Source organism: Molossus molossus, unplaced genomic scaffold (assembly GCF_014108415.1).
Source record: "Molossus molossus isolate mMolMol1 unplaced genomic scaffold, mMolMol1.p scaffold_m16_p_20, whole genome shotgun sequence".
Classification (NCBI taxonomy): Eukaryota; Metazoa; Chordata; class Mammalia; order Chiroptera; family Molossidae; genus Molossus; species Molossus molossus.
Genome location: NW_023425356.1, coordinates 44,743,838 through 44,887,273, shown reverse-complemented (window position 1 = coordinate 44,887,273; position 143,436 = coordinate 44,743,838). Strand labels below are relative to the sequence as shown.

The following is a 143,436-nucleotide window of genomic DNA, read 5'->3' as shown; positions in this document are numbered from 1 at the left end:
GCCGCTGTCAAGCTCCATTAGGAGATTTGAGCATCAGCTCCTACCTTTGGGGCCTGGCCTCCTACCAGCCCCCGCAGAAATGAGGCCGGTGTTCGAGACTGGTAATCAAGAAGCGAGACAGGTTGGGTATTGCAAAGAGCCCTCACCCACCACCCTTACAGCCTGGCCGCCTTTCACATTGCGAGAGGGGATTCATCCCCCTACCTGCGAGCAGACTGCACTAGGGAAGCCGTCGGGGGCCCTGTGCTGGTGTCTGCAAAACGACCTTCACACAGTGGGGGAGCATCAGGGCCAAGCCTCCGTAACCCGTAACCCGTGTACCCCTTTGAAAAGGAGTGGACTTCCTCGCAGTGCTGGAGGGGAGCCCCACACTCCACCAAAGCCACCAAAGTAGGCAAAGTCATTCCGACAGTCACATCACATCCTTACAGCAGCCTTCACATCCAGCCTCCGATGGGGCTTCGGTGGGTCAGAGCAGCACCCGGACGCTTGGCTCAGAGGGTTGGCACTGAGTTTCCGGGAAGGAAGAGGACCCCTGGTGACGTCCCCTTTCTTGCTATTTGATATAAAGCAGAAAACAGTGTCATTGAAAGAAACTGATTTTTGGAGGATTTTTTCATTTCCTATTGTGGACAAGGGATTGTAGACCTGCATAAGAGAAAACCGCTGATCTAGGCTTCATAATCTGGTCCCTCTCTAGAGGGATCTGTGGTCTTAATCACCGCTTAAACAGTATGTGACATCTTTAAAAAGAAAAACTTAAATCCTAGCCCTGATTTAATACCTGGTGTGGATCTCAGCTGGTAGAGTTGACCGCGTGGAAGAAATTAAACTGACACTCCTTTTTGGGTATCTCGGGAGGCTTGCAACAGAAGAATCTGCTTTTACATAAAAAAATATTTTCTCCCAATTATACTGACAACACCAAAAGTGCTTTGGAGAATGAGGAACGGCCTCCCCAGACAAGGCAGGAGGGGTCCGCCGGCCAGGGAGGTTAGAGTGGGCCTGAGGTCATCTCACTCCTGTTCAGTGATGTGGCCCCTGTCTAAATGGTACTTTGATTTTTTTTTTTTTTAATCCTCACCAAGGACATTTTTCATTGATTTTTAGAGAGAAAGGAAGGGGGAGAAAGAGAGAGAGAAACTTTGATGTGAAAGAGATACATCGATCAGTTGCCTTCTGCATTCTCCCTGACCAGGGATTGAACCCAAGGTATAGGTATATACCATGTCTGGAAATCGAACCCACGACCTTTTGGTGTATGGGATGACACTCCTACCAACTGAGTCACACTGGCCAGAGCAATGGTCCTCTGATTTTATAATGAAAGTTGATACACAAATATTATTGACTTTACAAGTTACTTTGCTAGAATACACCTAAGGGAATAAGGGATGTGGGTAACTACTTTTTTTCCTTGGTAGAGTCCTATATATCTTTAGCAAAAAGGCCGTTTTCAGCCAGAACAAGTCCTCCCAGATTAAAACAGCAGGACAGGAACACGCACAACTGGAAACAGCTTCCGCTGTTGGCAGATTAAGTAAATCAGACCCATCCTCCTGAAGCAGAAGCTGAAGATAACTACAAGGTTGGTTAAAGGTTTATTTTTAAACTAAAATATGCTTAAAATCTTCTTAAAAACACCGAAGAGCTAAGTTAATGAAGAATTACTGGCTTTAGGCCCCAAGAGAAGATAGAAGTACGAAGAAATGAGCTTTACAATTGGGGCCACTGGGCGCGTTTGGTGATCCCGGTTAGAGCCCATGGTCCACTGGCAGTGTGGATGCTGCTGACCGACCCTGCTCGGGGTTGGGATCACACGCTCTAGAGTAAGGGGAATGGAAAGGGGGCAGCACTGGTGCTTGGGTGTGGGCTGGATTTAGTGATCACCCCTAACCAACAGTCCACAGCAAAGTGGTGGACGCTCTTTCTCTACGTGGTCTCTCATCCTGGGCGCTTTGCACCGTGGTGGGCTCGTGGCCCCTAGACGACAGGGGTGGATGTTGCAAGCCTGTTGAGGCTGAGCCTTTGGAACTCATACAATGTTACTTGCACCATATTCCACCATGTTCTGTTGGCAAGTTCCAAGGACAGCCAAAGTCAGGAGATCCCACCTCTTCATGGGAGAACAGGGTCATACTGCGAAATGTCATTACTACGGGAATGAGAGAAGTTCCCTCTGTGTAAAGAGCTTCTGCAAAGACCCGTGAATATTATACTTAATGGTGAGATTTTAAGTTGTGCTTGCATATTCATATCTGAAAAATGGCATTATAGCTCAAAAATAAATGAAAAAAAGAGTGATAGAATTGAAGGGAGAAATAGACAATTCAACAAAAAAAAGTTAGAGACTTCCAATATTCCACCTCCAGTGATGGCTAGAAAACCAGACAGAAGATCAATAAGGATACAGAAGACTTGAATAACACTATAAAACAGGTAGGTATACATCTACAGAACACTCCACCCAACAACAGCACATGAAATATTCTCTAGGACAGACCATATGTTAGGCCACAAAATAAGCCTCAATAAATTCTAAAGGTTTGACATCATAGAAAACATATTCTCTTACGAGAATGAAATAAAATTAGATAATAGTAATAAAAATAAATTTAAGAAATTTACAAATATGAATAAATTAAACAACACACTCCCAAATAACCAATGGGTCAAGGAAGAGATCACAGGGAAAATCAGAAAATTTGAGATGAATAAAAATAAAAACAACACACCAAAACGTATAAAATGCGTGAAAGCAGGGCTCACGGGAAATTTATATCTGTAAAAACATCAATATAAAAAACTCAGAAAGCCCTCAAATCAATTACCTAAACTTCCACCACAGACAACTAGAAAAAAAGAACAAACTAAACCCAAAGCAAGAAGGAAGGAAGGAAATAATTAAGATTACTGTAGAAATAAGAACAGTAGAAAACAGAAAACCAATGAAACCAAAAATACTTCTCGGAAAAGTTTAACAAAATTGACAAACCTTTAGCTGTGCTGATCATGAAAATGAGAGAAAACTCAAATTACTACACTTAAGAAGGAAAGAGAGATCATTCCCACCAACCATGCAGAGCTAAAACGGATGACAAAGGAATACTATAAACAATTGTACACCAATAAATTAGATAACCTAGATGATAAAATGGACAAATTCCTACAAAGATGCAAGCTACTGAAACTGACTCAAGAAGAAACAGAAAAATCTGAATCCACCTATAGCAAGAGGTTGAATTGGTCATTTAAAAACTGCCCAGAAAGAAAAACCCAGCCGCAGAGAGCTGATCAATTACACTGTTTCAAGATGAATTGACACCAATCCTGCACAAACTCTTCCATCAATAGAAGAGGAGGGAACACTTTCCAGTTCATTTTAGGATGCTAGTGTTACCCTGATCCCAAAACCACACAAAAACAGAACTACAGACCAATGTCTCTCATGAATATAGACGCAAAAATGCTTTAAAATATATTAGCTTTGGTTTATCATAAACCAAAGAACGTATATGCATATGTGCATAACCAATGAACATAGACAGCAATACTGTGAGGGGGAGCGGGATCCGGAGGAGGCTGTCAATGGGGGAAAAGAAGAAATATCTGTAACAAAAATAAATTAATTAATAAAATGATAAAGTCTATTAGCAAATATTGTTGCAAGCAATACATGCAAGTGATTAGATGCCATGGCCAAGTGGGCTTCACTCCAGGACTGCAGGCAAGGCTGGTTCGGTTTCAGTCCGTGGACTCTACCATATTAACAGGCTAGAAAAGGAAACAATTACATGATTCTGTAGCTCAGAATAAAAGCATTCAACAAAATTCAACACCCACATATAACAAAAACTTACACAAATATAGGAATAGAAGGAAAATGTATCAACTTGATACCTACAGCTAAATCTTTGGGATCTAGGGCTAGGCTTAGAGTTGCACCAACAGCATGACCCACTGTATGAAAAAGTGAAAATTTGACCTTATTAAAATTAACAACTTTCTCTGTAAAGTCCATCTAAAAGGGACAAAAAGACAAGCTACAGACTGGGAGAAAATAGTTTCAAACCACATATCTGCGAAAGGACTAGGATCTGGACTAAACTCTCAAAATTGAACAATGTTTCTGTAAAATATCCAATTACAAAATGGACGAAAGATATAAATGGATAGTTGACAAAAAAGAACATATAGATGGAAATATAGGTGCCAAATAAGTAAATGGAGAGATGTCCAACAACATCCATGGGGAAATGGACATTAAAACCACAGTGAGATATCACTACACACCTGTCAAAATGGCTAAAACTTAAAAAATAGTGGCAATACCAAATGCTGGCAAGGATGTGGAGAAACTGGGTCACTTACATTGTTAGTGAAGTGTGAAATGGTACAGCTACCTTGGAAAACAAGTTGACAGTCTCTTAAAAATCTAAGCATGCAACTAGCATATGATCCAGCAATTTTACTCCTGGGCACTTATCCCAGAGATATGAAACTCATGTTTGCACAAAAACCTATACATGAATGTTTCTAGCAGGTTTATTAGTAATAGCTCAAAACTGAGGAGAAAACAAGCAATAAACGTCTTCTAATGGGTGAGTGAATGGTTAAGCAAGCCATGGTACGTCCATACCGTCCAATAAATAAACCTGGATGAATCTCCAAAAAATTACACTGCATGGGAAAAAATAAAAAAGGTTACATACTATATGATTTCATTTATGTAACATTCTTAAAATTCCATAATTTTAGAAATGATGAACACATAAGTGGTTCCTAGGGGTTAGGGATGGGAGGGGTGTCAGAGAAGCAGATGTAAGGGATTCTTGTGGTGATAGAAATGCCCAATATCTTGAGTGTGTCAATATCCTTGTTGTGATATTGAACTAAAGTTTTGCAAGATGTTAACAACGTGGAAAACTGGGTAAAGGGTTCCTGGGATCTGTCTTATTATTATTATTTTTAATCCTTATCTGAGGACATTTTTGCATTTATCTTCAGATAGCGTGGGAGGGAGAAAGGGAGGAAGAGAGAGAGAAACATCGAGGTGAGAGAGACACATCGACTGGTTGCCACCCACACGACCCCAACCGGGGCCGGGGACTAACTGCAACCAAGGTATGTGCCCTTAGGGGGAACCGAACCCCAGACTCTCTGGTCCGTGGGTGATGCGCTAATCGCTGAGCCAAACTGGCCAGGGCTGTCTTATTTCTTTCAACCGTATGTTAATCTACAATTATCTCAAAATCAGCATTCTGATTTTTAAAATTATTCTTGATCAAATGATCAAGATGAATAAATAGGAGAAGATACTCACAGCCTATAACTGACAAAGGCATATAACCAGAATAAAGAGAGCTTTTATGAATCAAGAAAAGTCAGACAACTCAACGGAAAAATGGGTAAAGATTTGAACAGGCACCTCACCAAACAAAATTGAAAAAGGCTATAAACACATGCGAAAGTGCACAACCTGCCCTGGCCGGTTTGGCTCAGCGGTTAGAGCGTCCACCTGCAGTCCGGAGAGACCCGGGTTCGGTTCCCGCTAAGGGCACGTACCTCGGTTGCAGTTTGTCCCCGGCCCTGGTTGGTTGTGCGGGTGGCAGCCACTCGATGTGTCCCTTTCACATCGATGTTTCCCTCTCTCTCTCTTCCTCTCTCTCCCTCCCACTCTGTCTGTACAAAAAATGGAAAAAATGTCCTAGGATGAGGATTAAAAAAAAAAAAAAAAGAAAGAAAGTGCACAACCTTAGGAGAAATTAGGGATATGAAATGGGGTCACAATTTTGGTACCATTATACACCCACCAGACTGACAAAAATTAAGAAATCTAACATTATTTTGGCAAGGATGTGGAGTGACTGGAACTGCCACCCATCTTCGGTGGCAGTGTAAATTTTATGATCACCTTGGAAAACGACTTGGTATTCTCTAATAAAGTTATATAAGCATACCCCATCGCCTGGCAATTCTACTCCAAGGTATACACCCTAAAAAGTTTTCCCTCGCACACCGGGAGATATATTAAAGGACTTTATTAGCAGAGTTATTTGTGATGGCACCAACCACAACTGCATGCAGCAGGAATGGATGACCTCACAGACACAACCAAGTGACGGAGGCCAGAAACACACACGCAAACATTTGTGCTACACAGAAAGTAAAGCTACACTGTCGTGTTTGGGGATGCTTAACAATTTTATAAAGCTTTAAAGATGTAAAGGAGGTAATTACTATAAAGTAAGGGTAGCTGTTGCTTTAGGGGAGGGGAAGGGCTATGAAAGGAAATTGGGGGGCGGGGTGGTGGTGCTGGGTGATGGCGATGACCTGGGTGCTGATTGCATAGATTTGGTTGATGGTGATTCACGAGGCTGTACGTCTATCTTGTTTTCACTTTCTGTCTAATTGTATTTTCCAAGTAACACATCTCCTCACATTTCAGTTTTGCCTTTGAGGAGAAATGAGATGAATGTAGGTGTGAAGTTTGACTTGTGAGAAAAGGCAGCACGTGAAAATCCGAGGTCGAAATGAAAAACCTGTGATAGAGCGAAGTGTTGACGCCGCTGGTGAACCTGCCGGGAGGGTGAGATGCTAGCTCGCCTTCGGGGGTTGTTTGTTCAAGATGGTGCTTTGGGAATAGCACAGGCTGCTCCAAGTGCTAAATTTCTTACCTACTTTACAAGTTGGGCCTGGGCTGAGGGATGGAGCTTTTTATTATTTTATTTTTGATGCATTATTCACCATTGAATTGAATCCTCCAGACTACCCAGGACATGAGGAGGAAAACGTTGGGTGTGAAAATACCCCCTTTTGGAGCATCAACCTGGGTGACCCCATCCCTCCTTCCTCTTCCATCTTCAGTCCAACCAGGAGTCCGGAGAAAGGTGAACAGACCAGAGCAGGGAAAAGTTCCCTACTGAGATGCTTTGGAAGTGCTAAAGGTGACGGTTTCCTTCCATCTCATTCGGTCACATTCTCAGAGCAGACTGATGTCAGAAACGGTCGTTAGGTGTGAAGCACAGAAGCAACTGGCAGACTTTTAAACAATACAAAAGGCTGACTTTAAACAAGAAGCCTGGAGTGCCATTAACTGGAGGGGGTGGAGATAGCCTCCCCCTCCTTTCCAGCCGACCTCACCGTGCCAGCGGCAATTACACGCTCTGCCCGCAGGAGGACGGGGACCCGCGCGGGCAGGGACATCAGGTGTAGCTGGACTTCCAGGGAACCGCACAGGCCACCAGCAGGAAAACACGTGCGCCTTGCAGGGGGTCGCCAGGCAGAGCCCGGGGGCGGCTACCTCCGCTGGTCCCTAAGATTCGTTCTCAGGACTTTCCGTGCGGGTCGATCTACAGTGAGCCCAGCGCCCTGTCCGAGGGTCCCGGCGCCTGGCTCCCGAGTGTGCACTTCTCGGTGGAGCCAGAGGAAGGCTCCTGGGAAGGCGCCGCCCGCGCTGTTTACCCTCCCTGCCCCTCGAGCGAACGGGCTGTCTGGCGGGCAGTCTCCCAGGACCGGCCCGCGCCAATCAGCTCGCTCGGCACCTGCCCCCAGCCGGCCACCTGCAGGGCGGCGGGCTCGGCTCGTGCGGGGCCAGAACTCGCTCTCGCCGCGCCGCCCAGCCCCGGAGCAGACCCGGGAGTCGCCTCCGCCCGGAGCGGGCTCAGCCTCGGTGGTAACGGTAACTAACGGGTTGGGGCGCCCCCGGGCCCCGGGTTCCTCCCAGGAGAGAGGAGGGGGAGGGGCAGGGCCCGGCGGCGAGCAGGGCGCGGGTCCGGAGCGGCGGGGGCCCTCGGAAGTGCCCCTCCGCGCCCATCTCGAGCTTGACCTTGGCGCTGTCGGGCTGGGGCTGGGTCCCCGTCCTCTGTCCCTCTCTGTACCGCAAGCCGCTCACTCCGAGGGGCACGGCTGTGCTGGGGACGTGGGGGACCCCCCCTGGTGGCCGGCTGCCCGTTGCGACGTCCCCGCCTCCTGGCAGGACTCGCAGGGTCCCCGCCCCAAAGTGCAGCGCTGTGGCTCCCTCCGCCGCACCTCCCCGCTCCGCGCCGCCTTCCTCCGGCCGGACCCCCACACGCGCCTGCAGCTGCTCCGGGCCCACGACCACCCGGGACCATGCAGTGGCCGGAGCGCGACCACTGGGCACGCGTGAGTGAGAGGCGCGGGGACCCGGGTGGGGGGAGCAGCCCGGTCCGTCCGTGCGTCCAGGTTGGTCCGAGAACATGGGCACCTCTGGGCTCGGTTTGCTGGTGATTTTCGTGAAGTTGTGGGGAAAAGGAGGGAGGTGGTGCATTAGCGGAGCGGGGTCTACAGCTCTGCCGGCGCGCGTGGGTCCAGAACTGGGCTGGAGACACCGGACCCCCACCCAGGCCACCAGGCGCGTCCTCCTAAGGCCCCAGCACCGGTGGCCGCACCCCCCTGCCCTAGGACCCGTGTGGCCTGCTGGGCCCGCGGCTCCCACCACAGCGAAGCCCCGCTCAGTGGCCTTGGAGGAGGACTTGGCCCAAGTAGAGAGACGGGGGTTGAACAGGCCTCGGGACCAGAAAGCAAGCTAAGTTCAGCTGCTCCTGTCCCCTTCACCCCGAGTCTGTCCAAGGTGGGGCACGCTTGGGCATTCCTTTTTTCTGAGTGGGTTTGTGGGGACCTGGAGGTTTGCTCTTCTAGTAAGTTGGGGGGTGGGGCAGTTATGCAGCCCAGAGTCTGGGACTTCATTCAGCTGAGTGCTTCCTGCTGTCCCGGCCCACAGGTAGGGCCGGCTGCAGGATGGTTTGGGGGGAGGGAGCCTCATACGCAGGACCAGGGGCCTCCGAAGAGGCAGCAGAGCAACTGGCAGGGGTGCCTCTCTACAGGTGGACCTCTGTGCCCCACGTCCTCCAGTGTCTGAGCTGCACCCACGGTGTACATGTGTGAGACAATGATGGGGCACTTGAGACCGGCAGGTTTCTCTGCCTGAGAATGGGCGCTGGGGGTCTTCAGGGGAAGGCCGCCTCCTCTGTGTCCTGGAGAAGTCCTCCTGAGTGCCTCAGACCCTGCCCTCTCCTTCGGGGGAACTGTCTTCCCTGCAAACACTTATGACTTGTCGTGTCTCTCCGGAGGCTCCAGCTCTGTGCGGGAAGGACCTGAACCAGCGTATAGAGGGGAGTCATTGGCACCCAGGCAGGCACTACACTGTGCTCCCCAAGGTTCAGCCCTGACATTAGCCGAGTCAGCAGCAGCTTCCTCTCTCACCCAAGAGGCACGGCTGTCATTTCTACAACCGGGATGAAATGAGACAGGACCCTGTGTGAATGGGAAACGCCTCTGAAGTCCTTTAGGGCGGGGCCGGGGAGGTCACATGCATACATAGAAACCTTAGTTTGGGGCATCACTAGTATTCCTGCCAGAACCAGAAATCTACATTTGATGACCTCATCGAAAGTGTGCTGGGGAGAGGCTCTGGTGCTGATGAGGGCAAGTCCCCCATGCTTTGCCCAAGGATCTCTGTTTTGTCTCTGGCTTGCCCAGCCCTAATTGGAAATGAGCTCTGCTTAGCCCAGAGAGCGCCTCTGTCTGAACACAAACATCCTCTGGCAACAGGAGAGCCTGGCCCCCCAGGCACAGGGAGGGGTTTCAGTGATATTTCCTGCTAACTGTGGCAGGAGGCTGGGGTGGATCCGAGAAGGAGCTGGGAATCCTCTGGGTAGCTACACAAGAGTGATTTGTGTTTGCTGGGCGTTCCAGGTCTTGTCAGTTGTGAAAAGTGCCCTGAGATCCAGGATCTGGCCTGATGGTAATTGACACTAATGACAGTTGCTGCCATTCATTAAGGACCTTCTATGTACCAGACACAAGGCTTTGTGAAATCAGCCGTCTCATCCCCATATTTCATGTGAAGAGACTGAGTCTACAGTTAAATAACTTGCTAAAACCTTTAAGCTGGTTAGTGGCAGAGCTGTGATTGGAATGGAGGTCTCTCTCTGGTTCCAAAGTCTCACCCAAGAGGCATGGCTGTCCTTCCACAGGGCCACTTTCCTCCCGTGAAGAACAGACACACGTGTGGGAGCTGGAAACTCCAGAGCCCTTTGAATGACTGCTATTTGTAGGTGCAAGGGATGTTTGTGACCCCATTAGATGTCAGGGATAGTGCTGGCCTGGTAAATGCATGCTCTTCCTGCCCCGTGGGACTCGGGCTTTAATTCATACACAAAGCTCGATTCTTTGACATGTAAAGTGCAAAGTACGATGGCATACTTATTTGCCATTCAATTAGGAAACTTCAGAAAGATTGAGAAACTGCTGATGAGGTTCTGGGGAAACAGGCACTTGTATATATTGCTGGTGGGAGAATAAATTGGTACAACCTTTTTGGAGGGCATTTTAGAAACATCACTCAACATTTGAAGTGCCCATGCCATTGACACAGTGGTTCTGTTGGTAGGAGTTTAACTTGCTGTTACACTTGCCTGTGGGCACAAAGACATACGTACGTTACAGCATCGTGTGAGCTGTGAAAGAACAACCCACATGCTCATCACAGGGGCCTTGAGGTACTTCCAGATAGTCGAATACTGTCCTCTTCATCCGTAGAAAAGAGGTAGGAAATGCTTACTCTAACATCGATGTGGGACAGCTCGCAAGATACCTGGCTAAGTGGAAAACATGCACAGAGCATGTATAACGTGCTCGTGTTATAAAAGAGGAAGGAGAGTTCCGAGATCTTCGTTGTCAGTGCGTAACTGTGTACACAAACCCTCGTAATATCGGTGCCCCCAGGGAGAGTGGACCTGTAGACCCTTTGTATCTTTTCAATTTCGAACCTGTGATTGCATTAATTATTTTTTAAAATCCTCTGTTGCTCTGTGCCTGATGCTCTCTCCTGCTCTTTTCCAGCTGAATGGTGTCGGGCTACACTCCCCCCCCTCAGGTTGCTTGAGAGGTTCACTGAGATAAAAGCCGTCGGGCTGTAAGACCACACAGAGCCCATAGTATCTGGCCGTTCAGAATTCCTTCCACTGGAAGGTTGTGCTTGGAAAACTGGGCTAGGGGTGGGGGGAGGTGTTTGTAGACCTCTCTGAGCTGGGTAGGCAAGATCTGATTCTCCAACTTTGAAAGCAAAATGGAGAACTAGAAATGACCCCTCTTTTTATTGCCCTAATGCTCCTCAATACAGGATAAAGCATCAGCGATTAGATGGCATTAGTAGGGGTGAGGGAGGAACCCTGTAGTTGGGCATCTGAGGGGCAGAAGGCATGTCTGTTTATGTCTGGTGTTGCATTTGGAGAGGAAGAGAGATCCGCTTGAAAGAAAAGGGTTGGAAATTATTCTGGGGTCTAGGGCTCTGTTGCCCTAGAGGAGGAGGGAAGGTTATTTATGTGAGTTGTCATGCTATCAATCAGTGTGTCCCTGAATGCCCCTTTGGGTGCTTTTTATCAGCACATGCCCAGTGCAGTTGTCCTCCCCCCCCCCCCCCCCAAGAATTCCCTTCTGTTGATCACCCAGCCTGCAGGCCAGTGGATGCAGGAAGGGGATGGAGGCAGGGACCAGGCATTGCCTTCCCTCCTGCAGGCGGACAGGCTGTCGAAGGGCAGAAGCCCTGGAAGACTTGCTTCCAGCCACACGAAACAGGCTCTCCTGCCCGTTAGGTGGTCAGCCTTCACCGGGAACTTTCTATGGTCTGGTTACTCTGCTAAGCACTCTGCCTCCATGATGCCATTTAATCTCTTCATTGGGTATGTGTGAGAGCCCAGGCTCATTGCCATCCAGCAACACCACCTTCCTGCTCTCCCTTCCATGGCTTTTCTGTTCTCTGCGCAGCAACCTTCGACACAGGCCCAGTGTGGGTGATAACAGCGTGGGGCCGAGCATCTCCTGCTGTGATGATGGTCTGCAGTCTTTGCAGTCCGGACAAGTTTGTACAAGGCACGGTTCAGGCACAGAGCAGGCAGCGTTCTGAGTTTGGATTTCTGTCTGTCTTGTTTCTATAATGCTGGGCTGTGCGGGTGACATTCCCCAGGGACGGAGCCAGGAGAAGGAGCGAATGTCTCTGCTTTGGACCAGATGATAGTGGTGAGGATGTGGCCGTGAGGCCCTGTATCTGCACCCACGGAGCAGGGTGAACAGGGTGGCCCCTGAGCGCCAGGTCTGTGCGGGGAGTCTGTCTGCTGTTTGGAAGAAAGCAGCCAGAGAGCTGAGAGCCTGGCTCCTTGCAAACCTCTCTCCTCCCACGCAGCTCGCCGGCTGGGGCTCACCTCTGACCCCTGTTCCACTTCAGGAAAACACAGCTGGAGTTTTTCCCCAAATACATCTGGAGCGCACTGGGCAGCTGCGTCCGTGTGCTGCGCCCACAGTGGCGGGAGCGGACCGGGCTCTCGGCCGAGCAGTCAGAACCCAGCCAGGAGCGGGGAAGCCAGCTGCCCCGACTGTTTTTAAAAAGTCACCTCATGACACACACAAAATGTTGTTTAGCAAACTAGTAGTGGATGATCGATTAACCACTTTGACTTAGGAAACACCTGCTGTTCAAGGCCCTGGGAAGACAGGGCCTTGCATGTGCGTAGCATGTCCCGGGGCTCTAGCTGCCACCAGGCGGAGTGGGAGAGGGACGGTCACGTCAACAACAGGGCCGTGCAGCCCCAAGGACACGCTAGGCAGAGGCACCAGCACCGTGCTGTCCCATGCGGACGTGCTAACGTGAATCAAAGCCTGGCCCAAGTGACTCTGGGAGATTATTAAGGTCCTTTTGGAGGAGGTGAGGTTTTTAATTGGGCCTTGAAGGTTAAGTATGATTTTGATAGACAAGCTCAGTAGAAGTGGCTAAGAGAACGGCTTGGCCAACGGCACGGGGTTACCATAGAATACGGAGTGTTTAAAGGTAAATTAGGCCCTGGCTGGTTTGGCTCAGCGGTTAGAGCGTCGGCCTATGGACCAAAGAGTTGTGGGTTCGATTTCAGTCAAGGGCACATGCCTCAGTTTGGTCCCTGGCCCTGGTCGGGGTCGTGCAGGAGGCAACCACTCAATGTTTCTCTCTCTCTTCTTTCTTTCTCTCCCACGCTATCTGAAGACAATGGAAAAATATCCTCAAGTGAGGATGTTTTTAAAAAATCAGTAATGTCTGCCCTGGCTGGTTTGGCTCAGCGGTTAGAGCATCGGTCTGCGGTCCAGGGAGACCCGGGTTTGGTTCCCGCTAAGGGCACGTACCTCGGTTGCAGTTTGTCCCCAGCCCTGGTTGGGTCGTGTAGGCAGTCACTCGATGTGTCCCTTTCACATCGATGTTTCTTTCTCTCTATCTCTCCCTCCCCCTCTATCCAAAAAAATAGAAAAATGGCCTCAGGTAAGGATAAAAAAAAAAAATTGAAGCCCACAAGCACAAAGCCTATAAAGCTATAATACGTTTATATCAGATTCATTCTGCTTTTTAAAAAAGAGCAGATGGTATTTTATAGATGAAAAAAATCAGCATTTCTGTGCGCCAAACCCCTGTGTCGCCTGCATTGCTCAGGGGGGAGGCGGCAGAGCACAGGGGGAAGAGGGCTGGGGATGAGGTCCGCCTCCGCCTCACCATTTCCTTCCTGCTCACTCCCCATTCGGTCCTTCCCACGTTCAACAGGCATGATCCATGTGCCTGGGCCGAGTGCTCAGCCGACTGGGAAGACATAAGGGAAAAGCCACAGTCCCTGTACCCTCCAGGAACTCAGGCAGACTGAGGACATATGGCAGGCTTGGTTCGAGATCACTGCCATAGAGTGAATATTACAATAAAACAAGTCACACAACGCTTTTGATTTCCCGTGCATATAAAAGTTATGTTTACACTACACTGTAGTCTGTTAAATGTGCAATACCGTTATGTCTAAACATGTTACATACTTTAAGTAAAAAATAACTTTATTGCTAAAAGAAATGCTAACCATCATCTGAGCCTTCAGTGAGTTGCAATCATTTTGCTGGTGAAGGTGTCGCCCCCAGCAACATCAAATATCACTGACCGCAGAACACCATAACAAACATAATAATAGTGAAAAGTTGGAAATATTATGAGAATTACCAAAATGTGACCTAGAGACCCGGAGTGAGCAAGTACAGTAGGAAAATTGGTGCCAATAGACTCATTCAACAGAGAGTTGCCACAAATCTTCAGTTTGCAAAAAGCACAGATTCTTGCCCTGGCCGGGATAGCTCAGTGTTTGGAGCGTTGGCCTGCACACCAAAAGGTCAAGGGTTCAATTCCAGGTCAAGGGCACGTAGCTTGGTTTTGGTTTGATTCCCAGCCTGGGTCAGACTGTCAGGATGTAGGCAGGAGGCAGCTGATCGATGTTTCTCTCTCACATCGATGTTTTTGTCTCTCGAAAAAAAAAAAAATCAATAAAAACATATTTATTTATGTATTTATCTTAAATCTTTATTGTTGAATGTAGAATGTACTACAGATGTTCCTCATTTTTCCCCCATTGACCCCTCCTCCCCACTCCCGCCCCCCTCCCACCTTTTCCCACACTATTGTCTGTGTCCATTGGTTATGCATATAAGTTCTTTGGTTTATTTCTTCCCACCCCCCAACCCCTTTCCCTTTGAGGTTTGTCAGTCTAGCAATGAATTTGTACTTCTTAATCCCTTCACCTTTTTTACCCATTCCCCCAACTCCCCTACCATCTAGCAACCAACAAAATGTTCTCTGTATCTATGAGAATGTTTCTCTTCTGCCTGTTCATTTTGTTTGTAGATTCCATTGTTGATCGATATGCATTCATTGCCATTTTGTTTGTTCATATATTTTATCTTTTTCTTCAAAAAGACCCTTCATCATTTCATACAGTAATGGTTTGGTGGTGATGAACTCCTTTAACTTTTTCTTGCCTGGGAAACTCTTTATATGGCCATCGATTCTAAATGACAGCTTTGCAGGATAGAGTAATCTTGGTTGTAGGTTCTTGCTTTTCATCACTCTGAATATTTCTTGCCACTCCCTTCTGGCCTGCAAAGTTTCTTTTGAGAAATCAGCTGACAGCCTATGGGAACTCCCTTGTAGGTAACTAGCTGCCTTTCTCTTGCTACTTTTAAGATTCTCTCTTTGTCTTGAACCTTTTGCATTTTGATGATGATGTGTCTTGGTGTGGGCCTCTTGAGGTTCATCTTGTTTGGGACTCTCTCTGCTTCCTGGACTTGTATGTCTGTTTCCTTCACCAAGTTAGGGAAGTTTTCTGCCATTATTGTTTCAAACAGGTTTTCAATTTCTTGTTCTTGCTCTTCTCCTTCTGGCACCCCCAAGATGCAAATGTTGGCACGCTTGAAGTTGTCCCAGAGGCTCCTTACACTATCCTCATTTTTGGGGGGTTCTTTTTTCTTTTTGCTGTTCTGATTGGGCATTTTTTGCTTCCTTATATTCCAAATCGATAGTTTGCTTCTTGGATTTATGTACTCTACTATTGAATCTGTGTAAATTATTCTTTATTTCAGTTAATGCCTCCTTCATTTCTGACTGTGCATCCATTATTTCTGACTGGTCCTTTTTTATGCTCTTGAGGCCCTCACTAAGTTCACTGAGATTCTCACTAAGTTCATTGAGCATCCTTATAAACAGTATTTTGAACTCAGCATCTGTTAGGTTGCTCATCTCCATTTCGCTTAGTTCTTTTCTTGGTGTTTTGTTCTGTTCTTTCATTTGGGACCTGTTTCTTTGTCTCCTCATTTTGGCCACCTCCCTTGTTTGTTTCTGTTTATTACTTAACGAGAGGTATGGGGCTAGCTGAGACCAGATGCTCCTTGTTTGAAAGAATTTAGGAAACCTGAAGCAGGATTCAAGACAGGCCAATCCTATGCTTAAGCAAATGGCAACAGCTTGGGTGGGCCTGAGAGTTGGGTGGGGGGGGGCTCAGGGAGTCACCAGGGCGGGGCTACCAGTGTGAGCCAGGTTGCTGGAGTCCCAGATATGGTGACTGTCTGCTGCCCCAGGGAAGGGCTCACCAAAGGAACAAAGGCCTCTGACAGCACGTCTGTCCCGGAGAAAGCCCCCTCTCCAGCCCTCGCTCCAGTGCCAAGCAGCTCAGTTCTTCCCTGTGTGTCTCTGGTGCCCCTCGAGCTGCTTCCCCTCCAAGCTTAGAGGGAGAGAGTCCGATAAGTCCGTGCGCGGGCCCTTTAAGGAGCTGCCTGGGCCTCCCTGAGCCTCAGTTCCAGCTGGTTTTCCAGCCAGAAGTGATGGGGATTCTCTTCCTGGCACTGGGACCCTGAGCGGGGCACCTGGTGTGGGTCGGGGACCCCTCAGTCCTCAGGGAGGACCTTCCCAGCCGAGGTGTCCTCCTGATTTTTATCCGCCACATGTGGGTGTGGGACCAGCCCGTCCCCTCCGCCCTCCTACCAGTCTCCGTGTGGCTGCTGCTTTAATTCCGTAGTTGTAGGACTGCCATTCAGCTCGGTGTCAGGCGGTTCTGAATGATGGTTGTTCTGTAGTTTAGTTGTAACTTTGATGTGGTTGTGGGAGGACGGACACCGCGTTTACCTACCCGCCATCCTGACCGGAAGTCCCTCAATAAAAACGTATTTAAAATAAATAAATGCTGGTTGCTAAAATAAATAAACAACATGATAGACAGTACCAGATACGCCCAAGAGAACAAATCAGAGAACAAAAAAAAATAATAATTCTGGATTTGGCCAGCGAGCATCAAACAGTTGTTCATGTCCTTAAGTCCATGGACATTGTGCGCTCTCTGGAGAACACTATGGAATATTTACATATTAAAATTGTGACTCTATAATACCTTTGTAATCAGAGGGCATCTTATGCTAGATTCTACCACAGACATGGAATCGCAGGCACCGAGTTTGAAGAAGGAAAACTTTGTGGAACAAGGGCTTTCCGTGGAGGAGACTCTGTCAGTCATTTCTCTGTGAGCTGGGGAGACGGCCAAGGCTCTATTTTAGTGCAGGAAACCCTCAGTCCAGCTGGCGGGACCCCGGGGTTCCGCAGCAGCAGCCTTGGCAGTGTGGGGCCTGTTGACTTCAGCAAGGGCAACTTCAGAGGAGAGATGAGACCAGACCCTAGGTGGGGTTGGGTTGGAAAGTGAGCAAGATATCCACAAATAGTTCTTGAATGTCACGGGGGATACAATGTTGAGGAGGCAAAACCAAAACAGTCAAAGCCCCAGCCCTCCTGGGGCTTGAAGTCTTTCGGGGGCAATGGATTTGTCACAAAGTAAATGTAAAGGGACACTGTGATACAAACTATAATACGCAGCATTGTAAGAGAATGTACTCAGAGCTCTGGGGCCATTCAGAGAGGACCTGGGGACTCGTCTGGAGTAAGTGAGGACTGAGCAGAAATCTGAAGAATGAGCAGGAGGTGACGGGAGCTGGGGGAGGGGAGTGCAGGCAAGGCCATGGCTAGAGAGAACGTGGCATTTGGAGGTGCCAAAGGCCAGGGGACTGGGGTGCAGAGAGAAGGGGGAGAAATACGGGATGAGCAGGAAAGGTAGGAAGGAACTAGAACCTGCAGTCTTAGCAGGCACAGAAAGGATTTTGACGTTGATTCTAAAGCAGTGGGTGGTCACTGAAGTACTTAAGCAGGAGGGCGACAGTCCGACTTTTCCATTTCAGAAACATCACCCTGTCTGTATAGTGTGGACATTGTGTTTGAAGTGGTCAAGAGTGCATCCAGGGAGACCTATCAGGAGACTCTTAAAGTCGTCCAGGGGAAAGATGACAGTTGTTGAGACTGGGAGGTTTGCAGTGGGGATGAAAAGAAGATTAAAAATGTGCAGGGGGGCAACCTTTCTTCTGCCCAGGGCCACTGGATATTCATGACATCATTTGTGGGCTATACAGAAGTATCAACTTAGAAATTAGTCTGCTAGCCCTGCCGGTGTGGCTCAGTGGTTGAGTATCAACCCATGTACCAAGAGGTCACCAGTTTGATTCCCAGTCACGGCATGTGCCAGGGTATGAGCCAAATCCCCAGTGGGGGGCATGCAAGAAGCAGCCAATCGATGTTCTCTCTCATCAGTGTTTCTGTCTCTCTCTCCCTCTCCCTTCCTTTCTCTCTAGAAAGCAATAAAAAAAAAAAAAATTAGTCTGCTCTATTTGGTCAGGCTAATTTGATGAGGTGTGTGATGTTAGCTGGTACTGACTTTGCGGGCCTCACACGGCCCGCGGGCTGGCCGTTCCCCGCCCCTGGGAGTGTCACGTGGACAGGAAGTGATGTTGGGATGTGGAATTGAGCGGGGAGTTTTGAGGATGCGATCTGGGCTCCCATCTCTGTAGCAGTGGATGGTGGTATTGTTCCCCGAGGCAGGAAACAGTGAGACAGAACCGGGGTCTGGGTAAACATCACGAGTCCAACCTCAGCCGTGGTGTAGGTGAGGGGCCTTGGATCCACCTGAGCCGGGAGGTAGGCGGGCAGGTGGTATGTAAGCAGGAGTCTGGAGTAGAGGGCCGGCAGGAGCTATGCCTCCGGAAGCCATCACCATCGAGGGCATTCGGTTTGTTTTTTGTTTGTTTTTATCCTCACCCGAGGACATTTTTCCATTTTTTGCACAGAGTGGGAGGGAGAGAGAGGAAGAGAGAGAGAGAGAGAAACATCGACGTGAAAGAGGCACATCGAGTGGCCGCCACCCGCACAACCAACCAGGGCCGGGGACAAACTGCAATCGAGGTACGTGCCCTTAGCGGGAACCGAACCCGGGTCTCTCTGGACCGCAGGCCGACACTCTAACCGCTGAGCCAAACCGGCCAGGGCAAGTCGAGGGCATTCGGAACCACGGCACGGGTGACGCTGCCTAGGGAGAGGGGACCGGTCTAGAAGAGGAGGCCGGGATTGACCTCCAGCAGAGGAGGGTAAGCCTGAACAGTAAACAGAGAAGGATGATCCTGAGAAATAGAAAACAAAACAAAACCCCGGAGGTGGAAATATCATGAGAGCCAAGAGCAGAGTATTTCCTGAAGGGAAGAGGCAACATGGTGAGAAGCCAGTTCAGACGAGGTCCACTGGCTTCAGAAGGACACAGGCGACTTGGGCAAGAGCTCCGGGGACGCGATGGGCAGAGTCAGACTGCAGTGGGTGGGGAGGAAGTGCAAAGTGGGGACATGGAGCCGCGTGTGTCAATAAACCTTCCCAGAGGCTCGGTTGTAGAGCCCGGGTGGGTTCATTATGTTCCAGTGGGCGACCGTGAGCACATTTAATGCCAATGGAAAGGATCCAGTTGAATGGAAAAGTTATAGGTTAAAGGGAGGATAACTCATAATGTAAGATCCCTAAGGAGCTGGGTGCACAACTTCCCACGTGCAGGTGGAGAGACGGACTCCAAGAGGAGGGACCGCCCTTTGGGCCAGCTGGGGAGGGGGAGGAGCAGGAGGGCAGAGGTCAGTAGGTTTGCATAAGGCAGTGGGAAGGTGAGGGTGTAGCGGGGAGCCTGGATGGAGGAAGTTTATTTAATGGGGGTGATGAGGACAGTGAAGAGAAAGGGTAAAGAAACAAAGAAAGACAATAATATTGGAGCACATATTACCTGTGTGACACGGCCCGTTGTCTTACCTGTAACATGGGAAGAGTAACGATGTTGCCTACTCGAGCCGTGCCTGGCCCCTAGCAAGTGATTGGCCAACGCGGGCTGCTGCTGTAACTCGTCCTCACGGTCAGTGCAGAGCCGCACACACACCCGGTTTAGTAGGAAATAGTCATCAATACCCCTTGATTGTTAGTACCTGAGAAGTAGATGGACATCTCTCCATCCACACTTGTCTCACGTCCCATCGCTGAAGCACCAGTCTCTTCTCTGAGCACTTGGAAGCTTTTCCACTGGTTAATGCTGAGGGATTTGTATGCAGTGCTTAGCCGGGGCAGGTTCTAGGAGGGAATTTAATCATATGGGCAGGGCACTGGGCCAGGGTGAAGAGAGAAGAGGTTCAATTAATTCAAGAGCCCAATCTTCCCTGACCTCATTCATATAACAGAGGACGAGGCATCTATGGGATTTATTCCTTTATTTCTTTCATAACGTCTGTTGGAGCCGACTGTGAACCAGGCCTGCACCCAGGCTGAGATGTGGAGATGCATAGGAATGGTTCCTGCCCTCAGATATTAATCTGATCAGATAAATGGTGTAGTGACTGTATCACAAGCTGGGGAGCACAGGAGAAAGAGCCCCTAGATGTGCCCAGACTAGGCAAGGAAGGCTTCCAGAGAGGGTAATGCTTGAGCTGGGAAGTGAAGATGAACATCTTTGCAGACAAGAAGGGAAGCTTCTGGGCCCTCTGGGCAGAAGGAGGCCGGAAGTCTCAAAAGATGGCAGGGGACTGGAAACTGCATAGAATCCACTAATGTCAGAACAGGAAATGTCAGGTTATAAAGAAGAGGAAAGAGACTGGACCACAGAGGGGCTGGCCAAGAACTTTGACTTGTCCCTGGAGGAGATTGGGAGCCACTGTAGATTACTGAGCAGAGCAGAGTGATTGGTCAGGAGACAGTGGAGATAGTCCAGGAGAGGGTTGACCAGAGAGTAGTTCCGGCGACATGGGTCCAAGGTATGGCCATGGTAGTGGACGAGTGAACTAAAAGCCACTGGCATTGCGGAGGTCATGGGTATTGAAGGTCATGGGTGAGAGACGTCATCTTTGTGCACATTGAAACTTTCTAGGGTGGTGGCAGAACCTTAGATAAAGGAGAGGCGATTGCTACAGTCCTTAGTGAGGGAGGGAGAGTCCGCGATGAGGTGAAGGATAGAACGAAGAATAATCAAATAGCATGGACTTCAAAAAAACTAGGATTTTTGCAAGACAGTGGAAATACAACACTCCAACTCTAATTCTGGAAAGCAGAATAGACTCATGAAAGATTTGAACTGTTGCTGCTTATTTCCAAGGTGAGGCAGCCACCACAAAGCAGGAAGGACAGATTTCCAAGAGTCCAGACCACCCAGTGCTGCCCGAGGACACCGCTCAACAGGACAGCTGGCGCCTACAGATCCAAGAGCTCAGAGATCAGCTGAGTCCTCTTGGTGACTCCACAAGCCATGATGCTGTCCTCGGTGGAGTCCCTTCCCCGGGCCGCTCAGAGAACCACGTCAACGTCTTTGCTGAGCTCTTGCTGTTGCTCAGCCTGTCCTCTCAAGGTGACAAAGGAGTCGGGTAAACGGCACTTTTGTCTGAGTCCTGCTAGTTCAACACCACTCCCCCTCGCTTAGCACGTGGGTTTCATTGCCAACTCACTTCTCTGTTGGGCATCTACTCTCTACCTAGTGCTGTGCTGGGCACACTGGAGGATTCAGAAAAATACTAGACATGCCCGTGCCCTCAACGATCTCATGGTCCAGTTAGGAAAGCCAGAGTAGGATATGGGGAATAATAGGAGGCAATAAATACCTTCTGTAGTTTAAGGGGTAGGTGGCTGAGTACAGACTGTCAGGAAAGGAAGTAAGTGTATTGCAATAGCTAGACAAGAGTAAAGGAGGGTGGAAAAGAGAATAAAGAATCTAAAGTGACCTTCAGCTTTTTGGATGTGGGGAGGAGGTCTGAGAAGGGTGGTGCCGTTCAGAGAGACAGGGAGCACACAGGAGAGAGTTGGAGGGAGGCAGAGAGCTCAGATTTGGAAATGGAGAGTCTGCGGGCTTATTTAGGTAAAGCTGAAGGGGGAGGCATTTGCTACGTGGATGTAATGGGACGTGCTGGGAGTATGTTAATAACAAATGTCTTAACAAAGGGAAAACAAGAGTTGAGTAAATGAAGACAGTGGTAAGACAAGGATGGTGAGGGACATGCTCTAGAACATTTAAGAATGGCCCTGGCCGGTTTGGCTCAGCAGTTAGAGCGTCGGCCTGCGGTCCAGAGAGACCCGGGTTCGGTTCCTGCTAAGGGCACGTACCTCGGTTGCAATTTGTCCCCGGCCCTGGTTGGTCATGCGGGTGGCAGCCACTCAATGTGTCCCTTTCACGTCGATGCTTCTCTCTCTCTCTCTTCCTCTCTCTCCCTCCCACTCTACCTGAACAAAAAAAATGGAAAAATATCCTCGGGTGAGGATTAAAAAAAAAGAATGGATGAGATTGGTGATTGATTGGATGTGAGGAGAGACATGGGCTTGGGGACTGGGTGGACGGTGGTGCCATCGATGAGGAGGAGGAATACAGGGGGGAAAGCACTTCGTGGGGAAGAGCAGGTAAAATGATGACGTCTGTTTGGGACCATTTGCATTGTAGATTCCTGTGGGACAGCTAAGTATCCTGTGCCTGGGGCCACTTGGCAGTACAGGAGAGTTCAGCCCAGATATACAGGTTTGGGATCATCCGTAAACGGAACGCCTAAGGCAGGCATGCTGGCACAAGGAGGGACTCTCGGAAAAGACTGTTTGTGAGGGGAGTGGGCTAGAAGACACCATGGAGAGGAAAGAGTCCGGATGGCGTGAGTCGAACCAGGCGAGGTAGTGTCATGAGTGGTTGAAGAGGAGAAAAACTAAGGCTAGAGTTTTCAAGTAGGAGTGAATAGTAAACAGTAGATTGTTTCAGGACAATGGAGGGGTCAGTGGCGACCTCTGTCAGAAGCAGTTACCGAGTAGCGGGTGGGCGTTGGAAGCCAGGTTTCAGTGAGTTCAGAATGAAAAAGTTGTGGAAAACAGAGAAGCAAGTACACAAGCATTTGAGAAGCTTTGCTGCGAAGGGGCAAAGAAATGGTGCGGTCGCTGGATGACCGTTGAGGGGATGTGGGGACAGCAAGTGAGACTCTTATTCCCAGTGGCTTTGCTGGGAAAGAGCAGAGAGGTGTCAGGAGAGTGGCTTCAGGGGGCTGTCAGGAGACGCAACGGGTGGTTTTTAGTTGTGGAAGAAACGGAATCGTGTCCATGGGCTCAGGGGATAGAGCCTGGACTGGAAGGAGAGGGGACAGATGGGGTCTAGACCACAGGTAGGAGGCTGGGCTGACCAGGAGGAGGAATCTCTTTAGCCTGTAGGCTGGGAGGGAAGAGGGTGAAGTGTGGGGTCATCCTAGGTAAGATTTCGGGTTAGGCTAGAGATGGGGGCAGGAAGGTCAAGTCATTCATCCTGGATGACATCAATACCCTCCATGATGTAGGCAAGGTTGTGTGCTGAGAACGGAGACGATGGGGTTCCAGTGGGGGCATGAGGAGAAGGGTGCAGCTTGGGACAGCCCCTAAGGGGAAGAGAAGTACTGTCACTAAAGGCTTCAAGTCTTTAAGCCCATACAGCTGAACAGTGATGACTGTATTGATAGAAATGGGAGTCATTTGGGGGAAAACTTGGGGAGAATGGTAAGGACATTTCTGAGCATGTTAAATTCAGGACAGTGGCAGGGAACCAATAAGAACAAGTCCTGCCCTGGCCAGTTTGGCTCAGCGGTTAGAGCGTCGGCCTGCGGTCCGGAGAGACCCGGGTTCGGTTCCCGCTAAGGGCACGCACTTCGGTTGCAGTTTGTCCCCAGCCCTGGTTGGTCGTGCGGGTGGCAGCCACTCGATGTGTCCCTTCACGTCGATGTTTCTCTCTCTCTCTCTCTCTCTCTCTCTCCCTTCCTCTCTTTCCCTCCCACTCTATCTGTACAAAAAATGGAAAAATATCCTCGGGTGAGGATAAAAAAAAAACAAGTCCTACAGGTGATGAGACTGTCTCGGGGGCCCGCGGCTGTTAAAAGCCAGCATCCTCTCCAGCCTCCGGACTCCTCTCCTGGGGGGAGGAGGGGAACCGGTGAGAGGTTCAGTAGCACGTGGGAGAGTCAGTGAGTGCCCAGTGACATGGCCTCACGGGTGTTACCGGATTCCTCATGCCTCGTTAATTGGAAGGTCAAATGGGGGACGGGAGGCTGGGCGAGAACATGCCGACCCGACCTGGGTGAGAATGCTCGTTTGGATTCCAGAGCTTTCCTCAATCCAGGTCATCTTCCCCAGTGTTTACCCAGGGCAGACGCATAACACCTGGCGCAGGGACAGGTGAGAGGAGGCTGGAGGGGTTGGCAAAGGCCAGGTCGTGACAGCAGATGCAACCTCTGGGTCTCAAGGGACAAGTGACAGCATGGTGGAAACAGGAGCAGGTGACAGGCATGGGGTCTCCAAGCTCCTCGTCTCGCCTCCTCGAGTGCACCCCTCCTCTCGCCCCCCCCCCCCCCGGGCTCCTTTCTGAAGTCTGGAAGGGCTGGAGACCCCTCAGTGTTCCTCTGTGTACCACCCGGCTCCCCACCACGGCTCCTGCGTGTCCTCATCCCCCCACTCCTGGCGCACCAAGCAACATTCACCTTTACAGACCCAGCCCTGTCTTCATGCCTTGTGCCCTCGCTCCTGCTGCTCCCTCCATGCTAAGAGGGGATCCCGAAAGAGAGATCACAAGATTGTTCTCACCGTCAACATAGCTGCTCTCCCCTGAAATGTCTTTTCTCTAGTAAACCGGCAGCTACTTAAAATAATGGAGAAACATATTTTACATAAAACGTATCCGTGATCTGTTGCTGAATTGTAAAGCAGCATGTACCCAGCATAATCCCTGTAAGTGTGTGTGTGAGACCAGATGTTAACAGTGCTTATCAGCAAGCGCAGAGTTACAGGGGATTTTTTTTTTTTTATCCTCACCCGAGGACATTTTTTTTTCCATTTTTTGTTCAGATAGAGTGGGAGGGAGAGACAGAAACATCGACGTGAAAGGGACACATCGAGTGGCTGCCACCCGCACGACCCAACCAGGGCCGGGGACAAACTGCAACCGAGGTACGTGCCCTTAGCGGGAACCGAACCCAGGTCTCTCTGGACCACAGGCTGACGCTCTAACCTCTGAGCCAAACCGGCCAGGGTGGGGATTTTAATTTTTATCTCTCTAACTACTGTACTTATAAAATCTTCTGATACACCATTGTCACTTTTATGGCAAGAGGCAGGCAGCGAACAAAGCTGCTCGGGGGGTCTGTCTGGTTGGCCACGCTCCCAAGAGGGACTGGCCTCTGGCCGGCCACCCGACTGCTCCTGGCATCACAGCGGTGTTCTTGTCCAGGGCTGCAAGCGAGACTAATTCATTAAGAGCTTTCAGTCCCGAGGATGACAGGAGCCAGGAAAGCATCAAGGCTCGTTACTCCGACCGCCGGTAGCCTTGATGTCTGCGTGTTTATTTGTTAGCAGGGCCGTGCGTCCGCCCTCCCACACGCGCAGGGCCCTCCCAGCTGACTGGGTGCAGGTCGCATTCTGGAACTGGTACTGTCAGGCCAGCTGGCCAGAGGATCCAAACGAGGGCACCGACCCAGGGGGCGAAGTGCGCTTGAAAGGGTACTGACTGGGGGTGCTGAGGTGGGAGATGATTGAGGGAGGAGGAGCAAACCGGATTCTGGGGTCACTTCCTTGAAGGTAACAGTTATTGAATGCCTTTTCTGTGCCAGGTTTTCAGTATCGTTCTTTGCATACGTTTCCCCGTTTAAACTTCACAGTGGTTCTGAGAGGACTTGTTCCCATTTTAGAGTTGTTGAAACTGAGGCTCAGAGAGAATGAATAACTCGTTAGTAACAGGGCTTAGGTTTCAACTTAGTTGTTTCTTCACTGACACTCCACCCACCCACCCACACACACGCACACGCACACGCACACGCACACGCACATACACACACTTCCCTGCTTAAAGGCAAGGAATTTTAAAGCTTGGAAAATGTCTTCCTGATTTTGGCTTAGAAGTTACACAGCGGGGAGAAGATGCCACATGTTATTGTTAAGCAGAGGAATGGATAGTGAGTGAATGAATGAATGAATGAATGAATGAACAAAAGTAAGAAAAATTTTTAAAAGGTCATATAATCATATAAAGACAGAGAGATAATCACATTTGTAACTTATCTCATAGATCATGCTACAAATGGATGTGACCAGGATTTAATACTTCCTTCTGTTCCCTGCCCAAGATTTACAATATATGCCTGTAATGGGAGTAAACATCAGGAGAGCCATCTCTCACGCGCTGGAGAGAACAGGATCATGCTGCCTTTGTGGGTCGGTCAGTCCTCACCGCTGGGGGAGGAGGTGAAGGCTGGTTCCCTGCTTCACTGGCAGATTGGCTACCGGGCACCCTAGCACTCCGCCTGCAGGACTCCACTCTGTCCTCATGGCCTAGGGACACAGGGCGGCAAGGAAGCTCAAACCACCTGCTTCCTGGGTCACTTGGGAGAGAAATGCCTTATTATTTATTTTATTTTTTGCAAGGTTGTGTCAGACTGACAGCCTTTTCTTGGCTCCAATGAAGAGCTGGCTTTCCTCCCCGTGAGTGCTGGCAGCTCAGGGGTGCTGGAGGTTGGCCAGCGGGCAGACAGGGAGGATGCTGTGGTCTCCTGGGTGCTTATTCACCTCCCTTGCTGTGCTTAGGAAGAGCTCACCTCCCTGCTCCCAGCATCAGTCGGCCAGCGGCGGGAATGTGGGCCACTGTGTCCAGACCACTGCGAGCCTAGAAGAGAAATATTTGGGGCAGCGCGATGGTCCTTGTCTTCCAGGAGTTCACAGTTGCCTTGGAGAGAGAGAGGCCACTAGCTTTGGATGACAGCGTGAGGCCATGGAAGTAATTATGAAACACCCACGAGCAAAGGGGCAGCAGGACACTGGACTGGCTACTTTCTTCTTCTGAAAAATAAAGGCAGTCGGGCTCTCTACTTCCTCCTCTTCTTCTCCTCTGAGAATGTGTCATTCTTTCATCACAAATCTGATGGTTAATCAGGGAAGACCTGAAGGAGCTGACCTCTGGGAAAAGGCCTGGGCACTTGGAAGAACTGCATCTCAGCCTGAGAGCCGACTCGTGGTCCCCGGTGTTAGGTTGTAGCAAGTCCCATTTTACAGATGTGGAAACTGAGGGCCAGACCTCTTCTTTCCCAAATGGCAGGGAAATCCTAATGCTTGCAATCCAGTGGCTACAAGACAGCCATCTTCGCTGCTGGAGAAAGGTACTTTCCCAGAGGCCTCAGCCAGGAGTGTGAAGGAACCTGGCTCCCTCTCCTTGACCTTCCCTCTGGCTTTGCCCTTGGTGCTTCCAATTTGGACTCGGGGGACTTCTTTTAAAAATTATTTCTAAAAGATCACCCACACACACTGAGTGAGCTCTTTGTGTTTTATCTGGGAAATCATAAATGGCTCTCAGGCTAAATGAAACCTGAACCAATCAAATACCTTTCCCAGGGGATCAAAAGAAATGGTTCGCAGAACTGGCCGGCAGTCCTGCTGGAGACACCAGTGTGGGTGCAGGTGACCTTGACAAGGGACACACCAGCCAGGATTTTTTTGTTGTTGTTGTTGTTTAATCCTCACCTGAGGACATTTTTCCATTTTTTGTTCAGATAGAGCGGGAGATAGGGAGAGGAAGAGAAAGAGAGAGAGACACATCGACGTGAAAGGGACATATCGAGTGGCTGCCACCCGCACGACCCAACCAGGGCCGGGGACAAACTGCAACCGAGGTACATGCCCTTCGCGGGAACCGAACCTGGGTCTCTCCGAACTGCGGGCCGACGCTGTAACCACTGAGCAAAACTGGCCAGCGCACCAGCCAGGACTTTTATCTGCCTCTGTGTTAGGACATCGATAAACACCAGCAACAGGCTCCTGTTTATTCTCATAACGTCGGGAGAAGGGGGAGCAGAGGTCAGGGCAGATCAAATTCTCTCCGAGTGGGGGACCTGAGCCCCAGATGGAGAGCGAGCATCAGCTCATGTCCCGCAGACAGGCTTTGGTCCCTCGAACAGAAGCAGGTTGCCCAGACTCGGAGTTGGTGCTCCAACAGCTCAAATTCTGCAATCCCAAGGATTTCCGCGCACATTTCACTTCCTTCCCTTCTTCTTCCCCTGGTAGTCTTCCGTGGGAGGCAGTGTCAGGTGTCGTTCGGGCAACAAACTTGCACGAGATTCTCCCAGAGTTGGCACCGGAAGTCTCACAACCAGGGAACCTCTGGGTTCCGGGTGATCCGAGATGGCTGGCCACGCTGAAGGTATGTCACAGCTTCGAAGGAAACTCCGGTGACAGGGAGAGTGTGTCCCTGCTGGAGGTGGTCTCGCATGGTGGTTAAGAGCGTGGGCGCTGGGCACCTGGCCAGGGTGCAGATCCTGGCTCTGGCACACACCCATGCCAGACCCCAGGACGATTCACTGGACCTCTGTGCCTCAGTGCCTCATTTGTAAAACGGGAATAATAACAGTCTCTACCTCAAGAGGTTTCTATGTGGAATCATATGAGTCAACACATGTAAAGCACTTCCACGTAAAACAGTGCCTGTCTCACCGTAAGAGCTCAGTGAATGTTAGTACCACTGTTATTTTGTCACATATGCCTGTTAATGAACTGCAAAGATCTCAGGATCTCAGAGTTGATGGGATGACTGCATAGACTTGATCTCAGTGCCCAGATTTAAATGCACTTTGCACAGTATGGTGACTCCCCCTTCCGTGTCCACCTCCTGCCCCCTTTTGCTTCCTCCCCTGGTGGTAACAGCTGCAGCTGGTGGAGGTTTGTTTTGGTGGCCTCAGAGGATGCCACATGCCCTGGTGGCAGCACAGGTCGGGCGGGATGTCTAAGCACCGCTCAGACTTGAATGTGCACACAGTCACCTGGGGGTCGTGGTACACGTGGGTTCTGATTCAGCAGCTCTGGGTGGGGCCAAAATTCTGCATTTCTAACAAGCTCTCGGTGATGTCCTGCTGCTGGGCCAGGGACTACCCTCGGAGAGCAAGGCCACGCCGGGCATCAGCCTGTGTGAGTCTGAGCAGAAGCTGTGAAGTTCATGTCCAACTGCAGTTCCTCGGATTCGAGCGTCAGTGCTGGGGCAGGGGTTGGAGTTGCGCTGGGGCAGGGGCGGGAGCTGCTTAGAGCCTCAGAGGAGAGCAGCTCGGGGCTGGGAGAAGCCAGCAGGGCACTGAGACTCCAGGCGGGCGTCGCGATGTGTGGGGAGGAGTGTTCCAGCCCATTTTCAGTCTTGTAGCTGGTTCAGGACCGTGGCTTCGGACATACCCTTCTCGCTCACTTTGCCCGTGGATCTGCTCTCCTGAGCGGTAGACAGGAGGGCAGTGCCCACCAGTGCCCAGGACGCACCCACAGTGCCTGTGACGAACCCAGGTGACTGCAGAAAGGTTCGGAACCGCCGGCCTGAAGGGACAGAAGCCCGAGCTGGGCTCCAGCCTGCCCGCCCCATCGTCCCCACAGTGACCGGCCTAGGCGAGATCTAGTGATACTTCCTCTGCGACTCCACAACCTGGGTCTGGAGCTCAGGCCTCCACTTTGGGTGGACGGATCTCACTCTCTGCACCAACAATCTGATCACCGAAATAAGCACAAGCAGCGTAGCCCTCGCATTTGAGGCGCCTGGACTCTTAAGAGGCCTTGAGCTGTGGGGTCCTCTTGCCATCCCTGTCCCAGGCACCAGAGCACACTGCTGCCCAGCGCAGGGAACGTGCCACCACTCTCCGGCCCGGACGGGTCCCAGAGGCCTTCCCAGGAGAGCTCAGGCAGGTGCAGCGGGACGACCCTCTGCCCGCTGCTGCCCGGATTCCCTGCGGCCAGGCTGGTGCTAGCCGGAAAGGGGGCCTCAGGCTGATGCAGGCTAAGAGCACTGCACAGGCCCGGTGCAGCCCCGGGAAGAGACTCGGGGTGCAGCCCTCCAGTGGACGCCCCTCCACACCCGCCGCCAGCGGCCGCACCCTTAGTCTCCCGTGCCTGCCCAGTGCACACACACTTGTCCCTGTCACCTCAGACCCCCGCATGGCTGCTTCCGGCCAACTGGGCCTTCTCCTTTCTTCCCAGAATGTTCCCCAAGGACAGCGCGGCCATGCTGTGGTCGGGCGGGATGTCTAAGCTAAAGGCTTCCACTTGCTTTTGTTCCTCTTGGTGGACCCCAGCCCTGGCCCCCAACTCCTACCTTACAGAGCCTGCCCAGCCCCTGGCTACACTCGTGCTTGGACATTCATCTCTGATAGAACTCCCCCCTCCCACCACGCACAACCCCCCGAAGTACGGGTCCTGTCTGTTCCCTTTCCACCTTCGTGTCATTCACTCCCCACCCCTGGAGTCCCAGGTCATTGCCAAAACGACCCATGCCCACCCAGTCACAAATCCCACGTAGCCTCCTTGACCTCTCTGCTGCCTTGGGCCCCGATGACCATCCTCTTCCCTTGGACACTCTCAGGCTCCCTGGCACCGACCAAGACAGCCTGCCTTGGCTTTGGTCCTTGGTCCCTCTTTCTAACTTGTCTGCTGTCATGACCCATCTTCCTGACCTCGGATTGTAAGCGTTTCTGAGACTCTGTCCTCTGCCCACACCGTCTACCCAGCTGCCCCAGAACACCCCCTGCGTGGACAGCTCCTGGGTCATGGACCAGGCAGACCTCTCTCCTGCACCTGTTCCCAGTGTTGCTGAGTAAGACTGACCTCAAACTGCTCCCCTCTGAATGGCAGCCCCTCCAGACTTCCTCTCTGTTAGTGGTCCTGGCATTCTCTGGTGCCCCAGGCTCCAAAACCCACAGCCGCCTTCACCACCTTCCTCTGCCCGCGTCTGGTCAGCCGTGGGTCTGCTCGCTCCTGCTGTCCCGAGGTTCTGAGTCCCCCTCCCGTACTCTTAGTTTAGGCCTCCATTACCCCCCCCCCCCCCCGCCAGATGCTTCTTCCAGTCTGTATGCCTCTAGTCCATGGTTCCTTCTGCTGCCGAGTCTATCCACCTACTGAAGTGGCTGTCCGGGTGCAGTCCCTGGACCACCCGCTTCAGCGCCCGCTGGGGGTGCTTACTCCCCACTCCACACCCGCTGTCCAGAACTCTGAGTGGGCCCAGCAGTCTGTGTTGGGTGATTCTGATGAATACTAAACTTGGAGAATCACTGCCCTAAAACAGCATTAAGCAAGTTTCTCCTCTGCTTAAAAACTTAAAGTACTTTGTTTAGTTAGGATTAGGTTCAGTTGGATATAACAACTAAAACAAGTCGCCTAAACAAGACAGAACTCTATTTCTCTCTCACTTGAAAGAAGTCTGGCCATGGACACTGCAGGGCGGCGTAGCAGCTCCATGGTGTCAAGGTCCCAGCATTCTAGGTCTGTTTCAACTCCTAGAACATGGCTCTCTCTGTCACCAAGGTCACCTCGTGGCTCAGGGTGGCTGCCAGAGCTCTAGCCATCACATCCTAATAGCCCAGGAAGAAAAGTAGAAGAGACCAAAGGAGGACGCTTCCATCTGAGTCAGCTCACTAGACGCAGCTGAGAGACCAAGTGGCACTTCCCCTCAAATGCAGTTGGTCAGAATTTGGCCCCTCACCGCACTAGATCAAAGGGCATCTGGGAAATACAGTTTCCGTTTGGGATGGCAAAATGCCCAGCTGAAAATTGAGGTTCTCGCAGAACATTACATCCTATACGATTCGGTTTATATAACATTCTCGAGTTGGCAGAATGAGAGGAACAATTAACAGATGACTGGCCGCCAGGGTACTAGGAGTGGGGAGGGCTGGAGAGGGGGGACGAGACTGTGGCTCTCAGAGGGTGGCCCAGGAATCCCCGTGATGAAACTGTCCCGCATCCTGATGGTGGTGGCGCTCGTGCGAACCTACACGTGTGATTAAATTGCATAGAACTAAATACACATACACAAACATGCATGTGTCCCTGGAGACTGGCGTGATACTGCCCTATCGTTCCGCAAGATGTTACCATTGGAGGAAACGGGCTGGAGGGTATATGGGAATCTCTGTTATTTCTTACAAGGTACATGTTAATCTACAATTTTCTCAAAAAATTGAAGAAAGAAAAATAAAGCGTCCTGTTCCTAATGAGGAAGGAGAGAGGTTATAAGCAACGAGTGGGCTGTGCCGTGGAGGGTGCGGGCCTCTGCGGGGTCAAGACGCCAGTGCAGCAGGAGGCTCCTCCGGGCGGGCGGCCCGCACCTGGCCCGCATGGGGAGGGGGCGCCGTCCGAACTCCCAGGCTCAGTAGCTGGTTCTATGAAACAAACTAACAACAGGCAGATTAACTAGGATAAAAGGTACATAAACTTATTAATTTTAAATATGGGCACGGGGACATCAGAGGGGGGAAGCGAACACCCAAACAGACAGTGAGATTTAAGAGTTTATATAACATCTTAGTAAGGGAGGGGCAGGAGGGATGTAGGAACTTAGGGTAAAGTAAGTGATTTTTAGAAGGATGAAGGGCCCTTAGAGGAGTAGATAGGAGCTATGATGGTTTGTGACAACGTTTGTCTGTGCGTGATGTCGACTTCTAGTCTCTCCTGTGACAAGACTCCATCTTCCCTGTTGATGACACTCTCCGGAGGGGGCTACGGCCATGGAGTCCCCTTGGATCTGTCTTTAGGCCCATAAGGCGAGTGCAGAGAAAGCCCCTCCCCGCACTTGCTGCTTTTCAAGTGCCTTCAGCTCAAAATAATAAATATACCAAACGACATATTTGGGGTGGCGCGTCCTGAACTCCTCACCAGGTTAATGTTTCCTTTAGAGCATAGAGCTCTGGAGGGCAGGGCCCACCGGTGTGTCCGGAGTTTGTGCAGCACTTACTTCTTCACCCGTATGGTCCGAATAGAGCCAACAGACAATGTTCTCCCCCCAGAAGCCTCGGCTCTGGGCAGCACCAGCATCTCAGGAGTGTCGCCAAGCTCACAGGGAAGTGGCTTTGTCTCATCGGAGGGGCAGTGAGCGAGGGAGCCTTTGGATCCCCACGTAGCTGCAGGGCCCGTGAGAGCGGGGTCCTGAGGCTGTTTTAAGATGACTTTTAAGAAATCCGCCCTGTCATCTCCGTGTGCGGGAGCTCTTCCCCCAGGCGTCACCCTGCACCAGCTGCTGTCTCTGCCCTGGGCGGCTTTGCTGAACCTGACTGCGCCCCCTCGGGAAGGAAGCAAACTTGTCGGAGCTTCTGGCGGGGCCCCCAGAGGCTTCTCCCAGCAGCCGCCTTCTGAGCTCAGGGCTGGTGAGGGGGGTACCCACCGGAGTGGAGCCTCAGCCCTGGGGAGGGGGTGCCTCAGTGGCAGAAAGATTCTGAAGAGGGGGAGGGACAGGCATCTGGAGGAAGCAAAAGGGGTCTGGGCACAGTGGGAAGTGAGGGGGAGGCAGAGGCAGCATGAAGGGTCTGGCGGAGAACATGGAAGCCCCCTGGCCCCCTGGAGGAGCTCCCTGGAGGAGCAACCTGGGCCCTGCGGACAAGCTCACTCACCGCTTTGTGCGACCCCACCCCGTCTAGTTCCACGTTCCCTCCACCCCAGAATGAACCCCACCCCATTGCTTGGTTGCTCCCCAGTGTTCTGTCCCTATGAATTTGCCTCGTCTGGAAATGTCATGTCAATAGGATCATGCAATATGTGAACTTCTATGTCTGGCTCCTTTCACGTAACAATGTTCTGGGGGCTCGTCCATGTTGTGGCATGTGTCAGAAAGCCATTCGTTTCTATGGTTGAATAATGTTCCACTGTATGTATATACCACAGTTTGTTTCCGTTCATCCACTGGTAGATGAGTGGGCTGTCCCCACCTTTGGCTGTCGTGAATAGTATTTTCACGAACATGTGTGCACGTGTATCGGTTTGAGTACGGGTTTTCAGTTTTTCTGGGTATACACCCGGTAATGGAAACCTCCTACGTTTTTGCCCAAAAATTTGAACATGAGTTTAAATTCTGCTGTCAAATGCTTGTCAAAAGGTCAGTGAAGAGAAATATTACTCATGACAGGTTTTTAAGCTTCAGTTTTTGATGCAAAACCCTTTTGTCAAACAGCTGACCCCAAACTCTATTATGTAAAAGAGAAAAGCAGAGGTGGATGAGGAGGCTAGACACTCTGTGAAATCAGCCTCCCTACTCCACCACCCCGCTCTCCCACTCTCCCACCCCCGAAGACTCGAGGGGGCTCCGGGCAGCAGCCATCAGCACGGCTCTGGGTACCCTGAGCTCCGGATCCAGCTCCCTCTGAGAGCTGTGGGTGTGAACACCGCGGCCTCTGGCACACTCCTTCCAGAGACCTGGGCTCGGTTGTTAGTCCTCAGGCTGCCCTGGGAGGTACAGGAAGAAGCTGCTTTACTTGGTGGTCATGTAGCCAGCACCCTTCCTCTATAGATCCCAGCCTTCCCTGCGAGAGCATCCTCGGGAGAGGTTCCTCTCGAGGCTTAGTGCAAAGCGAAACTGAGCTCCTCCTGAACTGCCATGTGTTCGAACTGACGACATTTCCCTTTTTGCTTTGGTCACTAGGAAGCTCAGAGTTAGAGTTGCCGCCCACGTCCATCCATTCTGTATACCAGCTTTATGGCTGGCCACACACTGCCATGCTCCCCTCCACGCTGTCTTCACCTGTTTAATGTCTGCTGAATGTTTTGTATTGCTGAAGCACCCAAAATCCTTTGGGGGCTGCGGTAAGATATAAAGAAACATTTTCTCATCTTGGCAGCCGTGACTGTACTTATCTTCCCACCATGAACTCTGCGCACAGAGTTCCCGTGGGCCCAGGAAAGATCACGGGGGGCCAGAGCAGCCTCCCCTACCCCACTGGCCTTGGCTTCCAGAAGGAGAGGCCACCCAGGACAGACCCGGTGAAGGTGGCTGGGCCCAAGGCCTTATCCATCCATTGTCAGTTTCAGTTTAACGACCCTGAGCACCTACTTGTGAACAGCACTTCATAAAAAATAAAAGGCAGCGTACAGGTGATGTCAGCCCAGTAGGAATTCGGGGGGCCAGACAGCATGTACATCAGGGGTTGCGGCTGGCCCCTAGGAGTGGGCTGTGATGCGCCCCAGGAGCAAGAGAGAGCGAGACATTTTTCATTCCGTGGGTCTAAAAAACAATGAGGTTTTCTATCCAGCAAAGGCTCATACGCAGCTCCACACACAGGCCAAGGGGTTGTACGGTTAACATACATCTACGAGGCCGTGTGTGTAAGGTAGTAGGTACCAAGGGGCTTGTAATGGGGTCTGTACCACCCAGCCCGCCTAGTAACACTGTGCTCTCAGACCCCGCGGGGCCTAACAGACCAGCCAGCCAGACACACAGACGTGCACTTGATGGCTGTGTGTCTCAGGCTCCAAGCTTGAAGTACAGGGCTCGGGAGAGAGGTTCACAGCCAGGGAGACTAGGAATGTGTCGGTCTTATCTTTATCTCTGAGATCAAACCTAAATATTTCCATATACACTCATGTACTGAAAAATTATAAAAAATATTAACCGTGATTATCCTGGGTTAGGAATCTGGGTGGTTTTTATTTTCCTTCGACTTTTAAAAAATCTTTACTAATGTTTATATTATTAGAAAAGGAGCCAATAGAAGTTATATCAGAATAAGCATTTAAAATATTTTAGATTGTTGCCCTGGCCAGTTTGGCGCAGTGGTTAGAGTGTCGGCCCACGGACCAGAGAGACCCGGGTTCGGTTCCTGCTAAGGGCACGTACCTTGGTTGCAGTTTGTCCCCGGCCCCTGGTTGGGGTTGTGTGGGTGGCGACCAGTCGAAGTGTCTCTCTCACATTGATGTTTCTCTGTCTCTCTTCCTCTCTCTGTCCCTCCTGCTCTATCTGAAATGCAAGAATGTCCCTGGGTGAGGATAAGAAAAAGATAAAATATTTTAGATTGTTGATAGTCTGGGAGGGGCACAGGCTCTGAACCAGGATGCTGTGGCCAAAGTCGAGGAAGGGTTGATCTGAGCCTTTCTGAAGAGGGAGTTAGCCTAGGCTGGGGCGGGGGTGGGGGGCAGTGGTCTGGATCGGTCGGGATCAGGCCTTTACTTCGGGATAGAGCAGCCCCAGGAGAGCCCAGGTGCCCCCGGCCCATCAGGCTCCTGGTCTCCGTGCCAGGACTGCAGGGAGGTCCTGCGAGGCTGCCTGCCTGTGGGTGGCTCTTAGCTGGCACAGAGCTGCTTCCTCCCCAGGCCTTAAAAGCCCCAGTGGGCCCTGGTCCGTGGGTCGCAGAGAAGGAGCCCGGGCAGTGACAAGATGAGGTTTCAGCTAAATGAATGGACTGAAATGTTCCAGGGAACGTGGGTTTGCACTTCAGCATCTGAGGCTAAAAACTGAATACTAATATGCATTCACATGTCCTGCTCTCTGCTCCCACTGGCTTTTGCTATCCCGCTTAGATAAGCTGATAGATGTATGTTGTTTTCAAGCAGAGGTCCCAAGGCCCCCATAACAACAGGTGGGGCTTTAACTCTGGGGGTGCATGATAAAGCGGTGACATGAGGCGATGGCCTTGGTTAGAGGCCTAGCTTCCACTGGCTGGGGGATCTTGCAGAAGTCACCTCAATAAACTGAGCCCCAGCTGATGTGTTAAATAGAATAATAATTCCGCCCCACCTTGTGCCACAGGGTTGCTTAGAAGTTTATATTAGATGATGTGAAAATACTATGTGTGAGCATGTGAAGTTACTGTTGTGAATATTATCGTTTCTTTTCTGAAGAGATATGGTTGTTTTTGCCAAAGTATCCATGCCCTGAAGGATGCCTGGCCGGAAGTCTGATATTGACTCCATCCCTGGAGCAAAGCCCTGGGGGCCTGGGGTCAAATAGGTTCATGTGGATGTCATGTGGATATCATGAGACAAGGCAGGGCACACTCGTTCAAAGAAGAGCCCTAAAGATGATGGGCCCAAAGGGCCCTGGTCTATGCAAGTGTACTTTTGTGCTAAGAATAAAGATCTCAAAGGGGACCATAACCAGTAGGAGAATGTAATCTGTAAATGTACAGCCACGGTTCTATTCAGAAAGAGAATTATTTACTATTTGATTATGCCCTTTTCAAACACATTAAGGAGTTGCTGAGCTTGGCTCCCTAGAGCGAAATGGAAAATTCTGAGTGTGAAACATACTTATGACAATACAGGCAATGTTATTTACCAGCGATTATAATCAATGAGCTTGAAGAAGTGACGTGTAAACAAAGGCGAATGCATGAGATAGTGACTGTTCTCTGGGCTGTGGCCATCAGTCCACACGGGTGGGAACCATGATGCACGGCGCAAGGGCTTCTTCACGTGTGGTGCCGGCCCAGGAGCAGGCGCATCCCCCGGGAGCATGTTAGACATGCACATTCTGCAGCCGCTCCGGACCTGCGGAATTGCAAAGTCTGGGGCGGGGGCCAGCAATGCAATGTAACAAGCCCTCCAAGAGATTCTGATGCTTGCTAAAGATTTTGCAATTCCTCTTCCAGTACCTGCCCCAAAACAGTTTGCATTAACTATCTTTGTGGTTTCTCGTGTTTGCTTAAAATGCCTTAGTCTTCATGCCAGCATAACTAAAGTTCTCGGCACCGGTGAGCAGTCTGACACTGTCTAGTTATATCAGTTAGACTAGAGCTCTGTTCCCAGACTTAAACCAAAGGACCAGGAGTGTGCTTCTCAGCATCTTGGTGACACAGGGCCAGAGGGCACCTGTCAATCACAGTGTGTGGCAAGAACCGAGGAACCTACAGTTTTACTTTGAGATCTCAGAAGTAAGAGCATCTCATGGGCTTCCTGCAAAGGTCTCTTGGTGCCCAGTCATGAAAAAAAGGTGGAGATGGGAAGCAGGAAGCAGGTATGCAGGTGACTCTGAAACCCTGTGATTTAATGACAGAAAGGAGAGCAGTCGCTTTGCAGGGCCTGGGGAAAGGGGAGAGTGAGGAGTGACTGTGTAGTGGACCAGGGTTTCTTTTGGGGTGATGAAAATATTTTGGAATTGGGTAGTGATGGTTGCACAACATCGTGAGTATACTAAAACACCACTGAAATGGTTAAAACTTGAATTGCATGCCATGTGAATCTCATCTCAAGAAGTTTTTCTAATGGTAGAGTAAGGAGGAGGCGGGACTGTGCTCTGTGTCCCCCTCCCACGCCCAGCCGCGGTCCGGCGGGGGCACGCCCCAGATGCTCAGAGAACTCTGTTGCCTGGGCGACTGCTCTGAGCCCTGAGAAAGGGACCACGTGGGCAGGCACCTGGAAATCGGGACATGATGGCTCCCTGAGACAAGGGTACCTTCGTGGGAGCAAATCCTCCCTCCGGTTGGAGTCTGCCTCGGGACGGTGGAGGGGCCGAACGAAGGCGAGGGAACAAGGACATCTTGCCTTGGAGAGCCCGCTGTTTCTGCTTCCGTGATGAGCACACACTGGTTTATGCTGGAGGCAGAGCCCCAGAGGCCAGATGCCGCCCGTGGTGTGGGAACGCGCGTCCCCGGGCTGACGCCTGCCCACCCAGACACCCAGGAACAGGGCCGGATGATCTCACGGGCCTGGGTGGGGCTGCAGCCTGGACAAGGACCAGACCCCTCTGCCCGCAGATATAATCAGCTGTGATGGGCAGAGGTTGAGGCTGTTTTTCCAATTAGGGCTGTTAGAGGATCCTGGCAGGGCAGGATCCCAGGCTTAATTTAACAGACCTGGGACTCACTGAATTAGCAAATGTTGAGGGGATGAGAAGGGCACTAATGTGAGGGGTGCTGGGCAGAGATGGGCAGGTGCGAAGGGGGCCCAGTAGGCATCTGTCAGCAGGGACACAGTGAAGCCAGGTGACGTGGTCGGGGGCTGCCTCTGAATGTCTTCTATTTGTCAAAGGAGCTGAGCAAGTAGGAGGTAACCTTGCCTCCTGCCGTTCTGGTAAGGTTACCTGGTGGGCTTTGCGTGTGGAGTTGTGGATTCTTAAGGGCCCTTGCCAGGATTCTGGACAGTTTCTTGTGTCCATCTGCCTTCCCAGGGACCCTGCAGCTACTGCCGCCTCCTCCCCTTTCTAGAACCCACAGTCCTAGGCCCCCTCTACCAGGCAGCCCTCCTGGTTTGAGAGCAAAGAACATTAGGGCCAGATTGAGCCTGAAAGTTCCTGAGTCCACACCTTCCTTTTGCAAACAAGTTTAGGAACCTGTCTGACACCACCCAGCTCATCAGAGGCCGTGTCAGGGCTGCAGTCCAGGCGTCCCCATGTCTGTGTTCTCTACACCCCAACATTTCATTGAAATAACAGAAAAAATAGGAAAAGAGAATTTTATGTGTGAGAAAAGGAAGACACAGAGAGGTTTAAAAGTGTGCCCAAGGTCCCAGAGTCACTGATCCCAACTCGATGTGAACCCTTGGTCGCTCTGTGGGATGACCACTTCGCTTTCTGTCCAGCACATAAAAAACCCAACTCTGCTTCCTGACGGCCAGGCTAGGAGGCTGTAAGGAACATTGCCCCGGCTCCAGAGTTTGCTCAGACCCTGGCCGTCTTCACCCTCGGGGACACATTCGGAATAGAAGTCCCTAAGGAGCTTCCTGCCCCTCCGGGCCCACCAAGAGGAGGAGCGGAGGTTGGCTCTGGTCTGCAGTGACCGGCCCGAGGGTTCTGGAAGGCCGGGCAGTCCGGTGTTACAGGGTTGGTTCTATCTGAAGACGAGCCCGCCCTGCACCCCCAGAACCGCTAGCCTTCCAGAGCCTCCTGTCCTCTCTAAGAACGGCCTGGCCACAGCTGCACCTGCCCCTGCGCCCCCTTGGGCCTGTGCCTCCTCTCTGAGAGCAGTGGTGGAGGGAGGGGTCCGTGTGGGGGACCTGGAGCCATGCTGCTCAAGTCCACTCCCAGCTGTGTCACTTCCTAGTGACCTGGACAAGTTCCTTTAATGGCTCTGAAACGCTTGTTCGGTCTGAAAAGAAAGACAATTCTGGGCTGTTGACTTTGCTGTGAGGATGAACTGAATCTGCAGGTAACACCGTGCCCGGCACAGGGAAGGTATTCCTCGCTGTGACCTCTGCACGTCCCCCCCGCTCTGCGTCCAGGGTCGTCCTCAGGACAGCGGACGCTTGAACAACACGGGGGTGAGAGGCTCCATGCCACCCCCACACAGTCAAAACCCACGTAAAGATTTTGACTCCCCCAAAAGCTTAACTTCTAATAATTGACTGTTGACCAGAAGCCTTATCAATAACAAAACAGTCGATCTACACGTTTTGTATGTTATATGTGTTATATGCTGTATGTTATATGTGTTATATCTTAGAATAAAGGAAGCTGGAGAAAAGAAAATGATAGTAAGAAAATCATAAGAAAGCCCGACCAGTGTGGCTCAGTGGATTGAGCGTCGTCCATGGACTGAGAGGTCCCAGTTGATTCCCAGGGTTGAGGGCTCGATCCCCAGTAGGGGGCGTGTAGGAGGCAGCTGGTGGAGGTATCTCTCTCACACTGATGTTTCTATCTTTCTCTTCCTTCTTCTCTCTAAAAAAAATCAATAAAAACATATTTTTTTAAAAAGAAAATCATAAGGAAGAGAAAATACATTTACAGTACTGTACCTATCTATTGAAAACAATCTGGCGCTGGCTGGTTTGGCCCAGCGGTTAGAGCGTCGTCCTGTGGACCAGAAAGACCTGGGTTTGGTTCCCGCTAGGGGCACGTACCTCAGTTGCAGTTTGTCCCCGGCCCTGGTTGGAGTCATGTGGGGGGCAGCCACTCGTGTCTCTCATGTCGATGTTTCTCTCTCTCTCTTCCTCCCTCTCTCCCTCTTTTGCTCTATCTAAAGATAAATGAAAAAAAAAAAAAGAAAAAAGAAAACAATCTGTGTATACGTGGGCCTATGTATACGTGGGTCAACTGTACCTACATACCCAAGTCCAGAGAAAATATGATGTGGCATCGTCCCTAGAGGGCTTTATCTTGTGAAGGCAAAAACAAACAAACAAACAAACAAACAAAAAACCTCTGCACATATGAAACACAAAATTGGAAAGAAAAATAGACTAACGTTTGCTACGTTCCCGTTAGATGCCAGAGAAAGAACACGAGATGCGGCGTCCCGTTCTGTCGTGGGGAAGTTGGCCAGCGCTGAGCGCAGAGTGCCACAGCTAGATGCGGGGCTCGGCATTCCTTCCTGCCCCTTCCCGGAATTGTTTTCACCGACCTAGCAAGTGATTTGAATCTTCCCCATCCCTGTCCCTTCAACGCTGCCAGGCAAGCTGGACTCTTCTGTTGCCTGGCTACCAGGCAGGTGGTCCCATATGAGGGGGAAGAAAGCTGCCTAACCTTAGAAATTGGCCACGGATGTCACTGCAGGAGGACAAATAAATATAGAACATCAAGAGATTATTCGTTTAGAGCCCAGCCTCACCAGCATCTCCTTGCTGTGATTCACCAGATCAGCTCGAGGCACTGTAATTCAGTATGTCAGCGAGGCTGTAAGGAGAGCGGGTCCAGCCTCTGCTGCCAGCCTCCTACCCCGGCCCTCCCCCCACCCTGTCCACCCCCAACCTTCACCAGGCTTCTGATGGGATTTGTTCCTCCCTCACTGGGGAGGTAAGTTACCACCGCCTGTTTCAAGAAAACCAATGAAGAAACCATAAATTGCTGTCGACTAGAAAGGTCACTGCACAGGCTATAAATACAGGCGTTTCTAAACCAGAGTGGAGGCGCATTCCCTCCTCCACACCCACGCCTGAGGTTTTCCTTTGCACCACGGAGGACATCCAGCTGGGGATCAGACCGGCTCGCCTGCCACTGGGGTGCACCTGGGAATGGCAGCCTCTGGCGGGACCCAACTCCAGGTTTGGGTTGGTTTTTCTTCGTAGCAATTATTTCTTCACAATGTGTACAAGCTATACAAGCCCGACCGGTATGGCTCAGTGGTTGAGCATCGGACCCATACACCAAGAGGTCGCCAGTTCGATTCCCAGTCAGGGTACATGCCCAGGTTGTGGGCCCGCTCCCCAGTGGGGGGCACGCAGGAGGCTGCCAATCAGCGGCTAATGTTCTCTCTCATCGATGTTTCTTTTTTTTTTAATTTTTTTTTTTATCCTCACCCGAGGATATTTTTCCATTTTTGTACAGATAGAGTGGGAGGGAGAGAGAGGAAGGGAGAGAGAGAGAGGAAGGGAGAGAGAGAGAGAAACATCGACGTGAAGGGACACATCGAGTGGCTGCCACCCGCACGACCAACCAGGGCCAGGGACAAACTGCAACCGAAGTACGTGCCCTTAGCGGGAACCGAACCCGGGTCTCTCCGGACCTCAGGCCGACGCTCTAACTGCTGAGCCAAACTGGCCAGGGCCTCATCGATGTTTCTATCTGTTTCTCCCTCTCCCTTCCTCTCTCTCTCTAAAATCAATAAAGAAAAAAAAATTTTTTTTAAAGATATATGAATTCAAGTTAAAAACTTGGGAAAAAAACGGAAAAGCAAGTAATAACGTATAGGCCTACCCCTTAAAAAAATATCTGTTAGCATTTTAGGATATAGGCCTTTCCCCCCCTAGGCTGTATATATACATATTTGTTTTTCTTAACAAAAACATGTTTGCAGAGTGCCACTTAGCAATGCTGTTGTAGCCTGCCTGCTCAGCGGTGTTTATTTTCCCACAGTGTTCTCTATGTACCATGAAATGTGCAACTTCCCCTTGCTGTCAAGGACGGGGGTTGCGTCCAGACTTCGTTCGCAGGTAGCGGTGACTGCTGCTTCTGGGCCAGCACGCCACGTGGGTGTCATGGGTCCTTGATGGTTCAGACGCCTACATGTTGACACAATGCTTTCTAGCACAGCGATTTTCAACCTTTTTCATCTCCTGAGCCACATAAACTAATTACTAAAATTTTGCGGCACGCCAAAAAGATAATTCTATTTTTTACCAATCCCACACACACACACACAAATGGTGTAATTTTGATTCATTCACACCGGACAGCTGGTGTTGCGTTGGCTGTTGTCATTGGTTTATTTGACAAAGGGAAAAAAGGTCAGTGCCCCCTACTGAATAGTTGGGTATTGCATGTTTTTAAAATTTTTGCGGCTCACCGGTTGCACTGTTGTTCCAGAAGGTTGAACCTAGTTACACTCCACTAGTGTATGCGTGTGACCATTTCCCCACATCCTTCAGGAAAACTGACTACCAGTTTGGTGGATTAAAAGTTAAAAAAAGAAGTCATGTTGCCCTGGCTGGTTTGGCTCAGTGGTGAGAGTGTTGGCCCGTGGACCAATGAGTCTCGGGTTCGGTTCTGGTCAAGGGCACGTACATCGGTTGCAGTTTGTCCCTGGCCCTGGTCAGGGTCTTGTGGGAGGCGACCAGTCAATGTGGCTCTCTTGCATCGATGTTTGTCTCTCCCTCCTTCCCATTCTGTCTGAAGATAAATAGAAAAAAAATCCTCCAGTGAGGATTTAAAAAAAATGTCATGTTGTTTTCATCTAAACCACCACCTCCTCACACACCACTGAAGGCTCGCAGAACCCCCAGGAGCTTAGCCTGGAGTGGAAACTCCATCCCCACCCTCAGGAGGGTGGCAGAGACAGCACCAGAGTCCTAGGTCCCCCCGGGGTAGATCCAGAACCAGGTACAGGTTGGCTGAAGCAGCCGGGTCCAGGGCCCTTTCTCCAGGGCGTGTGGAGGGTGGGCCGGCTGGGGGAGCGGGGTGCTGGTGCTCCAGGCTGGCACCCTGCCACCCGCCGTGCCAGCGCACTGAGGCCTGCTGCAGGGAGAGGGAGCGAGCTCCCTAACCATCAGAAACATGGGGGGATGAATTCAATAAAGTCCATTAAGCAACCTTGACATCCTTTGACTTACAAAGCAACATTATTAATAATGTTGGAAATGAGATTATTTCAGAAACAGTAAGTGGCCATGGAAAAGTGGTATCAAACCCGAAGCAGAGTGCATCTTCAAGTCCTCAGCAATCTCTTTAGCCCAAGCTCCTCTTAATTTGTGGTAAATACGGTGAGCTGTGTGACCGCACTGCTGGGCCTGTGTGCAAGGAGCATTCACCCTAAACACGCCGATTCTTGCGGCTTGATCTAAAGTGAACATCACCGACAGCCCAAGGTACCTGCATGCATGCCTCTCTGCATTCATTCATTCACTCTGTATCTACGGAGCCCCGGCGTGTGCTGGTCCTGGCCAGACTCGTGGGATACAGAAATGAACAAGACACAGCCCCGTGCCAAAGCCTCCCTTCCCCACATTCTTTTGCAGCTAAATGGGCTGTAATCAAATAATTCCATGACCGAGGGCGGTGCTAATGGAAGGTCCACAGCACCCATTACAGACCTGGGTGACATCAGGAACACCTTACTGAGGGGCTTTGCACAAGGAGTAGGGGGAAGAGTGAGGTCTAGATGTTCACTCTTAGAGGCTCCCGGAGTTAGGGAGGGAGGCAGGGGAGGAACCTGAGAAGCTGTTTTAGGGAACTTAGTCTGGCGGCCGATTGAAGGGCCTGGGCCGAGAAGGAGACAGGAGCCCACTGCGGGCCCAGGAGAGAGACCACGGGCGGCAGTGGTCGTGGGCCCAGCTGGGATCAGCAGTGCCCAGATCCCAGCCCCGTGGGAGCATTTAGCCATCCAGTTTCCCACCTGCAGAGACTCCGATTCCACTGGTCTGGGTGGAATCCGGGGACCTGGATGGTAGCAAAACTCCCAGGTGACGTGGCGACAGCTTGGGAACTCCTGGCCCGAATTTCCTCAAGATCAGAGATTCTGGAAGACAGTGAGTTCATCCACGGACTTTGTAAATTGGAAAACGCTATGCAAATATGAGTGGTGTGTTTCAGGGTTTTTTCTCTGTAGCAGTCATTTTGTCAAATGTCTTCTCAGTGTGTGTGAGGCTGACCTTCCATCTTTCATACCCCTGTATCTGTTTCCCTGGTCCCCCAGCCTTCGGCCAGTCAAGGCCAAGAATTCTTCTCCAGCTAAGGGAAACGCTTTGAAAGTGACTAATCATGCCAGGCTCCCCGGGGGCAGTGAGAACCCCCTTCTTTTTGTTTGAATTGGACCCCAGATGCAGAGGGTTAATTTAATTATACTCCTCAATATTGCCGCTCAGATCCTCCACCTCGTCCTTTGTCACTAGTCTGTGCAAGTCCCCTCTCTCATTTCATTTATTTTATTCCTCTTTTGTTCTTGCTCTTATTCTCATTCTCCTCCTTTCCCAGTCAGCCATTCTAACATAGTTCACGTGTATCCATTTTGGTCTCTGTTTTTGTTTTATTTATTGAGGTACAGTCGGCATATAACATTATATCAATTTCAGATGTGCAACATATTGATTTGCTATTTGTATACATTGTGAAATGATTACCACAATAAGTCTACTTAACATCTGTCACCTTATATAGTCACCAAAAAATTATTTTTCTTGTGATGAGAACTTTTAAGATCTACTCTCTCAGAAACTTTCAAATCCGCAATACAGTATTATTAACTATAGTCATCATGCTATACATTACTTCTTCATGACTTATTTATTTTATAACTGGGATTTTGTACCTTTTGTCCTCCTTCACTCATTTCTCCCACCCCCACTCCCTGGCAACCAAAACTATTCTCTGTACCTGTGAGCTGGGTGTCTTGTTTGGGTTTGGGTTTGGTATGTGCTCTTAAAAATATGAATTGTTCATCTGTATGGTTGTATTTTAAGTTTATGTATGCAGTATTATACCTCCCATTCTGGGTCTTCTTTTTTTTATTATTTGTTCAATTAGCACCACGCTAAGGTTATCCTTGTTGCTATGTGTTGCTGTGGTCCATCTGGCTCATTGCTTTCAATGGCTGCGTTACCCTCTGAGGTGTGCATCTCCCTGATTTCACCTCTGCATTCCAGTGCCCTGCCACCGTAAACAGCGGAGTGCTGAACATCTTATGCGTGACCCCTTATGGGTGTGCTGAGGACTTTGGGGGACATAGGCCCAGCAGCAGAATTGCTGTTTCATGGGTTAAGTGTGAATGTAATATGACCAAGTAGTTCCTGGTCTCTCCCTCAACAGCTGCCCTTGCTATACCCTACGAGCAGTGCCCCAGGGTTCCCACATCTGCGTCAACACTTGGCATTATCCAGCCTCCTCGTAATCCTTGCTCCTACCTATGTTATAGAATGAGAGCTCATTGTGGCTTCAGTCTGCGTTTCTCAGATTACTGATGAGTTTCGGCATCTCTTCACTTTCTTGTTAGTCTCTGGGTTTCCTCTTTCATAATCCGCCTGTCCATTGCCCATTATTATACTGAGGTTCTTTTTTCTCCCCTTGATGGTTTGCAAAGGTTCCTGGCATCTCCTAGAGAAGCCCCTTCTCGAACAGCACTGGCCTCGTTGTTGCTGTAGTCACTCATCTGGGGCAAAGGGACCGATCTGAGCACCGACCCCTCAGCCTTCATCCTGGGGGTCAGGACTTGGTAACAGCCATGAGGACAGTCAAAGTAAAGGGAGCCCCTCCCTCCCATCTCCTCTGCCAGCCTTGCCTGGGGCTTGCTGTCCAGGAAGACAGGTAACAAGGGAGAAACTGTTTCTCTTCTCCCGGGCTGCTAACCCGCTGTCAGTTTCATGAGTTAATAAATGATTGGAGAAGGCTTAGCTGTATGAGAAGAAATTGAGATCAGCCGGAGCTTAGGCCCCACGCAATTAACCTCTGCTCCTAAGGGGGTCAAGCAGGGATCATTAATGCTGGTGCCAGCTGTGGCTGGCATCTCCTTGCAGCATTCACCCCGGCAGTGAGGGAGGTGACCCTGCCTCAGTGCAATGAAGGCAGTGAGGGCAGGGGTCCTTCAGAGGGAGCACAGACCCCCGGCCTTGCTGAGAGTGGGAAACCCACTTCCCAACACATTCTAGTGGAGCAGCTTTAAAAAAAAAAGTTAATGTTTTTACTGATTTTTTTAGAGAGGGAGAAACATTGATGTGAGAGAGATACATCGATTGGCTGCCTCCTGCATGTCCCCTATGAGGGATTGAGCCCGCAACCCTGGCATGTGCCCTGACCGGGGTTCGAACTGGGACCTCTCAGTCCCTGGGACAACACTCGATCCACTGAGCCACACCGGCTGGGCTAGAGCAGCTTTTAATGTGCCCGAACCTCTACTGGAGGAACGGCCATTAAGGTCGCATCCTGACCTCTTTATGGCTCCGTCCCACGCAGGGCCCGTGTGCCCTCGGCTCTCCTCGCGCTCCCTTCCTCCTGCTGTGTTCTGGCCCGTTTGCCCCAAGGACGCGAGTCCGGAGCCAATCTTGTTACCGGCGGGCTTTGCAAGGTCGCTCCCCTCCCCTGGGCCTCCCACCAGAAATCCTCCCCAGCCCTTTATTCCCGCATCATTTCCCAAACGGGCCAGATGCGAAGACCCAACCCTGTTAAAAGCACAGCCCTGGCTGGTTTGGCTCAGCGGTTAGAGCGTCCGCCCGAGGACCAATGAGTCGCGGGTTTGATTCCGGTCCTACCTCGGTTGCCATTCATCAGTCCCCGGCCCTGGTTGTGAGTCGTGCGGGAGGCAGCCACTCAGTGTGTCCCTTTCTCGTCAATGTTTCTCTCTCTCTCTCCCCCTCCCACTCTATCTGAACAAAAGTGGAAAAATGTCCTCGAATGAGGATAAAACAACAACAACACACAGATTCTGGGGCCCCTGCTGGAGACGCTGCTTCAGGAGTCTCTGTTTTTTAACATGTGGCTCAGGAGGCTGTTACCATCAAGCCGGTTTGAGAAGCCCCACCCCAGGGGACCCTTAGCTCCAGGTGAAGAACGGCAGATCCTCTGGAAGGACAGACAGCATCCTAAGGGCAGGGCGCTGGTCTGGGGCCAGGAGGCTCCACTCCCTGCGCCTTTCCGCGCTCTCTATCTTGCTGTGTGTGGGTAAGCAAGTCACCTGTGCTCTCTGAACTTGATTTCTTCATCTAGAAAATAAAGAGGTTGGTCCAGCTCTTTTAGAGTTCTCCCATTTCCATGGATCATTTTTCTGTAACCAACTGGCATGTTAAACAAGCCTACTGCATGGTTTGTCCTCAAAAAGCAACTTTGATTTTTTTTTTTTTTCTTTAAGTATCCCTTTACTTTAAAATGTATCCGGTGAGAGAAATCTTTCCCGGCCTAGATGAAAACATGGGCCAGTCCCATGGCTTTTTCATCCACTCTTGGTTAGTCTTATAGTCAGTCCAAGTTCCAGATGCCATCTCAACTCAGAAATGAAAATGCCAGTCACGAGTAATAAAACTCCCTGCCGCCCACCCCTACCCCCACCCCCACCCCCACCCCCGACAGCGTTAGGTTTCTCCTTTCCTCTAGTTTGGCTCTGCCTCTGTCTGGAAGCAGGCAGGTGGGGGGCCATGTGCCTCTGCTGTCTACACCCCCTAACTCCGCCCCCCTCCCCCAGAGCTGCTGTGTCACTAAATGAAATGGGACATTCTTAGGCACCAGGGAGACGCTTCAAGCTGGCTTTTGCTTTTGTGAATGTTTTCATGGGCTCTTTGAGGTTCCCTGCTGGGCCCCCCTCTCCTGCAGTTCCCTTACCCCCAGTGTCCCTTGCAACTCCTTGCTCAGCCCTGGGCCTCTGGAGGCTACCTCCAGCCTCGTCGTCTCAGGCCTCCAGGGGGCACTGCTGGACAGACTCAGCTGGCCAGCCCAGGCCAGCCCACAGCCCGCCACCCTCGGGGGTCAGAGACGGGGAAATCATGGCTCAGCAACAGCTCTTGCCAAGGACATCTTCCTCACCGAATCTTCACCAAGTTATTGACCCATCTGTATTTTACAAAGGGGGAGGGGGGTTCATGGATCCTGAGACAGATGTTCTGACTTTCCCACTTACCGTCTCCTGCACACGGCCTGGGAAGAGGGACCTGTCCCAAACGCGCATCTCCATCAGAACTTAGGGAGGAAGAGTCCTGCTCTGACATCGGCTCCATATGACTTCCATTTAATGAGAGTGAGACCATCTTTAAGAAAACTTGTGCCAGAGGCCCGCGTTCGGTTCCCGCTAGGGGCACGTACTTCGGTTGCAGTTTGTCCCCGGCCCTGGTTGGTCGTGCGGGTGGCAGCCACTCGATGTGTCCCTTCACGTCGATGTTTCTCTCTCTCTCTCTCTTCCTCTCTCTCCCTCCCACTCTATCTGTACAAAGAAAAAAAAAAGTCCGGAGTCAGAAAACTTGTGCCCCGCACGCCCGAGGCGGGGGCTGGAGGCAGTGTTCACGCCCAGATCGAGAAGGGAGGTGAAGGCGGGGACGGGTGACCATCTGTCTTCTCAACTTCCTCTGGAGCTCTGCTCCCGAGCCCTGCTGAGCTCAGAGGAGCGCCAGTCCTGGAGGCATGCTACTGCCTGTCCTCAGCCCTCCCCACAGAAGGGCACAGCCACCTTCTGTGCCCATCCTGTTAACGGTTGGGGTCCTTCCCAACCAAACACACGCCATTGGGGCCTGCTCTCCTCAGGACATAACAGGATGGCTTGTCACCACTAGAGGGCTCCATACCTCTCCCCGCATCTATTCCTCTAATGTTGAGGAGGTTTCCAAATGTTTCGGCCCTGGCCAGTTTGGCTCAGCGGTTAGAGCATCAGCCTGCGGTCCCGAGAGACCTGGGTTCGGTTCCCGCTAAGGGCATGTACCTCGGTTGCAGTTTGTCCCCGGCCCTGGTTGGTCCTGCGGGTGGCAGCCACTCGATGTGTCCCTTTCACATCGATGTTTCTCTCTCTCTCTCTCTCTCCCTCCTACTCTATCCGAACAAAAAGTGTCCTCGGGTGAGGATAAAAAACAAAACAAAACAAAAAAACAAATGTTTCGGCTGGGCCTTGCCTCCCCATCCTCTGTGAGCGCATCAGCACGATGATCTCATCATTACATGATGATCTCGTCATCTTGTCGGGCTTGTGCATCCAACTGTCCAGGGGCCATGCTGGCCGAGGGGTGTCGGGATATCGGAGGAAGGGAAAAGAGTGTGCAGCTCACGGGAATGTGACTGACCCAGGGAGAATGGGGAAGGGGATGGGAAAGAGGTATGCAGGGCCACCGAGAGAGGAATCAGCCACGCAGGTGACAAGGACATGTCACCAGGGAGGTGGACCAACTGGTCTACCAACTAGGTAGGACCAACTGGTCTACCAACTACTTGGGACCAACTGGTCTACCACCTAGGTAGGTCCAACTGGTCTACCAACTAGGTAGGACCAACTGGTCTACCAACTACTTGGGACCAACTGGTCTACCACCTAGGTAGGACCAACTGGTCTACCAACTACTTGGGACCAACGGGTCTACCAACTACTTGGGACCAACTGGTCTACCACCTAGGTAGGTCCAACTGGTCTACCAACTACTTGGGATCAACTGGTCTACCAACTAGGTAGGACCAACTGGTCTACCAACTACTTGGGACCAACTGGTCTACCACCTAGGTAGGTCCAACTGGTCTACCAACTACTTGGGGCCAACTGGTCTACCAACTACTTGGGGCCAACTGGTCTACCACCTAGGTAGGTCCAACTGGTCTACCAACTACTTGGGGCCAACTGGTCTACCACCTAGGTAGGTCCAACTGGTCTACCACCTAGGTAGGACCAACTGGTCTACCAACTACTTGGGACCAACTGGTCTACCAACTACTTGGGACCAACTGGTCTACCAACTACTTGGGGCCAACTGGTCTACCACCTAGGTAGGTCCAACTGGTCTACCAACTACTTGGGGCCAACTGGTCTACCAACTACTTGGGACCAACTGGTCTACCAACTACTTGGGACCAAGTGGTCTACCAACTACTTGGGACCAACTGGTCTACCACCTAGGTAGGACCAACTGGTCTACCACCTAGGTAGGTCCAACTGGTCTACCAACTACTCGGGACCAACTGGTCTACCACCTAGGTAGGACCAACTGGTCTACCAACTACTCGGGAGACAGGTCAGCATAACAGGCAGTGGACTCACTTCCCTCACTGAGCCCTGCGTCCTGAGCAGGCAGGCAGAGGGTTCTGGACGGCGGCGCTGAGAGAAGGAGACAACGATGAGATAGGATGCGGCCAGGGACCCCAGAACCCAAGGCAGCGGCGGAGGTCAAGAAAGAAGCCCTTTGGGGAACGTCCACTCCGGTTGGAGTCACAACCTGGTGCCAGCGTGAGCCTGTCTGTCCTCTCGGCCTCTCCTCTAGCTCTCGCTGACCCCCCTCTTCTCCGGCAGGGACTGATGCCCTTGGCCATGTTGCGCCCCAACTGCTGTCTGCTCAGGCCCAGCCTGTGTGACTGAGTCATCGCTGCCTCAGCTGTTTCACGTAAGTGTGAGGCCCAGGCCAACCCCCTCCCCGCAAAAGAATGTGAGGGGTGTTGGTGGGGAAGGAGCCCCAGGGAGTCCAGGTCACAGAGAGCAGGCCCCAGGAGTGTTTAGTTGGCAACAGGTTTGTCCTCTTTGGCTGCCCTCAGGCCCTGAGTCGGGCCCCACTGAATCCATTCTGTCCTGACCTTCGGGGCTCTGGGAGGAAGCCTGCGGACCTCGCTCTCCTGTCCTCAGGAGGAGGCCAGTGTGATGGAAACTCCATGGCACTGGCCCTTGGGTCCTAACTCAGACTCTTGCTGTTATGACCAGGCAAGTCACTTAATGGTCTGGCTCCCCCTCGTGTGTGTGGGGTTTTTGTACAGTCCAAAGGAGGTGCTGATTCTTTTTGGCTACATAACAAACTACCACAAACTGAGCGGCTTAAAACAACACACACTGACAATCTCCCAGTTCCCGTGAGGCAGGACTCCAGGCGTGGCTAGCCGTGTCCGTGACTTTAGGGTCTGACATGAGGCTGCATTCCTGGTGTGCACTGGGGCTGCCCTTTCACTTGACAGCTCACCTGGGGAGGGGTCCGCCTCCACTCTCATGTAGTGACTGTTCGGTTCCTTTTGGGCCACTGGATTGAGGGCCTCCACTCCTGCTGTCCAGGGGACTGGAGGACAGAAGCCACCTTCAGTTCCTTGGCACACGGGTCTCCTCCACACGGCAATTTGCTGCATCAAGACCGGCAAGGGAGAAAGCTGGCCAGCAACAGGGAAGCCAGAATCGGATACAATCTATCCATGGAAGTGATGTCCCATCACCTTGCTGTATTGTGTTGGGTGGCTCCGGGGGAGGAGAGTACACAGGACACAGGGCTCATTTAGGACCACCTCAGAGCCCGCCCGTCACAGGAACGGAAACTAGACTGCTGTTTGGATGCACTGAGTTATTCATAGGCATCTAGTTGCAGAGAGAAAATGAGCCCACCTGAAGTGATAGCCACTGGACGTGGGGACTTTAGTGCTGAATTGTACCATTGGCTCTGGGCCCTCAGGGAAACCAGCTGGGGCCTGGCCAGCTCACTGCCAGCCTTTGCCCACGCTTCCACCTCCGTGGTTTAGGATTTTAAGACCAGCCTGTCGCAGCCACAAAATATTTGGGTCTTCCTTGCCCCCACAAATAACCATTTTTGAAGGATCTTTTCGTTTACAAGGGGCCCTTGCAAACAGGAATCTCACTGTTTGCTCACATCATACCTGTAAGCTGAGTTTTTGGTTAACCTCCCTCTAACGAGTGAGAAAGGTGGTCAGGTTCCAAGCTGGGGCGGCTGGTAAGGGGTCTTGAATGGGCCTTCAGACCCGTGATTGCCTGCAGCGCCCCCTCCCCCAACTCCTGCGGTTTCCAGGCTGTTTCTGCTCTACAGCCTTCACCGTAGCCAGGCATGGAGGGCAGAAGGAGCGACGTCACTGTTCTCATGTTTTCCCATCTCCTAAACAGGCTGGGCACACCCGGGGGATTGGACCAGGACTTTTAGCAGAGTAGTTCATTGCTGCCTCCCCCAACTCAGCTCACTCCATGGGCCTCTCTGTGTCTCCTAAGCAGCGCTCAGTGGTGGAATCTTGTCTTGGTAAAGGTATATAAATCTCCCCTAGGCTGAGCTTCATCCCACACCAAATGTCCGATGAACCCCCAAACATGGCCCATCATGTCCCAGGCAAAGTCATATTGGTCTTGAATCATTGCTCAAGTCTGCTGCTAGATGTGAGCTGAGAGATGCGACTTGCTGCCCCCTGGTGGTGGATCAGAGTCATAACTGCCATGCCTGTGAAAGAAATGCCAAACTTTTGTTACATACCCGCTGTGTGCCAGGAACTGGGGATAATGCTGCAGGAAGATAAGAAACAGTGTAAAACAAAACCCCTAATCCCAAAGGACTCATAATTTAGTGGAGAAGTAAGATGTTCACACATGAATGCTGACAAGCGTCCTACCAGGTCAGCTCTGAGCAAACTAGCGAGATCGATTAGGAAACCATTGCACCAGGGCAGACGTGACGTGCAGCCTCTTCACTGACGTGGAGAATGGAAGACTGAGGGAAGAAGCCAGGGAAGAATCTGAGGATTTGAACGTCTGGGCAACTAGGAGAACATCCTGTGGCCTTGTCCAACTCTACTCTGCAAATCTGTCACCGGGGACCTTGTTACAATGCAGATTTCGCCTCATCAGGCCTGAGATGCTGCGTTTCTACCCTGCGCCCAGGTGACGCTGTGCTGTGGTCCACCCCACACTGTGATGAGCAGGTCGAGTGAATTAGAAGCAGGGCCGGGGTACATGCTGTGCTCTAGGAGCACATGATGAAGAGCAGATGGTGTCTTTGGATTCAAGACCAATATGACTTTGCCCAGGGACATGGTGGGCCATGTTTGGGGGTTTACCGGACATTTGGTGTGGGATAAAGCTCAGCCTAGGGGAGATTTATATACCTTCACCAAAACAAGATTCCACCACTGAGCGCTGCTTAAGAAACACAGAGAGGCCCATGGAGTGAGCTGAGTTGGGGGAGGCAGCAGCGAACTACTCTGCCAGGTGAACACATCAGGGTGCATGGCTTCCGTGAGCAGAAAGCAACTTGGGGTCCTGCCCCACACGCCCTTTGAGTATCAAACCACCTGCTCAACCCTTCATAGCAGCTCTGGCTCGGCCTTGCACAGACTGAACCACTGACAGACACGGGTCAGAAGTGGGGAGCCCACATGGGCAGCGGCTGATGACTTAGCCTGAGTCGAGCTGCCAGGGGGACATCGGAGCCAGGTGCTTGTCCACTAGCAGTTGGAGACAGGGCTGGAGACCCAGCTTGGGGACCCAGTGAGGGAAGCAGGATCAGGTGAGGTGGGCCCAGGGACTCATCTAACCCGTGAAGCCTTCTTCAGGGGTGACGCTCTACTTCCAACCTCTCCACCCCTTTGTTGTCTTGCAGGTCACCATTCCCTTATGAACGTAAGTGCTCATGGTCATTCTTCCATCCTCGAGATGCCAAGACTTCTCCCACTGTCCTGCTCTGTTGGCACGTCGTTCTTGGTCCCCATGAGCCTGGGACGCTCAGAAATCCCACTCAGAGTCCTGCCAGGGGAGTCTGCCGGAGGCCAGACAGCCTCGCGTCCACAGCCAGCCTCTGTCCTGGGAGCCCCGTTAGGCAGGACCCGTCTCCCAGCCTCCTACCGCCTCCGGAGCCAGAGTGCTCTCTGCCTGCTTCCTCTGGGCTCACCCGACCCTTGTTTTCCACCAGAGCTGGAAAGAGAGAAGAGACGCCCGCAAAAGGGTGTGTTTGAGCCAGGGCAGAATTAGGGAGAACTTTTGAGATTCAGACCCTGTCCCCTCCACCCGGGTCAAGGGCTCAGAGACCAGGTGTTTGTACCCCAGAAGGCAGTATGGCCATTGGGGTGAACCAGGCTGGGTGGGATCTCAGCCCAATCAATCAAAGCCCCACTCAGCATGTGTGAAATGGGGCTAATTCAGAACTAGCCCCAGGGTTCTGTTGAGGATGAACTGAGATAACTAGGAGGTGCTGAGGGCACTGCCTCAACAGACAGTCCTCTGTAAACAGCTCTTTTTCTTGGAGCCACGGATGGGGAGAGGGGTACAGTTTAAGCAGGGTGTGCGGAGAGGGACGGGTGAGGGGAGGAGAATTAAAGGAGATGGAAACTGGGTAGAAAGAAGCAGAATTCGGCCGTCAGTTCGTATTCTGCCTCCTCGCCATCCTCCCTCCGCTGTGAGCCCGTGTGAGGCTGGCCCGGCCACAGCCACCCCATCGGCAGAACCCCTGGTGTCCCAGTGCCCGGCCCTGCCTGCCTTCAGCTGTGCAGAGTGCCGGGAGGCTCCCTGCCCCTGCCCGTGCCTGTGCCCAGCGTGGCAGCTCGCCGCCCTCACCTGCCCACGCATCTCTTCGCAGAGGTGGATGGGGCGCCGGGCGGATGACAGCGGGAACAGTCGTGATCACTGGCGGAATCCTAGCTGCGGTCATCCTCCTCTCCATCATCGCCGTCCTGTGCTACTGCCGGCTCCAGGTCAGTCCGGCCGCCAGCAGCCACCGCAGACCACTCCCCCGTTACGGGGCCCACGGACTGTGGGAAGTCCAGGGGGCTGGGAGTTGGGGGCCATCAGAAGGGAGCTCTGCACCCCCACACTTCGGGCCCCCAGAGAGCTCACTGTGTGGTGTCTCCCGCACGGCTGAGATTCGGGAGGTGGGAAGGGCACCATTCTGAGGAGACGCTGACAGCTGCTCCCAGTGCCCCCAGCCCTGTCCTCAGTGACTGCATGTCCCCGCCTCTCCCGACCACGCCGGAGTTAATACACAGCGAAGGAGGGAAGGAAAGGGACGTTGCGGGGCTGGGAATCTGTGCTTGTGCAGCCCGGCCTCCGGTGCTGGGTCTGATCAGCGGTGGGGGGCAGGCACGGATGCCAAGCCTCTCAAAGGGGGCCCTCCGCACTCTCCCCCCAGTACTACTGCTGCAGGAAGAGTGGCGAGGAGGATGCAGGTGAGGAAGAGGAGGATCATGACCTGCCCACAGCCCCCGGACGCCCCCCCTGCAATGCCTGCAGCTCCCAAGCCCTGGAGGGCAGGGGCAGCCTGGCGCCTCTCACCAGTGAGCCCTGCGGCCAGCCTTGCGGGGTGGCAGCCAGCCACTGCGCCACCTGCTCTCCATACAGCTCCCCGTTTTACATACGGACGGCCGACATGGTGCCCAATGGGGGCGGAGGCGAGAGGCTCTCCTTCGCTCCCACCTACTACAAGGAGGGGGGACCCCCGCCCCTCCAGTTGGCAGCACCCCAGAGTTACCCGGTGACGTGGCCAGGCTCTGGGCGCGAGGCCTTCACCAACCCAAGGGCTATTAGTACAGACGTGTAGCCCCCTCACCCCCAGGCCCCTGCACCCCAACACTGTTGCTCCATCAGGAGCCCTGGGGCCCTGGCTGGCCCCTCGAACACCCCACAAGGACTGTCTCCGTTTCCTCGGCTTTTCTTGTCCCACGGCGGAAGGCTTGCCAGGATCGAAGCCGACAGGTGCATTGAGAACCAGCGCGTGGCCGGCCCCTGGCCCGGAAGTGGGGCCCGACGGGTTGAGTTGGCAGCTTTGCTGGTTCCGCTGTTGGGACATTCCTCCGGCCAGCTCAAGCCCCTCACTTCCCTCACTCCGGCTCCCACCCCCACCTGCCCTTTTGCCAGACTGTGAGAAGGGGGAAAGCTATGCAAAGGTCTGGAGGCCTCCAGAGTCCTTGGTGGGGGCGGTGAAAAGAACAGGGACATAGGGAGGGGGCCAGGGGACAGCTCAGACCGCAGAATTTGAGAAGGAAGAGGACTGTGCTAAAGGGACAGCGTCAGGACTTCTAAAACGGATCCAGAACCCAGGGCACAATCTAGTTTTGTATTTTTGGTTGTCATAGAGACCGCAGAGCCCGTAGCTGCTCAAATACAGATGCTGATCCCTGACCACATCACAGCTGTGTCTGCCCCGCCCCTTCCTTGTGGACCACGCTGAGCGGGCTTTAAAGGCATAAGATTATTGCGGAGGATGCACCAAACAGTGACGGTCTCACCTTTCTCCCCCCAGACCCTTTCTTTGCTTCGGAACCAGCCACCTAGCTGAGAATCTCTTTCAAATTTTGTTACTAGAGTTTGAGCAGCTGAGCGAGTGCGGTCCTGCTGACAGTCTCTGGGCCGTGGTCCCCCACACCCAGCAGTGTGCGTGGGCACAGTCCCGTGAGGGCACCTGCATTCTCAGGTGTGTGCGCACACCTGTCACCACCAGCACACAGGCCTTGCTGCCTTCAGGAGCTGCAGAGTGGGAAGGTCTCGGAGGTAGTAACTAGAAAGAAAAATCTGACCCCCAGACAGCATGGGCAAAAGGTGATTAAGGAGACCAATCCCCACAGCCACGAGGGCTGGTGCAGGAAGAGGCTGAGGAGTCTCCTGTGGGCTGCTGCCGCCACGTGAGCCCCTCTGGAGTGTTCCAGTCTGGCATTCAGCCACGACAATAGAGCCAGACCATTCATCCCACGAGGGTCGGAGGCTCCCACGCCTGAGGACCGGAGGGATCTGACTTAGCAGTTGGATCCCTCCCTCTGCCCCGCCCCCAGTCTTCAGGTGAGGGCCTACTCATTGCTGACACCCCCTATCCCCAAGTCCAACCCCACTTCCCACTGATGTCCCAGCCATGGCCCTTCACTCTTTGAGTCACTGAATGCTGCAGAGGGTGGGGCAGGGAAGGAGCTGCCCCTTCACTGACATCTTTTTTTAAATTTATCTTTACTGTTGAAAGTATTACTGATGTCTCCCACTTTTCCCCACTGATCCCTCCACCCTGCTCCCGCCCCCCTCCCATGCCTCCTGGGCACTACTGTCTGTGTCTATGCACGTAAGTTCTTTGGTTCATCTCTTCCCGCCCTCCGCCCCCTGACCTCTGAGATCTGTCCGTCTGTTCCCTGCTGCCCTGCTTCTGGATCTGTTTGGTTTGTCCGTTTATTTTGTTCGTTAGAGTCCACGGATAAGTGAGATCATGTACTTTGCATTTGAGAAAGGTTGCCGCAGCCAGGGCAGGAGGGGAAGAGAATTCACCACACCTTTCACCGCCGGGCAGGCTCACCCTGCATGTCAGTGTGTGATTAAGGCTCACGGGGCCAAAGACCAGAGGACCCCGTACGGCCACACTGCTCGCTCGTTAGCTCCAGGACCAGTCACTTATCTTCTCTGAGACAAGTTTCTGCTCACGAGGCCAGGAAAGTTCTGCCAGCCGCCACGCTCTCTGGCCCCGGTCTTGGCAGGGGCCGGAGCTCTTGCCCACTGCCTGGCCCTGGGTGCAGGGACGGACACGTGCTGAGGATGAAAGGCAGACACAGGATTAGCAGGCAAAGCGGGCTGGATTGTCTGTGAAAAGCACACATCTGTCCGACTCTCCCAGGAGTGACCTCAAATGGTAACATTCCTCTTACACCAGGAGGCGGCGCTGGGGGGGAATACTGAGACCTGCCTCCGAGTCCAGAGGGGCCAGCTTAGGGCAGCAGCTTCAACGTACCCCACACCACCGCCAGCCCTGACTGGGGCAAGCGCACCCGCTGGCATGAGTTGCTGGGCCTGGCAGCCCTGCCTGATGACCAGCCCCAGTGCCTTGCTGTCCTGGAATTCCACAGCCAATCAATCCCTCCCCCACCCCCCAAATAACAGTGTCACTGCACCTCTTGCCTTTGCAGAAACTGAAACCACCTGCTCAGCAGTCACCTGCTTCTTACCCCTGATCTATTAGGGCCCCCGAGTGAAAAGCATCTCGTGCCGTCCTGTCTCCTTAGCTCTCCCAGCCTCAGTCCTGGCAGCCCACAAAGGAACACTGGTCTGGGGGCGTTGGAGAGAGGGTGGGCGCCGGCTGTCCCATGCACAGCCCTGACCTGCTCAGGGCACAGGCGCCCGTTTGCCCGCCTCCCGGTGGCCGCCAGGGCCTCCCCTGTGCAGGAGGAAGCTCGCCCTGCTCCGCTGACTGCACCCTTTACCGATGGGCCACTCTCTGGGCACTGTCCAAACTGCACCCCAAAGGAAGAGGAGAGGCTGGGAACACCCTGTCCTCCCGCCACCCTCTCTCCACTGGCCACTTCCCTGCTCCTGCCGTATTTCTTCTCCTGCGCCTTTGATAACTGGGAGTCACAACCAAGTGAATGTCAATAAATGAGGAGTTTGAAATAGAAGTTCCACGGGGTCCTCGTTCTTCCCCTGGGCCGGGGCAGCTGGGCACGGGTGTAGGAGTGAATACTCCCTTTCATCACCCAGCAAGTCCTCTGCAGCCCCCGCTCCCCTCCCACCAGGTCGCCTGCTGTGCCCCCACACTAGCCCCATTGCCTCGGTGGGAGCTCCCATCCAGGGGGACGTGTCGTTTGTGGGAAAGGAGGTTTGCAGAGTAGCTGCTGCCCCCAGGTGGGTCACCTCACCGGGGAGCAACCCAGGCATCAGCCCTCTCCCTGCCCCTCCCTCCCTACTGCCCAGGCCCCTGGTGTCCCCACCTGTAGCTCTGGGTTCGATCCCGGGTCTGAGGAGACCCAGAGTGTCACATGACCAGCTCCTGCGTGCTGGGAAGGGAGGGGAGAGAAGAGACTTTGGGGACCAGATCCTCAGCTCTGACCCTGGCAGAGACTGCAAAAGCGGGAGCGGTGTGGGGTGAGGGCCAGAGAACCAGGAACAGCTTTGTGGGCAACAGGGAGTCTTCAAGAGGGGGCAGGGAGGGGGCACGGGGGTCTGCGTGTGCCCAGGAGCGGCTGCCCCAGCGGGAGAGAGGGACGCGCTCTCCCCACCTCAGGCCCACCCAGAGCCCTGCCTACAGCTGGGCTGTGCAGTCAGCACCCCCGTCTCCGGAAGACTGCCCCCCAGTCCCAGGTGAGCTGCTTCCCCAGGGAGTCCTTTTCCAAGGTCCCTGGGGGAGGGTTTGCCCAGGCCTCAAGGGAAGCACTTGGCTCCCACACGTCCTGTCTCTCCTGCCATCAACCATCCCACCCCTCACCCGGTTCTACCCCCCACCACACACACACACACACACACCACACACACACACACACACACCAGCACCAGCACCAGCACCAGCAGCAAGGAATCCCAGCATAGCCCAGAGTGAGAGGGAAGAGGACGCAGCTCTCTCCCAGACCCCCGGCTCCCAGACCTGCTCCGCTCAGAGGGCAGGACAGTCTGGGTCTTCACAGGAGCCAACGCCCGGAGGTTTGCTGGCTGCCGCACACTGCGCCCCTGAGATCGCCTTCCCTCCAGGTCTCCACAGAGGATCACAAGGCTCCTCTGGGCCCTGCCACAGGCCTCTGATCCCCAGGAGCACAGGGCTCCAGTGGCGGCCTGCAGGTACAAGCCGGCCCTGGCTCAGGCCAGCCCATCCCCCTGCCAATGCATCCTCCTGGGTTGGGTTTTGCCTTGGCCAGAGGTTTCCTACCCACTGAGAATTACATCCGTACTCCTGATGAAGGACCACTCCCTGGAGAGGATGTGTTCTGGGTCTAAAAACATCCTAAAATTAAAGCAGAGGCCTGACCCTCCTGGCAACATCCTCTGAATTCTTTCTCCAAACATAAAGGAGATGCAGAGTGATCAGCAGACTCCGGACCCCAGGCCCCTGCCTCCTGAGGGTCTCACCAGCCCCTCACCCTTCCCTCTTTGCCTCCTTCCCGCCCACCCAGCCCCCAGGACCCTACCCGAGGAGTCACCAACAGGAGACAATGAATGAGGAAGAACCCAAAGAGAAAAATTAAGAATGGAGAGTTTTAATTAAGAGGGGAAAATGGTAATATAAAATGTGCCTGAGATCGATTTTGGAAGGATACATAAAAAAACAATAAAAATGGCCCTGGCCAGTTTGGCTCAGCGGTTAGAGCGTCGGCCTGCGGTCCAGAGAGACCCGGGTTCGGTTCCCACTAAGGGCACGTGCCTCGGTTGCAGTTTGTCCCCGGCCCTGGTTGGGTCATGCGGTGGCAGCCACTCGATGTGTCCCTTTCATGTCAATGTTTCTCTCTCTCTCCCTCCTACTCTATCTGAACAAAAAATGGAAAAATGTCTCAGGTGAGGATAAAAAAAACAAAAACAATAAAAATGGTTTCTCTTGGGAGGAAGTGGGCAGTCCATGACACGGCAGAAACAAAGCTTTTCAGTGTCTGCCTTGTTACATTATTTTGACGTTTGTGACTCTACACTTCAGAAAGATATCTTTCTGAGTTAAATAATACTAAAACTGTGCCCGAGGATAGAGAGCGCATTCCAGATGGTCACACGCGGTACTCGTGTCCCTGTGAGCGGGGCCCCTGGGGGCACCTGCGGGGGCCTCTGCTCTGATCCTTAACTGGACGAGAGGCTGCTGCCTGAGAGGGGACCGCTTGTCACGCTCCCTCCACATGCTGCCACCTGGGGATCCTTCCAGCGAGGAGGCCGGGACACGGCCGCCCGGGGCCTCTGGGAGGACTCTCCGCGAGCGGAGGGTCTTCTGGACACAAGTGTGGAGCAAGTTTCTCCCCACAAGGCAGAAGCCCAGAGAGAAAGACGGTGTCAGCCAACATAGGTTCATTGTATACATTTAAAAAAAAAAATTTGTTGTTGTGGTCAAATATATATAATATAACATTTACAATTTTAACCATTTCGAGTTGGTGTTAATTATATTCACCATGTTGTGTAACCATCACCACTGTTTCCAGTGCTTTTTCATCACCCCAAACAGAAACTTTGTAACCATGTATGTTTGGATTACTTCTGACAGCTGTTTTAAGTTTGTGTTGAAACAAAGTTTTAAGGGAGGCTGTCCTGCCGGTCCTGCCAGGAGGGGGCTCACCTGTAGGGACGCAGGGTGACGAGGGACCATCTCTTCGTCTATGATGAACCATCTCAAATCAAAACTGGCTTCGAGGAAGCCCCAGAGATAACAGGGTTGGAATGTAGCTTTGCAGCCTCTTCTGAGGGAAAGGGGAGGAGAGGCCTGGGCAGGCGGCAGGTTGTAAGATGAAAAGGAAGAGGATTTGGACAGTGGAGAGAATGAACCAGCTGGGAGATGCAAGGCTCTCTGGGCCGAGACCCCGTGGTGGGGTGGACGCTCGGAAGCCAGGCCTCCTCCTCCCTGGCTGTCAGCACACCCAGGTCCTAGGCTGTGCCAGTCGATGGGATGGATGGCCGAGGCCTGGGGCAGACACTCAAGCGTCTCCAGGCAAAAGCTGTCCACGCGGGCAGCCCCAGGAGCCATCCTGCAGCGGACCTCACTGCACGGGCCCGCTCCACTGTGCGCTCACCGTCCCCAGGCTGCCACAGTCGGAGCACTGGCCACAGCGAGGGACGGCGGAGGGAAGGGGGAAGAAGAGCCAACCAGTTGCACCCCAGATTCTGCACCGGGACTTCAATCAAACTGATGTTTGAACGCACATGAGGTCTGTGAACCCACTGGGTTGCAATGTAAAGGCATGTGTATCAGGTGTCCAGAAAGGGTCCCCCTGCCAAAAAAACAAAACGGGAATTTTCCTGATCCTGTTCTTCCCACCTGGGATGACTTCTCAATTACAACCCAGTCCCCACACACCAATCTTCACCAGCCCAAATTTTACGTGTTCTTCAAACTGTTTCCCTGATCCGATGATTTACCCCTTGGCTACCCCCAGAAGTGACTGCTCCCTTTTCTGAATAACCAGAGCATCATCTTTCTACCTCTTTGTGGTGGTCTAGGTTGGAGCACTGGTATTTGGCGAGTCCCTTACTGTCCTGGGTGGACAGGCTGTCGGAGGAGGGTGGTTCCACCCCAGTCCAGCCCCCAGCACAGTGCTCCACACACTGCAGCCAGCCAGTCTTCAAACCGAGCTGGGTGCCCGGAATGAGTGTTGGGAAAATCCTGTTCTTCATCCTCAGGCTCATCTATCTTATCCTTGGACTTTAGCCCGTTTCACTAAAGCTCATATTTTAAGATAAGCAAACTCCTGGGATTTCCTGTTTTTCTATAAAAAAAAAAATCAGGTTTTCAAGATGAATTCAGATTTGGTAGAAAACTATTCTACGAACTATGTTGACAGATTGTTGTTTTCAGTTGAGTGCAGAATAGTGGGGGCAGAAAGCCAGGAAAGGGGGGGAAGGGGCCAAGATGGGTATTCAGGTGCTTCTGCTCTAAGATAATTGTTGCCCTGTCTGGACCCCCCACTCCCAGCACACACCTGAACACATCGCCTAGCGCACACCCCAGGTGGGAGCACTCCCGAGGCTGCACCTAACGACCCGCCTCTCCCACGGTGCTCAATGGGACAGGAGATTGTGGGCGCAGCATCGGCCCCCTGACCCGCTCAGCGTTCTCTGGCTCTTGAATTTGCCAAATGAGAGCAGTTTCCTTTCCCACCACTGGTGACCACATGCCCACCTCTATACAATTGCTATATTTGGAAATATAATCAAGAATCAGTCAACTGAGAAAAATTACGGAGATAGATTTTTGTAAAACCAGACAACCGATTTGAGTAAGGCACATTCTTCAACATCCGCAAGCAGCAAATGCAACACAGTCACAGCTAGGAATGCCGGGGGTGCCAGGAACCTTGACAGGGGCCCGGGGAAAGCCCGTTTGTTTGTTAAGCAGAAAAAACCACAGTGCAGCTGTGTTTGAAAGTCAACGTGCTGCTGCTTTCTTTGATGACAGGGATGGCGAATAGGGTTACACCTCGTGTCATCTGACCAACGGGGAGCAGCTGCCCAGAGCTTGTGTGGGTGAGGATGGGGCCCACAGCTGCCCGGAGCTTGTGTGGGTGAGGCCGGGGCCCTGAGTGGGAGCAGCTGCCTGGAGTTTGTGTGGGTGAGGCCGAGGCCCTGAGTGGGAGCAGCTGCCCGGAGCTTGTGTGGACGAGGCCGGGGCCCTGAGTGGGAGCAGCTGCCCGGAGCTTGGGTGGACGAGGCCGGGCCTACTGTGGGCGTGGGGGAAGGAAGGCTGCGACCTCTGCAGCCTGACACCTTGCAGCTCTGCCCTACTGAGATGTCGCTGAGCCTGCTGCTTCCCAAGTCCAGAATGTTCTTTTCCATTCAGGTAAGTACTCGCAGCCAAGGGCAAATTCAGTTTGTGAGCCCCAGTGAGGAACAGTGGGAGATCATTGCCCAGCACAGGAGCCATCTTGGGATTCTCTTTTCCCTTTATTGGTTTCAGAGAGAGGAAGGGAGAGAGAGAAACATCGATGAGAGAACATCAACTGGCCGTCTCCTACGTGCCCCGCACTGGGGATCGGGCCCACAACCTGGGCACGTGCCCCAACTGGGAATCGAGCCGGCGACCTCTTGGTGCAGGGTCGACGCTCAACCCCAGACCACACCGGTGGGCAGAATCCTGGAATTCTTAAAGACATAAAACAAGCTGAAACACATACTGCAGGTACTACTGGAAAGGAGGGCACTGGAGACTGAATTATTCTTCTTTACAGATTATTTGCAGATCAGGGGACACTGGTTGTGTTCTCAGGCCATCTTTTTAAGGCTAGTGCTCTTTCTTAGTTTAATATATATATATAAAACAGGGAGAGAAGCAACACCACAGTGTGACAGGGCAGTTTGTTAGTTAGAAGTGAGTTTCTATAGCCCAGTCTCAGTCTTGCTGAGGCAAATTTTGAGCACAGTGTAACACCTGAACTGTAAAGAGGAATAAGGCGTATATTACAGTCATCGGAGAACTGCTTTACATGGGTCTCTTTCATTCTCTCCAGAATTGCTGACACCCTTTCTGTAAATATATTATTATTCACAAATATGTGACTCTCAAGGCTCAGTATTTCATAATCTCATGGACACTTTTAGAAATATTTTAAAATAATCATTTTTATTTCCTTAGATTATGATAAAGGGATTTGTAATCAATAATATTCAAAATACATATATAAAGACAAATATGAACAGTGATATACAGTGCCCAAGGTACTTTAATTTTGAAAAGACAGAAAAAAACAAAACCACTATGACTTTTCAACAAATTTTAACATGAAATATATTATGCTCAGATTGGTAAACAAAAGATTAAAATGAATACTCATATTTAACTACATATTCAACATGAAAAGCAGATTAAAAACTGCTTTTATAAAATGCTATAATGAGCACTTTAACTGATTTACTTTTATAATTGCTTTATTTTCAAATGTTAAATTTTCATGTTGCTATTTGAAAAGTCCTTCTGTATAAATAAGCTGCATGGATATAAGCTTAATTCCCACTAAATGATAACCCTAATAAGGCATAATGATTATATTTTCTATTAACATTAGGTTTTGAAGTGCTACACACCCGTATATGCCGCACAAAAATCGGTCAGAGAGATGCCACTGCAGTCCCGGTGAAGGTCACGTTGCCGAATGACCACTTTCACATGCTGCATGTGTTTGCTATTTTTTGTCAGTGCTCACGCAGCCTGTCTTTAACAGACAGAAATACACATCGAACAGCTGTAAACTGTGAGAGGGTCAAAACCACCTCAGCAGCCAGCACTGTTCAGCTGTGCCCTCAGCCGGGGTCGCGGTGGCAGCATGCCGACCTCACCATGTAAACTTGCAGGCTTTCAAATGAAACACAGTTGAGTGATTTTTGTTGATTTAAAACACAGAAACAGTGTCATTACTACCTCTAGTGATAGGAATTCCCTGGAACTTCTCTGCCAATCCTCAGGACTATCCCAGAGGGGCAAAAACTCAAGTCCAGAGACAATTTCTGATTCCACCAGTTGCTTCTAGAACTTGGGTATCAATCAAAAAGTGATTTATGATCATATGTAATGTAATGAGATTTGTTCTGTGGTGACAATTAAACGGCAATGTTTGGGTATCATGTATGATGTCGTGTGCCCACAAGTCATTGTTCCAAGGCAAGTAAGCAGAATATCTCTTATAGTAATGAAAGATGAACTAAAAGACACACACAAGAAAATTTGGAAAGTTGAAAAAAATGTAAAAAATAGAAACAATTGAGTAGAAATTAACCTAAGACTCTATTAGATATTAAAATGTATTGTTTAAAAATATAAAGTTTTTATGCTTTAAAAATAATCACTTTTTAAAGACCCAGAGCTTATACTGCTTCTTTTTAAAATGATTTTTGAAATAGTAGACAGAAAACGGACAGCTGTTCCAACTGATTGCACTTATACACGTAAGGAAAAGTGTTTTTTAACAAAGGCTAAACAGCAAAAAAAAAGTTATGACTTTTGGAAATTTCCTTTTCTAAATTATATCGAAAGGAAATGATGAAAAACCATATTCAACTGAGTGGAGAAACAGGAATGTTTGTTTCAGCTCTGATCCGAGTCCCTGACTTACTGGACACGCACACTTCGCACTGGTTCCTTGTAGGTCTGCGGCAGCCCAGTTCGAAGGCACTGTCGGTTTCTGTGTGATGTAATGCTAGCATCTGAGCTCTAGAAATACAGAAAAAAATTCGAATATGGTATATAGATTTTTCTTTCATTTCCTCTGCGTGTATATTGGACTGATAGTATATTTACTATACTTTAACTTTTTATTCAGGCAGGTCTTTCCTCAACTCTGTTGGAAGATTCCTCCATAAAGTCCCAAATGAAAATAGTTCCTTTAGGTATGCCTCTACCTCAACTAAGAACAAGTAAGACTTTGGTTGGAATAGATTTATCCATTTTTTCTGCGACAGATATTTTCAAATACATTCTTCCCCTACATCTCTATGCTCGCTCTCTAGGTGTCAGTAAACATACTAAATCTTCCTGCTGTTTCCGGAACTCCATCCATCAACCACATGGCTTCCCTGCTCTGCAGCAGAGGCCATGACCTAGTCGAGACATTCCAGGAGTAGCTGAAGTAGTCCCTGAGCAGTTCCTAGGACTGCCATGGCATGGGAGAGACCCTTCATTAGGTCAAGGTCATTTACTAGAGTTCTGAAATGCAAAACAAAACACTACTGTCTCCATAAACACTGTCTCAGTCATTCTTACAATCACAAACCATGGTCCAATAATTAATACTGGCCATTAGAACCTCTTAGAAACTATTTACCATTTTTGCTTCCTCTCACTATGTATACATCTCTTGCATTTCTCTGTTAATCTAATGGGACTTCTAACTAGCAGATAAAGAAATGAGGTGCATTATATAACGTTCCATCATTAGCATCACTTAACAAGCAGTATTGTCAAGTGATGCTAATGTACTTACATAAAATCTAATATTCAATTGGTTATTAAAATCTTTTCTTCTTAAAGGACACTCACACTTTCATCCTAGACAACTGTAAAGTTCCATTCAGGGGAGACAGAAATGATAACAGAAATTAACCAAAGCATCAGAAATAGGTTAGCAAATGCTACTTTAAACATTCTATTGTCCATCTATAGGTCTTTAACTTTCATAAAAAGCGTATCTATACAATAAGCCTATATTGTGTCCTCTTCCTACTCATGAATTTTCATACATTCATTTCTTTCTACGCATTTCCTATCTTCTCAGATGTTTCCTCACTCAATCAGGGGAACTCTAATCCGATTACATCGCGTGACGAGTCCTGGTGAGACAGGCAATGCAGACCAGCTCTGGCACAAAGAGGGTGAGGGCGCAGCAGACACAGTGTGCAAATCACTGCCCTAAATAATTCAAAAGAGCTGAGGTCAAGATACAGCCAATTACAATTTCTTCATTCCCAATGATCATAAACAATTCCCCCATTGTTTCTGATTTTTGAGAACATTTCTTGAGTACAGCTGCTTTGACCTCAGCTCATTACGGAAGAAAAGTACAGTGCCTTACTCCGTGCTTAGTTAGGTGTAGTCGGCAGGTATTTGGACACCAATTTCCTTTCTTCGTACTATTCAAAAGTGCTAATCAGTATAAATGTATTCCCACAACTAAGCTACTAAAATGAGTTTTTAAAAATACTTAACATATAGAAAACATTTTTTTAAATTATCATTGCTTCATGGCTATAATTACTTGAGTCCAAAAAATCACTCTGTAGTGATCTGAGATTATTTTCCTGTGCAATAATTCTGCTGCTCTATTTTTAGATTTCAAACATCCTCAGTTATACATACCACGCTATATTTGAAACCTGATTTGCTTGAAAAGCAAGGAAGAAAAGTCAGGTCAGCGTTTGGCTTTGTCAAGCTTAGATTAGAAACATTTTTACCAAAGGAAAAAAATAAATGATTTTTTTTTTCCTAAGCAAAGCTCACTCGTGCACCTCGGGAGGTTTGCTCACATTCATCAGTCTCCTGCCACAGAAGTGGAAGGCTCCAAAGGGCCCTCCGCAGCCTCGCCTACAGCGGGCAGCCCTGCGCCTCGATGCCCGGCACGGGCTGCACGGGCAGCACCAGGTGGGAGATGCGGCTCCACAGCCCGCTCAGCTTGTCTGAGTCCATGTGGTTGAAGGAGCTGGGCATGTTCGAGTTGGTAAACCGGGCCCAGAGCAGATCTCGCACTTTTTCTTCGGTTTCCCTTGGGCCCACACTTGCTTCCAGTGTGTCCTCCTCCAGGAGAACGGTCAGCACCAGGGCCACGTCTTTGAAGGCCGCGTTCTCGTGGTCACAGTACTTGTAGAAGATCAAGGTGGAGCCTGCGGGAAGGGACTCGAAGCGGTGCACCACGGCGGCCTTCCTGCCGTCCTCGAATCCAGAGCTCAGCTCCATGTCCACCAGCAGCTTGACCGTGTCGCTGTCCTGCGAGGCCCTCCCAGCGCCGTCGATCTGAATGGCAGCGACTTTCTGGGAAGAGGTGTAGGCATCGGCAACGCGATGGCTGAGGCACTTCAGGGTCTCCCTCCCCTCTCGAGCTGCTGTGAAGATGATGGTGGCCGGCTCGGTGGGGTGCGAAGCATTGAGGTGCTTCTGGAGAAACTTCTGTCCTCTCTGCCACAGAAAAGCACTCTGGCCTGGAAATGCATCCTTCAGCTGGCTGAACTGAGCCAGGAAGGCCTCCAAAGCTGGGTTCTGGGGCACTTGCTGTGCTGGGGAGGAATAGTAGCTTTGCACAGAGCTTAGCAAAACAAAAGTCACAACCAGGAAGCCAAGAATGATGGGGCCTGTCAGGGAATGAAAAAGATAAACGATGAAATGAGAGAGCGTGAGTCAGAAATACAGCCTGTGGTGGACTGAACTGAGGCAGAGATGCTGCTGGACTCAAGGGTTGTTGGGACGTTTCCTTTGCCAGAATCCTTTCAACTTTCTGCTCTAAACTCGACCAGACTTCCTCTGATTTCTTAGATTTAATTATTTGAAGATACAATATCTTTGTTAAAAGGTAAAAGCTCATTTTGTACATTTGTTGCTATAATATGTTGCTACAATATAAAGATGTGATTTAGAAATGAACTATAGGGATTTTCTACCTTCTCAAAGTACCTACCATCCAAAACAGGCCTTTTTTTTTTTTTAAGGTCAAAATGTAAAAATGCCACTTAAGAGGGTAATCGTCTCTAACTGAAAGGCAGTTTTAGTTTCTTGTTTATGAAATGTCTTTCCTCCGGCGGGAATTCCCATTTTGTTAAGGATGGTGAACTAGCAGCCAGCACCCCTAAAGAAAAAACTGCAACTCTATTGCTCTATTTTCCTGTTACCTACTACCAAACATTTTTTTAAAAACATGATTAAACTGTTTAAATCTGCAAGTTTTCTAGGTATTTTCTGAATGTGAATCAACACTGTACCAAGACCAGCTTTGCTCTTACCATAGCTCAAATAATCCTTTACATTAATGTTTCTTAGGGCATCCTGCACGTTCTCTCTGTTTCCTTCCAATGTTTGTGTTTCTTGTTGATGACTTCCAGCTTCTGGGGGAAAAGAACATTGTTTTTAGACAGTACAAATAGCAGAGGCACTAAGTTGGGAGCCGGGAGAGATTACTGTGCACTTGCAAAATAGCTTACAAAGGCAGGTCTGGACTCTTAGTGAAGGAGGTATGTATACAAAGCAGGGAAGACAAGGTTCAGAATATTTATCAACTGTATAAAAATGTAGTCGTGGGGCGGGACACCAATCTTAAAATGTGTGGGTAAAACGGAGGGCAGTATTTTGTAAGCTAAGTCACTCTAGCCAGGGGTGGGGAACGTCTGGCCCTCAGGATGTATAAGGCCCTCGAAATCAATACCAGCTAACATCACACACACACCCCGAATTAGCCTGACCAAATATAGCAGGCTAGTTTTTAAGATGATAATTTTGTGTGGCCTAAGAATGATGTTATAAATATCCAAATGGATATTGGTAGAAAAAAGGTTCCCGACCCCTGCTCTAGATTGTAGATGTGTCCTTGACCCCAGCCAGGTACCTCATACAACAGTGAACGCTGACTATTGCCCATAACCCTCACTGGAAACAACTCAAGTGTCATACTGTATTAACATGAAGAAGTAGAATCATCTTCACCTGCAAAGGATAGTTCATTTAGTCATATCACCAAAAAACAGATGTTAAAACTATCATATCACAGAATTTAAGGACTGGAGGATCTTGAATGATCACCTACTCCAGCCCCAACCTTACCTATTAAGATCCAAGGATGTTGCGGGCTTTGCCCAAAGTCACATAAAGAGATGTGGCTGAGCCCTGGCCGGTTTGGCTCAGCGGTTAGAGCGCTGGCCTGTGGTCCAGAGAGACCCGGGTTTGGTTCCTGCTAAGGGCGCGTACCTCAGTTGCAGTTTGTCCCCGGCCTTGGTTGGATTGTGTGGGTGGCAGCCACTTGATGTGTCCCTTTCACGTTGATGTTTGTCTCTCCCTCCCTCCTACTCTATCTGAACAAAAAATGGAAAAATGTCCTCGGGTGAGGATAAAAAGAAATGTGGCTGAGCTGAGATAAGAACAAGGTCTCTCATCTCCTAGATTAGTTCATTCCATTATCATTAGTTGCTTCCCACAAATAAATAGTTTTAAAACATTTTCTTCCTCTACTCAGTGAACCTGCATACCAGTGAAATTCTGATGGCAGATAAATGGCCCAGACAACTCTCATTCATTTCTGCAGTTCCAGATGCCCCAGAAACACAATGAGAGAGACGTAGTCCTTGCCTTCACTGAAGTTACAGACTCTTCTAATGATTAACGAGGGAAACAGAGTGTTTGAGATCAAGCACTGATTTAGAGTGAGACATGACTGTCTAGCCCTCAGTCAAGCCTCTGATGAATAGAATGTCTTATATTTTATGTTCCTCTGCACTGACAAACAGGCATTCAGACTGAGCTCTTTAGAGTACTTACTTATACAACACAAATTCACACATACAACCACAGGTGAGAGCCAGAAGAGACCAGCTGGATGTCTTTGTCCAACTTCTTTATTCTACAAATAGGACACTAAACTATCAGGAAGTTAAGAGACTTGCCCAAGGTCATCCAGGTGGGAGGAGGGCACAAGCAGAATCCATGGCCCTTGGGTTCCAGTAAGAACTTAGCACATTGTAACTACTTTCTTCATAAGAGAAGATATGATACTTGTTCTCCTTAACATGCAAGTAGGGGGAATCAGATATAGAAAAATTAACTGATTTACTCAAAGTCCTATAAAACTAAAATGACTGCACTAAGGGCACTTGAACCATTGATGCTAGTGTTTAAATTTCCCACCTCTTTATTTCTGTAGCATTTAGTTCCCCCAAAACTAAAATATTTTTAAAACTGTAAGTGAAAACATGCTCATGAGAAAGAAAAAGCCAGAGGTAAATTTTTTAAATCATGCCCCTTTTTTCCATCATACTGCATTAATACAAACAGTAAATAAATGAAAACACTATTTTAAAATGCAGATTAGCCCTGGCCAGTTTGGCTCAGCTGTTAAGAGTGTCGGCCCCTCGGACTGAAGGGCTGCGGGTTCGATTCCCCGTCAAGGGCACATACCTGGGTTGTGAGTTGGATCCCTGGCCCTGGTTGGGGTTGTGCAGGAGACAATCAATCAATGTGTCTCTTTCGCATCTGTATTTTTCTCTCCCCACCTCTCCCTCCCTCTATCCTTCCCTCCCTTCCACTTTAAAATGATCAATGGAAAAATATCCTCAGGTGAGGATTAACAACAAAAAAATACAATTTATTTCACGTAATGGGATGAGCTTGTCTAGAAGATAAGAAACCCCATTCTAATCTCAACTCAGTCATAACTTTTTTTTTTAATGCTCACCTGAGAACATTTTTCCATTTTTTGTTCAGATAGAGTGGAAGAGAGAGAGAGAGAGAGAGAGAAACATCGACATGAAAGGGACACATCGAGTGGCTGCCACCCACACAACCAACCAGGGCTGGGGACAAACTGCAACTGAGGTACATGCCCTTAGTGGGAACCGAACCCGGGTCTCTCTGGACTGAAGGCCAACGCTCTAACCACTGAGCCAAACCGGCCAGGGCTCAGTCATAACTCTTTGTGACCCTGGGCAAGGCCCAAGGAAAGAGATGTTCTCTGGAAAGGGCTCTGACCTATGCTGTGTCCTACTGACAGAGCAATACTAAACAGGACAGGTCAGTGGGCCCTCTCACCTGGCTCCACCAGTCGCCTCCTCAGTCCACCCTGGTCCTCCAGCCCTGCGGTGGGATGATCACGACTCTGGGCACCCTGGGCATCTACAGCAGGTGGCTCCCGAGGAGCTCCAGGTCTGTTGCTCACTTCAGCAGGGAGGCCTGTGGAGCTGCTCCCGAACTGTGCATCTGCCTCGTCTCTTGGAGAACATTTGGGTTCTGGATGCGAGGATTCTTCACCCAGGCTTTCAGGATGCAAGGATTCTTCACCTAGACTTTCAGGATGCAAGGATTCTTCACCCAGACTTTCAGGATGCAAGGATTCTTCACCCAGACTTTCAGGATGCAAGGATTCTTCACCCAGGCTTTCAGGATGCGAGGATTCTTCACCCAGACTTTCAGGATGCAAGGATTCTTCACCCAGACTTTCAGGATGCAAGGATTCTTCACCCAGACTTTCAGGATGCAAGGATTCTTCACCCAGACTTTCAGGATGCAAGGATTCTTCACCCAGACTTTCAGGATGCAAGGATTCTTCACCTAGACTTTTTGAAGAGAGTTGATGTCCTTGTTCGCCATCCTGAAAACTCTGGTTGGCCTCACGTTCTGTTTTATCCTTCGGATATTTCCCATTTGTTTCATCTGGACTTTCTGATAGATCACCTGTATCTGCACTCTCTGGACCTATTGTTTCTACCTCTTGGTGGTCTTTGTTGAAACCAGAGGCAGGGCTTAGGGTCTGTGCATCTTCAGTGGTCCTTGCTGTGACTGTGGTCTCCTGTGCCTGAGAATTTATTGATGGGTCATTTTCCAAATCCTTTTGAGAGTCTACGGAGATAAAAATTTATCATTTTTATTGAAAAAAAAAAAATTCCCTTTTTTGTATTTTAACGAAGTCCCTGATTAATAATAAAAAATATTTATATAGATTTTTATGGTTTACAAGGCATTCTTCCACATTATTTCTCTTAATATCCACTAAAGGAAGTTAAAACAAAACAAACAGATATATTATCATGTTAATAAATTTAACAAATAATACTAATGTAAAACTATTCTGAATGACAGAACCAACTTTTGGTTGTATTAAATACATCCTCTTCCCTAAGGAAATAATGGATCTAGGTAATCATCAACTGTAGTAACTAAAACCATTATGCAAAAACCTGGTGCGGAATTTCCTAATGGATGACCAGACTGACAACTGCTGAAACAGCTGATCAATCTTAACATCACACAGAGGGAAAACCAAGCATCACTAACCTCCCGATTCAATGCAGTAGGAAGCACAATGCACCACCTAGGAAGTCTTCCTGCAAGACTGAACAGGAATCTGATCATGCTTCTAGAGCTAACTACCAGGTTCCCAGAAATACAGAGACAGGCATGTAGTAAAGTATGCCTCAGGAATGTAATCAGTAACATCCAGAAAGTGGGACATTCCAAGGGACAAAAGAATTTGTTTATTTAGGAATGGCCAGAAATAAAACCAACTTTAGCAAGAACAGAAAAATGAGAGGCGACCTGCTGATTAAGAGAGACTTCAAAGAGACACACCAACCAAATGCAATGTGTGGGTGACACTGTTTAGATCCAGTGTCAAAGAAATCAACTGTTAAACATTTGTAAGACAGGAAATCTGAATGCCAGATATTTGATGATGCTAAATAATTTTTGTTCACCTTTTACAGTAATAAAGGTATTGCGATAATGTTTTTTAAAAAGAACCTTTGTATTTTAGACATAAGTATCCAAGTATTTATGGCTAACGTTTTTTGTCCGGACTTTGCTTCACTTAAATGGCACCGAAAGGAGGAGAGAGCACAGAGGACGCGCTGTCAGCCACACGCTGACAGCAGAGGGAGCTGTCTGATGGCTCCTTGGGTTCATCTACTCTCTCCTTCTCTATGTTTGAAATTTCTATAATAAAACTTAAAAGAATTAAGCAGTTTAAAACATATCATTCAAATGCAGTGTGTGACTCCACTGTAGAAAGGAAAAACAACCCAAAAAACAGAGAACTGGGTAAATGTGGATACTCACTGGATATGTGACGGTATTAGGAATAACTATTAATTTATTTTTTAGTTGTGATAATGCTATTTTTGTTATGTTTTTTGAAAAAAAAATCTACTTCTAAGAGGAAAAATAAAACTATTTACAAATAAAATGATGCAATATCTTCACATTGAAATGTTCCAAGACAGGCCACAAGTTCAGCATTATGTAGGCGATTGTTGAAGTTAGGTGTTGAGTACCTGGGGGTTCATTATACTGTTCTACTTTTGTATTTTTTTAAAAAAGTCCTTAGTAAAAGATTTAAATAAATATGCCTTTCTTCTCTTCTGCAAAATCTACTTCATATTTTGCCTATTTTGTATATCTTCTATATACACATGAGTAGGATGAATTTAAATTTCGTCTTTCCCTATAATTGAAAGATTTCCCTCTCACTATATAGCATATCACTGTTTTCTTAATCTTTGAAAACATCTTGATTTTTTAAATAAAGATTTGTCTACAATCTTTTTTAAGAGTCACTGCATTTTCCCAATACTACAGGTTCCTACAATTGGAGTCTCCAAAACATTCATCTTTCTTATCATCAAGGTCTGGTATTATGGTAAAGTTCAGTAAATCTGAAAGAATCAGAATAACCATAACAAATTAATCCATGACATTAATTTCCTTTTTACTCCCAAACTTCAAGTTTCAGTCATCAGCGACGTCCCCCAGCGCGGGCGAGTGTCCACAGCACCAAGCCCAGCGCGGGACAAACTCTTACCCTCTGGCGGGTCCCCACGTGCTCTCTCCGCCATGTTCCTTCTCTCTCCAGACCCTGGGAAACTTCTGCTTAGTGTCTGGTTTTCCTCGTGAAGGAGTCTGGTTTTCTTCTTGTCCCAAGTCCCAACAGACTCATGCTTCCCGTGAGTGCAGGAAGCAAAGCATGTATGTTATACAGTCACTAAAATAAAACAGAAACAAATTTCAATGACTTTTTAGTCATGCGTGGAAGAAATGCCAATTTCAGCTTATTAAATCTGTTTTGTTTAAGTCATATTTCCTCTCTGAAACTTCTTCTAGTGAAGAAAAGAATGTTTTCTGCCTTTCTGGAGGATCACACCCCGTCTAGCTACAAACAGAAGAAAGCTTCAGATCAGTGGCTTTGAATGCAGAATCTCCCAGTACATTCCCATGGGGTGGAAAGGATATAAAAAGTGAAGACCAAGCGACCAGAATCTTAAAGAGCGTATCTATGAAACTGAAATAAAAAGCAAGTCTAAGAGTAGAAATTCAAGGCACTGCCGAGTTCCTCCCTGCACATCCCTTGATGTTCCATCTGTCCGTATTCATGTCTGAGTTTGCCTGGCAGCAGCTCATCCCTCACAAGTAACAGGGCACAGGGCTACCTGCAAGCGGAGGCACCTGGAGGAGGAAATACTCCTTCCGAGTTTCCTCACTGCCTCCTGAGTTGGTATTGTTTTGCAAAATACAGAGAAGTAGCTCTTTATACCATGCCTTTTTAGGCTGTACGCAAAGACCACGGATATATACATTATTTTGAGCTACCTACAAAAGGAATCAAAAGCAGAGGCCATTTGTAAGCAGTAAAAAGTTATACCATTTTATAGTTAAATCTTACTTTTTGTCAAAAACAATACTATCCAAAGTTACTTAACCTTCATTATCTGTAAAAATGATTCAAGATTGCTATGGGGATTAAAAATACAAAAATATGTGATCCTCAAAAAATTAAGAATAGAACTACCATATGATCCAGCTACTCCACTTCTGGATATTTGTCCAAAGAATATGAAAACACTAACTTAAAAAGATATAGGCACTTGTATGTTCATTGCAGCTTTATTTACAATAGTCAAGATATGGAAACGACCTACATGTCCATCAACGGATGAATAGATAGCCCGGCCAGTGTGGCTCCGTGGTTGAGCGTCGACCCACGCACCAAGAGGTCGCCAGTTCGATTCCTGATCAGGGCACATGCCCAGGTTGTGGGCTAAATCCCCAGTGGGGGGCATGCAGGAGGTGGCCAATTGATGTTCTCTCTCATGGATGTTTCTCTCTCTCTCTTACTCTCCCTTCCCCTCTCTCTAAAATCACTAAAGAAAATTTTTTTTTAAATAGATGAATAGATAAAGATGTGGTACATACAATAGAATACTACTCTGTCATAAAAAAAAGAATAAAATCTTGCCATATGCGACACCATGGATGGACCTAAGTGAAATATGTCAGACGGAGAAAGACGAATACTGTATGATTTCACTCATATGTGAAATCTAAAAAAAACCCAACAAAGAAATGAACAAACAAAACAAAACTCACAGCTCACAGATACAGAGAATAGACTGGTGGTTACCAGAGGTGGAGTATGGTAATGAGACTTTTGGTGGTGATCACTTTGTGTATATATAGATGTTGAATTATAATGCTGTACACCTGAAACTTATATGATGTTATATAACAAGTTTAATTCAATTTTTAAAAACCCACAAAAATAAATATGAAAGAGTGTTGTAAAGTGTTATATTTTGAAAGGCCAGCCAACCAGCCTTCTTTGTATCTTCCTCACTGTACACTTTTGTAAAATTTAACTTCAGCAGTTAAAATTTTAATCCCAAATGCCTAGCATAGTGCCTGGTGTAGAGTAAGAACTCCATATTTTAATTGAAAATAATATACATGAGTAAGTGAATGAACAGTGCGCCACTTATACACCGGAAGGGAGGGAGGACTCAGGGACAGGCCTCCTTCCTGTTGGTGCAGACCCACGGACCTCAGAGACAAAAACATCAGTGGTTCCAGGGAAAGAAGCGCTGACTGAAAAGGGCAGGAGAAAACGGGGTCCAGAAACTCTTTATCAAGGCAGTGGTTACAATTGTCATTAAATTTAAAATCTGTACATTTTATTGCATGTAGCATATCCTCAATAAACTTTAAAATGTACTACTTGGAAACAAAATGTATTACTAGGTTGCAGCCAATAAACAACCTGCAAAGGAACTGTCACAGGTATTTCTATAATCTTACAAATGTTCAATATACACCTTTCTGGTGTCACGGTACATGCCACTCCTGAAGTGCACTGCATTCAGGCCCTCTGTAACGTATCGTGTTCGTAAGTTCGTAGCTGGAGTGGTATTCCCTCCATAGCCCTTCTTGACACGTCCTCACAAGAAGTCACATGCTGGGGGATCTGGGAGATCTGGAGGCCACTATCCCAGAAGCAGGTCGACCTTTTGACTGTGTCCAGTCCATACCAGGAAGGGCACGCATCAGGAGTCTCTGGATTGCATAATGGAAGTGAGGCAGAGCCTCGGCCTGATGGGAATGAGGATGTTGGAGATTTTCTGCAGCTCTAGGAAACACCATTCCGTAAGTCTGTCCAAAAAAGGTCTTTTGAAGGGATCTTTTGCAAAAATGAACTGATGGAGACCCCGTGTGCTTCATATGTCATAACGACATTTACATTTAGTGAAATCCTTTCAAGTTCAATCACTAAATGCTGGTTTTCGATGCCTCGTATGTGGAGGTGATGACCCATTTTACCACGTAAGTAAAACTTGGGCTCGTCACTGGCCGTTATCTCCACTTCCCTGTGACCCTGAAATCTACAGCAAACCTTTCAGCATCTTACTTTATCCCCAGGAGGGCCTGAGACAGGTTAAGGCAGTGAGGTTTCATCCTCCATTCATGGGGGTGCATCAGACGGTAGAACGAGGAATGCCTTAGTTTCAATGTCCTGGGGCTTCTCTACAGAGAAGCTTCCTCTGCAGATGTGGCCTTTGTGCACCATCTCCCTGTACCAATGACAGTGCTGTGACAGCCTGGTAGGTGTTCACTGGCATGTACACCAAATGACCTTTGCACTGCAGTAACACCTGCAAGTTTAGCAGACTCTGACATACAAAATTAAATGCTGTAAGGGTAACTCTACAAGTTGATGCATATTACATATTATATATAAAGGTCATGACTAATAAAAACTTGAATGTATCCGATTCCTTTTATTGCTCCGTACATTGTTTAAATATACATAAAAAATAAACACAAAAAGAATAAACATCAACTTCCATTTAGTGCTTGCTTCTGTGGAAGGAAGGACAGGAATAGGCTGAGAACAAGGACGGGCATCAACTGTACCTGTAAAGTATCTTTTAAAAGAAAGAACAGAGATAAATGTGGCAAAATGTTCGTGTGATCTGAGTCCATAGGTGAATGACATTTTCTGCACTTTTCTATATGTTGGATGTAGTTAATAGTTTTTTTAACGAGTAATAAAATAAAATATATTAGCTTCCGTGGGGGAAAATGATCAAAAGAAAAGGCCTGTAATGGTAACCCTTTGAGCCCACATGCAATGAACTTACATTCCAGTCACCATTCAACTGCGGTCTCCCATACATTTTGTCACAACCGGTTGGGAGCAATAGGACAAGGAAAAGCTTCTGGGAAACAGCAGGACCTCACCCAACCTCTACTCCATCCTGAAAACCTCTAGTCTGGCCGTGGGACCAGGCAGGAGGAGGGGAGGGGATGGAGACCTGGAGGAGACCTACAGAGGAGGGAAGAGGCAGGCATCAGGAAGACTGATATCTGCAACACTAAGATGTAAGTATTGCTTTAAAAAAGAAGAAATTAGAAGTTTAGCAGCTGAGAAGGACGTAAGAGAATCAGTCAATCTAGGATGGTAGTTTAGATATAAATGCCACCATGACAAATGTATGGCAGTCAGGGCCCAATAAGTATACATCTTTGTTTCTTTTTTTTTTTTATCTTTACCCGAGGACATTTTTCCATTTTTTGTTCAGATAGTGGGAGGGGGAGAGAGGAAGAGAGAGAAACATTGATGTGAAACGTACACATCGAGTGGCTGCCTCCCTCCCGCATGACCAACCAGGGCCGGGGACAAACTGCAACCGAGGTACATGACCTTAGCGGGAACCGAACCCAGGTGTCTCTGGACTGCTGCAGGCCAACGCTCTAACCACTGAGCCAAACCGGCCAGGGCTGTTTCTATCTTTCTTTCTCTCTTCTCTCTCTCTCTTTCTCTCTCTCTCTCTCTCTCTCTCTCTCATCTATCTATCTTTATCCTCACCTGAGGACATTTTTCCATTTTTGTTCAGATAGAGTGGGAGGGAGAGAGAGGAAGAGAGAGAGAGAAACATTGATGTGAAAGGGACACATCAAGTGGCTGCCTCCCGTGCAACCCCAATCGGAGCTGGGGACAAACTGCAACCGAGGTACGTGCCCTTAGCAAGAACCAAACCCAGGTCTCTCTGGACCATGGGCCAACTCTCTAACCACTGAGCCAAACCGGCCAGGGCTAGGCTGTTTCTATTTTTAAATGCTCATTTTAGTGAATGATGCCATGTTAGGCTCTAGAGATAAGAAGCAGCAGATATCTTGGCCCTCAAATAATTTACAATCCTGCTGTGGAGAAAAATAACCTAAAACATACACGTCAACAAGAACTAACATTTATTGAGCGCGTTCTTTGGGCCAGGCAGCCTTCAAAGCACTTTATGTATCAATGCATTTCATCTTAATCTTATGATGTATGAACTATGATTATTCCTTCTCTTTTCCAGATGAAGAAAGTGGATACAGAGGTTAAACTGCCCCAAGTCACTCAACAATCAGAATTCGAAGACAAGCCCAGGTGTGCTGGCTGCAAGGCCATCATTTCCCCGTATCGAGCTGTTTTCGAGTTGCATTCCCAGGACTCATGGAGACTCACGGCTGCGGGGAACTGGAGAGCTGGAGGGGCATGACTCATCTCCCTTTTACTGGTGTCTGATATGCTGATGGCCACATACTCATGGAATGTCATCCTTCTTTTTTTTTGCCTGGGCTTGCCTGGGGTTCCTCCTCCTATGACTTACAGATGAATTGTAACACAGTCACCCATAACCCGGGGCAGCTTTCAGCGGAGGAGACATTTTCCTTCCCGTCTGCCCCAGCCTGTTTCCAATAACCTTCTACTCCCAGGTCTGCCACAAAACAACAGGAAGTAGTTGTAAATGTCTTTTTTTTTTTTTTTACCCTTACCCGAGGACATTTTTTGATATTTTGTTCAGCTAGAGTGGGAGGGAGAGAGAGAGAGAGAAACATCAATGTGAAAGGGACACATTGAGTGGTTGCCACCAACACCACCCAACCAGGGCCGGGGACAAACTGCAACCAAGGTACGTGCCCTTAGCGGGAACCGAACCCAGGACTCCCCGGACCGCAGGCCGACGCTCCAACCGCTGAGCCAAACCGGCCAGGGCTAAAAGTCATTTTTAAAATGGCCACCATTGCCAGGACGGTGTGGTTCAGTGGTTGAGCGTCAATCCATGCACCAAGAGGTCGCTGGTTCGATTCCCAGTCAGGGCACGTGCCCAGGCTGTGGGCCCGATCCCCTGGGAGGAGACGGCCAAGTGATGTTCTCTCTCATCGATGTTTCTATATTTCTCTCTCCCTCTCCCTTCCTCTCTTTCTAAAATCAATAAAGAAAAAAATATTTAAAAACAAACAACAAACCTTTTTTAAAATGGCCACATTACAGAAGTAACATTACCAACCCTTCCACAGTATGGAAGCAGAGATGGATATGGCTCACACAACCCAGAATAGCGGATAACCTGTCATGAAAACTAATTTTAGGAACATTCCTATACTTTAAAATTCATTATTTATAACTCTGAAATGGAGTATTCTAGAATGATCTGCAATATTTTAAGCCAAGTGTAGTCATACTGAAATGACCTAAGCTAAAGGGCTACAAAGCTTTCTCAGTTTTCTCCCTTGCTCAATTCTATGAACTCTCCCACATGACGCTATTTCTGAGAGTGAACCATATGAGGTATGTGAGAATTGTCTGAAGGCAAAATACCCTTCTTAATGTAATATTAAATTCAGGGTTTTTTTTGTTCCTTTCTTTTGCCCATATACTCACATGGCTTATGATGACACCACACAGAACTGTTTATGAGGAGGGCTACAATGGTGCAAGCATTTAATTAATGAGGAATATGTGATTTAGTTGTAACCTGAAATATCAAGTGGCCTTCAGTCTGATGGGAAATTTCTTTATGTCACCAGCAAAGTACACTTAACTATCACTACCTTGCAGCGTTATAAGCACTCAGTTCTACCTTTTTAAGCCAGATAATCGAACACCAGGGCTAATCCACTAGTGTGTTTCTCCAGGTATGGTCCCCAAAGGAAGTCTCCTAAGGCAGATTCCTGGGCCTCATGAGCAACCTAAGAATCAAAATTTCTGTAAGATCAAGAAATTTGCAAGTTTTGACAAGTTCATCCAGGTACTGATTTAAAAATCAATGGTATAAATCCATTTGGTTTGTCTTTACCACTAAAAGGAGAGATTGGTTAAAACAAAAACAAAAGACCTTTTCTCTATTTCACTGATAATTGAAATTGTACATATGGAGAGTATTTCTTAGCATATATCTGAAAAACTTAGGGGACAATATATTATCATAACACCATCCTTAAAAGCAATACCTCAAAGTAAATGTTCACTTTCTGGAGCGAGCTAGAGGGTAACTGAAGGAGTTCTTAACCAAGGGTTAATGACAAACTACTAGTCTTCACTGAGTTTAGCAGTCCACACAGTTTATTCAGCAATTTAACAGGAGAGAACTTCCACCATGAGAGACAGAAAGATACAGGGTAGATCTCTGGGGTACATTCTTTATACAGACTAACAAATAACTTCAGGTTTCACAACACGTGGCAGGCATGAGTTCTTGCATAAAAACAGCTGTTCATTCCTCACTTCCTTCTGAAAGAGCCCTCGTTTTATTAGGGGAGACAATGTGCCTCACCCAGGCACTGCCACCCTCCTCCCCCTCTGCCTGGCTTCCCAGGCTCCCTTAGGAATCAGTCCCTTCTGAGATGTAAGAAGAAACCAGCGAGGGGCTTTTGGGAAAGATTTCCTATAAGCCAGCGCACTAAAAGGAGAAAGCCTTCTGCTCTCCACTTCCAGCGTTGGGACTGAAATGTCTGGCACAGCAACAAGCCACACTGTAACCACTGAGGACACCAGGAGGACAAAAGCCAATGCGATAAGGATCCCAGAGGGGAAAAACAGAAAGAACCTGGGACCTTAAGAACGTTGTTGGGTGGCTACACAAGCACTGGGTTATCTAGCATCTCGAGTGGAATTCTAAACTTGTTCGGTGGCCTCTGAGATGTTCTCAACAGTTTTTTTCTAAGTTTCTTAACCCGAACTCTGGTTCTATGATTCTCACCAACAGGCGAAGGCCAGAATGTGGCTCGTGTCCAGACAGACCTTAGTTTTAAGGAAGATGCTTCCCCCAGACTGCTAATACGGACCAAGCGGAGCTTGGTAACTCCTGGAGGTCACCTCTCTCACACAGGCACTTTTCCATTTCCTGGTAGGGCGTTCTGTCACCACAAAGACAGGTCAGTCTTTGTTTATGTAGAGCCAAGTAAATGTAGACAGTGGCATTTCTGCATGGTTTTTAAAAAATATATTTTTATTGATTTTTAGAGAGCGAGGAAGAGAGAGAGAAACATTAATGTGAGAGAGAAACATCGATCGGTTGCCTCCCATATGAGGGAGGCCCCAACCTGGGCAAGTGCCCCGACTGGGGACCGAACCAGCGACCTCCCGGCGCACCGAACAATGCTCAACCAACTGAGCCACACCGGCCAGGGCCATTTCTGCATGTTTTTGTGTAACCTATGTACATGTTGTCTGATAGAATGTCATTTCTCTGAAGGTGACCAGTTATCAATAATGTCAAAGCCACACTGAGGCCAAATAGAGCCAATGACGAATATATGACTATATATGAATAAATTATATATAAAATCATTGATTAATATATGAGGTGGAATTTAGAACAATGTAGTTTCTTATTAAAATGTTAGTTCTTTTACCAAAACAATCTAGAATCCAGCTACAATGAAGATGCTTTCCCTTAGAAGCTATCACTAGAAATATGATATACACAGTATAGGGCATCCCCTCCAGGACTACTTGTCCTATGTCAATAATTAGGTTGTGGAGCTTTTTAGGAGGGGTAAGTTAATTCCAAAACATAGGCAGGAGACATGAAATACTCTGGTTCTAGATGAACAGTCTGGCCGGAACACTGACTGAATTCATGCTGAGAAAATAGGTGTAGACTACAATAGCAGATCCAACAATTTAAGCAGTTTCCCAAAGTAGTAACAGTCTGGATCAGATTTAAAAGAAATCATTTTTTGTTTCCATCTTCCTTGGATTACTAGTACAAAATCCTCTAGCGTCTCCATGATTTTGACAGTTTAAGAAGTTATTTGCTTTGGCCAAGTTTTTTGTTTAAGGTTGTATCTGTTCTGGTCAAAATTAACTGTAACGCCGGATTAAAACCAGCTATCCTGGAGTCGTGTATCCGCTTTCTAACCAGCGGAGGACCCAGAAGAAATGGGTGGCAAGCTTTTTCAAAGGTCCACCTGGTAAGATTTTGGGGAGCCCACTCAAGTGGAAAAGACCAAGGAAGAACGAGGCTTCTATTAGCAGGATTATCAGGATAACACTCAGGGCAATAATCAGCTCTGTTAATACGGTCTAAGAATACTTGGTAACATTCATTTTCAATAAGTTCAGTTTGGTACAACCAATGGCCTAGTTCTAAACTAGGGAACCACTGTTGTCCACAGTCAGGGCAATGTGAATTATCTGAGAACATTTGGGCCAGAGTGACAACACAGAAAGCAACGTAACAGTAAGAAGAAACAATGACAGAGACACTCAAATAATCTGTCCTATCACAGGTCTGGTTTAGCAGTCTCTTAAGTCCGACTTCTATTACTTGAAGAGAGTTCAATTCAGCTTGCACCTCCGTGCAATTCTTCAAGATTTCGTTGTCTATTTTTCACTCAATTACAACTCAGTCTCTCAATTCAGCGACCGATCCAGTCTATAATGTTATCAGTCACTTGCTAGGAGCCCAGATCTCAGAATAGCTCCTTCAAATTCCAGCTTCTCAAGAAAAGCTAGGGCTCTGGTCTAAATAGTTATTTTTTCTTGTGTGTTAACCAGCAGATGATCTCATGCAGAGGCACTGGCTTACTGTGCTTTGCTGGTTGGCTATTCTATCTGCTTGGTCAAAGAGAGGAGCTGACAGGTCCTCGGGTCTTTGTGGGCGCTGGCACTCTTGCCGCTGTGACACACGTACCCCAGTCTTAAGGTCTTGGCACTTTACAGCGATGTGGGGGGGTCAGGAAAACCTGGGAGAGTCCTCTTGGGCGTGGATCCAATGAAGTCTTTCTTGGGAGGACCTTAATCAGGACCCCGTCAGAGAAGTAGCTGATGCTGAGTTGTTGGAGGGTCTGGGAATGCTTCACATACCTGTAAATGATAACACTTCAGACGACTCATAATGGGTTTTCAGTTGCTCACAATATTATTAGAAACATGCATTTGGAAATCAGTTGGGTCAGTCAAGGTGGATGAGAACTGTCTCATAGGTTTCCCCACGACAATTTCATCTGGGTTCAAACTATTTATCTGTTGGGAGTTATTCTTATGCTTATTTGGGCACAAGGAAGGGTTTTGGTTCATTTAAGATTTGCATTAGCTTAATTTTTTTTAGGACTACGTTTCCTTTTTCTGCTCCTTTTACACTTTAGGGTAATAAGGTCTGAGTAATCATGTTTAACCTGGTAGGACGTTGAGATTTCCTGTATATCTCTGTTGTGAAATGGATGACATATATGGTATTCCCGTAACATGTGGGAACATTAACAATGGCGACAGCCTTTTTATAACAGACTTCAGTCCATCCAGGACAAAGCCTACAAAATTATTCAATAATAATTGAATATTGTTCTTAATAGCAAACAATAGGAAGTTGGATGAAGTCCTTTTGAAGGCTGAAAATGAAACCCAGAGGTTTGTGCACATTGTAAGTATGAAGGCAAGGAAGGCACAGTCCTGAGCACTGGCCCTGAGCTATTCTTAGAAAACATACGGTCAATCAGTTGGAATTAGCAGATGTCATCATCTTTGTCGTCCTCCATGGCATGAATGTAACAAGTGACCATGGGGGTAGCAGGATGTATAGAACAGCCAGAGAGCCACCTAGGGAGTGCCACAGACCATCAGAGCACACTGTGTACCCCAGCTTTCTCCAGGGTTATTTTTGTGAATTTTGATGCTGTGAGCACTAAGAGACACAGGGAAGCATGAGCGCTGAAACTGGATAAAGGTGCGGCCTGTAAAGCAGAGGGCATTACAGCCTTGGCTGTGGTAGCCAAAGCATTCTCCTAACAGCCTATCAACAGTAGCTGTGATTCTCAGATTTTAGAATAGCAAGTTTAAAAGGCAACTGAAGGGCAGCCTCTGACAAGGTTGCTACATGGGGCCAATATTTTGATAGAAGCCCCAGATGAGGTACAGAAAATATCAGTGTAGACACATTGATTTTTTTTTTTTTCCGAGGTTAGGTAGCAATGTAGGGTGAGAGCAACCAATTCAACTGCTCGGGCAGAGTGAACAAATGGTAGGGTTCCTGACTCCACGACCCTTGTGGTGGCAACACAGGGCAGAATGGAATTCCCTGTAAGTCTACTGACAAGAGCCACCAGAGTCAAAGTTTCAGATGTCGTGCTGGGAAGTCTTGTGTGTCTAGTACGCAGAACATGTACATGATGATGAACCCACATGATCATGGGGTTTAACTGAGAAGTCAGACCGAGTCTGACATTGAAAAGATGCAGAACTCTGGAGTTTTAGAGTGAAAGGGGAAATGCAATTAATACCACAAGATACCATTTCACATCCACCAGACTGGCAATAATTAACAAGCCTGACAATGGGGGCTCTACATACTCTAGACAAATCCCCCCACTACCCCCAAAACAGCTCCATTGGCAGGGTCAAGAGGAAGCCCTAAGCTCCATGCTCAGAATACAATCCACCCCACCCCACCCTTCATTTCTCCAACTCCAGCAGCCAGGCAAGCACTAGAGTTCCAAGTATTCCTGAATCAGGAGAACACTCCCGTTCCACATGCTCCAGACAGGACTGCCCCTCCCCTCCCCTGGGCCTTTAAACCAGTTTGGACAAGAGCCAAAGTGGGCCCTAAAGCACTAAGTGCTCAGAATAAGATCGCCATCTATTACAGCCTCCTTCCTCATTCCTCAGCCTTATCACTACTGGAAGAGTGAAGAGGGCCTTCAAAACTGCTCCTGGCAAATTCTCAAACTCTACCCCACCCCTCACCCCACACAGCTCCTAGCTTCACTACATTATCTGCTGGGAAGCATCAGGACCAAGCCTCTCCTCACACCATGTCCTTTTATGTCCTCACCACATGAAGCCAGAGCTTCCTGGCTGCAGTTCATCCCTTAGTCTCTAACCCCCGTGACTCTACGAGCAGCGAGATAACATCCCTTCCCCTTGCTTTATTCATTTTTTCTCATAAACATGTACCATTTTGATATATTAAATATTTTAGCTATTAGCCCCTATTAAAATATTAACTCCTTGAGATGAGGACTTTTTGTCCTTTTATTTACTGCTGTACATGCCCAATAAACATTTCTTGAATGAATAAACAGCAGTTTGAATCCTCATACCCTAACCACGAGAGCATACATTAGAGCAACGACTTCTGAAGTTAATTTGGCATTACTCAGTAAAGCCAAAGAGGTGCATTTCCTACGATTCAATAATCCCGCTCTTAGCTTTTGTACCCTAGAGAAATTTCCACCTGTGCATTTAAAAACATGAATAAAAATATTTATTTATGGTAGTTATAGTGTATAGTAGCAAAATAACAGCTAAAGTGTCCATGAACAAATAGAATGGATAAATAAAATGAAGTATTGTCATACAATGAAATACTGCACATAGATGAAACTCAAGAATATTGAGCTAAAAAATAAAAAGCAGAATCCACACACACACACAGTTTCCATTTACACCAAGTTTCAATATATTGTTTAGGAATAAATACGCAACAAAGTTAAAAAGGAAAAGATGAGCACAAGGGTAATTATTACCTTTAATGGGAGAAGGGAGGGCATGCAATGGAGATGATAATCAATCATATTTTTTCTTCCTCTGAATCATAAATTCTAATAGCTCACATAGTCTCTATTTAATCTTTTATCATTTAACAAAAAGAGTAGAGAGGAAATAGCAATGGGCAAGAAAAAGAAATGAATAAGAAAACAAAACGGTCACACTGTGAATAAAAAGAGCAGCAGCAGCTCCTCTGCTCAGAGGGAAAGTGGGTGACTGACCTATCGAGGAAAAGAGAGGTCCTACAGAAAGATCTGGATCTTTGCTTTGCTCATGAAATAGTAAGCAACTATCTTCACAGAAATAAGGTAAAACAGGCCTACCCTAATGTTAGCATGGAAAAGAAAGTTTATCTCGGCACAGTACATCGAGGCGTGCATCAGTCTGCAGCGAGGATAGGCACCCTCAATCCAGGCAAGAGGCAGACAGTCCAGAGAACCTCACTTGGCCAGGTATTCAACGTTGTCCTGTCTGTGAGATTTTAATACTTAACAACAATAGTTAATCTTATCTATCTTAGAACCACCATTTGTTCTAAGCACTTTATATTATATTAACTCATGCAATCCTTACAATAATCCATTTGAAGAAACAGAGAGGTTGAGCAACTTGCCCACGGTCACACAGGTCATGTAGTAATTGGTATCTGAATCCAGACAGACTGGCTCCAGAGCCTGTACTCTTAGCCACTGTGAAATAGCACCTTCTGAAGCAGTGACAGTTGAGCTTAGAAAGCCTCCACAAACTATTTGCAAAGTTTGAAGGATACTCCTCAACTGTGTGTATATACTGACTGAGGTGGATGTGGGGGGAAATTATCCCATAATTTTCCACTTCCACACAAAAAGTTTAAGGAAGTCCTGAGCTCCCTGAAATTACACATAAAAATTTTTATGCATACATATGCATTTTGGGGGAAAGAGAGTACTGCATACTTTTAGACTTCCAAAGGAATCTGAAATAGTTCAGAACCATTGGGTGTTGTTTCCTTTCTCAACGTTTTTAGCCTAAGTCAAAAGCAGTTGATTAGAGGTAAATTATGATTATTATCAGGCTTATAGAAATGCCGAAAACACCTAGAGAACCACCATTAATCTACCGATTATTAAGCATAACTGTTTAAATTATTAAGAAAACCACTATGTACTAGGTCCGATGTCCAGTTCTATGAATATAGAAAGAACAATCTTACAGGACTTCCAGATGACCAGTGAATCCAGACTGGAAGCAATTTTAGGTAAAAGCTAAGGGCTGTTGATGGAGATAAAAAGTTCGCCTGCCAAGAGCCTGGGAAATTCAGGAAGGCCCGCAGAAGAAGCTGGAATGCCTTTATTTTCAAACAAACCTAACCAACAACAGTGGGCAAAAACCAAAGTTTAAAGAGCTTCCCTAATGCAAAATACTACACAAAAGAAAAACACAAATCAGGTTTTATGTATGCATGAGAACTGCAGTAAATTTAATATTCTTCTTGAAACTTGATTAGAGAATTAGAAAATAGCACTTGAACACCAAAATAGAAAAATGCAGTTTTAGTTAATCTATTGAATTTTATATATATATATTAACAATGGCAGCTTAACACATGTTAAACAATTACCTTCTCTAAATATTCTGATTATATTTCATTTCTTTGCTATTTCCTGAATGGACGTTAGTAAGCCAATTCCAAGCTGTCCTTGAGAGACGAATACTATTCCTTTGTTCTTTTTGGTGGTAGGATAATGGAAGTTTCAGAATGAGTCAGGATTGGGTGACTTTTCCAGGCAAGTATATCCCTTAGACTTCAGTCTCAGCTGACTCATCATATGCTATGTAAAATCAAAATATAGGGCACACAGGAAAAATGTAAGTGCTTTAAAGCATCTGGAGTTCCCATTTTAAATATTTTCTTCTATACGAAGTCTAATGAGTAATCAAAAACTTTATTTTTTTGTACAAGACAGTTTCTCTAAAGTTCCAAGCACTCTAAAGTGAAATCTTTAGAATTTCATCTTTCACAACTAGTTCAGAATTTAGATGATGAGAGATGAAGGAGTGTGAAAAAAAAAAAAAGGGAATCAATCACTGTTCTTTTTAAATTCACATAAACTAAATTCTCTGTTAAAAATATATTATGAAAATAAACGCTCCTGCAAAAAGTCTTCAACCTAAGTTTTGTGAAGAACTATTTTTTTTTTAATCCTCGCCCGAGGACATTTTTTCATTTTTTTTGTTCAGATAGAGTGGGAGGGAGAGAGAGGAAGAGAGAGAGAGAGAGAAACATCGACGTGAAAGGGACATATTGAGTGGCTGCCACCCGCACGACCAACCAGGGCCGGGGACAAACCTGCAACTGAGGTACATGCCCTTAGCGGGAACCGAACCCGGGTCTCTCTGGACCGCAGGCCGATGCTCTAACCACTGAGCTAAACCGGCCAGGGCAAAGCACTATTTTTAATTTGGCAAAATCTCAATGTTACCAAGAGAAGGCACGCGAATGACCATCTTCAGCACTATTTCGTACACACACTGTTCCCTCTTATGGAGAACAGATAAGCCAAAGGAAAAATATGATCCTGACTTAAACAACAGCTGCAGAATGTTCTCCCCTCACCCCAGGAAATGACAAAACGTGTATGTGTGCACTGCTAGCGTACCATAAAGAGGAATAGTGGCTTAGAAATGTACTGGTACATGCATGCAATCTACCTTGCCCTAATGGACTATAAGTCCAGGGTTCAAATTCCGTCTACAGTTTCGATTTAAAACACTGGCAGCTAAACCTTTTGTTAATATGCAGCTTTCAACAGTGAGACCTAGTGCCAAGCTTAGGTGTTTCTATACTTGTACCAGTTATTTGTGTCCGTGTTTAAAACTAGTGCCTAAGTCGGCCCCACTTCCTCTCACCGTATCCACTGTCATAATATGCCAGTAATGTTATTTTCACAATTTTCCAGATACTATATATATTTTCTGAGTACAGAAAGTCTCCCTTCCCTTCTTACTCTTCTTATTCCCTCCCAACTCCCCTGGCTTGTATCTCAGGTTTAGGTTGACCAGTAGAGGCAAAAGCAACGCACAAAGAGTTTGCTGAGATTTTTGATGTTGGGAAGTATAAATGATCCCCGGTTTTAGCTCAACTCCCTTAATCACCTTTAGTATCTACATAACACCAACATGTTTTTATTAAACTTTTTTTTTTAACTAGTCATATGTCACATAATGACATTTAGGTCAATGACAGACCGCATATAGGACCACTTCTAAGCCTGTGGTCCCATGAGTTTATAATAGAGCTGAAAAATTCCTATCGCCTAGTGACAGTGTAGATGTCGTAGCCCAACACACTAGCCCAACACGTGTTTGCAGGGATGCTGGTGTAAACCTACTGCACTGCCAACTGTATAAAAGTACAGCATGTACAGTTATGTACAGTACATAGTATGTTACTAGTTTATGTATTTACTACACTTTTATCTTTAGAGTGTACTCTTTCTACTTATAAAAACAAAAGTTTGCTGTAAAACATCTCCTGTTTACCAGGTCTCCGACTGCATCATTTTCTCTTGTGCTTGATTTAATCTCAGGTTGTTTTGTGCAGTAACAGGCTATACGAGCTCACAGCCTGGGAGCAACAGGCGAGACCATGTAGCCTAGGTGTGTAGTGGGCTATACCATCTACGTTCATGTAAGTGCATGCTATGATATTAACATGACAAAATCACCTAATGACATATTTCTCGGAACGTATCTGTGTCATTAAGTGATGCATGACTGTAATTTTAAAAAGTTGTAAAAACAGAGCCAAGTTCCCTTATACCTTTATCCAGTTTCTCTTAAAGTCAACATTTCATAAAATTAAAGTACAATTATAAAAAACAAGAAATTAACATCGGTACAATGGCACAATTAACTAAACTATAGACTGTTCAAATTTCATCCGTTTCTCCACTACTGTCTTTCTTTTTGTTCCAGGGTCCAGTCCAGGATCACACATTCCATTTAGTTGTTAATTTTCCTAAGTCTGCAATCTTCAGTTTCTTGGTTTTTACCAGTCTTTTGAGGTCTTCCCCAGTGTTTGTGACCTGAACACTTTTAAAAGTACTGGTCAGTTATTCTGTAAAATATCCCTCAATTTGGGTTTGTATAATTTTCCTCATGATTAGAAGAAGAGGTTATGCACCTCTGACAAGAGCAACACCACAAAAATGATGATGTGTTCTAACTGCACCTTAGCATGGGGCTCCTGGTGTCCACTGGTGATGTTAAGCTCAATCAGTTGGTGAACACGGTATCTCCACTGGTAAGTTACATTTTTCCTTTGTAGCTAATAATTATCTTGAGGGAGATACTTTGAGACTAAGCAGATATCTTGATTTTCCTCAAAATTCCACCTACGAGCATCACAGGTAATTACTACAGTATTGTTTGTCTAATAGCGAGTTTCTACTTCTGCTTTCCGTGTTTATTCACTGGAATTCTTCTGTAAGAAAAGAGTTGTCCCTTCTCCCCTATTTATTTAATCAACTATGTTAGTATGGACTCATGGATACTTATTTTATTCTATGCATTAAAATCCAACACTCTCATTTATATTTTGTTGCTTAAATTGTTCCAACTTTTAGCCACGAGGACTTGATTTTAAGCACCGCAAGGTGTTCCAGTCTGATCTTGTATTTTCCCTGCCCTACCCATGAAATCAACTACTCCCCCAAAAAACACAAAAAAACGCTGGTTCCTTCTATGAGAGGATAGTGTTTTTTTTGTTTTGTTTTTGTTAATCCTTACATGAGGATTTTTTTCCTTGATTTTTAAAGAGAGTGGAAAAGGGAGGGCGGGAGAGAGGGAGGGGGGAAGAGAGAGAGCCATTCGAGAGAGACACATCGATTGGCTGCCTCCCTGGTATGCACCCCAACCGGGGCTGGAGATGTAACCTGCAACCCGAGGTACACGTCCTTGACCAGGAGACTTAGGTCCATGGGCTGCCGCTTTAACAACTGAGCCACACCAGCCAGGGTGGGAGGGTAGTGTTTAAAAACCAAGAGCTGGGTGCTCACTGCTACTGTGCTCTCACTGTCAGGCCAACAGTTTGGACAACCACCACTAATACTTGCTTCCTCACTAAACCCATTAGCTGGAAATCATTAGCATCACTTAGGAGCTTATTAGAAATACATACAAGTTCTTGGGCCCCGCCCCAGACCTACTAGACCAGAATCTTTGCAGGTCTGGTGCAGCAGTTTGTATTTTAACAGGTTGACCAGATGATTTAAGAAGCACTACTTTAAAGAAAAGTTTTCTTTCACTATAAACCCTATATTTACCTTACTACGTTTATCTCTAGTAAAAAAAAGGGAAAAATTAGTCTTAATGACTTAGATATAAACCATATTTTTACTGCCACAACTAATAAAACTATAGGTGAATGCCTTGTTTGTTAAGGTACAAGAGACCTCCCTATTCTTACTTTCCCATAAAAAGGTGTTTTTTAAATGTGGTGGTCACAGTAATAATTATAAAATACAAATACTGTTATTTTTATACAAAGAAGTTATGAGTCAGCCCCAGTCAACTCCTGCCTGTATGTTTAACCTAACAGCACAGAGTGAAGGTACAAATATAAACTTTATTCCCTGCCGGGCTGGCCTCTGGAGTCAGACTGCCCGGGCCTGAACAGCCGGCTCCAGCAGTGACCTGCTCCAGCAGTGACCTGCTGAACTCTTCTCTAAGCCTTGGTCTTCTTAACCCAAAATGGAATGACACTACCTCAGTGAGAGAGGCACCTTGAAGGCTAGAGATAATGCGGAGCACTTACCACTATGGGGCACAAAGGAAGTCCTCAAAAACTTTATTATTTGAACTAGCAAATAAAAGTACAGCCTTGGCCGTGTGGCTATTGGTTGGAATTATGGGTGAATTTTCTTCCTTTCTATTTTGGTTATCAAAATCATGTGCCAACAATTCCTTTAATATTAGTAAAAAGGAAAGTAGCCCAATTAGTAATAATAGTTTCCATTTATTGAGTCTAAACTACCCCATTTATATTCCAAATAACCCTACAATTCTCCACTTTACAGATGAGGAAGTGGACCCTGAGTGATAAGGGAGCCTGCCCCAGGCACACAGAGATAGAACAGGAATTCAGCCCAGCTCTGACTCCAAAGTCTACTCCAAAGTCACAACTAATGTTGGGAACATCCTTCTTTATTCACAAATGCTGAATTTGCTGTGCAAAAGTAATGATAAAGTATAATCGCTATATGGAATTATCTCTAGTGGGACACAGCAGTAGTCAGAAGATGTAGAACATTAATAAAATGCTAACCCAATTAAAATTATAGATGAAAAATGAACAGCATAAAGGAGACAAGGCTTCTCTGAGCACACTTTCCTTCAGAAAACTCAAGTGGTGCTTCAGAGAAATGTGGATTTCCAAGGAATACATTTTAAATGACCTCTTCAGCTAAAATAAATTATATTATACAAGACACAATATGTTATTAAAATACCCTATAATCCTCAAATAATTAACTATATTCTTAAAGTTACTTTATCTGTGGATTATAGAAGCTCTCAGCCTAGTATTATCATTTCTACACTCAGGGGGAAAATAGTGAAATAGAGCTTCAGTGAGTCACTCATGGCTTTGTGATAACCAGCAGCAAAACTGATTATCAAGTTATGGACTCTGCACTCAGTAAGCATACCGAGGAGAGGCTCTCAAAGTTCTCATAGCAAATGTCAGTTTTTCCAACTGTTTCAGTCCACACAAAGGCTTCAATGACATGTTTTAGTTCCTCTACCATAAGTTCTTTTTTTTTTTTTTATCCTCACCCGAGGACATTTTTCCATTTTTTGTTCAGATAGAGTGGGAAGGAGAGAGAGGACGAGAGAGAGAGAGAGAGAGAGAGAGACATCGACATGAAAGGGATACATCGAGTGGATGCCACCTGCATGACCAACCAGGGCCGGGGACAAATTGCAACCAAGGTACATGCCCTTAGTGGGAACCGAACCCGGGTCTCTCTGGACTGCAGGCTGATGCTCTAACCGCTGAGCCAAACCGGCCAGGGCCATAAGTTCTTTTAAATGAAATTACTTTCCTCTAGCCATTTATATACTAATCATGTGCTGAACTGCCCACAGCCCTAATTCTTAAAAAGAGAGACAAGGAAGATCCCGCTCATATAGATCCAGAATAAAATGTTTTAAAACCTAAAGACTGGTGAAACTGAAACAAAAAACTGTAAATTGAATCAGATCAAGATAACTCATTTCTGTTTGTGTATAAAGTCCAACAATTAAGCACTACTGATAAAAGAGTACTAGACATTTCATTCCTTCCTTGAAGGAGAGAGGGATAAACTTGCTCATAGGCTGTGAAATATAATTAGGAAGATATATATATATGTATCTATATATATACACCTATACACACACACCCCTACATATATATATACACACACACACAAAATATGTAAGCCAAATGGTAATTGTAGGGTCTTACTGAAACTTCAAAGTTTGCCCTTTTTAGCACCATTAAGATTTCAAAAAGGAGAGTGGGGGTTACTATCTAATAAGGATTATGTGGCAAATGTCGGGATCCTGTTAGACACGGAAGGAAAGGGAGCAATCGTCCCTGCCCAGGTAGATTCCCGTTTACACTTTGAGCCTTATAGGAATTCTGCTCGTCTCCAAGTCCAAAGCAAATTTATCCCCACCCCACCCCCGCCTTATCCTCTTTAATATTTGTAAGATTGTTTCTCATTTTTTACTCTAGAACAAAAATACCCTCTACCTGCTTCGTTTTAAGGTTTTTGCAATAGGTAGGTGGGGGTGGGGAGGGATCGTTTCCGAAAGATCTTTCAAAAAGACATCCGATCAAATATTAAACCATGGAAAAGTTGTACACACATTTTAAGTACTTACAAATTCCAGCGGAGTTTTAAATCGTCTACACTCACTGTCGGGGAGCCCTTCCGCTGCTCTGGTCCACGAAACCCGGCTGCACCCCTCGGACGGGCCGAAGAGAATGTCGCCCGGTCCCTGTCCACGTGACGGTGACCTCCGCGGGGAGGGGAGCGCCCGCGGAATGCTGGGACTGGTAGGCGCCTGCCCCTCCCCCCGCCTGCACCGCCCCCCGCACCTACGGCCCACGAGCCGCCAGCGCCCAGCAGCGGCGAGTGCGCGCAACAGAAGCGCCGATGTCCTGACGTCCCGGTGTTCTGCTGCTACAGGTCAGGAAGGCGGGCAACTCTGCAAGGAGCCCCTAAGCCTTACAAGACCCCAAATTCACAGGCTGGAAGAACCCGTGGAGCGACACGGTGAGAGGCACGAGCCCCATGATAAGGGCCAGCCCTGGCGGGCAGGACTTGGACCCGCCTCTGCCTTTGCGAGGTGCGAGGTGCGAGGTGCAGGTCCTCAAACTCAGTTAGCTCATGTCCAGTGGGGCTGCTGCGAGTAAAAGAGGTAATAATGTATGTAGTAACGGTGTCTGCTAAACGACAGTAGCAAATGATGAATAAAAACAGCTACTATTTTGATCTATTGATTTTATAAATGTGAAAATCGAGAAACGGAAAGCGATTTACCCAAGGACACAGTTGGTTAGGGGCAAAGTCAAGTACAGTTGACTGGAAAACACAACGTTGAAGTGTGCGGGTCCACTGATAACTGATTTTTTTTTTCTTCTTCAATAAATATACAGTCTGCCCTCCCTACAGGAGTTTGGCCCCGGAAGATTCAATCAACAGCAAATGGGTAACAGGACTTTACATCAGCCATTGGAATCTCCGCATGCAGAGGACTGACTGTATGCATTGTTCTATGCCATTTTATGTAACGAATTTGCCCATGCGTGGATTTTGGTATGGGCAGTGGTTCTGCAACCAATCCTCATTACATATGGAAGGAAAACTGTAGTTAAGTTTTTCCACTGGGCTGGGGTCAGGAGTCCTGACCCCTGCCTTGTTCAAGGGCTAACTGTAAATCTAAAATTCCTGTTCCTGACTTATACCAATTCAAGACAACATAGAAGAAATCTATTCATGTAAATCTCACTTCCCTGTGCCTCATTTTTCCCTAAAACACTATTTTACTTATTTTGATTTTTATCTGACTTACAAGGAATATAAATTCCAAGCAGGCTAGGAGGGTTGTCTTTTGGTTCTGTTCTTTCACTGCTGTATCCCCACCACCTAGAACAGGGTCCGGCGAGTACAGAGACTCAAATATTTATTGGATTAATGATTCTCCAGGGAACAGTGCTTTTTGGTACCTTCACATGTCAATCATCCTCTTTTGGCAGAAGTCACAGGATTTCAAAACACTCTGGTGCTGTTTAATAATTGACTGCAATCTCTAACTCAACAAAGAATAAATGGAAGAATATTATATTCCACTCATTTAACTGGGTTTAACTTTTCTTAATTTCAGTATAACATTTCCAGCTAGACATGTTCATTTGTATTCTTTTTTTTTTTTTTAATCCTCACCCGAGGACATTTTTCCATTTTTTGTTCAGATAGAGTAGGAGGGAGAAAGAAACATCGATGTGAAAAGGATGTGAAAGGGATACATCGAGTGGTTGCCACCGTCATGACCCAACCAGGGCCGGGGACAAACTGCAACCAAGGTACGTGCCCTTAGCGGGAACCGAACCCGGGTCTCTCTGGACCGCAGGCCGATGCTCTAACTGCTGAGGCAAACTGGCCAGGGCTGTATTAACAGTCTTTAAAATGTTTTGTCTATCATTTGTGAGAATGGGGAATAAATGGAACCAGCTATGTCTTTAATTTCCTTCCTCTTATTTAACATTTTAATCACTTCCTTATTAAAAATATCAATGTTGCCTCTTTCTACTAAGCTATAACTCCAAAGTTATATGCTTAGCTGAGCACAAATGTGAATATCATGCACAATGGATTGATAAGATTTTTTTCCTCAGTATATAACTGGATTTCTGCTTACCCTAAATAAAATCATATATAAAAACTCTTATTTTAAAATAAAATGTTTCATTCAAAATAGCTGCTTTATTTAGAAATCCAGTATCAATAACACTAGATTTCTAGACCAGGACTAACAGCTGTGTGTGTGTGTGTGTGTGTGTGTGTGTGTGTATATATATATATATATATGAATGCCAGTAATTTAATCTGAATTGTAATTTTTGTATATGCCTTCCCTAATACATGGCAAATTCCCTAGGGATAAAGAATAAACTCAATAATTTAATCCATATATTTATTAAACATCTATTATGTGCCAACATAGACATTCAATAAATATATGAATTAATTAGTACAGAGGTGGGCAAAAGTAGCTTTGAATTCAACCACCTCAGAAGGCAGTGGGGCTAACCCAAGCAGGTCACTGAAATTCAGGTTTGTTTACTGATTTTCAAAGACTACAAGAATGTGCAAATAATGAAGGCCAGCAATTTGAGCACTTACAAGATTGTACCCAAGTGCACTGTGCCGTTGGGACATTCCTTTGAGTTAATAAAACTACTGCAATAATCATAACCTGAATGTCTTTTCCCATACAATTGTAACCCTACTTTTGCCCACTTCTGTATATTGTTATAATAATTTCTTCTCTTACCTGTCTTCTCTTTTGATTCACGGAATTACTCTACATATTTCAAATTCCCAAAGTAATTGTCTAACATCCAGAGCTCATGCCCCCTCTTGGTATTTGGTGGCCCAGCAATTCCCTTATAATATTGGCTGTCTACGGTCTCTGTAATGTCACCTGTTTTGGACACCCCTGCTGTTTGGAAAATATCTACAGCAGAATATCTGGTTTGCCTAGAGTCTGGCTTTACCTCACAGTTATGAGGAAAGTTGGCACTATTTGTAAGGTTGCCAGGTGTGGGAGACAGGTGCCGCAGAGCTAGGATTATGTATTCTTATTTCTTAGATTAAATAGGGAAAATCCTAAACAAATGTGTGTTAACGTTCAAGTTACCATGCCTCTGATTTTACTTTAAGATTCTCGTGATTTGTTTCTTTGGGAAGCCATTCCTATGCCTTTACAAGCATTTTAAATTACAAAATAACACACTGACTGATTAGTCAATATCATGTAGAACCTCTTGTCCTCTCTTTTTTAATATGTTCCCCAAACCTAAGTTTTACAAGTCTGTATCCAAGTTATAGTCACCTGCCCTGGTAAATATCTTAAAGAGACTTTTAATATATACATTACTGTTCATAATATGAACGTTGTACATTAATACTATAAAGTTTTATATCATTTAATAGCTATATTAAAGAACTTTTACTATTATAGCTTAATGAGTAATGTAATAGGCCCCTTATACATAAAGCATTACTTAAAACTAAAGCCAGTTATCAAAAAGTACGAACACTTTTCAGCATTTTGTTGGAAAAGAAGTCCCAAAATTTTCCGAACATACTATCTAACCCAAGCTGACAGGGGGAAATATGCTTTTACTTTCCCCTTTAAAGTTTTTTTTTTTGTTTTTTTTTTTTAAGTAGCATCTCCCTTGTGACTGTTCCTCCAGTTTCTTTGGCTATATCAGATATAATAAAGCTAAGATGAACTAACAGGCTAAAACCTAGGTGACTCTCTAAAGCATTTAATTCCTTGTGTCTGTAGCCAAATACATGGCCTATTAATGAAAACATAGTACATGTTAAAATTTCATTAAATTGAAATTTTTGCTCGGTTTGAACGTGACTTGCTTAAAAGTATTGTAAGGTGATTTAAAATACTTGAAAGAAGAAACAATACTCTCAGAGTTTTCAGAATCATTCATTGTAATTCATATCCTAATTACAATTTTTAAAATCCACCCACTGAAATGATAAAAAAAAAAATTGAATAGAAAAATCCTCCAAGAAGGCTAAGTGCGTATTTTGAAGGTAACAAACTTTCAATTTTTCAGACATTACACGAACTTAACTCCCTTTCCCTCAGTGTGTGTAAATTTGGTTAGATATTTGCTGATTATCCACATCCATCAGTAAGGTATACTGATACGAAACAAAGGGTGCTTTGTATTCAAGCTTTCTTACTCAGTAAACTAAACACAGAAAACCCTAAATCAAATGCAGTGTATCAAGTCATGCCCAGAATCAAAGTAAAAATAACGGGTCACAAGTTAAATGATAGCTGTCTTTAGTCTATGTATTTGTTCATTTCTTTGTCCGTAACGCAGCACGAGGGTTCCGAACAGTGCCGCTGGAATAGAGCTTTTACACCGAACCCAGGAACGACGGCGTTTGCTGCGCATATTTTGCCAGTGGAAATCCACCCACGTACGCCTGCGGTTTCTCCTTTGTGCGCTCTCAACAGGTGCCTTAAAACTGGGTAACTGCTCTCATACAGAGCTCGACACCAAAATTTTCTCCAACAAAAGATGACACTTGCAAAAGTGTCTTTATCATCCCTCCTGCTAGGGGCATTTCCAGGTGCGGCCCAGGCGGCAGTGGGTCCTACAGGTTTCGGGGAAACTGCGCAACAGCCCGGGGACGAGGACCGAAACGTCTCCATCCCCGCCTCTCCAGCGCTGGGCACTGGCAGCCCGCACGGGCGTCTCCGCGTGCGGACAGCAGTTGCCACAAACAGCTGGGTTTAGGGCACGCCATTTGCCCAGCCAGTTGTCCCTTCTCCGTCGTCCCCGCCCTCTCTGTCCCCCAAGGCCAAGGACACCGACGTCCTCCCTCTTCTCCTCCTCTTTGGTGCCTCCAGCCAGGAGGCGGGAGTGACCCACAGCAGCTGACCCAGCACCGGCACTGCCTCTTGCACTGCCCTCGGACACACCATGGGCCCAGAGGCAGGTTTGCAGCACAGCAGCGACGACGCAGGCGGCAGCCTCGGCGACTCTCAGCTGCCTCCCTGACCACCGCGACCACCGCCCAGCACCCCGAAAAGCCATCGCCACCAACGGCAGGTGAATCTAGGGCCCCCCAAATCATCTCGGCGATAGACAGGCTACAACAACAACTATGGCGGGCGAGGGGCGGAGGGCGGAGCAGGTGATAGACGGATGGGAGCTGCACGTGACACCCAGGCCCCCCCTGCGGGAGGGTCGGCGCCGGCTCGCCCCTCAAAATGGCGGCGGCGGTGACGCGCCTGCGTACGGAACTCCACCGTCGCGCCCTGGACGGCGGGAAGTGAGGTTTTCGGAAGAGCCACCGGAAGTGTACGGCGACTTCGAGCCCCGCGTGGCCAAAGAAAAGTCCCCGATGGGAACACGAATCCAGTTAGAAGAGTTCCGGCCCTCTCCCTCAAAAGAAGAAGTGAGAGAAAGCGCCTACTACCTTCGGTCCCGGCAGCGGAGGCAGCCGCGAGTCCAGGAAACCGGAGAGATGAAGACGCGAAGGGCTACCGCCCTCCTCCAGCAGCAGCAGCACTTACAGCAGCCTCCGCCACAGCCATCACCGGTTATGACCCGGAGAGGGTTACGGGACTCTCATTCCTCTGAAGGTGAGGTGGACGGGAGCGAGGGCAGCGGGCGGACGGGCATCCCTGCCGGGCATCCCTGCCGAGCATCCCTGCCGAGCTCGTCCCCGCCAGGGCTCAGGTGGCTCCTCCGCTCCAAGGGCGTGCGTGCCCTCGCCGGGTCCACCCCGACCGCGGGAGGGAAAGACGCACGGGCGGGAACCCAGGAGAGGCCGTCGTGCGGCGCAGGGAGCGGGGCCGGGAGCTCCGCGCGTCCCGGGGCGGCAGGGTAGGGGGCTCCGCGTTGCCTCCCCCTGCGGGCCTTCGCGAGGGGCGGCGAGGTCGGCGGCCGGCGGGACATCGGATCCCTCCAGGCTCGGTTTCATTTCGGTTTCCTCTGTCCTGCGGCTGTTTCTGCTAAAGCTACTTCCATTTCCTCCTTTTATTCTCGGAGGTCGAAAGTCCCCAGCTGCGAATTACGCTTTTAATCGAACCTTCTAACCTTTTTTACATCACTGTCCACGTGGGGAAAGAGGGAAGAAATGTGTGGGTGGGCGTTCTTCGGGGTAGCTAGTTGGTGAACTGGCTTGAGACCCCACCCGAAATGGGGTACGCAGTTCTCTTGAACTTGTGAAGCCCCCAGTGTCTGGTAGGCTTGAGCTGATTGCTCTTTCTCGAGCGTGGTGGCCTGTGCCAAAAATTCGCCACTCTGGGGCCCTCAGTGTAGTCTCAATGGTTAAGTAGTCGCCAGACAAAGCAAGACTTTCAGTTTTCATCTAACTGGGCCAAAAGGATGCTGACAAAGTGCGCGTCTAGTTTTACGTGAGTCGGATGAATCAACTCCCTTGATCCATCCTCTCCCACCTTGCCCCCAGGCCCCATGTAACAAGTGATGTTTCATGTTAGCCCATGTAAGACACCAAAGAGGTAAGAAACGGTTTGAATCACAATGAGATTACGTACTTAGACCATTGATATGATGAAGAGGCTGTGGATCTTCAGCTTAGAGCAGAGTAATAGGCTGCACATTTCCCTGCTGAGGCGTTGGAAGAAGTGTTGATTTTGGAAATTTTATGTTAAAGATATGTAAGTTACTGCAGGGTGTAGTCATTCAAGACGGTTGTTTGTATGGAAAAATAATACGATAATTAATAAAGGATAATACAAGAATGAACTTTGTTTTGCATACCGTCAACTGTGAACCCACTTTTGCCCCACCCTGGATGTTCCTGGAGACAAAGAGCCTTTCATATATTTGAAGGACCATGTTATACTTCAACACTTGCCTTAATTCTGTATTTCCTTCAATACCTAGAAGAATGCTTTGCACATATTTTTTACAATACATCTGTTAACTTGTATTGACTTTTCCACAGAGCCTAATGCAGTTATGTAAGTTAATTTTTTAACACATTAAGGATATACCTCTATTTCAATACCTCTGTAAGGATCTAAACATTTCTCACTTTTCTGCTTTCTTCCACATCATTTATGACACTCTAGCCCAGTAATTTTTAACACTTTCCATCTCGTGACACACATTACCTAATTACTAAAATTCTGCACACACCAAAACATATATTTTTTCCAGTCTGATAAAAAAAAAAAAAAGGGTATAATTTTGATTCATTTGTACTGGATGGCTATTGTGTTGGCTGTTGTCTTTTTAAATTTTATTTGACAATCTAAGAGAAAAGAGGTCAGTGCCCCGGAAAATAGTTAGGTATTGCATGTTTTAAAAATTCTTGTGGCACACAGGTTAAAAATTGCTGCTCTAGCCCATCTTTTATTTATTTATTTTTTATTTTTTTTTATCCTCATTCGAGGACATTTTTCGATATTTTGTTCAGATAGAGCGGGAGGGAGAGAGAAAGAGAGAAACATGGACGTGAAAGGGACACATCGAGTGGTTGCCACCCGCACAACCCAACCAGGGCCGTGGACAAACTGCAACCGAGGTGCGTGCCCTTAGCTGGACCCGAACCTGGGTCTCTCCAGACCGCAGGCCAGCGCTCTAACCGCTGAGCCAAACCGGCCAGGGCTCTAGCCCATCTTTTAAAATTTCTAAAGTAATATACCTTTGTGTAAAGCATCAGGGAGAAGTAGTTTATTTATTTATTTTTTTATTTTATCCTCACCCAAGGACATTTTCCATTTTTTGTTCAGATAGAGTGGGAGAGAGAGAGAGAAACATCGATGTGAAAGGGACACATCGAGTGGCTGCCACCCGCACAACCAACCAGGGCCGGCGACAAACTGCAACCGAGGTATGCGCCCTTAGCGGGAACCGAACCCAGGTCTCTCTGGACCGCAGGCCGACGCTCTAACCACTGAGCCCAACCGGCCAAGGCGAGTAGTTTATTTTTTAATTTATTTGATTTTATTTTTTTATCCTCACCCGAGGACATTTTTCCATTTTTTGTTCAGATAGAGTGGGAGGAAGAGAGAGAGAGAGAAATAGCGACATGAAAGGAACACGACTGGCTGCCACCCACACGACCAACCAGGGCCGGGGACAAACTGCAACCTAGGTAGGTGCCCTTAGCTGGACCCGAACCCAGGTCTCCCTGGACCGCAGGCCGACGCTGTAACCACTAAGCCAAACCGGCCAGGGCTATTTTTTTTTAATTGTCTTGAGATTAGTTCTGACTAGTTAAATTTGTAAGTTTTGGTAAACCTAATTTCACATTTCTAAAGAAATGAATTACTTGCATTTCTGCTCATACATTGCTGTTAATATGCATAATCTTTACCCAGATCATACATTCTGAATTTTGACAATTGTCATATTTGTTCTTTAGAGGAAGAACCATCTCTGCAAACTGTTTTAAGCCAGGCAGTCTCAAAGAAAACTACCAGGAAAACACAAGAGACACCAGGTAAGAAGAGTGATTTTGTTTTTTCTTTACCTGGCAACTTTTTATGTACAGATTATAGCCTGGTTCATCAAGGGTCCCAGATCATACTTCATTCAGAATTTCAGTGAATCTTTGTATTAGGTTGTTTATTGAATTAAGCAATGTGTCAAGAAAAGATAGGGTGCATACTCTAGTACCTACTAAGTACTAGTCACTTTATATATGTTAATTCAGACACATAACTGTATATCACATAACTATTGAGTCACAAAACCCTTTCATTTTCCCCAAATACCTCACTGTCCCTCTCCCATGTAATAATTAACTACCCAGTAGTTTAAATGGGTAAACTACTTTACCTACCTTTCATTTAAAATGCATTAAATGATCTGCATGGTAAATGATGACATAATTTGGTCGGTCTTGTCAGTTTGATATTACATTTCATCAAATCTAAGATATCATCTTCTGTAAGATACAATGTCATTATTTTATGTACCACCTAGAAGAAAGAAATGATAGTATTAAACTGTAATATGCCATAGATTGTGTGATGCATCCCAATGTCAGAGATGTTAAAGTAAAAAAATATTTGCATCATAGTATCATTGTAATAGGGAAATACGCTACATTTGATAATCTACTTAAGTTTTAAAAACTATTAACTTTTGAAAAGCAGGGGAAAGGATTAACTTCAGTTATTAATGCTTAGTATCTTTTGTTTTAGTTCCATTAATTTTCATTTTGCGCTTTTTGATATCAGGACAGTCCCACGACAGATGACTATAGCCATTGAAACTGATCATCCCTGGATTTTTTTAAAACCCATTTTCTGACTTTCTTCCTTATCTATTGCGTCTAAGAAGTTTAGGCTTTATAATTTGAACTGTTCTATTCTCAATTTAGAATAAAATATATCTGGTTCAAGTTCAGTTCCCTTTATGCTTAATTCCTTGAACAACTTATGTTACTGTGTTAAGATTATAAACTATTTTATAAAAATGCTTTGAGTAATTGGTGCTATAATCAGACTTTCCAGGCCATGTGGAAAAAGCATATTCTTGACATTTTATATACAGTACATTTAATTGCATGTCCCTTATACCTGAAGAAGCAAACCTTCTCATTTAGAGTAAATTTATAAAAATTACAGAGTTAAGTGAATTGATGTACTGAAGGCTGTTGAGTACTGAAGACAGCCTATAGACCATTATAAAATAATTATGTAATGGAATGTCTTGAACAGTCTTTTAGAGTTCACATTAGGCCTGTATTTAAGGATTGATAATGAGATACGTGGCTGCATAATATGGGGCAAGGACACTGGATCTTGGTTGTGTTGCTTATCCACCCTGAGCCTCAGGCTTTTCTCTATATGATTTACCTGCCTAACTTAGAAAGTCACTGCAGAAGCGATATAGTACATGCAGAATCGCTTTGTACGCAATACAACCTACAGATACAAGGTTTTTTCCTTCTCGTGGTACTTTACAAAAGATGTGTTCATAAAATTTTGCTTAAGCATTTCTTTTTCTCAAGAAGCTTATGTTATAATTGGAAGTGGAGAAAACAAAACATTTCTCAATATAGATGGCAAATTGATGGTACCCATGCATAGATTACCTAGAATATACTGATATTACACTGTGCATGCAAGTCTAATTAGAAATAAGATTTTGCACATCTTTGGGAGATTTGAGATACTCAGGGTTCTATTACTCTAAAAGGTGCTTTTTTATATCTTTCTTTATGTAGCACTTGGCATACTCCCATCTCATACCTCTTAATGAAAGGAGAAAGAGTTTAGGGACTTATTAAATAAATGCTTGTAAAGTCTGTCTAGCAGAGGAATTATTAAATAGAAGTCACTCTTTGATGGAGCACTGCTTTAAGTACAAGTCTGAGGATAGACTTGCAGTTTGACTTGGTATTTTTAATATTGTATATTTTGTAATTGTATATAGGGGCACTGGTGTGGTCTGAGAGTTTATCCAACAATGTCCTTAAGACTAAAGACCTAACCCAAGAGGCCACTTTGTAAAAGAACCTAGTAAAAATAACTACATCACTGGTCATCTAATACCTCTTTCTGGTACTGTCTCTTTCAAGTGTCTTATGTAGGGCTATATGTTAGTGGGACAGACAGGAAATGCTTCTTAAATGAAAAGACAAGGACAAATAGTAATTGATATCTATAGATTAAGTTGAGTATTAGCTTTTGATTAAACCTGGAAAGGGTGGAAATACAGAGGAGAAAAGAAGATGGTAGTTGTAATAATGGGAGTTACAGATTTATTTTGAAAGCTAAGTATTTAAGTTCTAAAATACCGGATGTGTGAAATGCTAGCAAATGAGATATTCTTATACTCCAGAGCTAGAAGATTTAGGGAAGTCATCCCTCAATCTCCAAAGTTCCTGTCAGTACAGGTGTCCCTTTGTCAACATCCATTTGTGCATTGATTGATCCTCTTCATGATATGGAAATCATTCCCTCACTATCTGTTCTGTTTTGGAAATAACACTAATAATTTTATTTATTTATTTTTTAATCCTCACCCATGGATATTTTTCCATTTATCTTCACATAGAGTGGGAAGGGGGGGGGGGGCGGGGAGACAGACAGACAGACATCAATCGTTGCCTACCTTATGCATCCTGACTGGGGATCGAACCTGCAACCTAGGTATGTGCTCTGACCAGGGATTGAGCCCACAGCTTTTTTTTTTTTTTTTAATCCTCACCCGAGGACATTTTTCGATATTTTGTTCAGATAGAGTGGGAGGGGGGGAGAGAGAGAGAGAAACATCGATATGAAAGGGACACATCGAGTGGTTGCCACCCACACGACCCAACCAGGGCCGGGGACAAACTGCAACCAAGGTACGTGCCCTCAGCGGGAACCGAACCCGGGTCTCTCCAGACCACAGGCCAACGCTCTAACCGCTGAGCCAAACCGGCCAGGGCGAGCCCACGGCTTTTTGATATATGGGACAATGCTCCAACCATCTGAGCCACCTTGCCAAGGCTCGTAACTATTATTTGAACAAATGACTGACTATCTTTTCAGGACTTCTTTCTGGCTTCTGTAAAGGGGAAATTGGGTTAAATCAGGTTTGCAAAAACATAGGCATTCAGTGTAATGGAGGGGTGCTAGTGATAGCCAGAGCATTGTGGTTTTCACAGTTCTCCGACAGAGCCAAACAAATGCTTTTTTATAGAGGCAAATGAAATAAAACATAATCCAAGTTTAGGTATATATTCAGGTTTAGATTATTATGTGAGGCTCTTTGACAAAACACACCTTGGATTTCTAGGCTAACATTAACATTTTATTCAATGAGATTGGCTTCCCTGTTAACCCTACACCATAGTCTAAAACAAACCCTGGATAACATCAATTTTTTTTAAAACTAGAATTTGCATTATTGGAGGGAGTGTATTAACTCTCAGGAAGTTAACCCTGAAATTAAAGTATGCCATAAATAATCCACAGTGAGGGTATGCTACAAATGGAATTTGGTTCTTTTAAAAAAAATTTTTTTTTTAATTTTCTTAATTACAGTTGATGTTCAGTATTATATTAATTTGAGATGTACAGCATCAGATTTTAGTTCCTAATTGAGAAATTTAGAAGAATTGTATTTTGTATTTCTTTCCTTTTACACAAATAATGGTCTGCTGGAAAAAAGTACTTATTTTTCCATCAAGTCCATAATTTTTTTTTTAATCCTCAACCAAGGATAATTTTTCATTGGTTTTTATTTATTTATTTATTTTGTATCCTCACCCAGGGACATTTTTTTCCCCCCATATTTTGTTCAGATAGAGTGGGAGGGAGAGAGAGAGAAACATTGATGCGAAAGGGACACATCGAGTGGCTGCCGCCTGCACGACCAACAAGGACCAGGGACAAACTGCAACCAAGGTACACGCTCTTAGCGGGAACCGAACCCGTGTCTCTCTGGACCGCAGGCCGACGCTCTAACCGTTGAGCCAAACCGGCCAGGGCTCCATTGGTTTTTAGATCGAGTGGAAGGGATGGCGGGAAGGAGAGAGAGAGAGAGAGAGAGACATTAATGAGAAAGAGAGAGAAATGTCAATTGGCTGCCTCCCGAACGACCCTAATTGGGGCTAGTGATCAAACCTGCAAACAAGGTGTGTGCCCTTGACTGGAATCAAACCCGCGGCCCTTTGGTCCGCAGGCTGACACTCTGACTGCTGGGACAGACTGGCCAGGGCAAGTCCATAATTTTTTTTTATGGCAGGAAACTTCTCTCTAGTTCACCAGTGTATCCCTCTACTTAACATAATGGAAGCTCAGAAAAATCTTTGTTGAATGAATAGATGATTGTATAATAAATCTAGTATGGCCCTGGCCGGTTTGGCTCAGCGGTTAGAGCGTCGGCCTGCGGTCCAGAGAGACCCGGGTTCGGTTCCCGCTAAGGGCGCGTACCTCGGATGCAGTTTGTCCCCGGCCCTGGTCGGTTGTGCGGGTGGCAGCCACTCGATGTGTCCCTTTCACATCGATGTTTCTCTCTCTCTCTCTCTCTGTTCCTCTCTCTCCCTCCCACTCTACCTGAACAAAAAATGGAAAAATATCCTAGGGTGAGGATAAAAAAATAAATAAATTAAATAAATAAATAAATAAATAAATCTAGTATGTTGGATATTTTATTTAATATATTGTGAAATGTTTTTTCCCCATATTAGTGTTGAGTGAAGATCCTTATTTCAGCCTGCTTAGACCCCCTCTAAGAAGTTCAAGATCTGGTAAGAGATTATTTTTATCTGTTGGTTTAATATGTTTTTGTTGTTGTTTTTTGTTGATCCTCACCTGAGGATATTATTTTCATTGATTTTTAGATAGAGTGGAAAGGTTGGGGGGAGAGAGAGATAGAGAAACAGAGAGAAACATCGATGTGAGAGAGACACATTGATAGGTTGCCTCCTGCATGACCCTTACAGGGGCAGGGATTGAACCTGCAATCTAGGTACATGCCCTTGACTGGGAATCAAACCTGTGACCCTTTGGTCTCAGGGCTGATGTTCTAACTGCTGAGCCTAACTGGCTAGGGCTGGTTTAACATTTTTATAAATACAGTTTTATTTTTAAATAGGGTAGTACATGTATTCATATGGTTCAAAATTCAAAAGTTACTATAAATATACAAACAAAAATCACCCTGCCCTCTCCATCCTTTACCCACCCTTTGAGTCTCATCAGAGGCAAGCCACGTTGTTAGGTTCTTAGGTATTCTTCCACAGATATTTTATGGAGATATAGGAAATTCATTTTTAAATTATCTTTCTGTTTTTCAACACAGATTTTAGCCTAATTAATACTTTTTTTGCACCTCCATAACGTTTGTTCTTATTTTTACTTTACATATATTGTGACACATTTTTATATAAGTATATAAAGGGCTTGCTTCCCCATCCTTTTAAAAAGATGTTTCTTATATGTTGCTATGGGTTTTTTGTTGTTGTTAGCTTGATAATTTCAAACTGGGGTCAGGGACTTTTCATTCTTTTCAGTAAAAGGCTAATAAAAATTCAAGACTGAGGCTTACGGCTCAGGGCTATAAAATGTTCGTGCCTCCATTACGTTTCTTTTTGACTAATACCTTAAAAAAGTGTTACCCCTAAATTAATTTCATGACTATGAAAGGAAACTAGTAAAGTCATACCAAGCAGTCTACTTCTACTTCATTTTCAGAGTTTTTTGGTTCATAAGAATGCTTTATTATGGGAGCTAAAAGGGAAGCTTATTTACCCTCACATTCGGTTTCTACCCCTTAGTCATATTCTGTAAGAAAAAATTAGGTAGATTTTTTTTTTTCTTATATGACTGTCAAGTATAATAATGATAAAGATCTGTTAAGGTTTTGAAGATGAACTTGTGGTAAAGAACCATATGATGCATTTCCTTTTAAGCTCTAATCATCTTCTCACTATCTCTCTTGCAGATTCAGCATACAAAACAAATGGAAATACTGAAATGAGTGAATTAGGTGTGTTGATTTTGAATTTTTCTAGGTGTTTTTTGAGGATTCTGTTTATCGGTAGCATATAGGAGTATACACTTTGGGTCACTGGCTTGGTAATATTACTTTGTTCATTATCTCAGTGTGTGGGACACTGTCCCTATGACCTTTCTTAATAGCTTTGGCTTTTGTTCTATTTGAAATTATGTATTTTGTTACAGTATTGTTAAAATTCATCTCAGAACAGATATATTTTAGTTTTAATTTGCTTTTGTTAAATTTACACTGTTGAGAGAAAGAGATATCAATTTACCAATTAAGGTTTTTTTCCATGACTTAGAAGGTGCATTTGAGATGTTTTTCATAAGTAAGTACGATATCCTTTGTCATGTTTGTTGACCAGGTTTAAATTCTTTTCAGTGGCTTTGAGGTGTGTGTGTGTGTGTGTGTGTGTAGGACATGAGATACCACGAGCTGTGGCTTTAAGTGGATCTACATTGATTGTGGTCAGACTTAGTTTTAAGTTACAATTCTTTTCTAAATTTGAAGATGAGTCAAAAGGCGAGAAGCTTCCTTTTTCTTTATAAATAGTTGGAGCTTCTTTTATTTGTTTATTTTTTTAATTTTCACCCGAGGGCATTTTTCTGTTTATCATCAGACAGAGTGGGAGGGAGGGAGAGAGAGAGAAAGAGGAAAAGAAAGAGAGAGAAACGTCGATGTGAGAGGGACACACTGACTGATTGCCTCCCACACAACCTGACCAGGGCCAGGGACGAACTGCAACCAAGGTATGTGCCCTTGTCTGGAATTGCACCCTCGACTCACTGGTGCACGAGTTGATGCTCTAACTGCTGAGCCAAACCGACCAGGGCTAGTTGGAGCTTTTAAATTTATCTTTCACTGAAGCTGAGGCTAATATCTTGAGAGACTTCAGGATTTACGGTGTCTGGGTGCTGAAAATGATCCTTGCCGTATACAACAGTCATGCTTTTATCAAAACACCAGTTTCTCTGGTGCTCTGTTTTAAAACTTAAAAAAAGAAATGTTTTTAAGTCAGACTCTTTTTTTAAGCTTTTTCTTTTAAAATTGGAATATTTTTCTTTTATTGAGTTTATTGGGGTAATTAAGTCAGACTCTTAATTGGAAGAGAACTTGGAACTAAAATAATTCTACACTTTTACTTTCTAAGCTAGAGTTAGAAGTCATTTTTATAAGTATTTTATAATAAAAAACTATGCCCTGAACTGTTTTGCTCAGTGGTCAGAGCATCGGCTCGAGAACCAATGAGTCGAGGGTTCGCTTCCAGTCAAGGGCACGTACCTTGGTTAAGGTTCGTCCCTGCCCTTGGTCGGGTTGTGTGGGAGGCAACCAATCAGTGTCTCTCTCTCACGTTAATGTATCTCTCTCTCTCTCTCTCTCTCTCTCTCTCTCTCTCTCTCTCTCCCTCCCTCCCCACTCTAAAAAAAAAAGATAAAAAACTAACCCTAAATCAAGTGCTTTCCAGTTTAAAGGAAATTTCTGTGAGATTAATATAGAGAATGGAATATGTTAAATGGCTCTTCATGGAGCTTGAATACTAGTAATGTCCCCAAATAATTCTTTAATCTCTCTTCCTGCTGCTCCCCTCTTGACTGTTCTCAAAAGCATTGTTGGCATTGAATAATTTCATAGGTACCTTTCTTAAAGTTATTTATACCAGTGGTCAGCAAACTATATTTAGCCTCTGAGTAAAAATCTGACCTGCAATTCTGTTTTTGAAGCCTGTGCGCTTCAAAAAAAAAAAAAAGATCTTTACATTTTGTGAAATACGTATGTGAATGACAGAGAATTTCCAAGGCTCACAGAGCCTAAAATATTTGCTATTTGGCCCTATATGGAAGAAATTTAGACCCCTTATTTATATCAATGGCAGGAATAAAGACAGCAAATAATCCAAATTGTCATTTATTTGTTCTAAGAGTAAATTAAGAGAGGTACATACTTGCCTGGACATGGATTTATTGTAACATTCTATGCTAAGTTGTACTGACAGCACAAAGAGACAAGAGACACAATGACACCTGTGTTCTATCTAGTCTTCTCTTTGAGAACGCATGATAGTCTCATTTGTGAAATCTTCATGTCTTTGCCCCCAAACAAAACACAAGGTTAAGCAAAGTTTATATTTGCTTGAGTACCCTTCTCTCCTCACATCAGGATATTCTACAAATCTCTAGAAATAAGAAAGTTTATACAGTAATAGACATCTATACCTGGAACTTTGTTTTTCCTCAAAAACTGTGATCATGTAAAAGAAAGTGAACAAAGTGTTACAATTTGTGGTCTCCACCATAGGAGATGGTTATAGGTGATCTATTCTTGCAGCAAACACCTAGAATTTCTGAAAGTACCTTTTTATAATCGGTTGAGGTTGTTGAAATTTGACAGTTTAAAGCCCATTTAATTATTGTCATGTGTCTACATATATATCAAAGCCACAGCTTTTATAATTTCTTAAAATAATTAAAAAAAAAATAAGGGTATTGCCCTAGCTGGTATGGCTCAGTTGGTTGGGTGTCATCTTGTGCACCAGTAGGGGGCAGGCAGGAGGCAGCTGATCAATGTTGCACTCACATCAATGTTTCTATCTCTCTCTCCCTCTCCCTTCCTCTCTATAAATCAATAAACTATTTCAAAAGTTAAAAATAAAATTAAGGACATGATTGCTTCAGATAAGTTTTTAATTTATCAAAGCTTCTGCATGAGCATAGGGAAGAGTAATACCATATATATGTATTTTATAATATATATATTATAAAAGGGTGGGGTAAAAGTAGGTTTACAGTTGTAAGTACATGAAACACAGAGTTTATTCATGTATTATTTACTTATTATTGTATTATTTTCTATACAAACTGTAAAATTACTTTTGCCTTATCCTGTGTGTGTGTGTGTGTATACACTTTTTTTAATTTAATGTTTTACATTTGTGCATGTAGCAGCCAAGAAGTTTAAAATAAGGGAAGCTGAATATCAAAAGAGGGAAATGAAATTAAAACTTATGTAGTCATAGTTACTGCTGATTCATTATCAGGTGGTATTTATTTTTATATTTATCTTCATTGTTGAATGCATTACAGATGTTCCTCATTTTTCCCCCACTGACCCCGCCTCCTCCCCACTCCCGCCCCCCTCTTGCCTTTTCCCACACTGTTGTCTGTGTCCATTGGTTATGCATATAAGTTCTTTGGTTTATTTCTTCCCACCGCTTCCCTTTGAGGTTTGTCAGTCTAGCAACCAATTTGTTCTTAATCCCTTCACCTTTTTCACCCATTCCCCCAAACTCCCTCCCATCTGGCAACCAACAAATTGTTCTCTGTGTCTGAGATTGTTTCTGTTCTGCCTGTTCATTTTGTTTGTAGATTCAATTTTCGATAGATATGTATTCATTGTCATTTTGTTTGTTCATATATTTTATCTTTCTTCAAAAAGATCCTTCATCATTTCATATAATAACGGTTTGGTGGTGAACTCCTTTAACTTTTTCTTGTCTGGGAAACTATATGGCCATCAATTCTAAATGATAGCTTTGCAAGATAGAGTAATCTTGGTTGTAGGTTCTTGCTTGTTATCACTCTGAATATTTCTTGCCACTCCCTTCTGGCCTGCAAAGTTTCTTTTGAGAAATCAGCTCACAGTCTTATGGGAACTCCCTTGTAGGTAACTAACTGCTTTTCTCTTGCTGCTTTTAAGATTCTCTCTTTGTCCTGAACCTTTTGCATTTTGATGATGTGCCTTGGGGTTCATCTTATTTGGGACTCTCTGTGCTTCCTGGACTGTATGTCTGTTTTCTTCACCAAGTTAGGGAAGTTTTCTGTCATTATAGTTTCAAATAGGTTTTCGATTTCTTGTTCTCGCTCTTCTCCTTCTGGCACCCCCAAGATGCGAATGTTGGTGCGCTTAAAGTTGTCCCAGAGGCTCCTTACACTATCCTCATTTTTTTGGATTCTTTTTCCTTTTGGCTGTTCTGATTGGGTGTTTTTTGCTTCCTTATATTCCAAATCGATGGTTTGCTTTTTGGCTTTATCTACTCTACTATTGAATCTGTGTAAATTATTCATTATTTCAGTTAGTGCCTCCTTCATTTCTGACTGTGCATCCTTCATTTCTGACTGGTCCTTTTTTAGGCTCTTGAGGCCCTTACTAAGTTTGATGATGTTCTCACTAAGTTCATTGAGCATCCTTATAAGCAGTATTTTGAACTCAGCATCTGTTAGGTTGCTTATCTCCATTTTGCTTAGTTCTTTTTCTGGAGTTTAGTTCTGTTCTTTCATTTGGGACCTGTTTCTTTGTCTCATCATTTTGGCTGCCTCCCTGTGTTTGTTTCTATGTATTACTTAATGAGGGTTAGGGGCTAGCTGAGACCAGATGCTGCTTGTTTGAAAGAATTCAGGAAAGCCTGAGGCAGGATCCAAGACAGGCCAATCCTATGGTTAAGCGACTGGCAACAGCTTGGGTGGGCCTGAAAGTTGGGTAGGGTGGGCCTGAAAGTTGGGTAGTGTGGGCGGGGCCGAAGTCAATCACCAGGGCGGGGCAACCAGTGTGAGCCAGGTTGCTGGAGTCCCAGATATGGCGGCCGTCTGCCGCCCCAGGGAAGGGCTCACCAAAGGGACCAAGGCCTCTGACAGCACGTCTGTCCCGGAGAAAGCCCCCTCTCCAGTCCTCGCTCCAGTGCCAAACAGCTCAGTTCTTCCCTGTATGTCTCTGGCGCCCCTCGAGCTGCCTCCTCTCCAAGCTTAGAGGGAGAGAGTCTGATAAGTCCGTGCGCGGGCCCTTTAAGGAGCTGCCTGGGGCTCCAGCCACCTCAGCCTCCCTGAGCCTCAGTTCCCGCTGGTTTTTTCAGCCATAAGTGATGGGGATTCTCTTCCTGGCACTGGAACCCTGGTGTGGGATGAGGACCCCTCAGTCCTCAGGGAGGACCTTCCCAGCCGAGGTGTCCTCCTGATTTTTATCCACCCCATGTGGGTGTGGGACCAGCCCATCCCCTCCGCCCCTCCTACCAGTCTCCATGTGGCTGCTGCTTTAATTCCGTAATTGTAGGACTTTCATTCAGGTTGATTTCAGGCGGTTTTGAATGATGGTTGTTGTGTAGTTTAGTTGTAACTTTGATGTGGTTGTGGTTGGACACAATATCACGTTTACCTACCCGCCATCTTGACTGGAAGTTCTCTTTTTATTCTATCAGGTGGTATTTAAATATTTACCTGTAAATGTTTTGCAGCTTAAGTTAAAAAAATGAAAACAAATGGAATGTTTAAAACCTTGCAAGAAATCTGATTATTAAGCACTAATTTCAGATTATTTTTCTTAAGTTGCCAAGTACTGTTTTTTTATTTTATTTTTTATTTTTTATTCATTAATTTGTTTTTGTTACAAATATTTCTCATTTTTCCCCCATTGACATCCACCTCCCCCGCCCCATCCTCAGCTTTGTTGTCTATGTTCATTGGTCATGCAAGTATTATTTTTTTTAAGTTATGGTATGAGAAATATTAACAAAAGTCTTAACTTAAAAGCTTTTATTTTGTGATCCTAAAATCTAGTCATTAAAACAAACATTTATTTTTAATCACGTCCTATATGCCATAACCAGAAACACCAAATCCCAAGAAAGTACAAAAAAATTATTTAAAAAGTAATTAATGTAATCTATCACATCAACAAACTAAAGAAAAATTATGTAGTCATATCAGTAGATGCAGGAAAAGCATTTGAGAGACTCCCAACACCCATTCATTATAAGAACTCAATAAACTAGGCATAGAGGGGAACTTGATTAAAACTGTCTACAAAACAACAAAGAAAAACTTACAGCTAACATACTTACTTATAAGAAACTGAAAGCTTTTGTGACATTGGGTACAAGGCAAGGATGCCCTCACTCACCACTCCTTTTCAGCATTGTGCTGGAAGTTCTAGATAATGCAGTGAGATATGAAAAGGAAATAAAAGGTATATAGATTGGGAAGGAAGAAATAAAACTGTCTTTGTTCACAGATGACACCATCTGTGTAGAAAATCCAAAAGCATGGACAGAAACTGCTGAAACTAATAGACAATTACAGTAAGCTTGTAGGATGCAAGGTTCATACAGGGTGGGACAAAAGTAGGTTTAAAGTTCATTTGGAAAATAATAATATAGTAAATACTGTTTTGCATACCCACAACTGTAAACCTACTTTTGCCCCACCCTGTATACAAGAGTTGATGGCTTTTTCTAGATGCCAACAATGAATAACACATTTAAAGTTACAAACAATACAATTACCATCTGCACCCCCCCAAATGAAGTACATATCTAATAAAATGTGTATAAGATTTGAGAAAAACTATAAAACCAATTAATGAAATCAAAGAATAACTATTAAATACATGGAGGAGATACTCCATTTGTCAAGATGTCATTTCTTCCCAAGTGAATCTATAGACTCAATGCATTTCTAGTCAAAATCTCGGCAAGTTATTTTGTGGATATCGACAATCTCATTCTAAAGTTTATATGGAGAAACAGACCTAAAACAGTCAACATAATGTTGAATGTGAAGAACACAGTAGGAGGATAGTACTCAACCTCAAGACTTAACTATAAAGCTAGAGTTATCAAGATAGTGTCATTGGCCAAAGAATAGACAAATAGATCAATGGAACAGAAAAAGGAGCCCATGAAGAGACCCACAAATAGCTGATTTTTGACCAAGGAGCAAAGGCAATACGATAGAGCAAAGAGTCCTTTCAACAAATAGTACTGGGCCAATGGGACATCCACGTGCCAAAAAATAAATCTAGACACAAACCTTATACCCTTAACAAAAATTAACTCAAAACTGATCACATACCTAAATATAAACACAAAACTAAAACTATTAGAAGATAACAGGAAGAAACCTCGATTACCTTGGGTATAATGATGACTTCTTTTTTAAAAATTGTTTATTCTTCATAGTAAATCACTGTTATAATTGACAATAGGGAGAAATGAAAATACTTGAACCTTTTTGAAAATACAGAGACATTCTTGATTAACAGAATTTGTTGTAATGGTATTTCATCTATAGTATCTCATACCTTAGACAAATAACCATTAAAACAAAGAAGTCAATGACAGAGTAGTCATACAGCCAGATTACAGATCTCAGGAAACAGACATTCAGAAAAGATTTAAGGCTACCCAGGAATAGCCTCTTATAAAATCCAACAAACCTTACCATTTAATTTGACTTAAAAAGGGCCAAATATTAGTTTATGTGGAGCAAAGAATAAAATCTTCCACTACTGTCACTTTTTTCTTAGTTTTTCAATTAAATAATTAGCTGTGATTAGCCAAAAGGAGTCCATTCTATAAACCAATCTTGAAGAGAAGCCACACTGGTCTACTGGTGCCATAACATGAAGGTGCAAGTGGGAAATGGAACAGAATGGTGGCACATGGAAATCCGTTCTCACATTTTTGAAGTCAGTGAAAATTTTTCTTCTTCAAGAATGGTTTTTTCATCAGCAACCATATTCTCAATGAGTCCTCTTTGCTCTTTCTTTAGAACTGTACTGTTTCCAATATGCTTCTTTGACGCCACCAGATAGTGATGAGGTGCTGCTGCTTTGATATTTTTGAAGCAAACTAGGTCTTCTAGGTTGCAGGTTCCATCCTGGTCAGGGTGGGTGTGGGAAGCAACCAGTCAGTGTATCTTTCACAGCCATGTCTCTCTCCCTCCTTTCTTCTCTCTGGTTAACTCCTATTTATTTCTTCATGTCTTACTTCCTCTGGACAGAAATTCCCTGACCCTTTAAATCTGAGTGAGGTGCTCCTCCCACAGGCTTGCAAAATACTGCTGCTAGTTAAATCCGATGACTTTTTCTTTCAAAGGCACAAGCCATGAAAGAAATAATTGAAAAGTTGAACTTTGTTAAAAACTATTCTATAAATGACATGTGATAAAGGACTGTTTATCCAAAGTATACAAAGAACTCTTAAAACTCAACAATAGGCTCTGGCCGGTTTGGCTCAGTGGTTGGAGAGTTGGCCTGTGGTCCAGAGAGACCCGGGTTCGGTTCCCGCTAAGGGCTCATACCTCGGTTGCAGTTTGTCCCCGGCCCTGGTTGATCGTGCGGGTGGCAGCCGCTCGATGTGTCCCTTTCACATCGATGTTTCTCTCTCTCTCTCTTCCTCTCTCTCCCTCCCGCTCTATCTGAACAAAAAATGGAAAAATGTCCTCGGTTGAGGATTAAAAAACAAACAAACTCAACAATAGGAAAACAATTTGATTTTAAAATGGGCCTAAAATCTTAATAGACACCTCACCAAAGATATACAGATGGCAAAAATCCATGTGAAAAGATACTTCACATCATATGTAAGCAGGAAAATGCAATTTCAAAACAATGAGATACCACTACACACAAGCTAAAATGCAGAACACTGACAGTACCAATTGCTGGTGAGAATGTGGAACGACAGACTCTTATTCATTGCTGGTGGGAATGCAAAATGGTATTAACCACTCAGTAGGTGTTTTTACAATTTCTTATAAAACTAAACATACTCTTACCATATGTTCCAGCAATCACATTCCTTGATATTTACCCAGAATAGTTGAAAATATGTCCCCACAAAAATCTGCACACAGATATTTATAGCGGCATAATTCATGTTTACCAAGATTTGGAAGCAGTCAAGATGTCCATCAGGTGAATGGATAAACAAATTGCTACATCCAGACAATGGAATATTATTCCATGCTGAAAAGAAATGAGCTATTAGGCCATGAGAGGGCATGGAGGAATCTTAAATGCATGTTACTAAGTGAAAGTAGCCAATTTGAAAAGGATACACACTGTGTGATTCCAACCACATGATATTCCAGGAAAGGCAAAATAATTGAGATAGTAAAAAGAACAGTGGATACCAAGGGTTTTGGGGTGTAGGGAAGGGACGAAGAGGTGAAGCACAAGATTTTTAGGGCAGAGAAAATACTGTTTGGTACCATAGTAATGGATGCCTGTCATTACATATTTGTCTAAATGCATAGAATGTATACCACCAAGAGTGAACCCTTGTAAATTAAGGTCTTGGGGTGATTGTGATTTGTTAATAGTAGGTTCATCAGTTGTAACAAATGTACAATTCTGGTAGGGATGTTGATAATGGGGAGACTATGCAAGTGTGGGAGCAAATTTCCACTCAATTTTGCCATGAACCTTAAACTGCTCTAAAAAAAATCATCTTAATTCTTTAAAACATTCTTGAGTGTTTACAGTGTGTTTTTATGAACAAGACTGATGGAATGGTAAAAGGATAGTAGACTGGAAATCAGAAGAGCCAGAGTTCGGTCTTTTTTTTTTTTTTTTTTTTTTTAATCACTTTTTAGTCCTTAGTCAAGTCACTTAATATCATTGAGCCTTAGCCTAAAAAGTGTATTCCCATATGACTTTATGAGAATGAGACAACATACATAAAGGGCGGTGCTTGTTTTTGTTTTGTTTTTTAAACTACTGCCTATAGGGACTTGAATATTTATCAACATCGAATTTAATGTCTGCAGAATCAGGTTACATTCTCGAGTACAATTAGACCCGTGGTTGAAAGAACTTACTGATTTTCATTTGTATCAGACTTATTTCTGAACTAGCAAAGAGGGAAACAATATATTCTTTTTTGATTTAACAAAAAAAATAGTTTAGTGTGTCTTTATGTTCACTTTTCTTAATCTAGACGCTTTTATTTATTCCCGAGCTTTAGCTTTTGATGTTATATACATGTGCTTTCTCTTCTAGAAGCCAACAGTGTCCAACAGAAGGTCATTTTCTCTGAAGAAGGTATTTTCTTTTAAAATGTCATGCAGTCTATTCTTAATCTTTTGTGGTGGTGGTGGTGGTGGTGGTGGTGGTGTTAATATTATTAGCAATTTTGATGGATATTTCAGCATGAGAGCAGAAGAGAGTGTCTTTTTCTCCGGGGGGGGGGGGGGGGATGCTTATCTGAACTGTCAAATGAACAGGTAAAATAGTATATAGAATGAGTGTTGATAGCCTTTATGTGCATTTTAAGCATCTTTTATATGAGTTAATAATTTTAAGCAAAGCTAGCATTTTCAGTTTCTGACATGTGCTGGCCTTTGATTCTGTTATTAAAACAGTTTTCAAATGATCATAACTGGTCTATATTTGAATAGTACAGTACAATTTAGTTCATTTTTAAGCCCACCATAATCTGAAATTAGTCACCTGCATTCTGAAATGTTTGTGTATGGGCATGTATATACCGTTTGCAAACATGCAAATACAGACATGCATGTGTGCATATACTAATTTTGTCTAAATTTACACACTAATGAGGTAAACTATATAAGGTAAAATTTTTCTACTATTTAATACTTTTTTTTTTTTTAACTTAAAGCCTCAGAATATAATCTTACAGATATTCTATTTGTTTGGAATATGCCTCAGAGAACATAAAATAAACAAGCTCAATTTTAGCTTATTTAAAATGTAACTCAGAATAGCAAACATAATAAAGAGCAATTGTATATCTGATAATTAAAAAGATTTCACTTTAATGTTGAATGCTTGTTTCTGTTTTATAACCCAGATCTTTAGAGCAGTAAAGCTATACTAGTGTATCGTTTATTCCTTCTTAGGGGACACTGAAGATGATCAGGACAGCTCTGACAGTGCTGTGTCTACTGTTAAGGTCAGATCCGGGGACTCTGTTAGCTCTGGAGGTAATACTGCTTTACACACATATGATGCTAATCTTAGGAGATGCATTTTTAGTTAAAATATAAAGGTAGTCTGGGAATCTGCTATTTAAAAAAATACATTAAATTATTTTATTAAAACTTTTAAAGTTGTACACTTTTTTTTCCAGTTTTTATTTTTGTTACAGATGTTTCTCCTTTACACTTCTTTAAATTTCTTACAATTACTGATTCCATGTATACATCTGATTAGAAATATAATGTCATATATAAACAATTAAATCACTTTTTAGCCTGATTTGGTATTTATGGAATACAATATTTTTGTGCTCACAAGAAGAGTTATTTGTAGTTTAAAAAATTTTTTTGATAGGGAAACTGATCATACTGCATTAGTGCTCCCTACACTACCAGGAGTGTTAGCTTCTCGGAAGTTTTAATATACTTAGATAACAACTTTTATTTCTGGGCTGTTCAAATTCATACCAAGTTAGCAATAACAGTTTCTGATTATTCACATAAACTTGTGTTTAACTTTATTCAAGGAAAAAAATGACTGAAGAGAGGAAAAAAAAAAAAATTGTGGTTTAAGAGAGGGTACTGATCAAATATGTAACCTCTATAAATAATGAGTAATTTTATACTTTAGTCTCATGGAAGACTGTTTCCACTTTCCCCTTATCACCTTTTGAGAAGTTCTGTCATTTCTAAGTTTTATTTAATCATTCCACTTTTAAAATAAGCTCATAAGCTGGTCTGTGGGCATTTGGTATTTTATAGATTTCCCATCCTTCCTCATTTTTCATTCTTTCTTGATACAGAAATCCCAAAGGAGATATGCAACACTCTAGCATAGTGGTTAAGAACATGGGCTCTGGAGCCAGAATCCCTGAGTTTCACTCCTTCACCACTAGGTTTGTGCCCTCGGGCAATTGCTTAACTTCTGGGTTGTTGTGAGGTTAAATTAATTCATATTGTGCAAAGCACTTAGAAAGTACCTGGCACATAGGAAACACTTAAATTAAGTGCTGCTACTAGTTTTCATATGTATACTTAAAGCTCTAAAAATTAGAGACCAAGCATTCATATAGCCAATAGTTTAATGCTATTGCTACAAGGATATATAGCTCTTTGAAACTATGTGAACCCCAGGCTATATGATCTCTTTAGAATTCTAATATATTCTTATTGAAGCACACATGCCCACGTGCAAAGAAAACTAGCTGAGGAACAAAGACATGAAGCATGTTAAGAAGAATACTGGTCTTCCTAGATTATCTTTGGGGCCAGTTATTACCAAAGAGTTACAAGAAGATCCTTTGGATGTAGGAAGAAAACATTAGAATTTCATGCATATATTTTTCTATTTCAACACATTAGTTAATATATTATTTCAATAATGCATATATATAATGTCAGAAAAAAATAGGTTTTGAAAATTAATGCTTCGATTTTTTTTTTAAGATTTCACATACATGGTTTTTGTTTGCTTGTTTTTTTGTTGTTGTTAATCCTCACTAGAGGATATTTTTCCATTGATTTTTAGATAGAGTAGAAGGGAGGGAGAGAGAGAGAGAGAGAGACATCAATGGGAGAGGGATATATCGATTGGTTGCCTCCTGCACGACCCCACCAGGGCTGGGGATCGAACTTTCAACCCAGGTATGTGCTCTTGACTGGGAATTGAACCCGTGGACCCTTTGGTCCGTAGGCCGACGTTCTAGCTGCCAAGCTAAACCAGCCAGGGCCAGAACTTTTTAAATAAGAATACACTATCAAAAATATTTACACCTGGCTGGTGTGGCTCAGTGGATTGAACATTGTCCCATGCACCAAGAGGTCACTGGTTCAATTCCTGGTTGGGGCAAATGCTCGAGTTGTGGGCTCAGTCCCCAATGGGGGCATGCAGGAGGCAGCCAATCAATGTTTCTCTCTCTCTCTTCCTCTCCCTTTCTCTCTAAAAATAGAAATTAATAAAAACATATTTTAAAAAATACATTTAGCCACCATACCTGAATGTGTCAAATGCTTCTATTGCCAAAATAGCAATCTGATGGCTTTTATACAGATTTACTTATAAATTTCATTTATATATGAAAATGTTTTTAAGAAGAGTCTGTTAAAATAATGTATTGATGCTTGCAAGAGAAATTTAAGGCAAAAATTGATCTTAATGATTTCAAAAAGAACCATTATTATAAACTTTCAAAATTTCCCCTTATGCCATGTTCTTTCTATATCTATATATATGTTTTTCCTTTACAAAGTGGTTAGAGGAAAGACAGATGATTAGTTTTTTAGATACAACTTGACTGTTTAGAAACTTTTAAAATTATGCACCCAAAGGTTTAATTCCCTGGGGTTTGAGTGTTTTTGCTCTTTTGATTGCTCCCTTTTCTCTTGTAAAATTTGCGTTTAATAAGTTAACTATGCTCTATATTTTACTATATTCCTTTTTTCTCTTTTAGATCAAACCAGTGGATCAGGTCAACATCCAGAATCATTTGGGCAGTCATCACAAAGTACGTAAAGCCATGTTTTACCTTCTTAAAAGTCTACCTGTGGGCTTGGTCAATGCTGCTCTCATTTTTAAAGATGTTCTCTTTCAAGTTTAATGCAAAATGTTGAAAAGGGGTATGGTGAATGCTTTAAAAACCTCATCCTACATCTTGAATTTGCTTCTTGAGTTAACCATCTCTCTGTTCAACCTTGTATTTGAATTAAAAAACACAAAACTGCTTTCAGTGATATGTTGAATATTCTTGCTTGCTATATAAATTTGTTGATTGTTTTTAATTAAGTAATGTAGTAATTTAAACCTACTTTTATAAATATATTCTAATAAGGATATAAAATTTTTTTTTTTAATCTTCACCTGAGGACATTTTTGCATTTATCTTCAGATAGAGTGGGAGGGAGTGAGGGGGTAAGAGAGAGAGAGAAACATCGATGTAAGGGAGATACGTTGAGTGGTTGCCACCCACACAACCCCAACTGGGGCAGGACAAACCGCAACCAAGATACATGCCCTTAGAGGGAACCAAACCCGGGACTACCTGGTCCACCAGCTGACGCTCTAACTGCTGAGCCAAACCGGCCAGGGTAGGATATAAAATTTTATTTCCAGAGGTTTGGATGATGAATAAGTAATAAATGAGGTATAGTAAAAAGTTAATGTAAGCTAGGTAGTGGGCATATAAACATTTTATAGCCTTGCGTATAACTTTGAAATTTTTCATAATAAAGTGTTGAGAAAATATAACACAAGAAAAGATTGAAAGGCAGTAATGTGCTAAAAGCTAACAACAATGATTTGTTTAGGATAGTAGGCTTATCAGCGACATTTTTCTTTTACCTTTTTCCTGTATTTTGCAGATTATATACAATGAAGCCCCAGAATTTGAGTTATTAATAGATCAAAAATATCTTTGTATATAAAATCTTCAAGGACATTTTTCTTTCTTCCATATTGCCTTTTTTAAAAATATGAAACTATTTTTAAAGAAGAAGTCTTTGGAAATCTGTTTGGTTTTCTTTTGATTGCTTATCTAATTTTAATAACAATATAAAATTTCTACACTTGATATAATAATAGTTATGCGAAATACATAAATAATATTGTGTCCTTTTAAAAATATAAAATAAATAAGCAAGATGTGAAAATAGGCAGGTTTCCATTAAATGACAAATTTTTTAAAAAGAAAGTTTTGCTTTTCATATCATTTGAAAGGAAATTGTCATTTGAACAATATTCAAGTTTATTAAACAAAATTTTTAAAGGTATGTTCAGCCAGTGTGGCTCAGTGGTTGAGTATCGGCCCATGCGCTAAGAGGTCGCTGGTTCGATTCCCAGTCAGGACACATGCCCAGGTTGTGGGCCTGATCCCCATTGGGGGGCGTGCAGGAGGCAGCCAATCGATGTTCTCTCTCATCGATGTTTCTATCTCTTCCTCTCACTTCCTCTCTCTCTAAAATCAATAAAGAAAATTTAAAAAAATAAAATAAAAGTATTATATACAATGTTTGCCCAGCCACTGTGGCTCAATGGTTGAGCATCGACCCATGCATCAGGAGGTCGCTGATTTGATTCCTGGTCAGGGCACATGCACAGGTTGTGGGCCCAATCCCCAGTGGGGGCTGTGCAGGGGGCAGCCAATCGATGTTCTCTCTCATCAGTGTTTCTCTCTCTCTCTCTCCTTCCCTCCCTCCTTTTCCCTTCCTCTCTCTCTCTAAAATCAATAAAGAAAACATATATATTAAAGTATTATACAGTGTTTAACTTTCATCAGCTTCAAGTTTTATGTTGCTCCCAAATTTTGCATATAAACTGAACTTTCAAATCTGCTAACACCCATTGAATTGATTCCCCTGTGGATTCTAAGGTGTCAGATGCTTGCGAATTTTTCTTTGCTTCTTCTAACATTTCTTGTGTTTCTTCTTGTGAATGGCTAATGAGAACATCACCAGCTTGATAAGATATCTTTAAGAAGTCATCATCTGCAAACATGACGCCCTCACAGGCATCTTCTAAATTTTGGAATTTTTTTCTTTTTTACATCTATTTCTTCCTTCAGCTCTGTGATTCTACTTGTATTCGTGCAAATTTGTTTTTCTTTTGTTGATCTTCAAAAGTGACATTGACGTCTTCTGCAGCTGCCTTCATGGTGGCTGCTGCCATCTCGGGACTGTGGAAATCTGTTTTATAAGCTCTGTGTTCATGGACTTCCACTTTATATATGTATACTTTTTTGTTGTCATAATCATCGTTAATCCTCACCCGAGGATATTTTTCCATAGAGTTTTAGAGAGAGTGGGAGGGAGGGAGAGTGAGAGAGAAACATCTGTGTGAGAGAGATACATCGATCAATTGCCTCCCACACATCCTGGACTGGACTCCGTGATCACACCTGTAACCCCTAGGTCTTGGGCCATCGCTCTAACTGCTGAGCCAAATTGGCCAGGGCTATTTTGTTTTGTTTTTTTTAACTTGTCAGTAGGTTCTAGGTTTGTGACTTAAAAACTGAGAGGTAATAAAATAAGCTGCTGAAACAAAAATAAGTCATTTATGGAAAAGATCTTCTGAATTATATAATATTTTTGCCCTTTGTTATTCTAAATCTTTGATTTTGGAAGCTCTTAAATCTAGCTTTCTATTTAAATTATATCATAGTCACACATTGGACTACTATATAGCTATGAAAAATGAGTTAATTCTTAATACTAATGAGTATAGGTATCAAAATACATTTCCTTGGGCCCTGGCTGGTTTGGCTCAGCAGTTAGAGCGTCAGCCTGCAGTCCAGAGAGACCCGGGTTTGGTTCCCGCGGAGGGCGCATACCTCAGTTGCAGTTTGTCCCCAGCCCTGGTTGGTCGTGAGGGTGGCGGCCACTCGATGTGTCCCTTTCACATTGATGTTTCTCTCTCTCTCTCTCCCTCCCTCCCTCTCTCTCCCTCCCACTCTACCTGAACAAAAAATGGAAAGTTGTCCTTGGGTGAGGATAAAAATATGTATATATACATATATTTCCTTGGTCCTGGCAGGTTTGTCTCAGTGGTTAGAGCATTGGCCCACAGACCAAAGAGTCATGAGTTCAATGCCAGTCAAGGGCACGTACCTCAGTTGCAGTTTGATCCCGGCCTTGGTTTTGGGGTCATGCCAGAGGCAACCAGTCGAGGTCTCGTCTCTCTCACATCAGTATTTCTCTCCCTCCCTGTCTGGGAATAAATGGAAAAATATCCTTGGGTGAGGATTTTAAAAAAAGGTATATTTTTTTGAATCTAAGATACCATTGATTTTATGCATCACTGAGAAAGAAAAACCATGCAGTTAAACTATGACATACCATTGATTATAAGATGCTGCACTAAATCTGAGGTGTTTTTTTAAAAACTACTTTTTAAGAATTGAAGGGAAATATAAAAAAATCATGTCTACTTTTCTTTCTTTTTTAATCCTACCTGGGGATATTTTTTCACTGATTTTCAGACAGAGTTGGAGGAAGGAAGAGAGAAACATCAAGTGAGAAAGACACACATATGTGCCCTTGACCGGAATCAAACCTGCGACTCTTTGGTCCACAGGCCGATGCTCTAACTGCTGGCCAGGGCTATGTGTCTACTTTTTTTTTTTATCCTCACTCGAGGACATTTTTGCATATCTTCAGATAGAGCAGGAGGGAGAGAAGGAGGGAGAGAGAGAGAAACATCGACCGGCTGCCACCCACAGAACCCCAACTGGGGCTGGGGACAGAGTGCAACTGAGGTACGCTCTAATTGCTGAGCCACACTGGCCAGGGCTATATGTCTACTTTTTGAAAAAAAAATGTTTTGTTGCCTGGCTGGTGTGGCTCAGTGGATTGAGCATCATTCTATGTGGGCTAAAAGGTCCTGGGTCAATTCCAGTCAGGGCATATGCCCAGGTTGCGGGCTCAATCCCCAGTAGGTGGCGTGCAGGAGGCAGCCAATCAATGTATCTCTCTCACATAGATGTTTCTCTCTCCCTTTCTCTCCAAAAACACTAATGAAACCATATTATTTTTTTTAAGTATTTTATTAGTATAGACTGAAGACAAATCTGGAGGAATATACATTATCTTATTCACCACGATTTTCTACATGTAATGTTTTTTACATAGCAGGAACTTAAATAAATATTTATGAATTTTTAAGTTATGCCTTTCTAAACTGGTGCGTTTCCTTTATGGCTAGCATATATTGCATTTGTTTTCAGAAAAAAAATTAAGTTAGAAATAAATTTACATCTATACTTGTATCAGTGGGTAGAAGTAACTCATTTCTGCAGGACAGATTTGGAGATTTTCCTTGCTAGAAGTGTGATATCATTTTCTAGTTCAATGTATCATTTTCCAGTTGTCCTTAAATACCACCCCAAAAACACGTGGTAATATCTTTTATTTCATAACTACTCTGCGATGTCCACACATTTGCTTATATAATACATAACCTTATATGTGGACTGCCAGGGTTTATATCTCAGCCCGACTACTTTGAGATATACAGTTGGAAAAGTTATTAATTAGGAATAATAATAGTATTTACCACATAAAGTGTGAGAATTAAGTAAAATTACACTAACTGGTGAACTTTCAGTAGAGTTTATCATTATTTTGATGGTATTGATCCTAAAGCTGACTACTAATTATCCAATTTCTGAACATTATGAAGTTTAGAAAGGGGAAAACAATTACATATTGAATATGTTTGGGGCTGATGAAAGAAAGGTTTTGTTTTTGTTTCTTTGATTTATAGTAAACAACCAAAACATGGAATATCTTTATTGTTTTTTCCCCAAGTATTCTATAATCTTTTCTCTGTTTTTTGTTTTAGGTCGAGACTTTATAGGTCTTGATAAGCAACATACAGTGCTAAGTAAGTGGTTGGTGGTTCTTAATTAGTCAACCAATTATAACCTGTCTTATTACTTACTATGCCAACAAAAAGTACTAATAGGATTTTAAGTCATTTTATCTTCTTTGCTTTTTTTTTTTTTTTTTTTTATCCTCACCCGAGGACATTTTTCCATTCTTTGCTCAGATAGAGTGGGAGGGAGAGAGAGGAACGGAGAGAGAGAGAGAAACATCGATGTGAAAGGAACACATCGAGTGGCTGCCACCCGCACGACCGACCAGAGCCGGGAACAAACTGCAACCGAGGTACGCGCCCCTAGCGGGAACCGAACCCGGGTCTCTCAGGACCGCAGGCTGACGCTCTAACCGCTGAGCAAAACCGGCCAGGGCTTCTTTGCTTTTTTTTTTTGCCAATTTACTGGACAAGTCTACTTATCTAGGGTTTTCTTTTCTTTTTTTAAAAAATGTATTTTGTTGTTGAGTACTACAGATGTCCCCTGTTTGCCCCTCTTTGCCCCCCTCCACTCATCTCTCACCCCACTCCCAGCCTTCACCTGTCTATTGTCTGTGTCCATGGGCTATGCATATATGCATATAAATTCTTTGATTAATCTCTTCCCGCCCTACTTCCCACCTTCCCTCTGAGATCTGTCAGTCTGTTCCATGCTTCCATGTTTGTGGTCCCTTTTTTGTTTTTTATCCTCACCTGAGAACATTTTTGCATTTATCTTCAGATAGAGCGGGAGGGAGAAAGGGAGGAAGAGAGAGAGACACATCAACTGGTCGCCACCCACACAACCCCAACCAGGGATGGGGACAAACTGCAACCGAGGTACGTGTCCTTAGCGGGAACCAAACCTGGGCCTCTCTGGTCTGCGGGCCAACGCTCCAACCGCTGAGCCAAACCAGCCAGGGCTGTGGTCCTGTTTTGTTCATCAGTTTATTTTGTTTTGTTTTTTTTAATTCACGACACATTGGTATTATATGTGGTAGTCACTGTGTGATGTAGAAATGTGTTCGGAACAGTTTTATTGAAAGTAATTTATTTGCCAGAATAGATGGTTAACTTTTTCTTCTTAGTTAACATTGAAATCAAGTTCAAGTGTTAGTGAACTCAGTCATTTTCACAGACCAGAGCAAAGGACTTGTACAAAGTTTTGTTTATTAGATGATTATACAGGGATGGGCAAAGTGTATGAACTGATATTTTGGTATAATATTTTGATATATTTATTTGCTACAGTTTCAGAATATCAAAAAACCCCTCGGGAACGGGTTGAACAAGCCACGAAATTAAGGATGAGGATGCCAAGTAAGTTGATAAATCTTTACATATTATTGAAGTAATTTTATTTGCTGTTTTTCTTAATTATTTAACATACAAAATATTTAGTTCTTCAGATAAGCATTTAGGTTGTTTGTGATTCCCATCTACTTAAGCTGGCAGGAGATGGACTAGGTGTGACGTGTAGGTAGTGGTGTGAGCACACCAGTGGGTGATGGGTCTGGACTTGACGAGTTGTCGGTTCTGCGCACCAGAAGTACCTGGCATGCTGATGAGATTCTGCTCTACAGTGCCTGGTTTACTTTTCAGAGACTTTGTTTACATCTGTATGAGTAAACTTGGAACAGCTTTGGGTACCCATTATTAAGTAATAAAGGCTGAAATCCACAAATTGTACTTTCATGTTTAGGATGGGTTAGACGTCATAGAATTTAGGAAATAACCATAAACAGATGTGATGAAGCAATCGTACTTTGAATTCAGTGTCCATCATAATTTCTGTAGCAGTGTGTTTATATTAAACCTTGACTGTATAAGGTAAAAATCCATGCCTTAAGTGATCCTTAACCTCTCTCCCTTCTTTACTCATCTAACTACAGTAGGTCTCAAGGTCATCAGGCAACCCCTTACTTTTATTTAGATAATATAGAAATCCCCATCACATGTCTGTTGCTCATAAAATGACTATAATTGGACAAGTTAAGCTCTGTGGCTATGTTTTCCATCAATAAAGCAGTAATGGTCACAATTCATTTTTCCCAGCAATGAGGTTTTACCCTACAAATAAATGAATTCTTCAGCTGAGTTAGCTTTTTGCCCTTGCTTGTTATTGGCTGTCATTTTTTATTGCTGTGTGTACCTGCTATTAGAAGACCATTTCATTGTCCTGTCTTACTAGAGCTAGGAAACCAAATGTTAATTATTCAGCTTATTAGGGTTGTGTGTGTGTGTGTGTGTTATCCATTCATCTGTCAATGGACATTTAGGTTGCTCCCATGTCTTGGCTATTGTGGTGAATATTACTGCGGTGAACATGGGTGTGCAGATAATCTCTTCAAGATCCGTATTTCCTGTACCCCAAAGTGGGATTGTTAGACTATGTGAAGTTCCATTTTAAATTTTTTGAGGAGCCTCCATACTGGTTTTCATAATGGCTGCACCAGTTCATATTCCCACCAACATTGTACAGGGGTTTTCTTTTTTCCAGATCCACTTCACATACCTTAGTCTTGTTTTCTAAATATTGGTCATCCTAACAGGTGTAAAGCGATTTTGGTCATATATCTCACTGTGCTTTTTAGTTTGATGTAATCTCATGTTCTGTTTCTGCTTTTGTTACCATATCCAAGAAATCATTGCCAAGGCTAGTATCAAGCTACTTGTCTGTGTTTCTAGTTTTGAGTTTATTTTTGTGTATAGTATATGTGTGATAAGGGCCCAGTTTCATTCTTTTGCATGTGGATATCCAGTTTTCCAAACAACATTTTCTGGCACACTTGTCTAAGATCAGTTGGCCGTGTCTGCATGAGCTTATTTCTAGACTCTGTTCTCTCCCATTGGTCCAGATGTCTGTTTTTATGCTAGGATTGTGCTGTTTTGATTATTTTAGCTTTGTCATATATTATGAAATCAGGAAATGTGATGCTTCCAGCTTTGTTGTTTTTACTCAAAATTGCTTTGGCTATTTGGAGTTTTTGTGGTACTGTACCTATGAGTTTTACAATTGTTTATTTCTGTTAAAAAAAAAAATGCCATTGGAATTTTTATAGGGATTGCACTGAATCTGTAGATTACTTTGGATAGTATGGACATTTTAAGAATATTAATTCTTCATTTTATGAATATGGAATGTCTTTCTATTCATTTTGTCTGCTTTAAATTCCTTTAATCAGTGTTTTTTGTGGTTTTTTTGGGTTTTTTAATCCTTACCCGAGGACATTTTTTTCATTTTTTGTTCAGACAGAGCAGGAGGGAGAGAGAGAGAGAAACATCAATGTGAAAGGGACACATCTAGTGGCTGCCACCCACCCACACGACCCAACCAGGGCCGGGGACAAACTACAACTGAGGTACATGCCCTTAGCAGGAACCGAACCCAGGTCTCTCTGGCTTTGATCAGTGTTTTGTACATTTCAGCATACAAGTCTTTCATTTCCTTTGCTAAATTTATTCCCATTTTATTCTTTCTGGTGCTATTGTAAATAGGATCGTTTTCTAAATTTTGTGTTCATTTTGTTTATTTACTTTTTATGAGTTATATAAATATGACATGTTATATAATAACTATTATGTAGCTATTCATCATTAATATGATCATAGTATAGCACTTCACAGCATTTTTATATAAGATTATCTCATTTGATCTTTGCAACTATGGAGTGAGTTATTCAAACTAAACATTATCTATTAGATATTTTTATGCATTTGTAAGTTTGGTAACCTAATTTTGAAGCTTCTAAAAGATGTAGTGTCCTGAGCTGAACTAGGGATTGTAAAACAGTGTGCCTTTAGAGCTGAGGTTGATGTCATTTTGTTTTATTGAGGGTTTTTGTCACATGACCAAAAATAAAGTGATTTGTGGATCTTGGCAGTGCTAATTTTATTCCTAGTTTAGTTCACTGTTTCTCAAAATGAAAAATGTTGATAAATGCCAGGAAGATCCACCAAAAAAATCACTTATAATAACAGTCATAATTCCAGATAAGTGATAGATGTTAGTATTGGGACTGTAGATCATATGAATGAGTAACTTAGCCTCTCTGCCTTCTGCACCCTGTCCTTCTATAACCTCTCTCTTAGTGGTTGAAATCTGTGGCGAAGACAAGAAAAATGGAGGGAAAAGGAAAATTGGGATAGTTTTTAAATTTGTTTTCTAAAGTAATAATAATTGAGATATGATGAAGTTGTGAGAAAACTGTTTTTGAAATTTATTGTTTAACCACAAACCTAAAACAAATTTACTTGTCTATTAACAGAAATGGTGAAAAAATTTTAAATGTAATTTTCATTTATTTTTAATTTTTCAGTTACAGTTGACATTTAATATAGTATTAGTTTCAGGTGTACAGCATAGTGGTTAGATGTTAGTATAACTTACGGAGGATCTCTCATAAGTTTAGTACCTGCCTGACACCATACATAGTTATAACAATATTAGTGACTATATTCCCTATGTTGTACTTGACATCCCCGTGACTGTTTTGTAACTGCCAGTCTGTACTTCCTAATCTCTCACCTTTTTCACCCAGTCCCCCAACCAATGTAATTTTTAAAAAGTACTCATATTTGAAGTGGTCCAAAGCACCAGAATCAGATTGAGGTAGAAAATAGGGTTAAGATGGAGCTTTACATTAGGACTCCTTATCCAGATAGCCCAATAATCCATAATCCATATTTTGTCCTTTATTTTTTTTCCTCTGCAGCATCATCACCAGGCAAAATTTTCAATATATGTCAGTTTTTCAGAGAGTATTTGTTTTCTTTTATTATAGTTTTGCTTATTTACTTGGTCCTCCTAGCTTTGTCCCAGAAGTTTCATAACTGCCTTTAAATAATTTGGATCAAATACTTGAAGGCTTCATAAAAAAGTGACCGTATTAAGAATATGCTTTGGCCCTGGCCAGTTTGGCTTGGCAGTTAGAGCATCAGCCCGCAGACCAGAAAGTCCCGGGTTTGGTTCATGCTAAGGGCACGTACCTCCGTTGCAGTTTGTCCCCGGCCTTGGTTGGGATCACGTGGGTGGCGACCACTCGAGGTGTCTGTCTCGCATCGATATCTCTCTCTCTGTCTCTTCCTCCCTCTCTCCCTCCCACTCTACACTCTATCTGAAGATAAATGCAAAAATGTCCTCGGGTGAAGATAAAAAAAAAAAGAATATGCTTTGTAGTAGCCATGCCGTGAATAATTGCGAGGGAAAGAGGTCCCTGTCTTAAGGAGCTGTAACTCTAATAGACACTTCTGCTTTTTTCTTCTGTTTCTGGCTGATCTCCACCTGTTTTTCTCTTGGTGGAATTTTTATTTTCTTTCTCTGTTGGAATACTTAAGTTATGAAACATAAATTGATAGTCTTTATTACTCCTATCATTAGATGACGGCATTCAGAAATCAGTTGGAAACCAGTCTCCATCAACCTTCAGCCAACGTAAGTCTGTTCAGATTTTGTTAAACGAGTCTTTAAAACTGGTGATCCAGAATTGTTTTTTAATTGTGTTTGACAGCAAAATAATTTAATGCTATTTGAAGAATTGTATTTTAAGCACTTCAGAGGAAAACATATATATTTTACTAGCAGTGCAGTTCTTTAAAGGTAAGCTTTAAACCAGGTGAAATGACACCTGGTTTTCACCTTCACTGTATTGTCCATAAGACCAAAAGTAGAAGTTAATAACTAAAGCTACTAATCTTTTAACCAAGTAAACCTTGCTGAGTCAAAAAAACAAACAAACCACAAACAAAAACTCACATAGCATAACATAATTTACCATGAGTTTTAGAGTCCACGGGCCTGTATTTTAATTAGATTGGACCACTTACCTTCTCTATAGCTTTGGGGGCAAGTTTAGTTTTCTAAGCCTGTTTATTATCCTGAGTGAGTACTAAGAAAATAACAGTAATCCTCAGACTTTTGGTTTCAATACCACTTTCTACTAGTGAAATTAATAGTACCCCAAAAACCTTTTTTTTAAAAGTTAGGTTATACATATCTATATCTACCTGGAAATTAAACTTATTTTTATTTCTTTAAAAAATTTTTTAGCCCTGGCCGGTTTGGCTCAGCGGTTGGAGCGTCAGCCTGCAGTACAGAGAGACTCGGGTTCGGTTCCCGCTAAGGGCACGTACCTCGGTTGCAGTTTGTCCCCGGCCCTGGTTGGTCATGCGGGTGGCAGCCACTCGATGTGTCCCTTCACATCGATGTTTCTCTCTCTCTCTCCCTCCTGCTCTATCTGAACAAAAAATGGAAAAATGTCCTCGGTTGAGGATTAAAAAAAAATTTATTTTCTTTATTGATTTTAGAGAGAGAGGAAGGGAAAGAGAGAGAGATAGAAACATCAATGAGAGAGAACATCGATGGGCCGCCTCCTGCATGCCCCCCACTGGGGATTGGGCCCACAACCCGGGCATGTGCCCTAACTGGGAATTGAACCGACGACCTCTTGGTGCATGGGTCGACGCTCAACCACTGAGCCGCATCAGCTGGGCTAATTTTATTTTTAAATAATTTAGTTAGAAGAGTGATAAATTGCTTTATATTTTTTCAAATCTATTTTATGTCTGGATTAACAAAATGGAGCTGTCTTTTCTAACCTGCTTCTGAATTCAGTCTGTTACAGTATATTGTTTTGGTTGAAGTATCTGCAAAATAATCCAGCTTTATACAGATATGTAGTAGAATTTTAATAGTTTCAGATAATTGTGGATATCCTTATTTTTGATACTCTCTGAAAACTCAACAAGCGGTAGTTTCTAAATGTTATTTGAAATGTGAAATCTGAGACCATATTAACGAACTTTTGTATTCTATAAAATCCATTGGTCTTTGTTGTACTTTGAATAGAATATCATGCACTGGTCATTTGGAAAACATCGGTTCACTAAGTTACATAGTTCTTCCAAATGTTGAGACATTTGTAATACAATATAGAAAGATTACATTTGTTAATGGGTCACCACCAATCTCAAGACAAAAAGTCTTTAAGAACTGGGAGCTTTCAAACTGATAGTGGCAGATACAATATTTCCACTATCCTAATTTTCACTTGAACCTTGAATTTTATAACTGGCAACAAATATTATGAGTTGTCAGGCTCACTTTGTTCATTTTTAAGAAAATGTCTATCAGATACTCAAGTCTGAGTAACCATAGTTTGTCATTTGTTCTTTCAATTAAAAATTCCACCAAAAAAGCACTAGGTCAGCTCACATCTCAGCTCAGTTACACAAAGTTCTTTTCCTGAGATAACCGTTGTACTATGCTGTGCGTCAGAAGTGCTTTGTGTACCTGAAACCTATATAATTTTATTAACCAATGTTACCCCAGTAAATTCAGTTTAAAAAAAAAAAAGTACTTTATGAGTGCTTCCCATTTCTTCACACAAAATATTAAGATTTATACTCAAGGATTGAGTTTTAATAAGACAAATAATTTTAACTGCTTTATAAAGGACATTCTTAAGTAAAACTGACATGGCCATGAAGAATATAGACTATATTAGTATAGTTTGGGTCTCTGCCCTGTGATTCATTCTAAGGTATCATTGTTTTTCCCACCATGGTTTTTTGCACCATCAATGTAAGTGTCAACATGGGAAAAGTTAAATAATGTCTTAGTATTATGAGACCCTTGAAAGGATCTCCAGGTACCCCACTAAACACACTATGAGAATTGTTGCTCTAAAGGGTTCATGGTAAAATTATTAGCCTAAAGCAGTCAGTCAATGAATAGAAGTTGTAAAGGTATTATCATTGCCATCATACTAAGTGCATGGTATAGGAGAGAGTGCTTTATAAACTGAAAGGCACTAGATAAACATAAATTGTTGTCATGATTGCCAATAATAATTAGGGATAGGTTGCAAACTAAAATTTATCAGTGTTAACTTGCATACCACAAAAGATACGCATCAGTGCAATTAAAGGAACAGCTAGCTATAATACATGCAAGGTGTTCACTTAGAATATATTCTTTTATCTTTTTATACCTACAAACACTTTAAAAATTCCACCTTTAGCCCTTCCAGTTTGGCTTAGTTGGGTGAGCTTTTGTCTCGTGCACCAAGAGGTCACCAGTTTGATTCCCAGTCTGAGCGCATGCCTGGGTTGCAGGCTTGATCCCGGTGAGGGGCTGTGCAGGAGGCAGCCGATCAGTGTTTCCCTCTCATCAATGTTTCTATCTCTCCCTCTCTCTCTAAAAATCAATAAAAACATATTTTGAAAAAATTCCACCTTTAGAGTTTCTAAATTAAAAAGTATTTTATAAAGCATCTTTTAATATTTTTACTTCCCCAATATTAGCAGTAGTAATAAAAGTTTTGCTTTATAAATTATATTTCTGACTTGCTTATGCCATTTCATACATTTAAATTTTACTTTTTCTCTAAGATTTATTTTATCATTTTAGCGTTGAAGAGACATATGCATGCTTATACACATAACTTAAAACTGTGGATGTGAGATTTTCGTGAAAATGTATAATAAATTATTAAGAAAATAAATTATCATCTCCTGTCTTTAAATTTCTTCCTCTTTTGTCTAATATTTATAAAGATGAATATTGGTTTTATAAGTCACTTGCCCTTGATTCTATAAGAAAATTATATTTGTATTTGTCTTTTTTTTTTTCCCTGAGCAGACATGACTGGACAACCCAAAAATGCACCTTTCCTCAAGAAGTGGTGGCTAATAGTTGCTGGGCTCCTTGTTCTTGCCGTGGGGAGTTGGTGGTGGTACACTCGTGCTCCTGGGGTAGAAACCACTGCTGTGCAAGAGTTCCAGAACCAGATGAAACAGCTTAAGAATAAGTACCAAGGTCAAGACGAGAAGCTATGGAAAAGGAGCCAAACATTCCTGGAAAAACATCTCAATAGTTCCCAACCTCGGCCTCAGCCTGCTATCTTGCTGCTCACCGCTGCCCGCGATGCTGAAGAAGCACTGAAGTGTCTGAGCGAACAAATTGCCGATGCCTATTCGTCCTACCGTAGTGTCCGTGCCATCCGGATTGATGGGACAGGCCGAGCTACCCAGGACAGTGATGCTGTGAAACTAGAGGTGGACCAAGAACTGAACAATGGATTCCTCAATGGCCAGAACGCCGCGGTGGTGCACCGCTTCGAATCACTGCCTGCGGGCTCCACTCTGATCTTCTATAAGTATTGTGACCATGAAAATGCAGCCTTCAAGGATGTAGCCTTAGTCCTGACTGTCTTGTTGGAGGAGGAGACACTTGAAACCAATCTAGGCCTAAAAGAAATTGAAGAAAAAGTGAGAGATTTCCTCAAAGTCAAGTTCACCAACTCGAACACACCCACCTCCTACAAACATATGGACCCAGACAAATTGAGTGGGCTCTGGAGCCGAATTTCCCACCTGGTCCTGCCTGTCCAGCCTGAAAGTGCCCTGAAGAGGGGCATCTGCTTATAAGGGTAACAGAAGAGAAATCATGTCTCAACTTCTGAGAATTTTTCTGACTTCTAATCAGACAGAATTCAGAGCTCTTTTTGAAAGAATTGGTTTCTTTTTAAAGGAAGTTAAATTTTTATGTGAACATGGAACATCTAAATCATTTATCTAGTCTGTTACTTGTTATTTGAGAGAAGCGTTTCCCTGTTTCCATTGAGATCTGTGTTACTGGTGTCTGGGAACTATAAGTTTAAATGCAGTCCCATAGAGGATCGATTTAGATTCTGGGTTGAATCATTATTGGTATCACCAGTGGGAAGGACTAGAACATTCTGTGAAGCCTCCTGATTTTTAATGTAGAGTTTTTTATAGTTTGTTGAGTTATTAATAAGGCAGTTCCCTAAAGGCAACTGTGGGTTTTCCCATTTTGTTTTCTTTTACATCATTTAGGTGTGAGTTTCTTAGTCAGCTTCTGCATATAGGAACAAGATTAATGGAAGGCTATCTGGGTGTGTGTTGGGTTTTGGTTTTTGTTTTGTTTTTCTTCTTTGCTTTCGGAGGGTGGGGAGGAGGAGGCAAGGGAAAGGAGAATGTGTGGAATGCAGAAGGAAAGGAAGGAAAAAAATAAGTCTTAAAGGTGAAATGTTAACATAAGTCACTGAGACTTAAATTAGTCACACACAGTTATCCAAATGCCATTCTCAATTCTGTCAGGATTTGATTTGCACATGTCTTTACCTTGTAATAAATTTCTGCTCCCGAAGATTTTGAAGCATGATATCACAAGGTAAAGTATACTTGTTCTTTTGACTCTTAAGGGCAGGTAAATCCAGAGCAGTTTATTTTGGATATCCTGAAGTTTTAGATTAAGAAATATAGTTTCTGGGGAAGGAAGGGAAAAAAAGGAATATGATTTCAGGATTTGGTAAACCATTTGTTACCCAGCTTTCCTGAGCTGCGTTGAAGGATTCAATTTTCTGCGTGCCCACTTGTTGCAGTCTAAATCCTTTAGTGACACTCTTATAGCAAACATAAAGATTTACTGTGCCCATGATAAATTTTATTAAGAGTGCCTCAAGCCAAAAAGAAAGCAAACTTTGCTATGTGTGAAGAATGTTAAAGTGTACTACTGTGCATTACTGTATATATTTCACCTTCTGTAACAGCTTTCTCATCTACCAACTGCTTTCTCATTTACCAAATTCCAGAGCCACCTTGTCTTTTTAAATTATCAACAAACCTTAAAATGAAAATACTGTTTTTAGAAATCTAGAGCCATTGGCTTCACCATTTACCTTTTGAGGACCCCATCACTGGTGGTAGAGTATAGTCTAATTTCTTCCCTCTGGGACTACCAGTGTTCATACATTTATACCCCTCAGAAGTCAGATCATCTGATTTATAGAGGATTCTAAAACGAGAGTTTTTGAAAAGCTTATTTTATACCTATATATTATATGAAGAAACAAATGTTTTTATTAAATGTTTCACTGACCAAAATAATTTTGAAGTAATTAATTTTGCTTACCTTCAGAAAAATTCTAGAAGCTGATCTGTAAATGACTTTAAAAGCTATTTTAGTAATTTAAATAAATTTACTTATTTTGGTTTGTACTCTCTGTATGTGTTGTAAACTTCATGATTTATAAACTCTTTTTAATTATCCTCGAGTTTTCTTTCCACTTGAAAAATTTCAGTGACTTCTGCTAGGAGAAACAAAGGCCACTGAATTGGGTCCATTCACAAGTTCATTGGTTAGAAATATGATCACCTTGATTTTCTGTTTTATCCTGGGATTTTGAATTGTCACTAAAATGGAATTAATTTAGGTATCCCTGACTTGACAAAATAATTCATAGCAGCCTTTTTAGATATCTTTTTTCTAATCGTCTACTCCCATGAAATTGTAATACCACACATATTCTGTATATCTGTTTATGGACCATATATATTTTTGTGCTTTATACAGATGAAGAGTAAAGTTTTTTTACCCATTGGGAATGCATGCTCAAGAATATCTGTTTTAGCCCTGGCCGGTTTGGCTCAGCGGTTAGAGTGTTGGCCTGCGGTCCGGAGAGACCCGGGTTCGGTTCCCGCTAAGGGCACGTACCTTGGTTGCAGTTTGTCCCCAGTCCTGGTCGGGTCGTGTGGGTGGCAGCCACTCGATGTGTCACTCTCACGTCGATGTTTCTCTCTCTCTCTCCCTCTCACTCTATCTGAACAAAAAAATGGAAAAATGTCCTCAGGTGAGGATAAAAAAAAAAAAAAAAGAATATCTGTTTTAGATCATTGCTCCCTGAAATATTCTATTTTCTGTTTATGTTATTATAATCTTTTTGCAAGGGAAAATTTAATAAGTCATTAGCTTGAGAACAGGCACTAGCATGTCTAGAAATTAGTCACGTTGTGACAACATTGGCCCAGGGAAAACCACAGTACAGTACTGGTCATATAAATGTCTAAAAACTTAATTTGCTTCCCTTTTAATGACTTCCCTATATTTAAGGAAATTTTCTAAACCTCCAATCTTCAAGAGAAAGATCGGAAGTAAACTTGATTTTCATTCTGTGAGGAGGACTAGAACAGGGTTTGCATAGTTTGTGCTTAAACTAAAGACAAAACCTAGTTTCCCTGTGATCCTACATCTTTGGAGAGTGGCCTTTATGTTGGCAGTGTAAGGAAGCATTTCTCACTAAATGCATAAAGATAGTGCACTCTTCGGCCATATTGTCCCTATCAAGGTCATAAAGGAAAATCTCACGGTATGACGATTCTACTGGCATTAGCTTCCTGGAATGAAGACGGGAGTCCTGAGTCTGGGAAACCAAACCTGAGCAAGCTGCCATTGACTGGAAGGGGAAACTCCTGTGGGCTTGCACACCTAGCTCTTTGGCCTGGGTTCAGAGGAGCCCTGGTGTGTTCGTGGGCTCTCCTGGATGGCACCACAAGTACAGCCTGTCACCTGAGCATAAACAAGGAGAAACCTCTCACAATCTACACACTGTACTCTTCCCTTTTGCACATGCTTGGAACCTTCTGGAATGCTCCAGGAGGTTCTGGAATGCTCCTCTCCCTTTCCCCAATTTCATGCTCTGCTAATTATTTGTTTCTTAAAGCCTCAGTTTCTTTAGACAACCTCACTGAAACCTGCCTAATTCCCTTCCCCCAATACTGGTCTCACTGCCTTGTCTCTGCCCTGCTTCATCCGGTATCACTGATGACAGCAGTTAGCACACCCCACCACCTTATTCCTCTTGTGAGCAGGCGTGTCGTTGACACAGTGATCATCGCATAGAGTGAATATAAATTGCACACTCTACCTAGTCAAGTTGGATCTTTCACAGGGTTTTATTTGCTTTTTTGTTGTTATTCCTGAGCCTTTTTCTAAAACTTTATATAACTATTTTACCCTGGACTCGGTGGTGCTATGAGTATACTAAGACAAAGGGGTCTATCCCAGTGGTGCAAAGAAACAAACCCTTCTCTGGTGAAGCAAGGGTGTGAAAAGTCCCTAAGGGGAAGAGACAAAACTGGGAGGCCCTGAGGTCTTTCCACAGTGAGATTTGGAATTTGAATTTCCTTAGAAGAGCTAGCAAGTTTCCTCACATCTTCCCCTATTGCCCGAAGAGGATAAAGTTCGGATGAGAGATGGTGTGGAGGGAAGGTGGATGAGAAGGATAGTTGAGAACCGCAATTCACAAGGTTGGGTCATCGAATGTGGTGTCCCAGAGAGACTACTTCACAGAGGACACTTCAAAGTGCTGTTTACTAAATACCTTTCTGTTCAGCTCATGTATCTTCTCTCCCCAAAACACTAAGCACCGCAGTGGCAGACTGCATTCTGTCTGCCTGTCTTTGTGTTGACTCAGCTGGTTGAAGTGGAGATGGTCACGTCTTTAGTCAGGGATTGGTTGGTTGTAAATAAAAACCCTGTTTAGGCCCTGGCCGGTTTGGATCAATGGTTGGAGCATCGGCCTGCGGTACAGAGAGACCCGGGTTCGGTTCCCGCTAAGGGCACGTACCTCGGTTGCGGTTTGTGCCCGGCCCTGGTTGGGGTCGTGTGGGTGGCAGCCAGTCGAGTGTTTCTCTCTCTTCCTCCCTCTCTCCCTCCTGCTCTATCTCAAGATAAAAATCCAAAAATGTCCATGTCCTCAGGTGAGGATAAAAAACAAAAACAAAAATCTTGTTTAATCAGCAAAAGAAAAGAGGGGGATATGTGTCTCAGACCCCAAGACGTGAAAATACAGGCAGATGAAGGCTGTTGTGGATGGAGCCCTCGGCAGCCAATCCCTCTGCCTCTCTCCTTCCGGTTGCTGCACCTCAGCCACTTCCCCTGTGTGACGCAACCACACCAGCCGGGTGAATCAGACTGGATGATTACTGGGGGGGAAACATGATTAAACATACTGGCCTAGGTCACCCCTTTAACAGGAACCAGGGCGGGGGTGGCAGTCTGCTGAGGTCAGACCAAAGAATAAGCAGATACGCTAAAAGGATAACTGAATACATCTTCAAGTATATAAAGGCCTATATATAATGTGATGCTAAATTGTTAAACCATTTTTTGATTAATTAAATTAAAGGTAATGGAAATAATAAAGTTTTAAAACTTTATTGGTCCTGGTCATGGCTCCATCTAGATAAATTTGACCTAAGCAAGTTCTTTTTGTAGCTGCTACAAATGTGTTCTAATTTCTTCCCATTGCTTCTGTGCTTTCTATGTTGAAAAAGGGAAACAGCAAAACTCTGGATACTATTTTAATATCTAATGGCTACTATTTGTTGTAAGATCCTCAAAAGGACCTGAGCTTTCTTTAGTTTTCAGTCTGTTTCTTGGTAGGCAGCCGTGTACTGTTGATTCGAACCTAATGTCTCAGTGTGTTCCCGCTTTTAGAGATCAGGAAGAGAATCTGCTTCACACCCTCCCTCTACAGAGAACATTCATCCCCAGTAGTTATGTGCATTTCTTGATGGGTAAAAAATTTTTTTAATCTGTTCTCAATCTCTCATAGTTTAAATAGACTTCCTCTTCTTTTTGTACAATGAAGGTGGAAAGGAGCTATATAAAGATCTTTATATTTCAATATGTTGAATATTGTTGCCTTCACCCTTTTCTATATTTTGTTAGCTGTTTATTGAGTGCTTATTAAAGCTGTTCCAAGAGCTTTACGTGTATTAGCTGGTTTAATCCTCACAATATCCCTGTGAGTAATCCCAATTTAACAAACGGGAAACCGAAGCACAGAAATGTATAAAGTGACACTCAAGAATACCCAAGCAGTGCCCTGGCCAGTGTGGCTCAGTTGGTTGGAGCATTATCTCATGCACCAAAAGGTGGTCATGTTCAATTCCTGGTCGGGGCACATACCCAGCATGCTCAGATTGTGGGGTTCAGTCCCTGGTTGAGGCATGTGTGGGAGACAATTGATCAATGTTTCTCTCCCTTCTTCTCTTTAAAAATAAATTTAAAAAAATATTTTTTTAAATACCCAAGTACCAAGTGGGGAGGCAGAGATATGAACCCAGGGAATCTGGCTTTAAAACATCGATTCTGGCCCTGGCCGGTTTGGCTCAGCGGTTAGAGCATCGGCCTGCGGTCCAGAGAGACCCGGGTTCGGTTCCCGCTAAGGGCATGTACCTCGGTTGCAGTTTGTCCCCAGCCCTGGTTGGTTGTGTGGGTGGCAGCCACTCGATGTGTCCCTTTCACGTCGATGTTTCTCACTCTCTCTCTCTCTCTTCCTCTCTCTCCCTCCCTCCCACTCTATCTGAACAAAAAATGCAAAAATGTTCTCAGGTGAGGATAAAAAAAAAATCTATTCTGATCACGGCATAGATATAGATATAGATATAGATATAGATATAGATATAGATATAGATATAGATATAGATATAGAACCCCATATACAGTATTTCCCCCCAATCTCTTTGGGCTCTACATAGGCTGGAGTACTTTTCCGACCTGTAGATGCTCATCTGTGGCTCTCCTTTAAACCCTTTTCTTTCTTTCCTCCTTGCTCAGCCTCGTGGAATCCAGTATTGCACGCCAAAGGTCTGAAGAAGTTCAGGTAGAGTGACACAGTCATCACACAGTCCTACCTGCTGACTCATATCTGCTCACGCTGGCGTCATGCCTTTGTAACTAAAGGCCTGCAGGGTTGGCTCACAGTTCATCTTTTTCTAAATACCTACACGCACGCTGGGTGTTAGCTTTCCCTGCATACCACACCGCCTCTGTTTTCGCCCTTTCTCAGCCTTGATGCAAAATGACACCTCTTTGAACCCCTAAGATACAGCCCAGTTGTACCAAAAGCACTGGCAATTTTACAGAGACGGAGGAAAAGGATAATTAAGATCACCGGCCCTACAGTCCCAGCTCCACCCCTTTCTCACTGAATGACACTGGCAAATGAACTTCTCTCAGCCTCATTTCCCTCCTCTCCGAAATGGGGGGAAATATGGTCACTATTGTTTTATAGTGTTGGGAGGATTAAGACAGGTAGTACATGCATAGCACTCAGAAAGAGCCAAGCACATCCAAGGTACCATGTTAGCCACTTTTGTTCACCTAAATTCTAAGCAATGATTCTCCTCACCCATTCGGAATGACATCAACTGTGGCTGGTTTCTATTTCCACCCTCCTAGGTGGCCTTTATTACTCAGAATACACAAACTTTCTCACAGGTTACACCTCCATTGCAAACCCCAACTCATCACCATGTTCATTGAATAAAGGGCTTCCAGGTAAGAAGCCAACCTCTCCAAGTATCTGGAGGATTAAAAATGAGAAAGCTTACCACCATCCATATCTAGTTCTTTCTCGTATTCTTGTGGCTTATTCT

The 143,436-nt window shown here is 45.3% G+C and overlaps 4 protein-coding genes and 1 pseudogene across 8 annotated transcripts; 2 read left to right on the top strand and 3 right to left on the bottom strand.

The window, feature by feature from the left end:
- The first annotated feature begins 54,767 nt into the window (after window positions 1–54,767).
- FAM163A (family with sequence similarity 163 member A) lies at window positions 54,768–55,720 on the top strand. The gene is made up of 2 exons (XM_036273695.1): window positions 54,768–54,878; window positions 55,313–55,720. The coding sequence occupies exons 1-2, from the start codon at window positions 54,786–54,788 to the stop codon at window positions 55,718–55,720; spliced, it is 501 nt and encodes a 166-aa protein (XP_036129588.1). The 5' UTR covers window positions 54,768–54,785.
- Window positions 55,721–64,343: 8,623 nt separating this feature from the next.
- Window positions 64,344–94,866, bottom strand: LOC118637257 (torsin-1A-interacting protein 2-like). Of its 4 annotated transcripts, XM_036272518.1 has the most exons (6): window positions 94,773–94,866; window positions 74,577–74,756; window positions 72,332–72,619; window positions 71,813–72,301; window positions 69,022–69,123; window positions 64,344–68,376 (listed from the first exon to the last, which is right to left on the bottom strand). In XM_036272518.1, exons 2-6 carry the CDS (start codon window positions 74,608–74,610, stop codon window positions 67,616–67,618), a joined length of 1,674 nt encoding a protein of 557 aa, XP_036128411.1. In that variant the 5' UTR covers window positions 74,611–74,756; window positions 94,773–94,866; the 3' UTR covers window positions 64,344–67,615. The 4 variants fall into 4 exon arrangements, with proteins under 4 accessions (XP_036128411.1, XP_036128408.1, XP_036128409.1 ...); XM_036272515.1 differs by having other exon boundaries at window positions 71,813–72,619; XM_036272516.1 differs by lacking the exon at window positions 94,773–94,866 and adding an exon at window positions 84,010–84,119 and having other exon boundaries at window positions 71,813–72,619.
- LOC118637259 (torsin-1A-interacting protein 2) lies at window positions 82,442–84,016 on the bottom strand. The gene has a single exon (XM_036272519.1). The coding sequence runs from the start codon at window positions 83,518–83,520 to the stop codon at window positions 83,125–83,127; it is 396 nt and encodes a 131-aa protein (XP_036128412.1). The 5' UTR covers window positions 83,521–84,016; the 3' UTR covers window positions 82,442–83,124.
- Window positions 94,867–99,426: 4,560 nt separating the features above from the next.
- TOR1AIP1 (torsin 1A interacting protein 1) lies at window positions 99,427–138,136 on the top strand. 2 transcript variants are annotated; one of them, XM_036272714.1, is made up of 11 exons: window positions 99,436–100,301; window positions 103,058–103,135; window positions 107,825–107,884; window positions 109,081–109,125; window positions 118,906–118,947; window positions 119,769–119,852; window positions 122,297–122,350; window positions 127,177–127,218; window positions 128,440–128,508; window positions 132,569–132,622; window positions 135,830–138,130. In XM_036272714.1, exons 1-11 carry the CDS (start codon window positions 99,821–99,823, stop codon window positions 136,615–136,617), a joined length of 1,797 nt encoding a protein of 598 aa, XP_036128607.1. In that variant the 5' UTR covers window positions 99,436–99,820; the 3' UTR covers window positions 136,618–138,130. The 2 variants fall into 2 exon arrangements, with proteins under 2 accessions (XP_036128608.1, XP_036128607.1); XM_036272715.1 differs by lacking the exon at window positions 127,177–127,218 and having other exon boundaries at window positions 99,427–100,301; window positions 135,830–138,136.
- Window positions 124,104–124,506, bottom strand: LOC118637333 (annotated as a pseudogene).
- Window positions 138,137–143,436: the final 5,300 nt, after the last annotated feature.

Excerpts from the sequence above, each read along its gene's own strand:
- FAM163A (XM_036273695.1), top strand. The coding sequence starts at position 54,786 with ATGACAGCGGGAACAGTCGTGATCACTGGCGGAATCCTAGCTGCGGTC. Across the intron at positions 54,879-55,312 it reads TGTGCTACTGCCGGCTCCAG|TACTACTGCTGCAGGAAGAG; the intron begins GTCAGTCCGGCC and ends CTCTCCCCCCAG.
- LOC118637257 (XM_036272515.1), bottom strand. The coding sequence starts at position 74,610 with ATGGCGGAGAGAGCACGTGGGGACCCGCCAGAGG. Across the intron at positions 72,620-74,576 it reads ACGTGGGGACCCGCCAGAGG|ACTCTCAAAAGGATTTGGAA; the intron begins GTAAGAGTTTGT and ends TTATCTCCGTAG. Across the intron at positions 68,377-69,021 it reads AAAGGATTATTTGAGCTATG|GCCCCATCATTCTTGGCTTC; the intron begins GTAAGAGCAAAG and ends ATTCCCTGACAG.
- LOC118637259 (XM_036272519.1), bottom strand. The coding sequence starts at position 83,520 with ATGTTCTCAGATAATTCACATTGCCCTGACTGTGGACAACAGTGGTTC.
- TOR1AIP1 (XM_036272714.1), top strand. The coding sequence starts at position 99,821 with ATGGCGGGCGAGGGGCGGAGGGCGGAGCAGGTGATAGACGGATGGGAG. Across the intron at positions 100,302-103,057 it reads GGACTCTCATTCCTCTGAAG|AGGAAGAACCATCTCTGCAA; the intron begins GTGAGGTGGACG and ends TTTGTTCTTTAG. Across the intron at positions 107,885-109,080 it reads TCTAAGAAGTTCAAGATCTG|ATTCAGCATACAAAACAAAT; the intron begins GTAAGAGATTAT and ends TCTCTCTTGCAG.